Consider the following 144,179-nt stretch of genomic DNA (forward strand, 5'->3'; position numbering starts at 1 on the left):
GACAACACTGAACCTGCCACTACCACTTCTGCTGGGGGCTCATTCCACACGGCTACCACTGACTGAGTAAAGAAATTCGGGTTACACATAAATTTTTGCCCCCTACCTCTCATATCCTCTCCTCTTTTTTGAATCTCATCTACACTCTATAGAAATAGCCTATCCACGTCAACTTGTTCTATCCCCCTCATAATTTCTAAAAACTCTATCAAGTCCCCCCTCATCCTTTAACGCTCCAAAGAATAAAGACCTAACTTGTTCAACTTTTCCGTATAACTTAGGTGCTAAAACCCAGGTAAAAGTCTACTAATTCCCCGTGTACTCTCTCTATTTTCCTGCCATCTTTCCTATAATTCGGTGACCAGAACTGTATACAATACTCCAAATTCGGCCTTACCAATGCCTTGTACAATTTCAACATCACATCCCAACTCCTATACTAAATGCTCTGATTTATAAAGCCCTGCATACCAAAAGTTTTCTCCACCAGCCTATCCACATGAGACTGTACCTTCAGGGAACTATGCACCATTATTCCTAGATCACTCTGTTCTCGTGTATTTTTCAATATCCTACCATTTACCATGTATGTCCTATTTTGGATTATTCCTACCAAAATATAGCAGCTCACACTAATCAGCATTAAACTCCATCGGCTATTGTTCAGCCCATCTTCTAACTGGCCTAAATCTCTCTACAAGCTTTGAAAACCTGCTTCATGATCCACAACGCCTCCTTCCTTAGTATCATCTGCACACTTACTCATCCAATCTACTTACCATTCCAAGCCTTGCCTCTGCTTGAAGCTTTGCCTCGCCTTGCCTCTGCCTGGAGCCTTGCCTCGCCTTGCCTCTGCCTGGAGCCTCGCCCTGTTTGGAACTGTCTATCTGTGCCCACGTCTTCGCTAGGTAGGTCCGGCCGTTTTGCCGCTATTTTGCGTTGGGAACTCTCTCGTCGTGTTCAGTTTTATGAGTATTCCGTCCCGGCCCTACGTCCTGTACTCAGGAGGGAACCCGGCTCAGTGTTCCATGGTCCTGTCTCTCCGTCGAACCAGGGCTCTGTGTGCCTGTTCACCGTCGACCAAGCCTCTGTGTTCTGCGTTCCTGTTCTCCCTCGATCCACGCTCAGCGTTCAGCGTTGCTGTCACTCCCTTGACCAAGGCTTTGCGTTCCTGTCTCTTCGTCGAGCAAGTCAAGGCTTCGAGTTATCGTCCTGTCCTAGACACTTCGAAGGACCTTGTCCTGTCTTAGCCATGGCTTTGTGTTCTCGTCTTGTCATCTGCCTCGCCGAGCTCAACTGTACTTTGCCCAGCCCGGCGCTTTGTTGCCCCCGTCCTGTGCTGTCGTTTCCTTAACCTGTCCTTGAGTCTCATGTCCAGTACTGTTGCCTCTCTTCGTCCTGTAACCTCGTTATATCCTCGAATAGTTCTGGGGTCCGAGCCCGAGTCAAGACTCAGGTTCTGTGTTCTTCTCCAGTCTTTGGCTCGGTGTGTAACTCCGGCCTCCCAGTCCCCTGTTCCATGTCCTGGTTCCCTAACCTGGTCAGGTCCTCTCCCAGGCCCGGAGAACTTGTCTCGTCCGGGGCCGGTGGTATGTCCAGCGACCTTTCTTCCTCACTTTGCCTGCTTCCTTCTCACGCCAGGTCCTGTTCCTGGTAGTTCAGTGTCTGTGTCTAGCTTTTGGGTCCACTCCCAATATCACAGTTGTGACACTATCCACAGGTCTCATAAAAGACCCTGCCGTGTCCACCTCGACCAGCGTTGCCGGCAGCATATTCAGCGCACTCACTTCTCTCTGCATAAAAAAAGAAACAATCCCCATGACATCTCCTCTGTTCCCACTTCCCAGCATCTTAAACCTGCGACCTTTTCTGGCAACCATTTCAGCACTTGCAAAACCCCACTATTTAAACGATCAATATCTCTCATCATTTAATACACCTCTATCAGGTCACCTCTCATCCTTTGTCGTTCCAAGGAGAAAAGGCCGAGTTCACTGAACCTGTTTTCGTAAGGCGTGGTCCCCAATCCCAGCAACATTCTTGTACATCTCCTCTGCACCGTTTCTATGGATTCCACGATCATCCTGTATCGAGGCGACCAGAATTGCGCACAGTACTCCAAGTCGGGTCAAACCGGGGTCCTATATAGCTGCAACATTACCTCTCGGCTCATAATTTCAATACAAATATTAATGGCGGCCAAAACACCGTATGTCTTCTTAACCACAAAGTCAAGGGACGCAGCTGCTTTGAGCGCTCCATAGACTCGTACCCAAGATCCCTCTTATCCTTCACACTACCAAGAGTCTTACCATAAATACTATATTCCGCCATCATTTATGATCTGACAAAATGAGAAAATTATGACTGATCTGTGTTGCACACAGGTTAGTTAGGAAGGTTCAATCGTTAGGTATTAATATTGAAGCTGTAAAATTGATTCAACTGTGTCTGGATGGGGGATGCCAGAGAGTCGCGGTGGATAACTGGTTGTCTGGTTAGAGGCCGGTGACTAACGGTATGACTCAAGGATCTGTACTCTGTCCAATGTTGTTTGTCATATAGATTGATGATCTCGATGATGGGGTGGTATAAGTGCTCGAGGCAGGTTCGGTATTGCCATTTAAAGTAAAATTGGAAAGTTATATGCACAGAAAAGGAATGGAGGGTTAAGGGCTGAGTGTGGGTCAGTGGGACTAGGTGAGAGTAAGCGTTCGGCACGGAATAGAGGGAGCGAGATGGCCTGTTTCCGTGTTCTAATTGTTATGCTGTTATATGGGTTGAATACTATCTGCCACTTCTCTGCCTTGTTTTGCATCTCATCAATGCCTCACTGTGACCTCTGACAGCCCTCCACGCTATCTACAACGCCTTCAACATTTGTGTCACCAGGGAATTTACTAACCCATCCATCCACTTCCTCATCCAGGTCATTTATAAATAATCACGAAGAATAAGTTTAGCGCAACAGACATTGAGGCGCACTACTGGTCACCGACCTCCATGTAGAATATGAACCGTCTGCAACCATTCTTTGTCTTTAGTGAGAAGCCAGTTCTGGAGCCAGAAAGCAATGTCTCCTTGAATCCCATGCCTCCTTTCTTGCTCAATAAGGTTTGCATGGGGTACCTTATCAAATGCCTTACTGAAATACATGCGCTCTACATCTCCTACTCTTCATTCATCAATGTGTTTCGTCACATCCTCATTTAATTTAATCAGGGTCGTAAGGCACGACCTGCCCTTGACAAAACCATGATGACTGCTCCTAATCAGATTATTCATCTCTAAATCTTCTTATATTTTGCCTCTCAGGATCTTCTTCATCAACTTACCTGTCCCTGAACACGCCTTCCTACCTTTTCCACATAGCCCTTAATTCTTCTGCTGTGCAAACAACAGTGCCAGCCAGTCTGAAATATGCTTACTGAGATATCCTCCGTTGTTTCTTCCAGCGAATTCCACAGATTCAACACCTTCTGGGAGAAGAAGTTCCTCCTCATCACGGTCCTAAATCCTCATGCAACTCCCCGTTGTTTTAGTCTCAGCCACTGGTGGAAACAACTCTGCTGCCACAGTCCTTTGTATCCATTCAACAGTTTTAAATGTTTGCAGAAAATTTCCTCCCATCATTCTGAGTTCCAGCGAATACGATCCCACGCGACTCAATTGCCCCTCATAGTCGAACCACCTCTTCTCTGGAATCAGCTGGTGAACCGCCTACACAGACAGTTTATCAATCCTCAACTCGGGAGAACAGAACTGCACAGAACTCCGGATGCCGCCTCACCAGTACCTTGTGCAGTTGCAGCATGACCTCCCTGCTCTTAAATTCAATTCCTCTGGCAAAAAAGGCGAACTTCCCATTTGCCTTCTTGATAGCCTGCTACACAGGCAAACCAACCTTTTGTGATTCAAGCACAATCACTCCAAAGTCCCTCCGCACAGTAACATACAGCAATCGTTTACTACTTACATAATATTCTGTTCTCCCCTTTGCCCTTCCCAAGTAGATGACTTCGTATTTACCAACTTTGAACTCCATCTACCATACGCTGATAAATTCGCTGAAGATAGTAACATCCCTCTGCATGCTAATAGTTTCCTCTGCACAGTTTGTCTAATGGCAGTGATGATGTCAACGTGACCTCATGTTTTCAACTGGTGAGACATTGAAGCTACTTATTTATTTATTTAATTCTGTTGTACTATATTCTGCAATGATACTTGACCTGCAAAATGAAAGACATCACACTTGTCTGTGTTGAACATCATCTGGCTCTTCACAGCGCAGTTTTGCATCCTATCAATGTCCCTCTTAGCCTCCGACAGCCTTCCACTCTATCCACAATACCTGCAATTTTTTTTTAATTTCCAGAGTTACTAAACCAGAGCTTCACTTCCTCATCCAGACCATTTATAAAAATCACGAAGAGTAGTGGTACCAGAACAGATCGTTGAGGCACACCACTGGTAAACGACCTCAATGCAGAACACGACCGCCTACAACAACGCTCAGTCTTCAGAGAGCAAGCCGTTTCTGGTTCCACATAGGAATGTCCCCGGTATGATATTCCTCGTTACTTTCACAATAAGGTTTACATGAGGTACCTTATCAAATTCACTCCGCTGATGTTTGGAAGGACCTGTCTTGCAATTAGCGGGTCGTTAGAGGTCAGGTATAAAAGAGAAGCTGACATATATTTTTGAACTTAATCATGAGGAAGAGACGATAAACTTACCCAGAAGAGCTACAATGGCGAGGACAGGGTAGTAAACCACTTGCAGTGTTATAAGCGCAAAGGTGATTCGAAAGTCCCACGTTAGCCCTTCGGAATTGTCAACAAGAGCATAATACGCCCAGAAAGCTTTCTTTTCAATTCCCCTAGTGCTGTGCGATGCATTTCGCAGATTATAATCCATTGCCGGGATAGTTCAGATGCCTGTTCCCGATCCGACCGCTGTCTTCTCTCTGCAGCCGCTGGTCTCTGATAGCGTAGAATGGCGGCACTTACTGAAACTGTCGCTGTCACGGATACCGCACATATTAAGTGAGCAGGCAACCGGCAGCCACACCTCTGCGGTGACGTCGACAATCCCCAGTGACACTCCCTTAATGAGGTTGTACTGAAAGACAGGGGCAGTTAACCCTTTATTTGCGTACCGTCAGAGAATCGATTCAAATACAGGTTGGAAATCTATCTGAGAATCCCCGTAGCCGCCTGTCCACGGATACGTGCCGTGCCGTGTCTTTAAAATCAAGAAACCTGTTCGCACACAGCTGGATACTGATCTACAACCGGTCTAGAAGGGCGGGTTCACGCAGCAACTAAAAAAAGGCAATAAACTATAATGATGATATGAACATATTGAAAATAATCATTTCATAGATTGTTCTTAAAAATATATATTTGCATGGGTAGATAGACAATCATATTGATATAGATAATTACAAAAAATGATTTTCAGAAATATAGTTTGGACCAGCAGCCTCTCGGGTCTTCGGGTGATTTGGGAGGAGAGACTTCAATCAGCACGTGTATAAAAGGCCACAGCGTGTTCTTACAGTGAAAAGCAGCTTTGTCCAGCGACCAGGCAGCTTTTGTCGTTGAACCGCAGGAAGAAAGCAGGGGAATATAGAGTAGCCGTCACTGAGTGGACCGCTAAGCAGGTGATCTCCAGGCTTCTGCTCGCCGAGGCGTCTGCTCCGGGAGAATCCATCAAAGTAGGCAAAGAAAAGGAAAGCACTTGCCTAAGACTTTTTTATTCTTCCGTTCTTTATATCTCATCAGATTGGATAACAGTGCTGCGAAGTGGTATAGTTCAATGCTCTGTCTGCCGGATCTGAGAAGGTAAAGAGAACTCCTGTAATCCTGACGACGAATGCTGAGAGAAACGCGTTCAGATGCATTTTCTGAAAATCTGTGTTAAGGAGGTGAAGCTGGAACTGGATGAGCTCCAGATCATTCGGGATGCTGAAACTGTGATGGACATATAGAGAGACAGTTACACCCAGGGAATAGGGCATAACTGACTTTGTGACAGTCACGAAGGAGAAACGGCTGAAGAGGCCAGGGCAGAGTTCCTCCGTGGCCATCTCCCTCGACATTTTGGATACCGTCGCGGAGTTCGTGAGTCGGGAGAATTACCTAACTGTGTTGAGTCACAGTGGTCTCGTCGCAGTCACTTAGTTTGCCTCTGTGACTCAGAATGCAAGTGGGCGTTGAGCGGTGTCTGTGTTTGTGTGTGTGTGCGTGTGTGTGGGCGGGGCGGCATGGTGAAAGTCACGTTGTGGTGATAGGATGTTCGTTAGTGGTGCGGACAGGTGGTTCTATCGGCGACAGCTTCAGCGATATCTCGGATCGAGTCCTCAGCATTCTTGACTGGGAGGGTGCACAGCTCGATAGTTTGGGCCTTTAAGTTACCAATGACATTGGTACGATAAGTAACGAAGCACAGCACTGCCGGTTCCGGGAGGTAAGAGCGAAGTTGAAAGGATTTGCTGACCGTGCGACGTGTTTGTGCGGTCACAACTAGGTACAATTTCCAGATTAATAGGTTTCTGAATAGGTTAATTTATATCACAGTCGTCTTGAAATGTACGCTAACATTGCATTTGGCTTCGTCACCTTTCTTGCAAATTTTCCTGTACAGAATCCTCCCAAAAGGTTGTGCATCTCTGATAATTTTTTCCTATTGCTCTCCCCATTTATAAAATAGTCTAGGCCTCTACAGAGAGTATACAGTTTACTACATGGCGAAGGAGCTGTTTTTATACCCCAGTCCTCTGGAAATGGGTTGGAACATGCATCTGTCTCCCTCAACATAGACTCAATCTGCAGAATTTCCTGCGGCTCTGCAACTGTGATTTTCCAATTCAATCGTTCTTCCCATTTTCGAAATAGTGCACGCTTTTATTCCCTCTGCCAAAGTGTGAGACTCTGCATGCCCTTACATTATATTCCTCTGTAAATTATTTGCCTGTTATCCGATGTTTTATCCCTCCTTCAAGCGCCGTGCTTCATCAACTATACCTGCCCTTCCATCAACCTTCTCATGATCCGCAAACCCGGCCACAAAGCTTTCAAAACGTCATCCGGATCAGTGATGGACAACGCGATAAGAAGAGGTCCCAAAAGCGATTGCTGCGGAAATCCACTGATCACCGCATCCCATCAGAAAAGGGCCTACGCAGTAATGTTTCTTGTCATCTTCAAAAGGCCATAATATTAAACATCAGCAGGATAGTGTTATGATGAATAGTTCTGATGGGCAGAAGGGTGCAGAGTTGCACGTCCCACCCCTCCGAGAGAATCACAAACAGTTACTGTTGCTATGCTGCTAATGAGAGAGAGAGAGAGAGAGAGAGAGAGAGAGAGAGAGAGAGAGAGAGAGAGAGAGAGAGAGAGAGAGAGAGAGAGAGAGAGGAAAGGGAAAACATGCTGGAACTGGAACATCTGCTACAGATAAGAGAGAGATAACGCAGGGGAGGGAGACTCGTTGATTCACCATATTATGACTTCTGAAAGACCTAAGACTTCTAAGAGGGCTATTGGTCTTGTAACATTCTGTTCATTTAAATTCCTCCGTGGACAGCCAGAGTGGGCTGGTTTGGTGGACACAGTCACTCACACTTGTTTGAAAACTGAGACCCCGTGAGTAGGGATAAAAATGAGGTCTAGAGAGACACCCTTCAGACACACAAGGAGACACACCATTGAGCACTGATTGAGTGTTGGAACCCACGAGAAGGTTTGCGGCATCGGAGACCGAACAAAGAGATCGGTCAGTAAAACTCACAGTTTTATATCAGGGTCGGTGGGGGCTTGTGTGTGTGTCCACTCATGCCAGACTGACGAGAACACCACTGAAGAACGGTCTTGCTGAGGGACAGAGGGGTCATACCTGAATGGCCACAACACATCGACGGATCAAGAACGTAAAGAAAGGTTTGCCTGATTGTAGCTATGACTGTTCGCTCTCTCTCTCTCTCTCTCTCTCTCTCTCTCTCTCTCTCCAACGATGACAACACAACGACCATATCGACCTCAGCACGTATGAACTGAACTGAACTCCATACCTTTGTATAACAATTCATTATCCCCTAGACATCGGTAGAGTTTGTTTATCATTGATTCTTATTATTCCCACATTTTTAGGTTTATTATTGCTAACTTGTATTATCTGTATATTTGCATTTTATATTGATTTGTGTATTTTACGAATAAACACTTATGAAAATAGTACCAGCAGACTGTACCGGATTCTTCTATCTTTGCTGGTCAGACACCCAGTTACGGGGTACATAACAATAGTCTGAAAGTTTCGAGCAAATTAGAAATGAGCGTGTCCGGCCGTGTCGGGACATGACGTTTCACCAGCTGAGGAGAAACAGAAACGACACAACAGCTTACTATCAATACAGCAGTCAGATTTCAAGATATTAAATGACCACCGAGCAGTGATTACAGATGTGATAATCCGTAATAACCGTCCGGATATAGTAACAGAGAATGAACAAAGAACAACAACTTATTCAATAGCTAAACAAATTGCAAGCACACACAACATACATAAATCAATGCTTTAATAACACTACAATATGCCGAATTAATCCTTACATACTGTTCATGCTCTATACCTTCACATTATAGTCCGGGTCAAGTTTAACTCGGTCCAAGAATCCCCCTCATCACAAGTGTCTATACCAAATCCTGAACCATAGTTATTTTCGGAATGTATAAATAGCCTAGCTGACATTAGTAAATCGGTGATTAATCTTTCAGAGTGCAGTGAGAGTCTAATTTATAGAGAAAAAATATTCGTTTATGTAGCAAAAGCATCTAATATCACGTCAAATAATGTCCCATTGAACCTAAGACCTGAAAACATAACGATCATAATGATTTAAGTATATTTGTTGATAGTGAAAATGGCAAGCACATTAAGAAACTGTGGGGTTATGTTATATAACCATTTATAATCATTACCACCATTAAACATGTCCTCACTGCTATATCATAATGTATCCTCATAACTACTATGTAATTATAACTATTTACTATTAATTCGACATTAACTAACTCAACCAACAAGCAACACAAAACTATAATTGCTATTTGAAAACTAGTCTCCGCAAACAAAGCAGTGATGGAAACCTCGCGGGTGTGGCCCCTGCAAATGTGTCGCCTTTTTGCACTACTTTTATGGCAAAGCAGAAGTTGCATGATTATTAACACAAAGGTGTTTGGTCCGTGGCAGTAATCCGGAGTACGCGGAGGACACATAGATTGTAACGCTTTAGAGACGGCAGCGGGAAATGAGTAGAACGGCGGATGATCCACCGCAGAATGAAAAAGCCCAATCTACGGGAAAATGAATGAATAAATAGATATCATGCGCCCTTTCCTCTGCAGTCACCATCCCCACATACACTATGTACTCAATCCAATTCGACAGATAGGAACTCCACGACGGAAAGTGTCCAAGCAATTATTTTATGTTTCGGTGGCTTTGCGCAGGGTATTGCTGCTAGGGTCGCGCGATTGGATGAATCGTTTTACGAATGAGAGTGATTAAATTATTCTCGAGGTGGCAGATAGATCTGCAAATAACACGGTTAGCAAGCAGAAAATTGCAATCTGTTCACGGTAACCAGTCTTCGGACTCTTGGAACCAAGAGCCCTCGCCAGAGGAAAGCAATGGAGCTACATTGAGCGTATCTGATTCGGTTCGCACGGAATACCGGCAGGGACACGGTCGTATTGCAATGGTGATGTCAAGGCTTCACATGCAATTAAGTGTAGAATCACCCACTTAAACTAAGGTAAACATTACAGGGAACCCGTGAAGAAAGTAAACTGGAAGGAGCAGAGTGGAGGCAGACTGGGATCTTCGCTGATTCTGCTGGTGCATGGAAGGGCGGAGGCCGGGAGCGATTCAGGGACGTCCACAGCCCCAATGGAACTGCACATGCCACTGATGAAATGGGATATTTTGGGGCGTCACTGAGGATGAACGTTCTCTTGACAACGCCGGGCGAACTTTGTCATTAGATGAAAGGGAGATATCACCGTCTCCTTGAACTGCAGACTGAACCTAGTATGAGCCACGGCGTAAAGGGCCGTTTTGGTGCAGCACCTCAGGAGTTGAGCATGTAGCCCAAATTCCGCAGACTATCCGGAAGGAAAGATATATCGTAATAAATCAGCCAATCCCATACAGAATAAACCATCAGCGGTGCCCACAGCAGGATGAAATTCCCCGACATCACCAGCAGTAACAGGAGGGATTGTCTGCGGTTCTTCATCTCCGTGTCGGCGGGCGTCTGGCCATCGTGCGAACCACGGAGTCTCTTCCGGGCTCGGCTTGCCACTAAGAAGTGCCTAATTATAAAAGTGTTTAAAATAGAATCAGGATGAAGGGGAATATTGGCGTGAGAAGGAGATGAATCTATACAAATGACTCCTCCTGAGATTCGGAAAAACGAAAAGAACGGTCACAGAGCACGGACGAATTTAACAAAGAATATGACCCACTGAACAAAAAGAACCACAATATATTCTTTACGCAGCTGAGCACAGTCACTGTCCCCAGAACCAGAGCCGCCGATCTCCCGGTGCAGTATTTTCGTTTCAGCTTCTGAAAACAAATGGCAACAGATCGATCAAATGTGAAAGTGACGGTGAACCAGACTGAACAGTCCGTGGCGGCGTAGAGCAGGACGCAGTGGATGTTACACACGGGAACACGTATTGACCAAAGTAAAACCTCAAGGGGCATGTAGGTCCTCCGAATATTGCTCAATAACAGATCGAAGAGAATGACCAGCTGATCCTCTGCTACCTTGGTAACCAGGTACCTTGTGACGCCTTTGGTGAGACCGCACTTCCAACACGACAGATTGACGATTGTCACCAGGTTCACCGTGCGGAGCCAAATAAAGACCATTAACACAACTTTGGATGGACCATTCTCTGAAAACAGTGATTTTAAGCGACTGGACCTCCGAGCGCAGAGATGAACATGCAATTAATGGATCTGCAACGGAGATTATCGGGAGCAATTATTAATTCGATAGTGATTATAATCTGCTTGCTGAAGTTGAGGAGAATGAAGGGAATCTCATTGAACCTTTTCTAATATTGAAAGGCCGACATATCGTGGACGTGGGGTGGGTAGACTCTGTAGTCAGGGAGTCTACAAGGAGAAGACGAGGCTTCATCGAAAAGCATCACTTTCAAACAGACGTTGTTCGAACTTTCTTCATACCGTTTCTGGTGAATTTGTGGAATTACCCGCCACAGACTGGTGTGCGGTCAGTTCATTGCAAACATTACTGCAGAGACTGATAGGTTCTTGATTCTTCGGGGCTTAATTGGATACGGTGTTTGGGCGCGCTGCTCGAGCGGCCGAAGTCAGCTCCCGAGCCCTCTGGATTACGTAGTGATATCATTCGATGGTTGGAATGCATTCTGATCTTTGGTGTCAGAAGAAGGAGCTTAAAACGGGATGCGATAATGAAATGATGAATGTGCCAAGCATCAGTGTTTACAGAAATCAAATACCCTCAGCTGTTAACACGGAGAGCATTAGAGCAGAAGAACCGAAAAAGCAGTTTTTGGAATAGTCCATCTGTTCGGACTGGCATGCTCCGCCATTCATGATGATCATTGCTGTCCTCACTATGGACTTACCTCAATCCACCTGCCTTTTCCACCAAATCCTGTAATACCCCGACCACGCAATGATTTATCCACTGATGCACTGGGCAGAGAATTCCACTCCGTTCACGACCCTCTGGTAAAAACAATTTTTTCTTTTCTACGTCCTAAATTCACTCTTCAGAAGCTTCAGCGTATGTCCTCCAGTTCTAGTCTCAGCTTCCACTGGAAAGAACTTCCTGCCCCTGTCTCAATTTTGTAATTTTATATGTTGCCGAAAGCTTGTCTCTGATCCTCCTGAATTCCAATGTGTACCGTCCTACGCGACTCAGACTCGTCTCATAGTCTCGCCATCTCATCACTGGATCAAAATGGTGAATCAACTACAACGCCAGTAAATCCCTCCTCAAATCAAGAGACCAGACATCCACGCAGTACGTCAGCTGCCGTCTCACCAGTGCCTTGTACAGTTGCAGCGTAACCTCCCTGCTCATAAATTCACACCTGTAGCAATGAAGGCCAATAACCCATTTGCCTTCTTGTTAGCCTGCTGCTGCTGCAAACCAAACTTTTGTGATTGAAGAACAAACACTCTAAAGTTCCTCCGCACGGCAGCATACTGGAATCGTTTACCACAGAATAATATTCCGTTCTTCCATTTCTCTTTGCCAAATAGATGACCTCGCCTTTAGCAACATTGTCCGCCGTCCGCCGAGACGCTAATACTTTCTCTTAAACAATCGACATCCTTCCGTCGGCTCCCAGATTCCACAGTACTATTTGTGCAGGCGGTAGATCGTTGCAGTAGTGATGACCACGTGAATTCATTATCTTTCACCGCTGGGGTTTTGAGGTATTTATTATATGTTTATTTATTAATGCATTCGTTCATTTATCATTCATTCATTCATTCATTCATTCATTCATTCATTCATTCATTCATTCATTCATTCATTCATCATTCATTCATTGATTCATTCATTCCAGCAATGCAGTCCGCTCGACCAAACTTCGAGATAGCTGAATTATCCTACAATGTCCCAAAAGGACTGAGGATTCCACTGGTAGGTGAGTTTAGACCAAGGGGACATAGGCTGAAGATTCTGGAGAGTGAATTTAGAACGGAGATGAGGAGCAACAGCTTATCCCAGAAGGTGTTAACCGATGGAATTATCTGCCCAATGAAGCAGTCGAGGTCACCTGAGTAAATATATTTCAGAAAAAGTTTGGAATGATTTTTGCGTAGTAAGGGTATTGATGATTTTGGTGGGGGAGGGGGTAATCAGGGAGATGGAAATTAGTCGATGGTCAGATCAGCCATGCTATTTTCAATGGCGGAGCATACCAGTCCAACAGATGTGCTGTTCCGGTTCCTATTCTTCAATTATTCAGCTCTAATATTCTCTTCTGTTCACAGTTGAGCGAAGTGGAATTTCTGTCACCGTGATACTTGGCAAATGAACCAGTTAATTATCACGTCCTGTTTTCAAATTCTTCTTGCAGTGCCAATGACCAGAATCCAGACATCGATTGATATCACTGCTTAATCCATAGGGCTCGGGAGCTGAATTCGCCCATTCGAGCAGAGAGCCTTCACCGCTATTCTATCATAGCTGATTTATTATCCCTCTCCACCATATTCTGGCGCCGCGTCCTCACATCTATTGAGACCCCAATGCATCAAGAGCTCTCCGCTGCAGATAGTTCCCATGAGCCGAGCCTGACGGCCGTCTGTGTCGAGGAATTCCATATAATTACCATCCTCGGTCTAAAGAAATGTCTACCCACATCTGTTCTAAAGTGATGTCTTTCTACTGTAAAGCCTTATCTTCTAGTTGTAGTCTCCCCAACTACAGATGCTACCCTCTCTACGTCCACGATATCTAAGAGTTTCAGTATTCGATTGTTTTCAGTGAGATACCCCTCATTCTTCTGAACTTCAGCAGGTACATTAAAATCACAACTGATTTAATCATGGCTAACGATAATCTCCTTAGAAGACACAATAATTATATGTAGATCTCTGCTCTTGGAAGTGCTGTCGAATAAAATAATTGTTTCCAGTGAATGTTTCCATCCAAATGTCTGTAAATGGTCTTTATTGCCCTCCGCACAGTGAACGTGGTGACAATCGTCATCCTGTCGCCGGGTAACTGCGGTCTCTCCAAAGGCGTCACAAGGTACCTTGTTGCCATGGTTGCGGCCGATCAGCTCGTCGTTCTCTTCGATCTGATATTGAGCAAAATTCCGGAAATTTTCATGCCACTTGAGGTTATACGCTGGTCAGCACGTGTTCTTGTTTGTAATATCCACGCCGTCGTGTTCTAAACCGCCACGGACTGTTCTGTCTGATTCACCGTCACTCTCACCTTTGATCGGTTTGTCGCCATTTGTTTTCAGAATCTGAAACGAAAATACTGCACAGGGAGAGGGGCGGCTCTGGTTCTGGGGACAGTTACTGCGCTGAGCTGCGCAAAGAACATCTTCTGGTATTTTTTCCTCAACGGGACATATTCGTTATTAAATACGTCTCTGATCTGTTATCGGAATTACTGTTTACCTTACGTAGCGTAGCTGGCAATATTTCAAGTGATTCATTTCTTCCTCACCCCAATATTACACTTTATCCTGATTCTCCTGCTCAACAGTTTAACCATCAGTCTGGTCTTATTGGCCAGCCGAGCCCGGAGGAGTATCCGTGGTTCACCCGATGGCGAGAAGCCCGCCGACCCAGAGATGAAGAACCGTGGGCAATCCCTCCTGTTACTTCTGGTGATGTCGGGGAATTTCATATTGCTGTGGGCGCTGCTGACTGTGTATTCAGTGTGGGATAGCCTCGCTATTTACTTCTTATGTTAGCCCCCGAATTCTCTTGTGGAGTTGGGCTAAATGCTGCAATTGCTGAGATGCTGCACCACCACGGCCCTTTACGCTGTGGTCCAGGTCAGGTTTAGGGTTCAGCTGAAGGAGACGTTGAAAAGTCCCTTCCGACAAACGACAAAATTCACGGCGTTGTCAGTCGAGCATTAATATTCAGTGACACTTCTCCAATACTGCTGCAAAATATCCCTTTTCTTCAGTGGCATCTGCAGTTCCATTGGGGCTGTGGACGTCCCTGAATAGCTCCCGCACTCCCCTCATTCATGCAGCAACAGGATGAGGCAGTATCGCCAGTCTGCCTCCGCTCTGCTTCTTCCAGTTTCTTTACTTCACGGGTTCGCTGTAGTGTCTGTCTCAGTTCCACCAAGAGGGTGATCCTACCCTTATTTGCATGCAAAGCATTGCCATCATCATCGCAAAACGACTGTTGTGTCCTACCTGTATTCTGTGCGTCCTCAATTCCTGCTGAAGTACGCCTGATGGAACTCCATCTCTTTCCTCTGGCGAGGGCTTTTGATTGCAAAAGCCCCAGCCTTTTAGCCGTTCAAGAAGATCGTTTACCGTGGGCAGAGTACATTATGTATTGGGGAAGGTGATTGTTGAGTAACGGGCACATGATGTCTATTTATTTATTGATTCCCTCGTAGCTTGGCCTTTCTCCTGCTCCGGTTGATTATAAGCCGTTCAGCTCATTTCCCGCCGCTATATGTAAAGCGTTAACGCCTGGGTGCCCGCGCCGTACTCCTGATACCTCTCAGAGACCAAACACCTGCATATTGATAGATTAATTGGTCATTGTAAATTGTCCCATTCGCAATGTATCTCGGACCGTGAAGCATTGAGCCAGCCCTTGGGATTGGACTGGAAGTAAGACTTTTGAGAAGGACCTATGTGTCTGTGAGGAAATTGGAAAGATATGCTCATTTTACAATCAGAAAAGATTAGTTATCAATAATGGAAACATACAAAATGCACAACACAATACCGGATCTTTCTGTGTCGAACATCTGCTTAATTTATAAATTAACTAGTGTTACCGATAGCTCTCTTTTTCTTTTTAAAGCTCCATGTGTCTATCCAGTAGAGTCTTGAAATACCCTATCGTATCACGTCGTCGAGGAAGTCGCTATTTTAGGGATGCCTCTTCTAAATGACTGTCTGAATTACTTGGACTTTAACATTTTGAGTTTTGCATTTATTTCTTTAAGATCTGTTTGAGGTGCCGTATCGCTGGCAACTTCCGGTTATTTAGACGTTTGTTGACTTTTCTTTATTATTGAGCAGTATTTAATAAAAAAAAAATATTCGTTTATAATAAAAAAAACTGTCTCGATTCTATATTCATTATTGCCGTAACGTAACAGTGGGAAGTTAAAGGGAGACATGGAGGAGGTATTCTTTTTTAATCAGAGCGTCGTTAGTGAGTGAAATCCACTGCCCGAGTCAGTGGTGCGTGGAGATACACAGGTGAAATTTAAGACACTACTGGAGAGGTATATGGAGGAATTATATGGGAGGTTGGGTTTACTGGGAGTGTCTTTATATGGGGAGCAGAGTTTAAGGTTCGGTACAACATTGTGGGCCGAAAGGCCTTACTGTGCTACACCATTCTATGTTCTGTGTTCTATTAGCGGATAGACCTCGAAAGAGCAGAGCATGCAAGCCTGCCCAAGAACGTCACAGAACTAGAAGCCTTTTACAACGAAGAATAGGCTACAATTCCCCAAACTGAATTGAAGGACACACAGCTGGCTGCAGAAAGCGTTTCCAAGCTGCGATACTTGCCAAAGGCTGTATTATTAACCACTGACCATGCAGGGTGCCCAAAGTTTTGCTTCGGGCCCTTTCCATTTTTTGTTATTTTGAAAATGTAAAAGATATAAATAAATAAAATTAATCTTCTTTAAAATATTAAATAAATGTGTCATTTTTATTTTTATGCCTTTGGGAAATCAGATCATATTTTACTCGCTTAGCTATTCACAGTAATAGAAGCAGCGGTGCCCGTCCCTTTGCATGCCACACTATGCAACTATATTTTTTAAGAACTATCTCTGCAATAATTATTTTTAATCTGCGTATATCATCGTTGTTGTTTGTTTTATTATATTGCTTGATTTGCTGCGCGTACCTACCTTTCCAGACTGGTTGTATATCAGTGTCCAGCTGTGTGTCAACAGCTTTCTCAATTTTGTGTCCATTTACAGACATGGCACCCATCTGTGGGGAGCCGACTGCTGGAATATTTAGATACGCTTGCAATCTGCATTTGCATTGCCGCTCTGCCGGTCTGAAAACAGAGATAATTGCAACAGTAATTCTGTAGAACCTAATTAAGTGTGTCTCCGTGGGGATTGTCGACGTCACCGCGGTGTGTGGCTGCTGGTCTATTAATATATACGGTATCTCTCACAACGACAGTTTCAGTGAGAGCTCCAGTCGACATTATCAGAAACCAGCGACCGCAGAGAGAGAGAGAGAGAAGACAGAGGCTGGATCGCGAACAGAAATCTATACTGTCACAGCAATGGATTATAATGTGCGAAATGCATCGCGCAGTTCTACGGGAATTGCGAAGAATGTTTTCTGGGCATATCAGTACCTTGTTGAATATTACGAAAGGCTGCCGTTGGACTTTAGCATCAATATGGCGCTTCGGACGTTCCAGGTGGTTTACTACCCTGTACTCGCCATTGTAGTTATTCCAGGTAATCATCTCGTCTCTTCCTCATTGTAACGTTGAAAAGTGTAAATCATCTTCTCTTTCATCCCTGTCTTCTATTGACGCGTTAATTGCAAGGCAGGTCTTTCCAACCGTTATTCCTTCAGCAAACATCAACTGAGGGAATTTGATAACGTACCCCATTCAAGGCTGGATGTGAAAGTAAGGAGGCATTAGATTCAAGAAGACATTGTTTTGTGAATCCAGAAATGGCTTGCCCACAGAAGGCAAAACTGGTTGCAGACAAAAAGGTTGTAGACGGTCTTGGTCTGCATTGAGGACGTTGAGCATGGTGTGCCTCAGGGATCTGTTCTGGTACCCCAACTCTTTGTGATTTTTTAAATGACCTGGATGAGGAAGTGGAGCGATGGGTTAATAAATTTGCTGGTTATAGCAACGGTGGGGTGTTGTGGATAGTGTTGTTAGAGGTGACAGCGGGATATTGACAGGGCGCAAAACTGCACTAAGAAGTGGCAGATGGAATTCAACACAGATGGGATTCAGGTCGTTCATTGTGGTAGGTCAGATATTATATCAGAATATAGTAGTAACGGAAATAAATGCATAAATAACTGCCTCCAACTTCTCACCAGTTAAAAAAAACATGAGGTCACGTGACAGGATCTATCGCCGACACGATACATAAATGACCTGGATGAGCAAGTGGAGGGATGGGTTGGTAAATATGGTGATGGAGATATCGGTTGGAGGTGTTGTGGATGGAGTGGAAGGCTGTCAGAGGTTACAGAGGAAGAATGATAGGATGCAAAACTGCGCTGTGAAGAGGTAGATGGTGCTCAAAACAGATGAGTGTGATGTCGCTCATTCCGGTAGGTCCAACATGATGACAGAATAGAGTATTAACCAAATTAAATTAAAAAAAAATCAGTAGCTCCAACATTTACCCAGTTAGAAAGCATGGGGACATGTGGGCATCATCACTGCCTTGATCTATCGCCGACAGGAAGTGCCGAGGAAACTGACAGCATGCAGAGGGATATTAATATGTTCAGTGAATGTACCAGCGTCTGCAAGATGGAGTGCAAAGTTGGTAAATGCGAGGCCATCCACTTGGGAAGAGAAAATGGAAGAACAGAATATTCTTTAAGTGTTTGTGCTTGAATTATAAAAGGTTGGATTGCAGGTGCAGCAGGCTATCAAGAAGACAAATTGGATGATCTCGCTTGTTGCCAGAGGGATTAAATTTAAGATCAGGGAGGTTATGCTGCAACTGCAACAGCTACTGGTGAGGCGGCATCCGGAGTACTGTGCAGTTCTGGGCTGCCGACTTGAGGACTGATAAACTGGATTTGCAGACTGTTCCCCAGTTAATTCCAGAGATATAGGTGTTTCGACCATGTCTAGAAATTGTGTCGACTGGGATCATATCGCTGGAACTCAGAAGAATGAGAGGTAAAATTCGAGCAAGATATAAAATCATGATATGGCTGGATAAGATAGTGGCAGGAAAGTTCTATCAATTGGCAGGTGAGACTAGAACTACGGGACATATTCTGAGGATTCTGGGTAGTAAAGCTAGGACCGTGATGCGGAGGACTTCACCTCTCAGTGGGTCGTGAATATGTGGTGAGGTCAGCCATGATCATCCTCATTGCCGGAGCATGCCAGCTCGAACAGGTGGATTATTCCTGCTGCTATTATTAATGTTCTTCTCTTCCCTTGTGCTTACAGTTGAGAAGAGTTGAAATTCAGTCACTATGATACTTTATATGTTAATTAGTTTATGTATTTACATATGTATGTATGTATGTATGTATTTATTTATTGTTTGTTTATTCATTTGTTCTCTTAACACTTCCCGTTAGCAAATCCTTCTTCTGGTGCCAAACATCAGAATACATTCCAGCCATCTGTTGATATCAATATTTGGGCCATAGGGCTCGGGAAATGAATTCGTCCCTTCGAGCACCAAGCTTTCTCCGCCATTCCATCGTACCTGATTCTTTGTCGGTCTCAACTACCCACCCCCCCCCGCCCCCCATAGCCGTCTGGGTCGATGAATTTCAGACATTCACTTGTCTCCGTCTGAAGAAATTTCTACTCATCTCTGTTCCAAAGGGATATCTTTCTCTTTCAAAGTCTCGTCTTTAGGTGCAAACTCCCCCACTGCCGAAGCTATCTCTCCACGTCCAGGATATCTCGGTCTTTCAATATTCGGTAGATTTCAATGAGATTCTCCGCAGTCTTCTGAACATCAGCGGGTATATTAAAATCACTGCCAATTTACGAATCGTTTCCGTTAATCTCCTTAGCAGTTCTATTAATTTCACCTACTGCTCTGCTCCCGGAAGTGCTATCGATTAAGGAAATTGTTTTCAGTGAGTATTTCCATCCAAAAGTGCTTTAATGTTCTACATTTCCCTCCGCACAGAGAACGTGGTGACAATTATCATCCTGTCTCGGGGAAAGTGCGGTCTCTCCAAAGGCGTCACAAGGTACCTGGTTTCCATGGTAGCAGCAGATCAGCTCGTCGTTTTCTGCGATCTCATATTGAGCAAGATTCCGGTAACTTACATGATGCAGGGCCATTTATTCGGGTCAGGCCGCGTTTCCCTATGTAACATTCACGCAGTCGTGTTCTACGCCGCCACGGACTGTTCTGTCTGGTTCACCGTCACTTTCACCTTTGATCGATTTATCGCCATTTGTTTCCAGAAACTGAAACGAAAATACTGCACCGGGAGAGCGGCGGCTCTGGTTCTGGGGGCAGTGACTGTGCTGAGCTGCGTAAAGAACATTTTCTGGTACTTTTTGCTCGGTGGGTCGTATTCGATGTTAAATTTGTCCGTGCTCTGTGTGCCTTCTTTTCGTTTTTCGAAATCTCAGGAGGCAACGTTTCTGCTGATTCATTTCCTCCTCACCCCAATATCCCCCTTTATTCTGATTCTGCTACTCAACAGTTTAACCATCAAGCACGACATAATGGCCAGCCGAGCCCGGAGGAGACTCCGTGTTTCAAGCAATGGCGAGATGCCCGCCGACCCGGAGATGAAGAACCGCAGGCAATCCCTCCTGCTACTGCTGGTGATGTCGGGGAACTTCATCCTGCTGTGGGCGCTGCTGACGGTGTATTACGTATGTGATTGTTTGTATTTTTACATTTATTCGATACCCCCGGATTCTCAGCGGGAGCTGGGCTACACGTTGCAACTGCTGAGCTGCTGCACCAACACGGCCCTTTACGCCGTGGTCCAGGCCAGTTTCAGGGTGCAGCTGCAGGAGACGGTGATATCGCCCTTCAGTCTCATGGCAAAGTTCACTCGGCGTTGTCAAGACCTCTTTAATCCTCGGTGACGCTTCCCCCATCCCGCCGCAAAATATCCAATCCCGTCCGGTAGATGAACTGTTCATTGTAAATTGAAGGGTCGCTGGGACGGTGAAGCTTTGTGCCAGCCAATGCCCGACCGTTGCGAAACACTAGAGGCAAGACGTTCCAGACGTCAATTTTCAGGTAGGCTGATCCATAAAGCCGAGTTGCATAGGATAGCATGGATTATAATTTGTCCTGAACACAGAGGCCAGAGGGTCTTGGTTCAGCGCCGTCATTCTGCACGTGACGAGTGTTGGAGATGTTCTGGCTTTTAACTCGGATAAAAATCCGGATTACACATAAACATGCTTGTGGGCGAAATAAAACGTGATGAAGTTGTGGATATTGAAGGAACTTGGTAAAAGTGCAGATAGGTTAAAAATGTGGTCAGCGGAGCAATAACAATGTTGAAGTAATGTGACAGGTCAGTCTACTTTGCTTGGAAACGAAAGAGAAATACGGGAATATCTCGTCGACAGGTAACACTATGAAGATAACCCCTCTGCTGTTTGTTACTCTTTGCAAAATAAATAAAAAGTATACTCTTTTAGGAAAGTGCAGCACATTATTGACCCTTCAGCCCAAAATGTTTTACTGAACCTTAAACACTGCTTCCCATATAATCCCCCAAATAAAGTATCTCCATATACCCGTCTAGTCGTCTCTTTAATTTCACCAGTGTTTCTGCCTCCACCACTGATTAAGGTTGTGTACTCCACGCACCAACCAGTCTCTGGAGTGAAAAACCTTCATCTAATATCTCCCTTGAACTTCTCACCATTACATTGAGCCATGTCCTCTTGTACTGAACAGTGGTGCCCTGCGGAAAAGGCGCTGGCTGTCCACTCCATCTATTCCTGTTAATATCGTGTATAACTCTATCATGTCTCCTCTAATCCTCCTCTTCAATGGGTAAAGACCTAGCTTCCCCAATCTCTGATCATAATCCATCCCCTGTAAACCCGGCAGAATCCTGGTAAATTTTCTCTGTACCCTTTCCAATGTTTTCACATCCTTCCAATAGTGAGGCAACCAGAACTGGACACAGTACTCCAAGTGTGGCCTAACTACAGTTTATTGAGCTGCATCATTACCTCGCGACACTTAAACTCTCTCCCTCGACTTAGGAAAGCTAACTCTCCATAAGCTTTCTTAACTATCCTAACTGCTTGTGTGGCAACTTTCAGTGATCTGTGGATATATACCTCCAGATAACTATGCTCCTCCCCACTACCAAGCATTCTGCCATTTATTTTGTACTCTGCCTTGGAGTTTATCCTTCGACATTGTACCACCTCACACTCCACAGGGTTGAACTCTAAAACCGCTCCTCAGAACACTTCTGCATCCGATCAGTCTCTCTGTAATCTTGGACAATTCTCTGCACTATGCAGTACACCACCAACCTTTGTAACGTCTGCAAACTTGCAAAGCCTCCTTTCTATCCCCACATCCAGGTCATTATTAATAATAACGAAAAGTTGAGGTAGAGTAAAGTCCCCTGAGGGCACCACTTGTCATCACCCTCAACTCCGAATGTATACCCTCCAGCATGTCTCTCTGATTTCTGCAGTCAAGTCAATTTTGAATCCACCCGGACAAACTTCCATGGATCCCATAACTTCAGACATTCTGAATAATCCTATTCTGTGGAATCTTGCATAAAGCCTTAATCAAATCGATGTAGATACATCCGCTGCACTACCCTCATCTAGATACCTGGTCATCTACTCAAGAAAATCTGTCAAGCTTGTTAGACTCGATCTGCTCTTCACAAAGCCGTGCTGACTGTCCCGGATCAGGCCATGATTCTCTGTTTGCCCCTAGACTCTATCTCTTACTATCGTTTCCAACAGATTTTCCAGCACAGACGTAAGGCTCAGTGGTCTATATCTACCCGGACTATTCCTACTAAATTTTTGGAACAGGGGGACAACATTCCCTTGCCTCTAATCCTCCGGTACAATTCCGGTAGACAATGAGGACATAAAGATCCTAGCCAGAGGCTCAGCAATCTCTTCCCTTGCCTCATGGAGCAGCCTGGGGAAATATTCTGTCAAGCCCGAGAGACTTACCCGTCCTAATGTATTTTAACAACACTAAAACTTCCTCCCGATTAATATCAACCTGCTCCAGAACATCAACCTCACTCATATAATCACAACGGAGAAATAAAGGTCTATCGTAATGTTCGTCAGTGAGTTATTCCCGGGTTTGTGAAATGTATAAATGACTCGGATGTATACAAACCAGCTGACTAATAATCTTGCAGGCGATACAAAAAAAAAACATTTACATTTGAGACATACACAGATCGACGGAGGATCTTCGGGTATTAATACCAATTGAACTCTAAAGAGCAAGACCTTTAGACAGAGAATAGTGGGTGCACGGGATGCACTTCCTGGTGTGGTGGCTGAGGCACCAGGAGGTGTGACCTTGAGCGGAAGCTGCGGCAGACATGTGCCTATGAGGAAAATGGAAGAAAATGCTTATTATGCAAGCAAGGATGTTTAGTCAGCGATTATGTTACTAATTTAACTGGTCCCGCACGACCGTGTGCCGTCGGGACTGTCCTGGCACTGAATGTTCCAACGAAGAGAACGAACAACTCACACTTTATAAACACATTCTTTTTTGGATCGGAAAGGAAACGTGCCGGCTGAGGATATGATGCGGCAGATTACGTACGAACAGTGGGAATGTGAACATAAGTGATCAGCACTATAGGGACGAGCGGGGTTACGTAAGACGCTGCGCGGTGATAGGTGGAAGAGGTAAGGGAACGTGGGAGTAGGAACCTGAGGACAATATATAGTGGACAAAAGCAAGGAAGGATGTTCTCCAGGTGGAGAAGATGGGTATGTGAGCTTAACAAAAGAGACGAGCGAGGAACCAGAAAAGCGGATGGATATAAAGCAAGCAGTGAGCGGGGACAAATAAACTGGTGCTGCAGAAATCGATGTTCATTACCTCAGGTTTGAAACTCCCAAGGCAGAATAAGAATACCAACAACCATTCAGGTGTGTCAAGACATGACCTTCTCGACAGCAAAGATGACGCCAGACCTAGGTTGGAGGAAGAACATATCATATACCTTCTGGATAGTCTCCAGCACCTTGACGTGAACACTGAATTTTCCATCTTGCAGTGATTCCCTCATCCTCGCATCCGCCATCCCAGTTTCACTCTGCCTCCTCCTACAGCTGCCTTTCACCTCTCTTCATGTTTCCGCCTTCTTCTACTATGCATAATGTTTTCCCCTTATATTCCTTCTTCATCTTTCCTGCTTATCCCCTCCCTGCTTCCACTCCCCCACCCCTTGACCTTCCTCTTGCTGCTTTATCACCTGGCACCTAGCTGCCTTCTCCTACTCACCCTCCCTCTTCCGTCTTTAAGGAGAGCCCTGCACCCTCCCTCTTCAGTCCTGACCAATGTTCTCGGTCCGAAACGTTGACTGATCGTTCCCACGGACGCTGCCGACCTGCTGAGTTCCTCCAGCTCGTGCAGGTTTTCCCCAGACAGGATATAACCTGTTCCCATCAGAAATGTCATTCCAGCAGCAGAGACGGTGGTCGGGCACTTATACTAAAGGAAGCTGCTGAGTTCTGACATCACTTACGGTATCCTCAGTCAGTACACTCTCTATGTCTGACTCGCACAATGTCCTTGTTTTGCCCATGTGTCCTTCCACAGTCCAAAGAACTGTGCGGTAAGTGAATTGTTTTATTTTTTTGTAAATTGTTCCCTGATTAATTTAGGGTTAAATCGTGTTCTCGGATTTTTTGTTGGGGCAGCGCTCGAACTGTAAATATATTAAGAAGTTCAGGAATGAACTCTCAGAAAGGGAATGGGAAGATGGAGTACATTTACAGAATTCATCACAGTCCATGACGGGTCTAGCCCTCCTCATTATTGACTGCATCTACAAGAAACTTGTTGATTTCCACCTTGAATATCTTCCCACGCTTTAACTGCACAGCAGTCTATTCTGAAGGGTCACTCCTCCTTTGTGAGATTGTGTCCTCCAGTGATGGATACCTCCCCCAGAGGAAACATTCTCTCCTCATCGAAGCAATCATCTTCTTTAAAAATTCTGTGTGTGACTGCTTTTCTATTTGTCGTACATCACAACTTCAGTCTATCGAAAGATTTGGAGCTCGTTCAGTTCCAGCTCCTCGTCAAGGTTACTGGAGATCTCTATGGCTTCCTACATTCCGCAAGAGGGGCATTCAACTATCCTCTCTGCAGTCTCTGTTAACCTATCGGATCAGATATAAAGAAGGGAAGGGAAAAAGTCTTATCCTAGGGCTTTTCGTTTATTTGCCTACTTTGACTGAAGATTGCCTGTGCTGACGCCTCGGAGAGCAGAAGCCTGAAGATCACCTGCTGTACGGTCCATTCAGACGATGGTTACTGAATTTGCCCCTGCCACCCTCTTGCAGATCAACGACAAACGCTGCTACGACGCTGGACAAAGCTGGTTTAAGCAGTAAGGACTCGCAGTCGCCTGTTTTCCCGTGCTGACTGAATCAGTCAGTTTCCCAAATCAGGCGAACACCCGACAGGCAGCTGGTGAAAACTCTTTTTTTTCTGAAAATCATTATTTTGGAATGATCTAACTCGATATCATTTTCAAACTACGAATAATATTTTTTTATCTCTTTCTGTCATCATTATCTTTTGGAAGAGGACGGCGAGGCTTTGAGAGGAAGTGCGGCGGCGGCAATTTTCAAATTGTCCAATTGCGTCTCAGATCGGAGTTCTGAGAGACGGGAATGCGCAGGCGCGTGAAGGAGGCCTGGGAAGGAGGGAAGATATAAAAAGAACGCAGCCTTAAGCAGCCGGCAGCTTCGTTTGTGGGCACCGGAGTGAGCCGGGAGCAGAGTGTAGGCCTTGGGCTCAGAGGGCTTAGGCGGAAGAGGGCACAGTAGGCTTATCTTTTAGTTCTTGTTATTTTCAGTTATTTGGGATGTATGAGTGTGAGGGCAGCTTGTTGTTCTCGGTGTCGGGTGTGGCAGGTCCTGGATTCTCCGAGCCTCCCGGACGTCCAGATCTGCGCCAAGTGCGCCGAACTGCAGCTCCTGAGGGACCGAGTTAGGGAACTGGAGCTGCAACTCGATGACCTTCGCCTGGTCAGGTAGAGTGAGGCGGTGATTGAGAGGACTTACAGGCAGGTGTTCACTCCGGGGCCACCGGAGGCAGATAGGCGGGTCACGGTCAGGAAGGGGAAGAGGCAGGTACTAGAGAATACCCCAGTGGCTGTACCCCTTGACAATAAGTACTCATGTTTGAGTATTGTTGGGGGGGACAGCATAACTGGTGGAAGTGACAGTGGCCGGGCCTCCGGCACAGAGGACGACCTCTAGCTCAGTAGGGTAGGGATAGAAGAAAGCGGACCATAGTAATAGGGGACACGATAGTCAGGGGTTCAGACAGGCGGTTCTGTGGAGGTGACCGGGAGTCCCGGATGGTAATTTGCCTCCCTGGTGCAGGGTTCGGGACGTTTCTGATCGCGACCAAGATATCCTGAAGTGGGAGGGTGAGGAGCCAGAGGTCGTGGTACATGTAGATACCAATGACATAGGTAGGAAAGTGGAAGAGGTCCTGAAACGAGAATATAGGGAGTTAGGAAGGCAGTTAAGAAGAACGACCGCAAAGATAGTAATCTGGGGTTTAATACATGTGCCACGCGACACTGAGAATAGGAATAGAATTAGATGGAGGATGAATGCGTGGCTGTGGGATTGGAAAAGGGGGCAGTGAATCAAGTTTCTGAATCATTGGGATCTCTTCTGGGGCAGGCGTGACCTGTTCAAGAAGGACGGGTTACACTTGAATCCTGGGGGGACCAATATCCTAGCGGGGAGGTTTGCTAGGGCTACAGGACAGACTTTAAACTAGTGAGATGGGGGGGGGCGGGAATCAATTTGAGGAAACTATGGGAGAGGAGGTTAGTTCACCAGTAGAGCAAGTAAATAGACAGTGTGTGAGGGAGGAAAGGCAGGTGATGGAGAAAGGATGCGCTCAGCCCGAAGATGTAGGGCAGAAGAAAGAAAAGGATAATAAATTTTAATGCATTGTTAGGGATGAAAAGAGAGGAGGAGGTGGAGAGTATCTTAAATGTATCTATTTTAATGCCAGGAGCATTGTAAGAAAGGTGTATGAGCTTAAAGCGTGAATTGATACCTGGAATTATGATGTTGTAGCTATTAGTGAAATATGGTTGCAGGAAGGTTGTGATTGGCAAATAAATATTCCTGGATTTAGTTGCTTCGGGTGTGATAGAGTAGGAGGGGCCAGAGGAGGAGGTGTTGCATTGCTTGTCCGAGAAAATCTTATGGCGGTGCTTTGGAAGTATAGATTAGAGAGCTCCTCTAGGGAGGCTATTTGGGTGTAATTGAGGAATGGGAAAGGTGTAGAAACACTGATAGGAGTGTATTATAGGCCTCCTAATGGGGAGCGTGAGTTGCAAGAGCAAATGTGTAAGGAGATAGCAGATATTTGTAGTAAACAAAAGGTGGTGATTGTGGGAGATTTTAATTTTCCACACGTAGACTGGGAAGCTCATTCTGTAAAAGGGCTGGATGGTTTAGAGATTGTGAAACGTGTGCAGGATAGTTTTTTGCAACAATACATAGAAGTACCGACTAGAGATGGGGCAGTGTTGGATCTCCTGTTAGGGAATGCGATAGGTCAGCTGGCAGATGTATGTGTTGGGGAGCACTTCGGGTCCAGTGATCACAATAGCATTAGCTTCAATATAATTATGGAGAAGGACAGGACCGGACCGAGAGCTGAGATTTTTGATTGGAGAAAGGCTAACTTTCAGGAGATGCGAAGGGATTTAGAGAGAGTGGATTGAGTCAGGTTGTTTTATGGGAAGGACGTAATAGAGAAATGGAGGTCATTTAACGGTGAAATTATGAGTGCACAGAAGCTTTACGTTCCTGTTAGGTTGAAAGGAAAGGTGAACGGTTTGAAAGCACCATGGCTTTCAAGGGATATTAGAAATTTGGGTAGGAAAAAGAGGGATGTCTACAATAGATATAGGCAGCATGGAGTAAAGGAATTGCTCGAGGAATATAAAGAATGTAAAAAGAATCTTAAGAAAAAGATTAGAAATGCTAAAAGAAGATACGAGGTTGGTTTGGCAAATAAGGTGAAAGTAAATCCGAAAGGTTTCTACAGTTTTATTAAAAAAAAAGGAGGATAGTGGGGCATGAAATTGGCCCCTTAGAGAATCAGAGTGGTCAGCTATGTATGGAGCCGAAGGAGATGGGAGAGATTTTGAACGATTTCTTCTCTTCGGTATTCAATAAGGAGAAGGATATTGAATTGTGTAAGGTGTGGGAAACAAGTAAGGAAGTTATGGAACCTATGACATTTAAAGAGGTGGAAGTACTGGCGCTTTTAAGAAATTTAATTGTGGATAAATCTCCGGGTCCTGATAGGATATTCCCCTGGACCTTGAGGGAAGTTTGTGTAGAAATAGCAGGAGCTCTGACGGAGATCTTTAAGACGTCATTAGAAACGGGAATTGTGCCGGAGGATTTGCGTATTGCTCATGTGGTTCCATTGTTTAAAAAGGGTTCTAGAAGTAAGCCGAGCAATTATAGACCTGTCCGTTTGACATCAGAGGTGGGTAAATTAATGGAAAGTATTCTTCGAGATAGTATTAATAATTATCTGGATAGACAGGATCTGATTAGGAGTAGTGAGCATGGATTTGTCCGTGGAAGGTCATGTTTGACAAACCTTATTGAATTTTTTGAAGAAGCTACGAGGAATGTTGACGAGGGTAAGGCAGTGGATGTAGTCTATATGGACTTCAGCAAAGCCTTTGACAAAGATCCACATGGAAGGTTAGTTAAGAAGGTTCAGTCGTCAGGTATTAATGCTGAAGTAATAAAATGGATTCAACAGTGGCTAGATTGGAGATGCCAGAGAGTAGCGGTGGATAATTGTTTATCAGAATGGAGGCCTGTAACTAGCGGGGTGCCTCAGGGATCTGTTTTGGGCCCAATGTTGTTTGTAATATACATAAATGATCTGGATGATGGGGTGGTAAATTGGATTAGTAAGTATGCCGATGATACTAAGGTAGGAGGTGTTGTAGATAATGAGGTGGGTTTTCAAAGCTTGCAGGGAGATTTATGCCGGTTAGAAGAATGGGCTGAACGTTGGCAGATGGGGTTTAATGCTGAGAAGTGTGAGATTCTATATTTTGGCAGGAATAATACAAATAGAACATACAGGGTAAATGGTAGGGCATTGAGGAATGCAGTGGAACAGAGAGATCTAAGAATAACAGTGCATAATTCCCTGAACGTGGAGTCTCATGTAGATAGGGTGGTGAAGAAGGCTTTTGGAACGCTGGCCTTTATAAAACAGAGCTTTGAGTACAGAAGTTGGGATGTAATGTTAAAATTGTACAAGGCATTGGTAAGGCCAAATTTAGAATATTGTGTGCAGTTCTGCTCAGCGAATTATAGGAAAGATGTCAATAAAATAGAAAGAGTGCAGAGACGATTTATTAGGATGTTAACTGGGTTTCAGCACCTAAGTTACAGGGAAAATTTGAACAAGTTAGGTCTCTATTCTTTGGAGCGTAGAAGGTTGAGGGCGGATTTGATCGAGGTATTTAAAATTTTGAGAGGGATAGATAGAGTTGACGTGAATAGGCTGTTTCTATTGAGGGTAGGGGAGATTCAAACGAGAGGACATGATCTGAGAGTTAGGGGGGAGAAGTTTAAGGGAAACACGATGGGGCATTTCTTTACTCAGAGGGTGATAGCTGTGTGGAATGAACTACCTGTAGAAGTAGTAGAGGCCAGTTCAGTTGTGTCATTTAAGGTAAAATTGGATAGGTATATGGACAGGAAAGGAGTGGAGGATTATGGGCTGAGTGCGGGTAGGTGCGTCTAGGTGAGTACGGCACGGACTAGGAGAGCCGAGATGGCCTTTTTCCGTGCTGTGATTGTTATATGTGTTATAAATTTTCCTATATGGCGCTGTGCTGGGTTAACTTCGACCGGTATCTACTGAAATGGATTTTAGGTCCACTAGTCTGGGTGAAATCATGGAATATTTTGGTTTTAGGGAAACTTAAAACTGTGAAACTGTATATGCCACGTCTGTGCAGGATTTATGGGACAATAGTGACAGGGTACAACGGGGACCTTGATACTGTCGCGAGAACTGCCTGCGTTCCCACCACACCTGCGCAGGTTCCAACCGAGACAGGCATCTGCTGGTCTTTGAAGTCCCTTTTTTGTGTATTTGCTGTTCGCTGTCACTTCTGCCTAACAACACCGTAACATATGGAATAAAGTTACGGGCAGCCTGTGATACACGTTCCTGTTATGCTTGAAATATTCAAGTCTATGCTGAGATGCCAGCTGGGGTAGCCCCGGAGAGATAAGGCATTGGTGTCGTGTTGGAGATGACAGAAGGGCTAAGAGGACACTGCGACGACTGCTTCGCGTCTTAGGAGCCTGGTCAGATGCTCCTGAATAAGAAAACCACAATGGTGGGCAACGTGAGGCGGACAAGGCTGAGCTGCCACCTGCTGTGATTGCAACAAGGGGGAGAGACGTCTTGTCCTCCAAGTTTGCTTTCACCCATGACACCACAGTTGTCTCGTAGATGAAAATGTTGAACAAGAATGACATCCTTATGAGCACATTACATGAGGTTGCACAGGTCAGCGTTTAGGAGGACACAAAACCAGTCATCATCCTTGAATACAATGCCAATAAAGGAGTAGAGGACAATCTTGTGAAAGTAACAGGCACACAGAGCTGCTTCAGGGGAACAGCACGCTTGTCTCTCGCCATAGTCCATAACATCATTGACATATCGACTTACAACGCCTTTCTCATATGGAGTGCGCTGAACCCTATCTGGAGGGCAAGCAAGATGAAAAGTTGGAGGTTATTAATGCAGGATTTTGTTAATACTCCTTTTCGCAAAGGAGACACCACCTTCCCGCACAGCGGCCTCAGCAGCGGTGGTAAGGGCAGTGCCCAGTTCTGAACCCGGCGCTGATGAACAACAAGCCCCAGAAGAAGCCAAAGAGAAGGAGATACAACTGCAGCTCTTCAAAAAACGAATGTAAAGCAGGGACAACTTGCTGCAAATTTGGGTAACAAGGGTCACACACGCAAGGTATCCGACCACTCCTTTGCCTGCGAAGACTAGTTTGCAAATGGCAATTGTTATTATTTCTGTTTGGTTTGTGTGTTGGTTAAATGTTAGTTAATGTTTACATCGTGGTTATGAGGATATTTTATGATATAGCATTAAGGACAGTGTTTGATGGTTGTAAAGATTTTGAATGTTGATATAATAAACTCCACCGTTGCAGAATGTTCTCGCAATTTTCAGTTTCAACAAATATATTTAAATCATTGTGGCCGTTACGTTTTCGTGTCTTAGGTAAAATAGGACATGATATTGTGATAGTAGATGCTTTTTTTCCAGAAACTATTTTTTATCTAAATAATACACTTTCAATGCTCTCTGAAACATTAATTAAGGATCACTCAACGATTTATTGAGTGATCGGCTATTCATATATTCTGAAAAGATCTGTAATTTAAAATTTGGTGCAGGCACTTGTTATTAGGGGATTCTTAGACCGAATCAAACTTGACCCGGTTCATAATGTGAAAGTATAGTTTATGAATTGTACGTAAGGGTTAATTCTGCATATTGTGGTATTGTAAAGAATTTTTTTCTTGACTTTTTGTGTGGTTGCAATGACTTTTACCGAATAACTTGTTGTTCTTTGTCTATCCCCTGTTATGATATCCGGACGGTTATTATGGATTGTCCCATCTGTAATTACTGTTCGGTAGTCATATACTTTGCTGAAATCTGACACGCATTGATAGTAAGATTTTGTAACCTTCCTGCTTCGCAGCATCACGCTCATTTCTCATTCGCTCAGATCTTTCAAACTATCCTGGCGGTGGCCATTGTGGCCTTCTGGAGTTGTCCATGAACATTACAAGCGGGGATGAGTGGAGTTCAGGAGCAATCGGTGTTGGGACCGCTTCCTATCGTGTTGTACGTCAATGATTTGGATGAAGGATTTGATTGCTATGTGACAGGGTTTGAAACCCATGTGAAGGTAGATGGACGGCCTGGTAGTGTTGAAGAAGCAAGGTGCTTGCAGACGGAACTAGACAGACTGGAGAAGAGGCAAATAATTATGAAGGAACATAACGTAGCAAAGTGCCGAGTCTTACTCTTTGGCAAATGGAATAAAGGCGTGGAGTATTTCGTAAATGGGAAGAACATTTGTATTAAAAAATCAGAGTTGCAATTACACAGGAAAATCTGCAGATTCAGTGAGTGGTGAGGGACACAAATGCATGTTCCAATCCATTTTCTGAGGACTGGTATATAAAAACAACTCCTTCTCCATGTTATAAACTGTATGCTCTCTATAGGCCTGGGCTATTTTAACAAAGGGGATAGCTCTGAAACAAGCAGAGGTGCAAAGCCTTTTGGGAAGATTTCCTGTCGGAATATTTGCAGAACTGAGGTGAAGCCAAATGCAATATTAGCATCCATTTCCAGAGAAATTGAATATAAAAGCAACTCTTTAGCAAGCTATTAATTTGTATATTCGTCCTGCTTCCGGCCTCATAATCCCGTTCCACGGGCAGCATATCCCGGAAGGTCCTGCCATTTAACTTAACTGTTAACTCTCGGAACTGCCGGTACAGTACTTCGTCACTCATCGTACCCATGTCATTGGTAACTCAATCGCCAACAATTTCTTGCTGATCACATACCCATTTAAGAATACTGAGGACTCGATCTGAGATATCGCTAACGTTGTCACCGACATAACTACCTGTCCGCACCACTAACGAATATCCTATCACCACAGAGTGACTTTCCCTCTGCCCCCCACACCAACATACACTCAAGGACATCACTCAACGACAACTTCCATTCTGTGTCACAAAGACAAACTAAGTGCATGAGAGTCCAACACTGTGAGTGAACACTGTTAGGTGATTAACCCGCCCCCGAAACTCTGCGACGGTATCCCAAATGTTGCAGGAGATTGCCACATGGGAACTCTACAACTCTGCCCTGGTCCCCTTTAGCAATTTCTCCTTCCTGACTGTCACACAGTCTCCTGTTGCCTGCCTCCTGGGTGTAACTCCTTCTTTATATGTTTATTCCATCATACTTCATCCTCCCGAATGATCTGGAGCTCGTCCAGTTCCACCCCCAGCTCATCAACGCGATTGTCAGCAGATTCAGCTGAACGCAGCTCTCGCAGCTGTCGTCGTTGAGGTTTATCCGAGTTCTCAATGGCTTCCCATATCCCGCAAGAGGAGCATTCAACTATCCTGCCTGGCATCTCTGTATCCCATCTGTTCAGATATAAAAAAGTGAAGGGAAAAAAATATTAGCCAACTGCTTTCTTTTCTTTGCCTTCTTTAACTGTGGTCTGCCTGAGCTAAAGCCTTGGTGAGCAGAATCCTGAAGATGACCTGTTTGACCGCCCATTCAGACTATGGCTATTGCATTTGACTCTGCCTTACTGCTGCTGATAAGCCGCAAACGCAGCCTGGACGCTTGTCAAAGCTCTTCTTTACTGTTACGATTCGCTGTCGCTTTTTATACCCCTGCTGACTCCGACATCACCCGATGTGCAGATTGGCCGGTGGTTCGAAGCTCCTTTTTTTCCCGAAAATCATTATTTTCGAATAATCTAAATCGATATCATTGTCAATCAAACTATGCAACTCTATTTTTCAGATCTATCTAAGCAATATTCATTTTAATCTGTTTATATCATCATTGTTTGTTTGTTTTTGATTTGCTACGTGTACCTTCCTTTCCAATCCGTTTCTGTATAAATATCTAACTGTGTGTCAATATGTTTCTCAATTTTGTGCCAATTTACAGAAACGGCACGCATCCGAGGAGAGCCGACTACAGAGATTATTAGATACACTTACTATCGGATTTTGTATCTGAATGTCTGCAAACAAATGGTTAACTACACCTGTCATTCCTTAGAACTTAATGAAGGGAGTGTCCTTGGGGATTGATGACGTCACCGCGGAGGTGTGGCTGCTGGTTACCTGTTCTATTAATATGTCTCCCTCTCAACGCCAGTCTCAATCAGAGCCGTCACTCTGCGCTATCGGAGACCAGCGGCTCCAGGTAGAGAGGACAGAGGCTGTATCGGGAACAGGAGAATCTGGAGTTTTCCAGCAATGAATCTGCAAAATGCTTCGCGGAACGCTGCGGGATCTCTAAGGAACATTTTCTGGGGCAATCCAAATCTGGATAAAAATCCTAAAACGGTTATGTTTGGCGATCCAATCCCTCCGGCGATTGAGACCCTCAAAATGGTTTACTATCCCGTACTCGCAATTGTAGCTGTCCCTGGTAAGTGTCCTGTCTCTTCCGCGACATTAACGTTGGAACATATTAATCGCTTCTCTTTCATACTTGCCCTCTAACGACGCGCTAATTGCATGGTAGGTCTCTCAAAACGGTACCGCTTCAGCAGCTCCGGCTCAGTAAATTACGGACGTTTTCTCTCCAGCTTTGTGTCTGTCAGCGTCCCGGTTACTTCTCTGTCAGGCAATACTTAGCATATATTCTAGCTGTCCATCGACATCACTGCTCGGCCCACAGTATTTAGTCGTTGAGTTCCGTCATTCGAGCACCCAGGCTTCTCCGCCATCCCATCATAGCTGATTTATCATCCTTCTCAAGCACATTCTGGCGCCCATTCTTCATATCAATTAACGCCCGGACGAATCAAGGGGATATCACACTCTGCTGCAAATGGTTCCAACGAACTGACACATACAGCCGTCTGTGGCGAGGAATTCACGTATTTCGACCAGCCTCGGCCGAAACAGATTTCCATCCAGCTCTGTTCTAATGTGATGTCTTGAAAATCCTCATCTTCAGGTTTCAGACTGCAACACAACAGTAGCTATCCGCTCCAAGTCCACTATACCTTGGCGTTTCAGCATTCGGTAGGTTTCAATGAGATTCTCCTCATTCTCCTGTACATTGTAATCACTACCATTTAATAATGGATCCGATTACCTCCTTAGTAGGGACATCTATTCAATGTCCATCTCTGCTCTTGGTAATTATTTCGATAAAAATAGTTGTTTTCATTGAATGATTCATTCCGAATGTGTGTTAAATGTCTTTATCTCCCTCCGCACAGTGAACGTGTTGACAATCGTCATCCTGTCGCGGGGAAAGTGCGGTCTCACCAAAGGCGTAACAACGTACCTGCTTGCCATGGTAGCAGCTGATCAGCTGGTCGTTCTGTTCGATCTGGTTTTGAGCAAGATTCCGATAACTTACGTGCCATGGGAGGTTTTCTACTGGAGTTTTCGTGTTCCCGTGTGTAATATTCACGCCGTCATACTCTACGCTGCCACAGACTGTTCTGTCTGGTTCACCGTCGCTTTCACCTTTGATCGATGTGTGGCCATTTGTTTTCCACAGCTGAAACTAAATTACTGCACCGGGAGAGCGGCGGCTCTGGTTGTGGGGACAGTGACTGTGCTGAGCTGCGTAAAGAACATATTCTGGTACTTTATGCTCGATGGGAGTTATTCGACTTTATTTATGTCCTTGCTCTGCCTGGGTAGTCTCCGTTACTTTTCCTCAATTCAGGCGGTACCATTTGAAGTGGTTCATTTCTTCCTTACCCCAATATTCCCCTTTGTTCTGATTCTCCTGCTCAACAGTTTAACCATCAGTCACGTCTTAAGGGCCAGCCGAGCCCGGAGGTTCTCGCGATGTCGAAACGCCCGCCGACCCGGAGATGAAGAACCGCAGGCAATCTCTCCTGTTACTGCTACTGATGTCGGGGAATTTCATCCTGCTGTGGTCGCTGATGACCGTGTATTCCGTATGGGAGAGCCTGTACATTTATTTTAAAGCTAAACCCCCGAAAACTCTGCTGGAACTGAGCAACATTTTTCAGCTGCTGAGCTGCTGCACAAACACGGCCTTGTACGCCGCGGCCCAGACCAGGTTCAGGCTGCAGTTCAAGGAGACGGTGAAATCTCCCCTTCGTCTAATGACAATGTTCTGTCGTCGTTGTCAGTAGATCATTAATCCTCAGTGACCCCCCAATATATCCCATTTCTTCAGTAGCATTTGCAATTCCATTGGGGCTGTGGACGTCCATGAATAGCTCCCGCCCTCCGCCCCTCCATGCACAAACAGGATCAGGGAATGCCCCAGTCTGCCTCCACTCTGGTCCTTCCAATCTACTTTGTTCACGGGTTCCCTGTAATGACCCTCTGGTCAGCCAAGTGGGTGATTCTTCCCTTATTTGCATGCGAAGCCTTGCCATCCCCATCGCAATACGACCCTTCTGTACTGCCGGTCTTCCGTGTGTTCCGTTTGCCTGCTCAGGTACGCCCTATGTAGTTCTGTCTCTTTCCTCTGCGGAGGGCTATTGGTTCCAAGAGCGCTTGACTTTGAGCCGTTCAGGAAGGCTGGTTACTGTAAACAGACTACAGTCCCGCGCAGCGGATTTCTTTCGAGATCTGTCTGACATCTGGAGAATAAGTTAATAACTAGCACTCGTAATCGGCTCATTCAATCGTTAGACCCTTGAATCAATCCCCATCGTAAAGCCTTTTGGAAGTTATAGAAATTCTAGGACTCGGTCCACATGGCCCGAACTACCTAGACAGAAAAGACACGTGCTGTTCACAGACTTCACTTCAGCATTCAACGCAATCATCCCTCAGAAATTGATTTGAAATCTGAACCCACTGGGCCTAAATACCTCCTTCTGAAACCGTATTATAGTTTTATAGACTTCCTGACTGGGAGACCTCAGTCAGTCGGAATCGGACGCAGCATCTCCAACACTATTACACTAAGCAAGAAGGCCCCACAAGGCTGTGTTCTCAGCCCACTGCTGTTCACTCTGCTGACCCACGGCGGTGCTGCAACCCACAGCTCGAACCACATCATCAAGTTCGTCGACGACCCGACGGTGGTGGGTCTCATCAGCAACAAAGACGATTCAGCATACAGAGAAGGAGGTGCAGCGGCAAACTGTCGGATGCAGACCCAACAAACTGAGCAAAACAATTAACATGGTTGTTATCATCAGGAGGGCATGGACCAACCACTCTCTGTTGAACATGGACGGCTCCTCGGCAGAGATCGTTAAGTACACCAAATTTCCTGGTGTTCAATTGGCGGAGAATCTTAACTGGTCCCTCACCACCAGCTTCATAGCAATAAAAGCCCAGCATCGTCTCTACTTTCTGCGAAGGCTGAGGAAAGTCCATCTTCCACCCCCATCCGCATCACATTCTGCAGGGATTGTACTGAGGGCATTCTGAGCAGCTGTATCACTGTCTGGTTCGGAAATTGCACCATCTCAGGGCGTAAGACACTGCAGCACACAATGAAGTCAGCTGAGAATATCATCGGGGTCTCTCTTCCCGCCATTACAGACATTTACACCACACGCTGCATCCACAAAGGAAACATTTTGAAGAACCCCACGCAACCCTGATACAAACTCTTCTCCCTCCTGTCATCTGGCAAAAGGCACCGAAGCATTTGGGTTCTCACGACCAGAGTGAGTAACAGTTTCTACTCCAAAGCCATCAGACTCTTCAATACCCAAAGTCAGGACTGACACCAGATTACTGCTCCCTACTGTGCCTATTGTATTGTTTATTATTTATTGTAATGGCTGCACTGTTTGTGCACTTTATGCAGTCCTGGGAGGATTTGCAGTCTAGTGTAGTTTTTCTGTTGTTTAACATAGATCACTGTAGTTTTGGTATTGTTTCATGTAGACCCATTGTCCTGAAAAACGTCTCATTTTCACCGTGTACGTACCAGCAGTAAAGGTCGAAATGACTCTCAAAACTGACTTGACTTGACTTGATTTGACCTTTAGTGGTGATCCTATCTGTCGAATTGTACAATCGGTATGTGTGTTAGTTGATTGCAGAAGAAAAGTAGATGATTTCTATTTATTTATTGATTCCCTCGTAGCTTGGACTTTCTCCTTATCCGGTTGATTATACGCCGTTCTAAACATTTCCCGCCTGTGCCTATAAACCGTGATTACCTCGGCGTACTGCTGATCATTCCCATAGGTCAAAGAAATATTTTTGAGAGGTTAATTGGTCATTGTAAATTGTCCCATTAGCAGGATCTCTCGAGCCGTGAAACATTGCGCAAGCTAGGGTTCGAATGTTGTGATTAGTCTGGAAGTGAGACTTTTGAGAAAGACCTGCTCCGGTAGGCTGAGACACAAGACCGATTGGCATTGGATAGCATGGCTTTAATAAAGAGTACAGAGAACAGTTGTGGAGGGCACCCATTCCGCATGTGACAATTGTTGGAAATCTTCTGGCGTTTAACCTGGATGAAAATTGGCGGGGCTCATAAACACACTTGCAGACGACAGGAATGGGATGGATTTGCCGATGTTGAGGGAGCTTGGTAAAAGTTCATTTAGAAATCTGGCCGGAGAAATGAGAAATATGTGATAGAAATGCGACAGTTCGTTCTCGAACGATAGAGAAATACGAGAATAGAAAATATTTTTAGGAATATAGAGAAAATGAAGAGAACAAAGTATGCTTTATTTTGAGGAATTAAAAGAATGCTCAGCTTGGTCTCGTTACTTACACGCAACGCTAGTGAAAGTAGCTCTTACGTGCACGAAACGCTGTAAAAGTTTCGGCAGAAATAGAACACACCCGGAGTCTGGTTTTGCTGTTAACAATCTCTAATTTTTGTCTAACTACGTAAACCCGGTAACGCAAGTGTTATCAGTATTATGCATCTATGACTGTATATAAAAATAGAGTTCCCAAAGTTATTCAAGCTCGGATAGCAAGCCTTACAGTTTTAAGATGGAATGTAAGAAATTACTGTACAGTTCAAATGTACAGAATTTTAAGTAAGAAAGAGTTATTTGTAATCCTAAAAAAAACAGGTGTTGTCGGTCTTCCCGTTGTCCTCGGAATCCTCACACGAAACATCACTAACAGAAGCTTAACAAAAGGGGCGGGGGGCATCGTTAACCGAACCAACACCCAGGCAAGGGTCGACACACCGGTAGATTCCAAAAGGGTACCCCAATCACACATAGCGTGACAGAATATTACCCAGTTCCACGACATACGAAATAACTACAACAATGATTTGCCACAGGGGTTCTTTCATCAGTGAAGAACCACACCCAGACAAAGGGTAAAACAAACGCGTATTCAAGGTTTTCCCCTGAACAGAGAACCCACTACTGCGGATTAACTCTGTGAGAATCATACTTTCATATCCGAATGGAAACAAACTCACCCTCACGGGCTACTTGGAGACACAGTCCAAACTCCGATCTTTTTTTTGTAGATAGGTTTCTTCAGTTTCAAACCTTTCCTTCCTCTCAATTCTGCAAACCTCTTCTAGTTCCAGCAGCTTGCGAGAGTCATTTTTCGAATCTCCCGATCTGAAAGTTTAAACACGTGGCCGACTCATTGGTGTCTTCCATTGACCGAATCCATCTTCTTTCTGTCTGTTTGTCTCTGTGTCCTTGTATAATTAAAACAAGCCGCAGAATAAAATGTAAACATTCATTGTCCATCAAATAACGTCACCTTTCTCACCACAGCAACTGAGCAATGTTTACTCTCAGCCGAACTTCAACAGCATCTAAAAGTCAGTCTTATTGTCTCGGTCTTTTTAAGTGACAATCCACAGAAAAACTGAACGCTGGGTTTATAAAACAATCGAAACCCCTGTTCGTGGACATGTTATTCAGTAACTCTGCTGTTTGAGTCACTCATCTGCAAAAATAAAAAGAAACGTAGAATTGAAACCCGCCAGTAGGTGGCAGACTCTGATGAAGATATTGATGTTGCAATTCACAATTCGCATTTTAATCACAGCGAATCACAACAGTCCATAGTTAATGTCGGACAGTGAGAATTTCCTGGTGTTTGAGATATATATATATATATATATAACTGACTCGAATGTTTGCAAATAGGCTGTTTAGTCATCTTGCAGAAGACAAGATAAACATTTATTTACAAAGATCTACAAAGTGCCGGGCAATTTTCATGCGGTGGTTTCAAATGCAGTCTAAACGGCAAGACGTTTCCACAACGAGTCGTGTGTACAAGGGTTGCACTACCTGGTGTGGTGATCGAGGCACAAGGAAATGTTGCCTTTAAAAGAAGCCGATCTGGACATGTGCCTCTGAGGAAAATGGAAAGATATGCTCGATTAACATTTACTGCAAGTCATCACTATAGTCACCCTTTTCCATTGTGAATACAGAAATAAATAATTCATTGCGTACTTCTGGCTATTTCATCTGGTTCCATATACACTTTCCCGCTGTTTGAAGTGATAGGTCCTATGCGTTCACGTCCTGTATCTACTCTCCACTCACAAAGACTCCGAAACAATTCCACCATGACGTCCAACTTTTCTGCAGCCGTGACACTCTCTGTGATCAACAGTTACACGCCCCTTTCACTTTTTCCTCCCTCACTGTCCCTACGGTCACGACATCATAAGACCATAAGACAAAGGAGCAGAAGTCGGCCATTCTGCCCATTGATTCTGCTCCGCCATTGCATCCTGAGCTGATCCAATCACTCCTTTAGTCCCATTCCCCCGCCTTCTCACAATAACCTTTGATGCCCTGTAGTCCCTGTAAAGGAGACCACATCACAGCTCCATGTGCTGATCCACGGTCTAAGCTCATACGCTTTCGTCACAATACTCCTTAAGATAGACAAATCTCAAAACGTCGGCCTGAGCACGTCCCATCTCTTTCACCTGTCTACCCTTCCTCTCCCACTGTGGATAAGCTTTCTCTATCTGTGTGCCAACCTCCTCTTCTTCATTCTCTTAATTTCGGTTTTCACCCCAAACAATTCTAGTTTAGCCTCTCCCCAGTAGACTTAGCAAACCTCCCCGCCAGGATATTGGACCCTCCGGGATACAACTGCAACCTGTCCTTTTGTACAGGTAACAGCTGCCCTAAATGTGATCCCAATGGTCCAGGAATCTGAATCCCTGTCCACTGACCCAAATCCTTAGCCACGCATATATCCTCCACCACATTGTATTCCTATTCTCGCTGGCGCGTGGCACAGTCAACAATTATCCGGAAGTTACTACCTTTGCGGTCCAGACTCTCAACTTCCTTTCCGACTAACTATAGTCTTTTTTTCTGGACCTCTTCCCTTTTCCAACCAATGTCATTGGTATCAATATGTACCACGGCATCCGGCTGTTCTCCCTCGCAATGCAGGATACTATGGACCACATCTCAAATATCCTGGGCCCTGACACCTGGGAAGCAAACTGTCATCCGAGTTTTCTCCCTGAGTCAACAGAGTCGCCTGTACGTCCCCCTAAATATCCAGACCCCGACATTAATGCCTTCCCCTTCCTTTCACTACCATTCTGAGCCACAGGGCCGGACTTAGTGCTGGATGTTTCGGCTACCGATGCTGCCCCCAGTAAGGCAGTCCACCCCCCGCCCACCAAAATAACAATATTAAATCAGTAGTACTTTTTGTCAAGAGGTTCCACAACAGGGGTACTCTCTTGTATTTTACACTTCCCCTTCCCTCTCCTGATTGTTGTCCCGGTGTGGCCACCTCCCTATAAATCTTTTCTATGGCCTCCTCGCACTCCCCGTCCATACGAAGGTCATCGAGCAGCAGATCGACATACAGGGTCCAGATATGGCCGTCCGGGAAGATGGGAGACTCCAGGGCCTCCCACATCTGACACCGAGCACAGACAACCGGCCTCAGACTCATCGATCCATTCCGCAACTAACACCAGCATGCCTACCTCACCTTGCAGATTGTCAGATTGTAGGATGTTGCGGCCATCACTGAATCGTGCTGAATGTTGGTCGCATTTGGGATATGAAAGTCCAGGGCTACCAGGTGTTTCGGAGGGATTGGAAGGTCTTTAAACGGGATGGCGTGGCTCTCCAGGTAAAGAATCGCATCAGCTCAGTAAAATGATGTGACGCAGGATCGTAAGCTGTGGAATCATTGTGGGTTGCGTTAAGAAACTGACGGGGTAAAAGCATGCTCATTGGAGGTATATGCCGGCCTCCCGACAGTAGCTGGAATACAGACCACGGATTTAAACGGGAAAAATGTGGTCGATGTCAGGATAACCATGGACTGTTCTACATGCATCTTGTTTGGGTTGGATTGTTTATACAGTCTGTCCATAAGCCGACTTGTGGATCGGCTGTACTGGACTGGCTGTTAAGAAATGAATTGGAAATGATTAGGGAGCTTAATGTTTAGGCAGCGGTGTTCACAATATAGTTAAGTTCACAAATATATTATGGCTAAATTTAAAGTTCTATGCAGCAGTATTTTATTTGGGTATGAGAAATTACAGTAATATGAGCAAGGTCTTTCCAAAATAAAAATTGAAGGATACGCTGTCAGGATTGTCTGCAGGGTAGCAATGCGGCGAGTCTCTGGTAAAGCAGAGGAAAGTGCAGAATACATGCTTTCGAAAAACAAACAAATAAATACTCAATTGACGAATTAGCACAATCGTGGCAAAACGTAAACGCAAAATTTAAGTCATATAATCTGTGTCCTTGTGTTTACTTAAGGCAGAGGTTTCTTGATTTTTAGAATTAGCAAATGTGTAGTGGGAAGCCAGCTGTGCGAGCCACGGAGAGAAAACAAGGCATGTGCGTCGTGTTCGAGATGACACAAAGGCGAAGAGGACACACTGTGACCTGTGACAACTTGTTCAAATCTCCAGAGCTTGGTCAGCACACCTGAAGAGGAAAATCACAATGGTGGGCACTGTGAGGGGGAACAAGCCTGAGCTACCACCTGTTGTGATTGCAACAAGGGGGAGAGACATCTTGTCTTCCAAGTTTGCTTTCACGCATGACGCCACACTTGCCTCGTATATGCAAAAGTTGAACAAGAATGTCATCCTTATGAGCACATTACATCAGGTTGCAGAGGTCAGCGCTCCAGAGGGCAGAAAACAAGCCATCATCCTTGAACACAATGCCAACAAAGGAGGAGTGGACAACCTTGACAAAGTAACAGGCACATACCGCTGCAAACAGAGAACAACCCTATTCCCTCTCGCCATATTACATAATATCATTGCATATCGACCTACAACCCCTTTGTCATACGGAGTGAGATGACCCCTACCTGGAAGGCAAGTAAGATGAAAAGTAAGAGGGTATTTCTGGACGATTTTTGTAAGACTCCTTTTATGCAAATGCGACAAAACCTTCCCCGACCAGTAGCCTCAGGAGCAGTGGTCAGGACAGTGTCGAGATCTGAACCTGGCCCTGATCAACAACAAATCCCACAGGAAGCCAACACAAGGGGACAGAAGAGAAGGAGATGCAACTTCTGCTCGGTAAAACGGAACTGAAAAACAGGGACAACCTGCTGCAAATGTGGGTAACACATATGCAAGTTTCACACTCGCAAGGTATCCGACCACTCCTTTGAATGCGAAGACTAGTTTGCAAAAAGTTATTATTATTATTATTATTATTATTATTATTATTATTATTATTATTATTATTATTATTATTATTATTATTATTATTATTATTATTATTATTAATAGTAGTAGTAGTAGTTTGGTTTGTGTGTTGGTTAACTGATAGTTAATGTTTAATTAATAGTCAACAGTTATGATTACATTGTGTTTATGAGGATATTTTATGATATAGCATTCAGGACACTGTTTTAATGGTAGTAATGGTTATAAATGGTTATATACTAAATTATACAGTTGCAGAATCTTCTCGCCATTTTCAGAATCAGCAAATATATTTACATCTTCCGGGCCGTTACGTTTTCATATCTTAGGTACAATAGGACATGATATTATGAGATAGCAGATGCTTTTTTGCCAGAAACGATTTTTTTGTCTCTAAAAATACACTTTCCCTGTTGTCTGAAACATTCATTAAGGATTAATCACACATTTATTGATGTCAGATAGGCTACTCACATATTTTCAAAAGGTCTTTGGTTTAAATGTTGGTATAGATTCTTGTTATTTGGGGATTCTTGGACACGATCAAACTTGACCCGGATCATACTTTGAAGGTATAGATTATGAACAGTTCGTAAGCATTAACTCAGCATATAGTGGCGTTTTTATGCATTGATTTCCTGATGTTTTGTTTTCCTGCAATGACTATCGAATAAGTAGTTGTTCTTTGTCTGTCCCCTGTCACGATATCCGGACATTTATTGTCCGGATTGTCCCACCTGTAATTACTGCTCGGTAGACAGATAATTTGTTGAAATTTGACACTTGTATTGATAGTAATTTTTTGTACCTTTTCTGCCTCGCAGGAGCTTGTGAAACCTCATGTCCGGCCAGAGCCAATCACGCTCATTTCTCATTTCTCTTTCGTTCAGATCTTTCAAACTATCCTGGTGGTGTTTAACATTGTGGCCTTGTGCAGTTGTCCATGAACTTTACATGCGGTGATCAGTGGAGTTCCGGAGCAATCGGTGTTGGGACAGCTTCTTACCGTGTTGCAATTCAATAAATTGGACGAAGATTGTATGTTTGAGACCCACGTGAAGGTAGATGGAAGGGCGGGCAGTGTTGAGGAAGCAAGGAGCTTGCAGAAGGAAGTAGCCAGACTGGAGAAGAGGCAAAGAATTATGAAGGAATATAAATTAGGTAAGTGCCGAGTCTTACTCTTTGTCAGAGGAAATAAACGTGTGGAGTATTTTGTAAATGGAAAGAACATTTGTATTGAAAAATCAGAGTTGCAATTGCACAGGAAAACCTGCAGAATGAGTCATTGGTAACGGAGTCTAATGCATGTTCCAATCCATTTTCAGAGGACTGGTATATAAAAACAACTCCTTCGCCATGTACAAACTGCATACTCTCCATAGGCCTGAACTATTTTAATAAAGGCGACAACATTGAAACAAGCAGAGGTGCAAAGCCTTTTGGGAAGATTTGCTGTCTGAATATTTGCAGAACGGTGGGGAAGCAAAATGCAATGTTCGCATCCATTTCAAGAGCAACTCTTTAGCAATCTATTAATCTGTATATTTGTCCTGCTTCTGGCCTCATAATCCCTTTGCACGGGCAGCATATCCAGGCGGGTCCTGCCATTTAACTTAGCTCGTAACCCCCGGAACTGGCAGTACAGTACTTAGTCACTCGTAGTACCCATATCATTGGAAACTCAAAGGCCAACGGCTTCTACCTGCTCACACACCCAGTTAAGAATACTAAGGACTCAGTCTGAAGCATCTCTAAGTTTGTCGCCGACAGATCTACCTGTGTGCACCAATAACGAATATCTCATCATCACAGTTCCCTATGCCATCCGAGATTCCACAAGAGGAGTATTTCACCATCTTGCCTGGCATGTCTGTTATCCTACCTCAACAGGTATAAAGAAGGGAAGGAAAATAAGTCTGAGCCACGTGTTTTCATTTCCTTTGCCTTCTTTGACTGCACTCTCCCTGAGACGACGCATCGGCGAGCAGAATCCTGAAGATTACCTGCTTGACCGGCTATGGCTATTTGCATTTGACCGTATCTTGCTCCTGCTGATCCACGACAAACGCCGCCTGGACGCTGGTTAAAGCTCTTTTTCACTCTAACGATCCGCTGTCGCTTTTTGTACTCGTGCTGAGTGACGTCCTCTAACGGTCGCTGATTGCATGGCTGCGTCATGTCTGCTCCTCCCAAACCACCTGACGTCCAGATTGGCCGCTGCTTCGAAGCTCCTTTTTTTCCTGAAAATCATTATTATCCTGAAAGTCATGGAATTATCTAACTCGATATCATTGTCAAACTGCCTAAGCAACTATATTTTTAAGAACTATCTATGCAATAGTCATTTTAATCTGTTTATGTCATTGTTATTGTTTTTGCTTGTTTGGTTGTTTGTTTGTGTTTGATTTGCTGCGTGTCTCTTCCTTTACAGACTGGTTGTATATCAATGTGTAGATGTGTGTCAATAAGCTTCTCAATTTTGATGATTTACAGACACGACACGCAACCGCGGAGAGCCGACTGCTGGGATTATTACATACACTTACAATCTGCTTTTGTATCGTTTCTCGGAGTGTCTGCAAAGAAATGGTTAACTGCACATTTCATTCCGTAGAACGTAATTATGGAAGTTTCTGTGGAGGTTGTTGACGTCACCGCGGAGGTGTGGCTGCTGGTTCCCTGTTCTATTAATATGTCTCCCTCTCAACGCCAATCTCAATCAAATCCGTCAGTCTGCTCTATCGGAGAACAGCGGGCTCCAGCTGCAGAGGAGAGAGGCTGGATCGGGAGCAGGAGAATCTGGAGTATTTCCGCAATGAATATGAAAAATGTATTGCGGAACGCTGCGTGACCTGGAAGGAATATGTCCTGGGGGTATCCATATCTGGATAAAAATCCTAAAGGAATACCATTGGGCACTCAAATCTCTCCTGCACTTGAGACCATCAAGATCGTTTACTATCCTGTACTCGCCATTGCAGCTGTCCCTGGTAAGTGTCTCGTCTCTTCCTCTTGTATAACGTTGAAAAATATGAGTCAGCTTCTCTTTCATACTTGTCCTCTAACGACACGCTAATTGCATGTCAGGTCTCTCAAACCGGTACTGCTTCAGCAACACCAGCTGAGTGAATTTCAGATATTCTCTCTCCAGCTTTGGGGCTGTCAGTGTTCCGGTTACTTCTCTGTCAGGCAAACGTTATCTGTGTGTCATCTCCTCTCAAACACTGCCACCAAGGGACCTCTCTTGCGCTTACCAATGCAAGAGAATCAAGTTCGATCTCTCACAATCTCTCCAATCGAGGCAGTATTCGGGCAAATTTCATCTGCACGCTCTGTGAAGCATACACATGCTTCTGGTGTTTTATGATCCACAGTCCAAATAGGACATTCAACTATCTCGAAATTTGTTGGAGGGGGCTGCATCGGTGGAGTGAATGTCTGAATGAATGAATAAAGAAATAAATAAATAAATACCTAAAACCCCACCTGTTAAAGAGAATGAGGTCACGTAGGCATCATTACTACCATGATCTTCCGCCTACCCAAATACTGCAGTGGAATCTGGGAGGCTGCAGACGGATATCGATTTTTTAAGCGAAAGTATTAGGAGGACGGCGCACAATGTTGCTAAAGGCGAGATCATCTATTTGGGAAGGACAAATGGAAGAACAGAATATTATTAAGTGGTAAATGATTGCAGTATGGTACCGTGTGGATGCACTTTAGCGTGTTTGTTCTTCAATCACAAAAGGTTCGTTTGCAGCAGCGGCAGTCTAACAAGGAGGGAAATCGGTTATTGGCCTTCATTACTAGAGGGGTGAATTTACGAGCAGGGAGGTTATGCTGCAAATGCACGAGGTACTGTTGAGCTGCAGTTCTACGTAAGGTCTGGTAAGCTGCCTTGAGGAGGGATTTACTGTCCTTGTCTCGTTTCCACATTTTTATTCCAGGCTTGAGTTGGCGAGACAAGAAGGAGAGATTGTGTCGTGTTAGTAGGGGGATTACGAGCTTTGGGGGGCGGGTAAAGCAGACAGATGGAGATGTGTCCATGGTCAACTCAACCATGATTATCTTCAATGGCGGAGCATGCCAGATCAAAGTGATGGACTTCCCAGCTACTATATCTTCAGCTCTTCAGCTCTAATGTTCTCTCGTGTTTACTGTTGAAGGAAGTTGAATATCTGGCGCCGTGATACTTGGCCCTTAATCAGTAATCAGTTCATTATCGTATCCCGGTGTCAGCTCCTTCTCCTGACAACAATGTTCAGAATACTTTCCAGCTATCCTTCGATATCACTGCTTGGCCCATAGGATTCGGGAGTTAAATTCCGTCATTCGAGAACCGAGAATTCTCGGTCATTCCACCTAGCTGATTCATTATCCCTCTCAACCACATTCCGGCGCCCATTCTCCATACCAGTTGACGCCCGGACGAATCACGCGCATATCACTCTCCGCTGCAAATGGTTCCAACGAAATGACTCCCATAGCCGTCTGTGGCCAAAAATTCCACATATTCACCAGCCTCGGTCGAAACAGATTTCTATCCACCTCTGTTCTAATGTGATGTCTTGTAAATACTCATCTTCTAGTTTCAGACTCCAACACTACAGCAGCTACCCTCTCCAAGTCCACGATATCTTGGCATTTCAACATTCGGTAGGTTTCAATGAGATTCTCCTCATTCTCCTGAACTTCGCAGGTACATTATAGTCACTACCATTTAATAATGGATCCGATTACCTCCTTAGTAGGTACATCCTTTCAACGTCCATCTCTGCTCTTGGAAATGATATTGATTAAAATAGTTGTTTTCAGAGAATATTTCATTCCGAATGCGTGTTAATGGTCTTGATTTACCGCCGCACAGTTAACATGGTGACAATCATCTTCCTGTCGCGGGGAAGTGCGGTCTCTCCAAAGGCGTCACAAGGTACCTGGTTGCGATGGTAGCAGCGGATCAGCTGGTCGTTCTCATCGATCTGGTATTGAGCAAGATTCCGATGATTTACATGCCATGGGAGGTTTTCTACTGGAGTTTTCGTTTTCCCGTGTGTAATATTCACGCCGTCATACTCTACGCTGCAACAGACTGTTCTGTCTGGTTCACCGTCGCTTTCACCTTTGATCGATGTGTGGCTATTTGTTTTCCGCAGCTGAAACAAAGTTACTGCACCGGGAGAGCGGCGGCTCTGGTTGTGGGTACAGTGACTGGGCTGAGCTGCGTAAAGAACATTTTCTGGTACTTAATGCTCAGTGGGAGATATCCGACTTTATTTATGTCCTTGCTCTGCCTGGATAGTCGCCGTTTCTTTTTCGCACTTCACAGGGTACCATTTGAAGCGATTCATTTCTTCCTTACTCCAATATTTCCCTTTGTTCTGATTTTCCTGCTCAACAGTCTAACCATAAGACACGTCTTACTGGCCAGCTGAGTCAGGAGGAGACTCCGTGGTTCTCGCGAAGGCGAGTCGCCCACCGACCCGGAGATGAAGAACCGAATGCAATCCCTCTTGTTACTGCCGGTGATGTCGGGGAATTTCATCCTGCTGTGGGCGCTGCTGACCGTGTATTCCGTCTGTGATCGCCTGTATATTTATTTTAAAGCTAATCCCCCGAATACTCTGCTGGAACTGGGCTACATGTTTCAACTGCTGAGCTGCAGCACCAACACTGCCCTTCACGCCGTGGCCCAGACCAGGTTCAGGCAGGAGTTCAAAGAATCGGTGAAATCACCATTCCGTCTAATGACAAAGCTCGCTCGGCGTTGTCAGACGAGCATTAATCCTCAGTGACGCCCCAGTATATGCTATTTCGTCTATGGCTTGTGCAGTTCCATGGGGGTTGTGGACTTCCCTCATTAGCTCCCACCCTGCACACCTCCATGCACCAACAGGATCAGCGACTATTCCAGTCTGACTCCACTCTGTTCCTTACAGTTTTCTTTCTTCACGGGTTCACAGTAATGTCTCCCTCACTTCCACCAATTGATTATATTGATTCCCTCGTAGCCTGGCCTCTGTCCTTCTACGATTGTTTTCAAGCCGGTCTGCTCAGTTTTCCCCGCTATCCGTAAAGCGCGACCGCGTCGGTGTCCTCGGCGTACTCCTGATTCCTCCCACAAACCAATCACCGTTGATAGGTTAATTGGCCATTGTACATTGTTCCATTAGTAGGGTCGCTCGGACCGTGAAGCATGACGCCAGCGAAGATCCGACCGTTGGGATTGGACTGGAAGGCCTTTTGAGAAGGACTCCTTCCGGTGGAATGTGACATGAGACCGAGATGCATTAGATAGCATGGCTTTAAATTGTGTACAGATGCCAGTGGTACAGTGCAACCATTTTGCATGTGACAATTGTTGGGACTGTCCTGGCGTTTGATCTGGATGAAAATGGTTTTGACTCATAAATACTCTTGCAGACGACATAAACGTGATGGATTTTTCGATGTCGACGGATCATGCTGACAGTCCAGTTGGAAATGTGGCCGGAGAATTGACAACATTGGCATACTAATACGGCAGGTCGGTCTAGAACGAAAGACAAATACGAAATTAAGAAATATTTTTAGGACTATAGAGAAAATGGAGAGAAGAAAAGACAGTTTATGCTGAGATATCAGAAGAAAGTTCAGCTTGTTTGTGTTACAGAAACGCAATACTGGGGAATGCACCTCTTACTTTGCACAACACTGTAAAAGTTTGAGCAGTAATACAACACACCTGGAGTCAGGTTTCACTGTTAACCAGCAATAGTTTGTTAGCAACTACATAATATATAAACCGGGTAATCCAAGGGTTTGCAGTGCTATGCATATATCGGAATGTAAAAAAGTTTCCAAATGTAGTCAAGCTCAGGTAGCAAGAGTTACCGTCTCACGATGTTATATACGAAATTTCTGTTCAGTTCAAATGCGCAACAGTTGATGTGAGAGAGCGATATTTGTAATCCAAACGAACAGGTGTCGTTGATCTTCCCATTGTCCTCCGAATCCTCACACGAAACCTCACTAACAGTAGCTTACCACAAGTGTGACCATCTTCAAGGGAACCACTACCCAGGTAAGAGTCGACACCCCGGTAGATTCCACAAGGTGATACGAATCACACACAACATGATAGCCACAACCTACGAAATAACTCTAACGGTGTTTTGCCACAGGGGTGCCTTTCTTCAGTGCATTACCATAGCCAGACAAAAGGTAAACACTCAACTGGTAACCACAACGGATTTCCCCTGAACACAGAATCCACTCCTGCGGATTAACTCTGTCACAACAAACTTTCCTTTCCGAATGGAAACAAACTCACCCTCCAGGGTTGCTTGAAGCCAGAGTCCAAACAGTAAAATCTTTTGCACATGGTTTCCTCTGTTTCGAGCCTACCTCTGCTCTCTGCAAACTTCTTCTAGTTCCAGCAACTTGTGAGAGTCATTTATGAATACACTCGAACCAGCTCAACTCACCCATTTCAGCCACAATAATTTTAAATGCGGCCGGTTCACTGCGGTCTTCCATTGAGCATCTTGACTCTGACTTTGTGTCTCTGCGTCCTTGTATTTTCAAAACAAGCCGCAGAATAAATTTTAAATATTCATTGCCCATCAAATAACGCTACCTCTCTCATCATAGCAATTGAGCAAATTTTATAATCAGCAGAAATCCAGCAGTATCTAAAAGTCAGTCTCATACTCTCGGCCTTTTTGAAGTGACGGTCCACAGAAAGAATAAACCTTGGGGGGAAATAACACTCGAAACACCTGTTCGTGGACAGGTAATTCAGTACCTCTGCTATTTGATGCACTCATCTGCAAAAATACAAACGTATATTTGTATGTGCGAGTAGATGACAGATTGTGATGCAGAGATTTTATGTTGTAACCCAGGAATCGCATTTTAATCGCAACGCATAAGGAATAGACCATAGTTAATGTGCTACAGTGAGTCCTTCCGGGGTTTGTGGTACATATAACTGATGCGGATATCTGCAAATAAACTGATTAGTAATTTTGCAGATGACACAAAAACAAAAACAATTATTTACAAACATACACAACGTGCCGGACAAATTTCATGTGTTGTAGCTTCCAATGCACTGAAAAGGGCAAGAAGTTTACACAGAGAGTAGTGGGTAAAGGGGATGCACTTCCTGGTGTGGTGGTCGAGGCACAAGGGAAAGCGGCCTTTAAAAGATCCCGCGACTGACATGTGCCTATGAGGAAAATGAAAGGATATGATCAGTTGGCAAACAGAGAAAATATTAGTTAGCAATTACAGAAACATAGAAAATCTACAACACATTACAGGAAATTCGGAACACACTGCTGTGCCGAGCATCTATTTACTTTATAAATTATCTCGTGTTATCGATGGACCTCTATTTTCGTTAGCTCCATGTGCCGATCCAGGAGTCTCTTAAAAGACCCAGTCGTATCCGCCTTCACCACTGTTACTGGCAGAAAGGGAATTATATAACTGATAGCCTAAACTTCGTGTTTCGGAAGATTTTGGATTCAATTGTTCCGGTTTAGGTATCAGAGGACAAGAGAGGAGCAAGCTGATTGCTCTGCTGTCTCCCACAGCATCCTGCGAAGTCATCTGCTCAAACACCTTACAGATGTGCCCTCCCGTAGAAGCCATATTAGCTCTGGGGAAAAAAAAAATCCTCTGACTATCCATACGATCAAAGCCTCTCATCATCTTATCTGTCATTATTTTCATTATTATAATTATTATAATAATTATTATTATAACCATCATTGTCTGTCGTGGAATACAATCCGTTGGGATACAATCCGTTTGTTCGAGGTGGATTGGGAGCGACGTTCGGAAGGTGGTGCGTGCTTTCCCGTTTACCGCGGACTCAGCTGCGAGTGACAAGGAAGTGCAAGCTGACCTCCATCTGGTGCACATTTGAGGAAGTTCCCTAGAAACTTGTGGGAAGTTAGTATAGAAATAGCAGGGGCTCCGAAAGAAATATTTCAAATGGAGTGAGAAGCGGGGATGGTGCCGGAGGAATGACGTATTGGTCATGTAGTTCCATTGTTTAAAAAGTTTTCTAAGAGTAAACCTAGCAATTACAGGCCTGTCGGTTTGACGTCAGTGGTGGGTAAATTAATGGAAAGCATTCTCAGAGATAGTATATATGATTATCTGGATAGACAGGTCTGTTTAGGAACAGTCAGCATGGATTTGTGCGTGGAAGGTCATGCTTGACAAATCCTATTGAATTTGTTGAAGAGTTTACAAGGAACGTTAACGAGGGTAAAGCAGTGAATGTCGTCTATATGGACTTCAGTTACGCTTTGACAAGGTTCCACAGGCAGGTTTAGTTAAGAAGGCTCAAACGTTAGGTATTAATATTGAAGTAGTAAAATGGATGTAACTGTGGAAGGATGGGAGATGCCAGAGAGCAGTGGTGAGTAATTGTTTTGTCAGTTTAGTGGCAGGTGACCAGTGGTGTGCCTCAGGGATCTGCACTGGGTCCAGTATCGTTCGTCATATACAATAATGATTTTGATGATATGGTGATAAATTGGATTAGTAAGTATGCAAATAATACTAAGATAGATGGCGTTGTGGATAATGAAGTAGGTTTTCAAAGCTTGAAGAGAGATTTAGGCCAGTTAGAATACTAGACTGAAAGACGGCAGATGGAGTTTAATGCTGATAAGTGTGGGGTGCACTTTTTGCTAGGACTAATCAAAATATTGCATTATTTTGCAACATAACAGAGTATTCTAGGAATAATGGTTCCCGAAAGTTGGAATTTCATGTCGTTAGGGTGGTGAAGAAGGTTTTTGGTATGCAAGCCTTTATAAATCAGAGCATTGAGTATAGGACTTAGGATGGAATGCTACAATTGTTCAAGACAATGGTGAGGCCAAATTTGGAGTATTGTGTGCAGTTCTGGTCACCGAATTATAGGAAAGATGTCAACAAAATAGAGAGAGTACAGAGGAGATTTACTGGAATGTTACTGGGATACAGCACCGAAGTTACAGTGAAATGCTGAACAAGTTAGTTCTTTATTATTTGGAGCGTAGAAGGTTGAGGGAGGGGGCTTGATAGATGTACTTAAAATGAAGAGGGGGATGGATAGAGCTGACGTGGATAGGCTTTTTCCATTGAGAGTAGGGGAGCTTCAAACAGGTGGAAATGAATTGAGAGTTAAGAGGCAAATGTTTACTGGTAACAGGTGCGGTGACTTCTTTACTCAGAGAGTGGTAGCTGTGTGGAACGAGCCTCCAGTGGAACTGGTAGAGGCAGGTTCGGTATTATCACTTAAAGTAAAATTGGGTAGTTATCCGGACAGGAAAGGAAGTGGGGGGTGTTTGGGCTGCGTGCAGGTCGGTGGGATTTGGTGAGAGTAAGCGTTCAGCTCGGACTAGAAGGGCCGAGATATCGTGTTTCTGTGCTGTAATTGTTATATAGTTACATCGTTATAATTGTATGCTGTCTGTTATTTCAGGGCGCTTCTTTGTAAAAGGTTTGCAAAATACACAGCAGATAAAGAACCGGGATTTGGTTTGGAATCGAGCGATCTCAATCTCACTAGTTCGGGCGGACCGGAGATTTATTTTCTTGAACACACGCAGCATAAGAAACTGTACGAGGGCCGCGGGGTCAGGATGTACACGTTTCTATATACCATGAGATTCATTTTCTTTGCTGGGATAGTTAATCTAATCCTAATAGAATAATAACCATGACATAATCCATGAAAGACCGCACCCTCAGTCTTTCAGCCAGTAAGAGTAAGATAACCATCTGAGCTCTCTCCTTAACAAGACGTTTTAAGTGTTGAAATGGTTCTCACTGGAAGTTTTTCTTGACGTCATCGTTCTTAACAGCATTCTGTTACCTTCTACCCGTAACTTTTGAAACCCTATTGTAACGAACAGCAAATTACAACCTCCGCTTTAAACACAAGGATATTCAGACTGATTTCAGTCTATTTCATGTCGTGCTGATAAGAACATAAATCATAGGAGCAGAGTTAGGCCATTCGGCCCATTGTGTCTGCTGCGCCATTTAATCCCGGGCTGATCCAATACTTCAAGACATACCGACTCACGGCCTTCTTCCCATACCCTTCAGTGTCCTGGCTAATCAAGACCATATCTATTTCTGTCTTAAGTGCACCAACGTCTGGGATTCCACCGCCGCTCGTTATAACAAATTCCACAGATTTACCACCGTCTGTCAAAAGTAATTTCCCCGCATCTGTGTTCTAAATAGAGGTCCTTCAATCATGCCCTCAGTCATATAATCACTACACCGTAAATAATCTCGTCAGGCCTGTTAACACTTGGAATATTTCTATGAGATCCTGCCCTGATTTTTCTCAGCTCCAGGGAATACAGCCCATGAGCTGCCATCCGTTTCTCATAAGGCAACCCTTTCATTCCTTGAAACATTCTTGTGAATCTTCTCTGAAAGCTCTCCAAGGTCAGTATCTTTGTAAAATAAGGGGCCCAAAACTGCACGTAATACTCCGTATGGTCCCATGAGTGCCCTTTCGAGCCACAGCATCACGTCACGTAAGTAATCGACTGCCCGATTGTCCTTCCACCAAAGGGTTAGTCCGTAGAATCTAATTAAAGTTGTGTCCGTGGGGATTGTAGACGTCACTGCGCAGGTGTGACTGCTGGTTACCTGTTCTATCAATATGCCTCCTCACAGCGACAGTTTAAGTGACAGACGCCAGTGTTCGCTAACAGAGACCTGTGGGCTCAAGAGAGAGAGAGAGAGTACAGAGGTTGGATCGGGAACAGGATCCTGGACTATCCCAGCAATGAATCGTAAGTTGTGAAATATATCACGCAATGCTGCGGGAATTGCGGAGAATATTTTCTGGGCCTATGAATATCTTTCTTCATGTTATGGAACGCTGCCATTGGATTTACGTAACACTTATGTGTTTGTGACCATCCAATTGATTTACTACCCTGTCCACGCCATCGTAGCCGTTCCGGGTAAGTGCCTGGCCCTTTCCACGTGATTAACGTTGACAAGTAAAAGTCAGCTTCTCGTAATGCCTGTCGTTTGATAGCATGACAGGTCTCTCATACGGGTACCGCTTAAGCTAACATCGGCTGATTGCATTACAGTTGTCCTCTCTCCAGCGTTGGTGGTGTCGGCGTCCGTGTTACTTCTCTGTCAGGCAAAAGTTATCTACGCCTCTTCGTCTCACAAACACTGCCACCAGCTGACCTGACATGCACCTTCACTCCCAGAGAGGCATGTCTGAGCTTTCACAGCCTCTCCTCATAGTGACTGCCCTCCAATCTCAGCAGAATTCTGTCAAATTACATCTGCTCGCTCTGTGAAGCTTACAAATTCTTCCGGTGATTTATGTTCCACAGTCCTTTTGGGATATGGTAGGATAATTCAGCTATCTCGAATTTTGGTCGAGCGGACTGCATTGCTGGAATGAATGAATCAATGAATGAATGAATGATGAATGAATGAATGAACGAACGAACGAATGCATGAATGAATAAACATATAATAAATACCTCAAAACCCCAGCTGTGAAAGATAATGAGGTCACGTGGACACCACTGCTGCAACGATCTACCGCCTATACAAATTGTACTGTGGAATCTGGGAGCCGACGGAAGGATGTTGAGTGTTTAAGAGAAAGTATTAGCGTTTAGGCGGACGGAGGGCAATATTGCTAAAGGCGAGGTCAAGGACAAATGGAAGAACGGAATATGATTCAGTGGTTAACGATTCCAGTATGCTGCCGTGCGGAGGTTGGTTGGTTTGCAGCAGCAGCAGGCTAACAAGAAGGCAAATGAGTTATTGGCCTTCATTACTACAGGGGTGAATTTATGAGCAGGACGGTTACGCTGAAACTGTACAAGGCACTGGTGAGGCGGCAGCTGACGTACTGCGTGGATGTCTGGTCTCTTGATTGGAGGAGGGATTTACTGGCGTTGTAGTTGATTCACCATTTTGATTCCGTGATGAGATGTCGAGACGATGAGACGAGTCTGAGTCGCGTAGGACGGTACACATTGGAATTCAGGAGGATCAGAGACAATCTTTTGGCAACATATAAAATTACAAAATTGGTAGATAAGACAGGGGCAGGAAGTTCTTTCCAGTGGAAGGTGAGACTAGAACTGGAGGTCATACGCTGAAGCTTCTGAAGATTGAATTTAGGACGTAGATAAGAAAGAATTGTTTTTACCGGAGGGTGGTGAACCGAGTGGAATTCTCTGCCCAGTGCATCAGTGGATAAATCATTGCGTAGTCGGGGTATTACAGGATTTGGTGGAAAAGGCAGGTAGATTGAGGTAAGTCCATAGTCAAGACAGCAATGATCATCATCAATGGCGGAGCTTGCCAGTCCGAGCAGATGGACTATTCCAGCAACTGCTTTTTCGGTTCTTCTGCTCTAATGCTCTCCGTGTTAACAGATGAGGGTATTTGATTTCTGTAAACACTGATGCTTGGCACATTCATCAGTTCATTATCGCATCCCGTTTTAAGATCCTTCTTCTGACACCAAAGATCAGAATGCATTCCAACCATCGAATGATATCACTACGTAATCCAGAGGGCTCGGGAGCTGACTTCGGCCGCTCGAGCAGCGCGCCCAAACACCGTATCCATTTAAGTCCCGACGAATCAAGAACCTATCAGTCTCTGAAGCAATGGTTGCAATGAACTGACCGCACAGCAGTCTGTGGCGGGTAATTCCACAAATTCACCAGAAACGGTCCGAAGAAAGTTCTAACAACTTATCTTCTAAAGTGATGCATTTCGAAGTAGCCTCGTCTTCTCCTTGTAGACTCCCTCACTACAGAATCTACCCTCCCCACGTCCACGATATCTCGGCCTTTCAATATTAGAAAGGGTTCAATGAGATTCCCCTCATTCTCCTGAACTTCAGCAGGCAGATTATAATCACAATCGATTTAATAATGGCTCCCAGTAATCTCCGTTGCAGATACATTAATTGCATGTTCATCTCTGCACTCGGAGGCCCAGTCGATTAAAATCATTGCTTTCAGAGAATGTTTCCATCCAAAGTTGTGTTAATGGTCTTTATTTGGCTCCGCACGGTGAACCTGGTGACAATCGTCATCCTGTCGCAGGGAAAGTGCGGTTTTCCCAAAGGCGTCACAAGGTACCTGGTTGCCATGGCAGCAGCGGATCAGCTGGTCATTCTCTTCGATCTGGTATTGAGCAAGATTCCGATGACCTGCATGCCTCTTGAGTTTTTACTTTGGTCAATACGTGTTCCCGTGTGTAACATCCACTGCGTCCTGCTCTACGCCGCCACGGACTGTTCAGTCTGGTTCACCGTCACTTTCACCTTTGATCGATTTGTTGCCATTTGTTTTCAGAAGCTGAAACGAAAATACTGCACCGGGAGATCGGCGGCTCTGGTTCTGGGGACAGTGACTGTGCTGAGCTGTGTAAAGAATATATTGTGGTTCTTTTTTTTCCCAGTGGGTCATATTCGTTGTTAATTTCGTCCGTGCTCTGTGACCGTTCTTTTCGTTTTTCCGAATCTCAGGAGGAGACATTTGTACTAATTCCTGTCCTTCTCACACAATATTCCCCTTAATTCCAATATTCTACACTTAATTGCATGTGAAGCCTTGACATCACCATTTTAATACGACCGTGCCCCTGCCGGTATTCCGTGCGAACCGAATCAGATACGCCCAATGTCGCTCCATCGCTTTCCTCTGGCGAGGAACGGTTCCAAGAGTCCGAGCCTGTGAGCCGCTCGGGAAGACTGGTTACCGTGAACAGACTGCAAATTTCTGCTTGCTAACCGTGTTATTTGCAGATCTATCTGCCACCTCGAGAATAATTTAATAACTCGCACTCGTAAAACGACTCATCCAATCGCGCGACCCTAGCAGCAATACCCTGCGCAAAGCCACCGAAACATAAAATAATTGTTTGGACACTTTCCGTCGTGGTGTTCCTATCTGTCGAATTGGATTGAGTACATAGTGTATGTGGGGATGGTGACTGCAGAGGAAAGGGCGCATGATATCTATTTATTCATTGATTTTCCCGTAGATTGGCCTTTCTCATTCTGCGGTGGATCATCCGCCGTTCTACTCATTTCCCGCTGCCGTCTCTAAAGCGTTACGATCTGTGTGCCCTCCGCGTACTCCGGATTCCTGCCACGGACCAAACACCTTTGTGTTAATAATCATTGTAAATTGTTCTATTAGAATTGCACCTGCCAAGGCACGACAGTTGGGATTTGACAGGAAGTAAAACTTTTTAGAAGGACTGGTTCCGCTAGGCTGAGGCATGAGACTGAGTTGCATTGGATAGCATGGTTTTAAATACAGAGAGCTGTTGTGGAGGGTAGCCGTTCTCCATGGGGCAATTGTTGGAAATGTTCTGGCGATTGACTTGGATCAAAATGAGAGCTGCTGATAAAAACTCTTGATGACGACACAAACGTGACGGAGTTGTTGGTGATTAGGGAGCTACGAAAAAGTACAGCTGGAAATGTGGCCAGAGAAATGACAACTCTCAATTCCAGAACATCGGTGACATATCGACCTGCAATGCCTTTGTCACATGCATGGAGCTGAAACCTACCTGGAGGGCAAGCAAGAGCGTCTGACGGTAGTTCGTTCTGCAGCAGTTTCGAAAGGCCCATGTGACTCGTTTTATCTGGTAAGGACGGTGCCGCGATCCGAAACTGGCTCTGATCAACAACAAGTCTCACAAGAAGCCAACACAAGAGGACAGGAGATGCAACTTCTGCTTTGCCAGAAAAGTAGTGCAAAACGGGGTCAACTTGCTGCAAATGTGGGAAACACATTTGCAGGGGCCACACCCGCGAGGTTTCCAGCACTGCTTTGTTTGCGGAGACTAGTTTTCAAATAGCAATTATAGTTTTGTGTTGCTTGTTGGTTGAGTTAGTTAATTTAATGTTGAATTAATAGTTAATAGTTATAATTACATAGTAGTTATGAGGATACATTATGATATAGCAGTGAGGACCTGTTTGATGGTGGTAATGATTATAAATGGTTATATAACATAACCCCACAGTTCCTTAATGTGCTTGCCATTTTCACTATCAACAAATATACTTAAATCATTATGATCGTTATGTTTTCAGGTCTTAGGTTCAATGGGACATTATTTTACGTGATATTAGAGGCTTTTGCTACATAAACGAATATTTTTTTTCTCTATAAAATAGACTCTCACTGCACTCTGAAACATTAATTAAAGATTAATCACCGATTTACTAATGTCAGCTAGGCTATTTATACATTCCGAAAATAACTATGGTTCAGGATTTGGTATAGACACTTATTATGAGGGGGATTCTTGGACCGAGTTAAACTTGACCCGGACTATAATGTGAAGGGAGAGAATATGAACAGTATGTAAGGATTAATTCGGCATATTGTAGTGTTATTAAAGCATTGATTTCTGTATGTTGTGTGTGCTTGCAATTTGTTTATCTATTGAATAAGTTGTTGTTCTTTGTTCATCCTCTGTTACTATATCCGGACGGTTATTACGGATTATCACCTCTGTAATCACTGCTTGGTGGTCATTTAATATCTTGAAACCTGACTGCTGTATTGATAGTAAGCTGTTGTGTCGTTTCTGTTTCTCCTCAGCTGGTGAAACGTCATGTCCCGACACGGCCGGACACGCTCATTTCTAATTTGCTCGAAACTTTCAGACTATTGTTATGTACCCCGTAACTGGGTGTCTGACCAGCAAAGATAGAATAATCCGTTAGAGTCTGCTGGTACTATTTTCAAAAGTGTTTATTCGTAAAATACACAAATCAATATAAAATGCAAATATACAGATAATACAAGTTAGCAATAATAAACCTAAAAATGTGGGAATAATAAGAATCAATGATAAACACACTCTACCGATGTCTAGGGGATAATGAATTGTTATACAAAGGTATAGAGTTCAGTTCAGTTCATACGTGCTGAGGTAGATATGGTCGTTGTGTTGTCATCGTTGGAGAGAGAGAGAGAGAGAGAGAGAGAGAGAGAGAGCGAACAGTCATAGCTACAATCAGGCAAACCTTTCTTTACGTTCTTGATCCGTCGATGTGTTGTGGCCATTCAGGTATGACCCCTCTGTCCTTCAGCAAGACCGTTCTTCAGTGGTGGTCTCGTCAGTCTGGCATGAGTGGACAAACACACAAGCCCCCACCGACCCTGATATAAAACTGTGAGTTTTACTGACCGATCTCTTTGTTCGGTCTCCGATGCCGCAAACCTTCTCGTGGGTTCCAACACTCAATCAGTGCTCAATGGTGTGTCTCCTGGCGTGTCTGAAGGGTGTCTCACTAGACCTCATTTTTATCCCTACTCACGGGGTCTCAGTTTTCAAACAAGTGTGAGTGACTGTGTCCACCAAACCAGCCCACTCTGGCTGTCCACGGAGGAATTTTAATGAACAGAATGGTACAAGACCAATAACCCTCTTAGAAGTCTTAAGTCTTTCAGAAGTCATAATATGGTGAATCAACGAGTCTCCCTCCCCTGCGTTATCTCTCTCTTATCCTCTTATCTGTAGCAGATGTTCCAGATCCAGCATGTTTTCCCTTACATCTCTCTCTCTCTCTCTCTCTCTCTCTCTCTCTCTCTCTCTCTCTCTCTCTCCTCTCTCTCTCTCTCTCTCTCTCTCTCTCCTCTCTCTCTCTCTCTCTCTCTCTCTCTCTCTCTCTCTCTCTCTCTCTCTCTCTCTCTCTCTCTTTCTCTCTCTCTCTTTCTCTCATTAGCAGCATAGCAACAGCAACTGTTTGTGATTCTCTCGGAGGGGTGGGACGTGCAACTCTGCACCCTTCTGCCCATCAGAACTATTCATCGTAACACTATCCTGCTGATGTTTAATATTATGGCCTTTTGAAGATGACAAGAAACATTACTGCGTAGGCCCTTCTCTGATGGGATGCGGTGATCAGTGGATTTCCGCAGCAATCGCTTTTGGGACCTCTTCTTATCGCGTTGTCCATCACTGATCCGGATGACGTTTTGAAAGCTTTCTGGCAGGGTTTGTCGATCATGAGAAGGTTGATGGAAGGGCAGGTATCGTTGATGAAGCACGGCGCTTGAAGGAGGAATAAACCATCGGATAACAGGCAAATAATTTACAGAGGAATATAATGTAGGGGCATGCAGAGTCTCACACTTTGGCAGAGGGAATACAAGCGTGCACTATTTCGAAAATGGGAAGAATGATTGAATTGGAAAATCAGAGTTGCAGTGCCGCAGGAAATTCTGCAGATTGAGTCTGTGTTGAGGGAGACAGATGCATGTCCCAATCCATTTCCAGAGGACTGGTGTATAAAAAAAGCTCCTGCGCCATGTAGTAAACTGTATACTCTCTGTAGAGGCCTAGACTATTTTATAAATGGGGAGAGCATTGGGAAAAAATAATCAGAGATGCACAACCTTTTGGGAGGATTCTGTACAGGAAAATTTGCAAGAAAGGTGACGAAGCCAAATGCAATGTTAGCGTACATTTCCAGACGACTGTGATATAAAATAACCTATTTAGAAACCCATTAATCTGGAAATTGTACATAGTTGTGACCGCACAAACACGTAGCACGGTCAGCAAATCCTTTCAACTTCGCTCTTACCTCCCGGAACCGGCAGTGCTGAGCTTCGTTACTCATCGTACCAATGTCATTGGTAACTCAAAGGCCCAAACTATTGAGCTGTGCACCCTCCCAGTCAAGAATGCTGAGGACTCGATCCGAGATATCGCTGAAGCTGTCGCCGATAGAACCACCTGTCCGCACCACTAACGAACATCCTAACACCACAGCGTGACTTTCACCATGCCGCCCCGCCCACACACACGCACACACACACATACACTGACACCGCTCAACGCCCACTTGCATTCTGAGTCACAGAGGCAAACTAAGTGCCTGCGACTAGACCACTGTGACTCAACACAGCTAGGTGATTCTCCCGACACACGAACTCCGCGACAGTATCCAAAATGTTGAGGGAGATGGCCACGTGGGAACTCTGCCCTGGCCTCTTCAGCCGTTTCTCCTTCGTGACTGTCACAAAGTCTGTTGTGCCCTATTCCCTGTGTGTAACTGTCTCTCTATATGTCCATCACAGCTTCAGCATCCCGAATGATCTGCAGCTCATCCAGTTCCAGCTTCACCTCCTTAACACAGATTGTCAGAAAATGCATCTGAACGCATTTCTCTCAGCATTCGTCGAGAGGATTACAGGAGTTCTCTTGACCTTCGCAGATCCGGCAGACAGAGCATTGAACTGTACCACTTCGCAGCACTGTTATCCAATCTGATGAGATATAAAGAACGGAAGAACAAAAAAGACTTAGGCAAGTGCTTTACTTTTCTTTGCCGACTTTGATGGATTCTCCCGGAGCAGACGCCTCGGCGAGCAGAAGCCTGGAGATCACCTGCTTAGCGGTCCATTCAGTGACGGCTACTGTATATTCCCCTGCTTTCTTCCTGCGGTTCAACGACAAAAGCTGCCTGGTCGCTGGACAAAGCTGCTTTTCACTGTAAGAACACGCTGTGGCTTTTTATACACGTGCTGATTGAAGTCTCTCCTCCCAAATCACCCGAAGACCCGAGAGGCTGCTGGTCCAAACTATATTTCTGAAAACCATTTTTTGTAATTATCTATATCGATATGATTTTCAATCTACCCATGCAAATATAATTTTTAAGAACAATCTATGAAATAGTTATTTTCAATCTGTTCATATCATCATTATGGTTTATTGACTTTTTTTAGTTGCTGCGTGAACCCGCCTTTATAGACCGGTTGTAGATCAGTATCCAGCTGTGTGCGAACAGGTTTCTTGATTTTAAAGACACGGCACGGCACGTATCCGTGGACAGCCGGCGACGGGGATTATTAGATAGATTTCCAGCCTGTATTTGATTCAATTCTCTGACATTCCACAAATAAAGGGTTAACTGCACCTGTCTTTCAGTACAACCTCATTAAGGGAGTGTCCGTGGGGATTGTCGACGTCACCGCGGAGCTGTAGCTGCCGGTTGCCTGCTCTATTAATATGTACGGTATCCGTGACAGTGACAGCTTCAATAAGAGCCGCCATTCTACGCTATCAGAGACCAGCGGCTGCAGAAAGAGAGAAGACAGCGGTTGGATCGGGAACAGGAATCTGAACTATCCCGGCAATGGATTATAATCTGCGAAATGCACCGCGCAATGCCAGGGGAATTGAGAAGAAAGCTTTCTGGGCGTATTATGCTCTTGTTGAAAATTCCGAAGGGCTAACGTGGGACTTTCGAATCACCTTGGCGCTTATAACATTGCAAGTGGTTTATTACCCTGTCCTCGCCATTGTAGCTCTTCTGGGTAAGTTTATCGTCTCTTCCTCATGATGACGTTCAAAAATATATGTCCGCTGCTTACGAAAACAGGTTCAGTGAACTCGGCCTTTTCTCCTTGGAACGACGAAGGATGAGAGGTGACCTGATAGAGGTGTATTAAATGATGAGAGAGATTGATCGTGTGAATAGTCAGTGTGTTTTTGCAAGTGCTGAAATGGTTGCCAGAAAAGGTCGAAGTTTAAGATGCTGCATTAGAAGTTTAAGTTTAAGAGTCCTTGTCTCGTCCGGGGCCGGTGGTATGTCCAGCGTCCTTTCTTCCTCACTTGCTGGAAAGTGGGAACAGAGCAGATGTCATATTCAGCGCACTCACTACTCTGCATAAAAAAAGACATGCTGCCGGAAACGCTGGTCGAGGTGGACATGAGAGGGTCTTTTATGAGACTTGTGGATAGTGTCATAACGGCAATATTGGGAGTGGACCCAAATGCAAGACACATACACTGAACTGCAAGAAACAGGACATGGCGTGGGAAGGGAGCAGGCAAAGTGAGGAAGAAAGGACGCTGGACATACCACCGGCCCCGGACGAGACAAGGACTCCGGGCCTGGGATAGGACCTGACTCGTGTAGGGAACCAGGACATGGAACAGGGGACTGGGAGGCCGGGGTTACACTCCGAGCCAGAGATGGAGATGAACACAGAACCTGAGTCTGGACTCGGGCTCGGACCCCAGAACCATTCGAGGATGTGACGAGGTTACAGGACGAGGAGAGGCAACAGGACTGGACGTGAGACTCGTGGACAGGATACGGAAACTCCAGCACAGGACGGGGGCAAAAGGCACCGGGCTGGGCAAGGTACAGATGATCTCAGCCAGTCAAATGACAAGACGAGAACACAAAGCCGTGGCTAGGACAGGACAAGAACCTTCGAAGCGATTAGGACAGGACGATAACTCGAAGCTTTGACTTGCTCGAGGAAGAGACAGGAACGCAAGGCTTTGGTCATGGGAGAGACAGCAACACAGAACACTGAGCGTGGGTCGAGGGAGGACAGGCGTGGTCGACGGTGAACAGGCACGCAGAGTCCTGGGTCGAGGGAGAGACAGGAATGCAGAACACTGAGCCGGGTACCCTCCTGATTGCAGGACGTAGAACCGGGACGAAATACTCATCACACTGAACACGACGAGAGAGTTCCCAACGCAAAGTAGCGGCAAAACGGCCGGACATATCTAGCGAAGGCGTGGACACGGACAGTTCACAACGCTAGGTAGCAGCAAATGGCCGGTCCTATCCAGCGAAGACGTGGACACAGACAGATAGTTCCAAACAGGGCAAGGCTCCAGGCAGAGGCAAGGCGAGGCAAGGTTTCAGGCAGAGGCAAGGCGAGGCAAAGCTTCAAACAGAGGCAAGGCGTGGAATAGTAAGTATATTGGATCAGTACATATGCAGTTGATAGTAAGGAAGGTGGCGTTGTGGATCATGAAGTATGTTTTCAAAGCTTGCAGAGAAAATTAGGTCAGTTAGAAGAGTGGGCTGAAAAATGGTATCTGGAGTTTAATGCTGATAAGTGTGAGGTGCTACATTTTGGTAGAAATAATCCAAATAGGACATACATAGTAAAGGGTAGGAAATAGAAGAATGCAGTAGAACAGAGTGATCTAGGAATAATGGTGCATAGTTCCCTGAAGGTGGAATCTCATATGGATAGGGTGGTGGAGAAAGCTTTTGGTATGCTGGCCTTTATAAATCAGAGCATAGAGTATGGGAGTTGGGATGTAATGTTAAAATTGTACAAGGCATTGGAAAAGGCCGAATTTCTAGTATTGTGTCCAGTTCTGGTCACCGAATTATAGGAAAGATATCAACAAAATAGCGAGAGTACAGGGGAGATTTACTCGAATGTTACCTAGGTTTTAGCACCTACGTTACAGGGAAAAGTTGAACAAGTTAGGTCTTTATTCTTTGGAGCGTTGAAGGTTGAGGGGGGATTTGATAGAGGTTTTGAAACCTATGAGGGGGATAGAACGAGTAGACGTGGATGGGCTTTTTCAATAGCGTGTAGGGGAGATTCGAAAAAGAGGACAGGATATGAGAGTTAGGGGGCCAAAATTTAAGTGTGACACGAATTTCTTTACTCAGAGGCTGGTAGCCATGTGGAATGCTCTTGCAGTAGAAGTGTTAGAGGCAGGTTCGGAAAGTCATTTAAAGTAAAATTGGATAGGTATATGGACAGGAAAGGAATGGAGGGTTATTGGCTGAGTGCGCACCAGTGGGACTAGCTGAGAATAATCCTTCAGTAACGAATAGAAGGGCTGAGATGTCCTGGTTCCGTGCTGTAATTGTTATATGGTGGCAAGGCTACAGGCAGACGCAGGACGAGGCAAGGCTCCGGACACTGGTTACAGGGCAAGGCTCCGGACACAGGTTACAGGGCAAGGCTCCGGACATAGGTTACAGGGCAAGGCTCCGGACATAGGTTACAGGGCAAGGCTCCGGACACTGGTTACAGGGCAAGGCTCCGGACACTGGTTACAGGGCAAGGCTCCGGACACAGGTTACAGGGCAAGGCTCCGGACATAGGTTACAGTGCATGGCTCCAGAAACTGGTTACAGGGCAAGGCGCCGGACACAGGTTGCAGGACAAGGCTCCGGACACAGGTTGCAGAGCAAGGCTCCGGACACAGGTTACAGGGCAAGGCTCCGGACACAGGTTACAGGACAAGGCTCCGGACACAGGTTACAGGGCAAGGCTCCAGACACTGGTTACAGGGCAAGGCTCCAGACACAGGTTACAGGGCAAGGCTCCAGACACTGGTTACAGGGCAAGGCTCCAGACACAGGTTGCAGGGCAAGGCTCCGGACATAGGTTACCGTGCAAGGCTCCGGACACAGGTTACAGGACAAGGCTCCAGACACAGGTTGCAGGACAAGGCTCCGGACACAGGTTACAGGGCAAGGCTCCGGACACAGGTTACCGTGCAAGGCTCCGGACACAGGTTACAGGACAAGGCTCCGGACACAGGTTACAGGGCAAGGCTCCGGACACAGGTTACAGGGGAAGGCTCCGGACATAGGTTACAGGGCAAGGCTCCGGAGACTGTTTGCAGGGAAAGGTTCCGGAGACATTGACAGAGTTTCTATGTTTCTACGTTTCTAGATCGCTTTCATTGTCAGATTATGCCAGTCCGAACAAATGGACAATTTCTGCTCCTCTTGCTGATGTACTTATGTTCTCGTGTTGAAAGCTGAGGTGACCTGAGTTGCTTTCAGCGTGAAAGATGGCATATTAATCAGTATATTATTTTCTTAACACTTCCCGGTCTCAACTTCTTCTGACGGCAAAGATCAGAATACATTGAAACCATCCACTAATATCCCCGATTAGCCCACAGGGCACAAAAGCTGATTTCAGCCATTCGAGCACCGAGCCTTCCCCATCATATCTGATTTATCATCCCTCTCAACCACATTCTGACTCACACTCCTCGAATCCATCGACACCCCGAGAAATCATGTGCATATCACTCTCCGTTGCAAATGGTTCCACTGAACTGGCCTCCGTAGCCGTCTGGGGCAAAAAATTCCATACATTCAGAAGCCTTTGTGTAAGGAAATTATCCTTCATCTCCGGTCCAAAGTGATGTCGTTCTATTGTGAAATATCGACTTCAGGTGCGGACTCCCTACCTACAGAAGTTACATCTCCAGGCCCACGATACCTCGGCCTTTCAATATTCGGTAGGAATCAATAAGATTCCCTACATTCTCCTGAAATTCAGCAGGTATATTATATTCACCACCGAATTAGTAATGGCTCCCGATAATCACCTTAGCAAATGCATTAATTCCATAATCATCTGTGCTCTCGGAAATGCTGTCGACTAAGATAATAGTTCACAGAGGATGTTTCCATCAAATTGTGTGTTAATTGTCTTTATTTCTCTCCGCACAGTGAACATTGTAACAATCGTCATCCTGTCCCGGGGAAACTGCGGTCTCTCCAAAGGCGACACAAGGTACCTGGTTGCCATGGTCGCAGCAGGTCAGTTGGTCGTTTTCTTCGATCAGTTATTGAGCAAAATTCCGAAGACGTACATTGAAGCAAATGTTTTCCTCTGGTCGCGTCGTGTTCCCGTGTGTAATACCCACGCCGTCGTGTTCTACGCCGCCACGGACTATTCCGTCTGGTTCACCATCACGTTCAACTTTGATCGATTTGTCGCCATTAGTTTTCAGAAGCTGAAAAGAAAATACTGCACCGGGAGAGGGGCGGCTCTGGTTCTGGGGACAGTGACTGTGCTGAGCTGCGTAAAGAACATCTTTTGGTACTTCTTGCTCGAAGGGTAATATGCGGTATTCAGTACATCCCTCCTCTGGGCAGTTACCATTTATTTTCCCCACTTCAGCTGTCAACATTTCTGCTGATTCATTTCGGCCTCACCCCAGTATTCCCCTTTGTCCTGATTCTCCTGCTCAACAGTTTAACTATCAGACACGTCTTAGTGGCCAGCCGAGCCCGGAGGAGACTCCGTGGTCTGCGCGATGGCGAGACGGCCGCCGACCCGGAGATGAAGAACCGCAGGCAATCCCTCCTGTTACTACTGGTGATGTCAGGGAATTTCATCCTGCTGTGGGCGCTGCTGACGGTGTATTCCGTATGGGAGAGTCTCAGTGATTCCGTTCCCTTGATACCCCCGATATCTCTTCGGGAGCTGGGCTACATGCTGCAAACGCTGAGCTGCTGCACCAACACCGCCCTTTACGCCGTAGTCCAGGCGAGGTTCAGGGTTCAGCTGAAAGAGACGGTGACATTTCCCTTCCGTCAAATGACAAATTTCACGCGGGGATGTCAGGAGAGCATTAATCCTCAGTGACGCCCCAAACTATCCTATTCCGTCAGTGGCATGTGCAGTTCCATTGGCGCTGTGGACGTCCCTGAATATCTCCCGCCCTCCACGCCTCGATGCACCAACAGGATCTGAGAGTATACCCCTTTCTACCTCCAGACTGCCTGTTCCAGTTTACTTTCTTCATGAGTTCTCTGAAATGTCCCCCTCAGTACCACCAAGTGGGTTGTTCTAACCTTATTTGCATGCGAATCTTTGCCATCACCATCGCAATACGACAGTTGTGCCTTGCTTGTGTTCCGTGCAGACCGAATCCCAGTCTGGGTATGCCCGATGTAGCTCCATCTCTTTCATCTGTCGATGACTATTGGTTCTAAGAGCCCCTGCATTTGAGCCGTTAAGGAAGACTTGTTACAGCGGTTTGAGCAAGGTCTTGGCCATATTGACGGAGACGCTGTCAGGATTGACAGCAGTACCGAAATGCGGTGAGTTTCTGGTGAAACAGAGGAACATGCAGAATACATGCATTCTAAAAACAAATAAATACTCAAATGACAAATTAGCACAATCGTGGCAAAATGTTAAAACAAACGAGAAGGCATGTAACAAAGAAAGAAACTAGCGGGAAAACAGAGTATATGGCTGTTTTTCAGAAACTACAGAGAACAACTAACAAAATCACTAGAAGGGAAAATATGAAATATGAAGCAAGATTGTGAAGAACATCAAGGTGGGTAGTGAAATCATTTTCAAGTATAGAAAAGTCAAATAGAAATGAGAGTGGATATAGGACGCTAGCAAATTAGGCAAGATAAATAAAATCGAGAGCAAGGTCATGGCAGATGAAGTAAATGAGTATTTTGCAACAATCATCACATTGGAAGACACTACCAGTTTGCCTGATGTTGCAGTGTGCGAAGGAACAGAAGTTGTGCGTTTTTTTTCTTACAAGAGAGAAGTTGCTCAAAAAGCTGAAAGACCAAAGGGTACAAAATTCACCCGGAGCAGATAAACTCCACATCAGGGTTCTTAAAGAGTGAGCGGTAGAGATTGTGGATGCATTAGCAATGAAATTTCTAAAGTCATTGGACTCTCGCATGGTAACAGAGTCTGACAAATTGCAAATGCCACTTTACCCTCTGGGAAGATAGCAGAAAGCGAATTATATAACTGACAGCCTCATCTTAATGGTTAGGAAGAAGTGAGAAGAATGTTGTGAGATCGCATTTAAACATTTCTAATGTTGAAAAGCCGCGGTAGTGTGGGTGTGGAAAGTATGTTTCCCAAGGTTGCGGTGTCTAAGACAGGAGGACGTAGTCTCACAGACCAGAGGCGTCTTTTTAAAACATGGATGTGGAGAACTTCCTTTTTCTAGAGGGTGGTGAGCTTGGGGAATTTGTTTCCACGTTCAGCTCTGGAGGCCAGGTCATTCGGTGCATTTGAGGCAGAGATTTATAGAGTGTTGGCATCAATCGTTACGGCGAGAAGACCAAAAATGGAAGTGAGAAAGTGAAATAGAGGATCAGCTATGACTCGATGGGCCAAATGGTCTAATTCTGCTCCGGTATATTATAGACTGATGGCTTTGTGGTCTTAAATCCGTGAGAGTTACGGGCATTATTTTTATCTGTTTTTGTTTAGACTCTGAGCCATGCTGATTAGTGGGAATGCCTATTATCAACAGGGAACTGATTGAAACAATGTAGAGAGAAAACATGCATTGTTGCTTTCAAGTCCGAATGAATGGTCTTGGCCCGAAACATCGAGCGCTTATTCATTTCCAGAGACGCTGTCTAACCTGCTGAGCTCCTCCAGCAATCTTTACGTGATTCCGTTCTAAGTGCAAAATTCAATGCACTGTGTTTATCAAAATTATGCAATGTCCTGCTTTATATTTTTACTCTTATGTTTTACGTATTTCTTTCTGCAGTCTGTTCTACCGGCAACCTGCTTGCATTACTGTTGAAGATAAGGAATGCGTGCGATCCAATTAGTATGGTCGAATTTGGGGCAGCTTTTCTTGTTGAAGGACAATAAGGTCGGTCTAGGTTTTGTTTTTGGTTCCTCTCAATGATAGGGCATTACTCAATACGCTACCATTTACCATGTACGTTCTAGCTTGGTTAGTCCTACCAAAATGTGGCACCTCATACTTATAAGCATTAAACTCCATCTGCCATCTATCAGCCCCTCTTCTAACTGGCCTAAATCTCTCTGCAAGCTTTGAAAACCTACTTGATTATCAACAACGCTACCTATCTTAATAACATCTGCATACTTACCAATCCAGTTTTCCATCCCATCATCCAGAAAATTAATGTACAAACGTTTGTATATGACAAACAACACTGGACCCAGTACAGATCCCAAAGGCACACAACTAGTCGCCGGCCTCCAAAACTGACAAACAGTTTTCCACTTCTACTCTTTGGCATTGCCCATCCAGCCACTGTTGAATCTGTTTAACTGCTTAACTATTAATACCAAACCATTGGACTTTCCTAAATATCCTACCGTGTGGAACCTTGACAATATAGACACGTCCATATAGAGAACATTAATATAACTGTAGAAACGCTTTGGATATATTTGCACTTTACTTGTCAAAACAACCCCTTAACTTCTTTTAGCATTTCTAATTATTTTTTAAAGATTCTTTTTACATTCTTTATAATCTTAGAACACCTCATTTCCTCCATGCTTCTTATATTTATTGTAGAGCTCTCTCTTTTTTCCGAACCGATTTCCAATATCCCTAGAAATCCATGACTCTCTCAAACGTTTAAACTTTCCTTTCAACCTTACAGGAACATAAAGATTCTGTACGCTAAAAATTTCCCATTTAAATTGCCTCCATCTCTCTATTACATCCTTCGCATAAAACAAATTGCCCCAATCCACTTCTTCTAAATCCCTTCGAAATCTCCTTAGCGTTAGGCTTTATCTAATCAAAAATCTCAACCCTGGGTCGAGACCTATCTTTCTCCATAATTATTTCGAAATTAATGGCATTGTGATCACTGGGCCGGAAGTGCTCGCCAACACATACCTCCGTCACCTGACCTATCTCATTCCCTAACAGGAAATCCAGCACTGCCACTTCTCTAGTTGGTACCTCAATGTATTGCTGCAAAATAAAATATACCCTGCACACATTTTACAAACTCTAAACCATCCAGCCGTTTTACAGAATGGGTTTCACAATCGATGTGTGTAAAATTAAAATCTCCCACAATCACAACCTTGGACTTACTACAAATATCTGCCATCTCCTCACAAATTTTCTCCCCCAATTCTCACTCCCTATAAAGTGCTCTATAATCATTCCCTATAAGTGTTACTACACCTTTCGCATTTCTCAATCCCAACCCAGTAATCACCCTAGACGAGCCCTCTAATGTATCCTGCCAGAGCGCCGCTGTAATATTTACTCTGACAAGCAGTTCAACACATACTCCTCTTGTACCTCCGATTGCAGCAAACCTGAATAACCGAAAAGCAGGAATATTTAGATGCCAGTCACACCCCTCCTGCAAACATGTTTCACTGAGAGCTACACCATCATATTTCCAGGTATCAATCCAAGCTCTAAGCTCATCCACCTTTCTTACAATGCTCCTAGCATTAAAAAAATGTATTTACGAATTTCTCCAACTCTTACAGTTGTTAATCACTTACAGAGCAAACAACTTTTCTTTCTTCTTTTTCTGCCTTCTCCTCTCCCCTTCCTTCCCTTCTTCCTCTGAGCCCTCACCTTCTCTATATCCTGACTTCCCTCCCTCTCGCACTGTCTAGAATATTTCCCTATTTGTGAGCTCTCTCCTGGTCTCTTCAATATGATTCCCACCCCCAACCATTCTAACTTAAAGTCTCCCCAGTAGCTTTAGCAAATCTCCCTCAAAGATACTGGCTTCCCTATGATTTGTATGTGCCCGTCCTTTTTGTACAGGTCACAGCAGCCCCAAAAGAGGTCCCAATGATCCGGAAAGTTGAATCACTGCCCACTGCCCTTGCTGCAATCCCTCAGCACCTCAACGAGATTGGATTGATTTTTGCATAGTAGAGGACTTAAGAGTTGTCGGGAAAAGACAACAAGGTGGATGTTATCTCTTTCCAGATACAGCAATTCAAAACCATCTCTGCTCTATGAAGTGCTATCGATTAACATAATTGTTCAGAGAATACTTCCATCCAAATGTGTGTTAATGGTCTTTATTAGCCCCCACAGTGAACATGGTGAAATCAAGAAGTATAAAAAAAAACTGGATTAACTCAGGAGGTAGGGCAGCATCCGTTGAAAGAAGCGGTCAACGTGTCGGGTCGAAACCCTTCGTCAGGACTAAAGCAGGAGGGGATAGGGGCCCGATAAAGAAGGTGGGGAGGTTGTGCAAAACCGATCAGAGGAAAGATCAAGGGGTGGGGGAGGTGGAGAAGGAATCAGTATTGGTAGTAGCAGAACGCATAGTCATGAGAGGTGAAAGGCAGAAAGTAGAGGTGGGATGGAGAAGGGAGATTAAGTGAATTACTAGAAGTTGGAGAATTCTATGTTCATACCAAGGGGCTGGAGACTACACAGACGGTATATGAAATGTTGTTCCTCCAACCGGAGTTTGACCTCATCATGACAGTAGAGGAGGCCATGTGTGGACATATCTGAATGGGAAGGAGAGGGAGAGCTGAAGTGAGCGGCAACCGGGAGATCCTGTCTGTTGTGGCGGACGGAGCGTAGGTGCTCGACGAAGCGGTCCCCCAATCTGTGTCGGGTCTCGCCGTTGGAGAGGAGGCCACACCGGGAGCACCGGATGCAATAGATTACCCCAACAGACTCACAAGTGAAGTGTTGCCTCACCTGGAAGGACTGTTTGGGGCCCTGAATGCTGGTAAGACACGAACTGTAGGGACAGGTGAGCACTTACGCTTGCAGGGATAAGTGCCAAGAGGGACAACTGTGGGGAGGGAAGTGTGGACCAGGCAGTCAAGGAGGGAACGGTCACTGCGAATAGCAAAGAGGGGTAGAGAGGGAAATACATCATTAATGGTGGGGTCCTGTTGAAGTTGTGGGAAGTTGCGGAGGATATTATGCTGGATCCGGAGGCTCATGTAGTAGCGGAGGGCTTTGAGTCCTTCTGGATGAGGAATTGAAGTGTATAAGGATTGGACATCCATTGTGAAAGTGACCGGGCATCTGGAAGTTATTGAAGTGTTGGAGGGCCTGGGATGATTCCCGGATGTAGGTAGGGAGGGACTGAACTATGGGTGACAAAATGGAGTCGAGGTAGTCAGATACATGTTCGGTGGGACAGGAGCAGTCTGAGACTATAGGCCTACCAGGACAGACCGCCTTATGGATCCTGGGGAGGAGGTAAAAGCGAGCAGTGCGGGATATGGGAATTATGAGTTTTTTTGGCTGAGGATGAAAGGTCTCCGGAGTTGATACTCTTTGAACATGGTGACAATCGTCAGCCTGTCGCGGGGAAAGTGCGGTCTCTCCAAAGGCGTCAAAAGGTACCTGGTTGACATCGCAGCAGCGGATCAGCTCGTCGTTCTCTTCAATCTGTTACTGGGCATGATTCTGATGACTTACATGCCAGTTGAGCTTTTACTCTGGTCGTTACGTGTTTCCATGTGTAATATCCAAGCTGCCCTGCTCTTCGCCAACACGAACTGTTCTGTCTGGTTCACAGTCACTTTCACCTTTAATCGATTTTTCTCCATTTGTTTTCAGAAGCTGAAACGAAAATACTGCACCGGGAGAGCGGCGGCACTGGTTCTGGGGACAGTGATTCTGCTGAGCTACCTGAAGAATATTTTCTGGTATCTTTCGCTCCATGGGACACATACGTTGATAATGTCCACCGAGGTGTGTATGCGTCATTTTAGTTATTCCCGATCACAGGAGACAACATTTCTAATGATTCCTTCCTTCCTTACCCCAATATTCCCATTTGTCCTCATTCTGCTGCTCAACAGTTTAACCATCAGACACGTCTTCGTGGCCAGCCGAGTCCGGAGGAATCTCCATGGTTCGCGCGATGGCGAGACTCCCGCGGACCCGGAGATGAAAAACCGTAGGCAATCTCTTCTGTTACTGCTGGTGATGTCGGGAAATTTCATCCTGCTGTGGGCGCTGCTGACGGTGTGTTCCGTATGGGAAAGCCTGTTTTTTAATGTCGGCTCCATTCCCCCGAATTCTCTGCTGGAGCTGGGCTACGCGCTGCAACTGCCGAGCTGCTGCATCAACATGGCCCTTTACGCCGTGGTCCAGGCCAGGTTCAGGGCGCAGCAGAAGGAGGCGGTGAAATCGCCCTTCAGTCTCATGGCAAAGCTTATTCGGCGTTGTCGGGACATCCTTCTTCCTCAGTGACCTGTCTTCCATACCGCCCCAAAATATTCCATTCCTTCACATCCATTGAGGCTCTGAACTGCCGTGGTTAGCTCCTGCCCTTCACCCTCGATACACTGACACGATCGGCGATTTCTCCCCAGTCTGCTTTCAGCATTGCTCCTTCCAGTTTCGTTTCGCCACTAGTTCCCTATAATGTCTCCCACAGTTGTACCAATTGGGTGATTCGCACTTTCTTTGCATGCCAAACCTTGACATCAAAATCTCAATGCGGAGTTGGAACCTGATAGATTTCCATGCGGCCTTAATGGCTGCGCGGAATCCCGCAGTATCGCTCAATCTCTTTCCTCCGGCGAGGGTCCAGTGGCTTCAAGATCTGCTGCCATTAATCGGTGCAGGCGGGTCCCTTGCCAAAGACTGACCGGGAACTCCGCTCTCGACTTTGATCTTTGGAGATCTGTCTGGCTGCCACCGCGAGAACATGTCATTACCTCGCAGTGGAAAAACCACTCATCCCATCGCCGCTCGTTCTTCCCAAGCAGGAATTGCCGTCCCAGAGCGTTTGGGAAATTAATGAAATTCATGGACACTCAGTGCAGTGGAGGTCCAAACTGTCGATCTGGATTGAGTACTTTGGGACTGTGGGGAAGGTGATTGCTGAGGAAAGGGCACCTGATCTTTTTTGTATTTATTGAGATTCGGCACGAAATGTGAGATACTGTCAGATGTATGGCTCGAGCATAAACACGTTCGATTCGTTTGGATACATCAGAGCTTTTCCCCGCTGACCCTCCAGGAACAGCGCATTGCGCTGGAGCATTCCAGCTGAGTTGCTGATTGGATCGTATCCTTTCCGAAACATCGACAAACATCTTTGTTCGGTTTCCGAGAGTCTGTCATGTTTTTCCTTCTCTGTTTGATCATCCGGCGTTCTCCTCATTTCCCGCCAGTCTCTGTTGTGACGGCCTAGGTTACCTGCAACAGTTCAAATGCTAATACATTTATGTTGATAGCTTAATGGGTCACTGAAAATTGTCCCATGATTCGGGCCACTGGGAACGTGAAACATTCGCCAGTCATGGAAATGGACTGGAATTAAGGCATTTGAGAAGGACACGACCCGGGAGGTTTATCCATAAGACCGAGTTGCAGGAGAGAGCATGGAATTTAATTTGCTCCGGCAATAGAGGGCGGAAAGCAATGGTTGAGGGCAGCGATTCTGCTTGTGAAAAGTGCTGGAGATGTTCTGACGTTTGACTTGGATGAAAATAGGCATGATTCATTAATGTGCTTGCGGACGACACAAAACGTGATGGCGTTGAGGATGTTGAGGGATCTTGTTGAAAGTCCCAATGGGTTCGAAAGGTGGCCAGTCAAATGACAGGTTTGTCATCCTGCCGCCATCAGTTGGCAGAGAGAAAGGCAATTATCTGAATGTTGTAACCCAAGAACCGGATTTTAATCAGAAGGCTTAAAGAACAGTAGACAGTCAGTTGTTCCTGGGTTTGAGATATAAAGTCATTTTGGATTTATAGAAATGGGCTGATTGATAATCTTGCAGATGATACCGTAATCATTTATTTAGAGACATGCACAAGGTGATGGGAAATTTTCAGGTATTAATTTCGAATACGCTCAAAAAGCCATAACAGGATGCACATCCTTGTGTGGTGGTAGATGGCCAGGATCGTGACCTTGAAGGGAAGCTGAGACAGACACACGGCTCTGAGGAAAATGGAAGGTTACGTCCATTATACCAGTAGAAAGACGTAGTTACCAGTTATGTTGGATTAGCCCAGAATTTAATGATTACTAGTTTGAGATGATCCGGAATCCGAAAAGCTTTGACAAATCTTTCTCCGTGCACGGTGGAGAGTAACATGACTGGTTCCGTCACGCTCTGTTACCGATAAACCAGTGCACAGGAGCAGAAACACCTCGGGCCCAGTCCATCGCAGAAGCAGCCTTCCCCACCACTGAGCACATCTTCAAAACTGAAGAATGCATTGATAATCAAGGAGCTCCACCATCCAGGGCATGTGCTCTTCTCGCTGCTGCTGTCGGGAAGGAAGGAGAGCAAGCGTATTACCCACACAACAGCTTCGCGAACAGTTGCCATCCTACAACCATCGGGCTCATAAACCAGCCTGGTTTACCCCACTGATCTCAAACCAAAATGATTCCACAAGCTATGGAATCACTTTCAAGAACTCTGCAAAATGATCGCAGTGTTACTGTTTTATTTGTCCATCAACCAATCTCCCTATCAACCAATTCGTTCAAACGTTAATCGATAATCTATTTATTTCTTGTTTGCTCAGTGAGTCATCTATTGCACATTGGCTATTTGCATAGTCTAACGTTTTGCACGGTGCTTCAATGTTTCAGTTGCATTTCTCTGTTTTCTGCATGACAGCAAGAAGATTAACCTCAAAGTAGTATGTGATGACATAACATTGTTTGATAATAAAATTGCTTTTACATTGACGTGACCACATGTTTATTGACCCGATTGAGAGAGAACTGGAGAGTTCGCAATCCTCTGTTGACCCTGTTGATAGAGTGGACATTTTGATAGAATGATTGATAGAACGCAGTTCAATGGGAAGATCACGTGCTGGAAGGAAATCGTGGCTGTGTGTTCTATTGTGAGAGGAATATCCTGTGGTCGGCGGCAGAAATCTAGAGTTTTGTCGGCTGTGCTCGGCAATCTTTCTGCCGACACGTAATTTTCAGAAGGGTTCCAGTCAGATATAAAGATAAAGAAGACAGGCAGAAGTAAAACAACAGTAAAAAAAGGGAGATGCGAATGAAATATTTAATAGTCCATTAAAACGTCAAACATAGGAGCGGAGGTAGGCTATTGGGCTATCGAATCTGCTCCGTCATTTTATTATGGCTGAGATCGAACCCACTCAACCACATAGACCTACCTTCACACCATATTATTTGATGGCCTGAACGATCAGTAAGGGACAGAATTCCGCTTTATATATCTGCACGGACTTGGACTGCTCAACAGTCCGCTCTGAAGGGTCTAGTGCTGTATAGATCCACCATTATAAATTATCTCTCCACGTCCACCATATCTAGTCCTTTTTGCATTATGTAGGCTTCAAGCATATATTTCCGCATCATCTAAATTCCAGTGAGTTCAGGCCAAAAGTTTTGAAACGCGCCTCACAAGTGAGCTCCTGCATTTCCGGAATCTTCTTCGGGACACTCTGAAATGACAATCATTTCTGAGATATGGCACAAGTCTTCATTTACATACTCTGTTGCGGCCTGATTGGTGTCCTTGAAAATCTCCTCATTATCTCCTTGCCAGTCAGCCATTCTTCTGTCAACCATTCTTATCGTTCCTGTAATATAATAGGATTTTATTCTGGTATGCAACCTCATGTGTGGCAGCTTATCAAATGTCTTCTGAAAATCCAAGTAAGTGATAGTCACTACGTCTCCTCTGTCAGCCTCGTTTGTAAATTTCGAAGCGAACTCTGTCTCATTTCCATTCAGAGAAACCACTTTTACTTTTCCGTATGTTATCATGAGTCTCCAAGTCCCTCGCAGTCTCATCGTTACGAATAGACTCCAGCCCTTTCGCAGTTCGATTAGGCTAACTGTCCGACCATTTCCAGTCTTTTCTCTTGCTCCCTTCGTGAAGAGGGGAGTGACTTTTGCAATCCTCCAGTCCTACGGGACATGCCAGAATCAAGTCATTCTTGAAAGAAGAGAATCAATATACCAATGAACTCATCAGCAACCTCTCACGGGACTATGTGATGTAGGACATCTGGCCTAGTTGACCTAGTCACCTAAATACCTTTGTGTTTGCCGAGCACCTTTTCATTTGTAATCACCAGTCACTCACTCCCGGTTCCTGACACTCTCGGGACTCTGCCAGCCTGATAGTGACACCCACAGCAAACTCACATGCGAGGAACCCGTGAAGTTCATTGGTCATTTGTTAGACTTCATGGCTTCTTCATAATCGTATAGTTGTTACACTTCTTGCGGAAGTTCGACCGACCAATTTATCAATATCTCGATCAGGAAATATTGGACAATATTTCGATCGTAGAAGTGTTAAGGTCGTTATAGTTTGTGATCAGTCCAGTCTGCACGGGAGAGCGCTAAGTCGGCCGAATGCCGGATAGGAAAGCATCGGGCAAGAATTGGGAAGCCCTCGTTCTCGCCGTCGTGGACAAGTCCACACCTGACAGACCGGAAGGCAATTCTAACTATTGAGCAGGACGGTGCCGAGAACTTGCAGAAACGTTCCCAGAAACTCAGTCGCATCTGCCCGAAGAAGTGGAGTCCGCACTGCACTGTCAACACCGAGTACAACAGGCGACACTGGCAGACTGGCGGGTGAAGTGTCACCTCAGCAGAAAGGCCGGTTTGGGACCCTGAGCGTTTGTGCGGGAGAATCTGTGCGGGCCGTGGCAGCTCTGGACTTGCAGGGTTCAGCGCCAGGAGGGAGATGAGTGTGGAGTCATTTAAAGCTGCTAGATCGGGATCGGAAACGGCACTGCGGTAATATAAATGCAAACAGTGTATAGGTTCTTGTACCGTCTGTTAAGATTTTATTTTTATATAACTAAACTGAATGTGGTCCAGTCTATCACGGATAAGACCCTCATCATTATTGACTACATCTGCAAGGACACGCAGTAGCAGGAAAGCAAAAACCTTCATCCGGGATCCCCACACCCCAGGCTATGCTCCCTTCACACTATTGCCATCTGGACGGAGCTGCAGGGGCGTTAGAACTCACACGACCATGATTAAAACAGTTAATACACTTCTAAAATGCGCCCTTTGTACTAGACTCGAGAATTTCACTCACCCAGCACTAGTCGCAACATTGACGCTCACCCGTGAGGTATGGACTAATTTTCAAGGGCTCCTGATCTGAAGTTCTCGGCAGTCATTGCCTATTTATATTTTATATTATTTGAATTTTTTTTTAAAAATCTCAGCTGAGGGAATCATTGCTCAATTACTCGGAACACAGAACAGTGCAGGGCAAGAACCAGCTATAAATAAAATTGAAAATACCCAAGACCTCATCTGCCCTCCCTCCGCAATATCCACATCTCTCCAGCTTCTTTACATTCATAACACTACACAGAGGTCTCAAAAAAGCATCGAAATTATTTACCTGCACCTCCGTACCAGGCAGCGCATTCCACTTATCCAGGGCTCTTAGAGTAAAATATACTATCCCTCACTTCCCGCTTGAAACCACTTCCTCTCATCTTCAATGCATGCCCTCTGCTATAAGATATTTCAAAACTGGTGTACAGATACTCCCTATTTAGTCTATCTGTGTCTCTCATAATCTTATAATCCTCCGCTAAATCTCCCCTCAGCCTCGGGCGCTACAGAGAAAACAACACTTTTGTCCAGCCTCTCGTCATCACACATCTCATCTGAAACAGGCCAATTAGCAGGAAAGCAACATCCATCATCCGGGATACCATCCATCCAGGCCCTGCTCTCTTCTCCTCCATCTGAAAGAAGCTACAGGGGTGTTAGCACTCACACCTCGCGATCAAAACAGTTAGTACACCTCAAAAATTCGCCTTTTGTACCTGGGGCGAGAGATTCACACAACCTCACTGACCCCGACATTGATCTGCACCCATGAGGAATGGAGATCCCTCAAATCCCGCTTGAAACTACTTCCTCTCCCCTTCGACGCATGTCCTCTGCTTTAGATAATTGTGAAAGGTCGTGATAGAGAGGATGCAGCAGCTTTTTTCCTCCGGTACCAGAGACCAATACCAGAGGTCACATCTCACAATACAGGGGGCGTCCATTTTAGATCGGAGATGAGGAGAGGCTTATTCAAACAAGAACTGGTTAAACTTTGAAATCTATGCCACAGGCAGCTGTCGAGGCCATTGTGTATATTCAAGGTCGATGTTGATAGGTTCCTGATTGGTTCGACCATGAAGAGAGATGCGGAGAATTCAGAACCTGAGAGATTAGTGGAAAATTGTGTCTGTCTTTATGAAATGGTGGAGCATACTCAATGGGCGAAACTGTCTAATTCGGCTCCTATATTGTTTGGCTTTATAATAAGACGCATAGTTGAACAGAGAGCAGAGGAAGCTGAGGCAAAACAGCAGAATTAGAACATTCGCGACCATCGAGCCTTCTACACTTTCCATGAAGCGTCCTTTCAATTCCCGCCTTCTGTCTTCTCAACTTCCTTCCGAAACACCGCATTGAATTTACGCAATGACGAGGCTTTCTCAGCCGTCAGGGTCAGGGAATTCTTTAGATTATCCGCTCTCTAGCTGTTAAAATTCCACCTCATCCCCGTTCTAAATGGATCAGTCTGTTCTGACGTTTCTGCGCTCTGTTCCCAGACTCCTACACATCCTCTCTATCTTTGTTCTTTTCACATTCGATAGAATTCAATGAGAATCCCCAACTCCCCTCATTCTTGTTATCTCCATCGTGTACCGGCCTAGATCTTTAATCATTAAACTTTAATTTCCGGGGTCATTATCGTGATCCTCCACTGGGCCCAAGGAAAATGCCATTTGAACTGTTTTGGAAGGAGTGCGTGTTGACGGTACTGGGGTGGGTGGGTGTACAAGTGGATTCCTCTGAAATTGATTTAGTTGCTAGTCAAAACTAAAATGGTGTCTCACCAGCTTATATATCAGGGGAAATTGAAAATCTCACTGAATAGATCCACACAACATCCTCTCGCTCGAAGCCAGCAGAACCGAAGATCCATCAGCCGATTTTCGTTAAGGTATCAGAGGTGGCAAAGCGCGGGAAACGTAAATTCCTGACTGTTATGGTATCAGAGGATCCGTTCTGGGTCAATCGCAGAAGTCATTAGGAAGAAGGAAAGACAACACCTTTACTGTCTGACAAACACCTTTTCATGGCCTGTAAAACGTTCAGAAACCTCTACCCATGCACTGTCAAGAAGACGATGAATGATTACGTCACGCCCTGATATCGGTAAACCTGTGCACAGGAACAGAAAAACCTCGGGCCCAGTCCATCACAGTAACAGCTTTCCCCACTACTGAGCACATCTTCAAAGAGCGTAACCTGAAAACTGCAGCATCGATTATCCAGGAGCTCCCCCATCCAGGGCATGCTTTCTTCTCGCTGCTGTCATCGGGAAGGAGGGAAGGGAGCAACATTTCCCACACAACAGCTTTACACACAGTTGTTACCCTACAACCACCGGGCTCATGATACAGTCTGACTGACCTCATTAACTTCAATTCTGACATGCTTCCACAAACTATTGAATCGCTTTCAAGAACTCTACAACACATGTTCTATGTGTTTGTTTTTGTCTGTCCACCAGTCGAATTCTCTATCTATCCAGCCATTCATTCGTTCCTCATTCGTATATTTTATGTGTGCACAGTTTGTCAGCTATTGCACATTTGTTATTTGCATAGTACCATTGTCACACAGCACGACGATGTTTCAATTGCTCTTCTCGGTTGTGCTTTGGATGCCAGTAAGAAAAGTAACCTCAAGGCAGTATTTAGTAACATAACAGAGAACGATAATAAAATTAATCTGACTTATACGTGACCACATGATCAGTGATCCGACTGACAGTGAGATTGAGAGTATGGAGTTCACAGTTGAACATGTTGATAGATAGGACATTGATGTAACACGGGGAGAGAATGCAGCACAGTGGGAAGATCACGTGCTCTAGAGAAATCGTGGCAGTGTGTTCCCTCGTGAGAAGAATAGACTAGAGTCTGGGGCAGGAGACGGGAGTCTACTAGGATGTGTTCTTCAATCGTCCAGCCAATACGTGATTTGCAGAAGGGCTTCAGTAAGTTCTGAAGGTAAATGGCACAGACAAAAGCAAAACAACTGTAAACAAACAGAGACATGCGAATAACATATTCAGACAGTCAAAAAGAAATTATCTTAAAGATGAAAATTTCGTGAATAAAAAAACGGACTAAGCAAGAAAAGTAGGAAAACAATTACTGGCATCCTGCTGGGTTATTATCGAAGATTGCTTGCTGTCCAATTAGTATGGTAGATTTAGGGAGAGCTTTCCGTGGCGAGGGACTTTTTATTACGAGGTCCATTTTCTTGCTAGGATGCTACTAGAATTATAACCATGGCAGAATCGATGAAAGACCGCACCCACTTTGGCGTTCAACCGGTAAGAGTAGGAACAGCAGCTCGGAACTTTCAGAATATCCCGATGATGTTTAACATTGCGGCCCTCTGGAGATGTCCATAAACATTACTGCGTAGGCTCTTTTCTGATCAGACAGCGCTGACCAGTGGAATTCCCCAGCACTCGGTGTTGGGAGCGCTTCTTATCCCGTTGTGCTTCGATGATTTGTTTGAAGGGGTTAACTGTTTTGTGACAGGATTTACAGATCCTGCGAAGGTAGATGGAAGGGCAGGTAGAGCTGAGGAAGCAGGGTGCTTTCAGATGGAATTGGACAGACTTGAATATTAGGCAAATAATTTGCAGAAGGAATATAATGTAGCGAAATGCCCAATCTTACTCTTGGGCTTAAGAAATAAAGACGTGGACTATTTTAACAACGGGGAGAAAATTGAAGGGAGCGGACGTGCTGAGTCCCATGGGAGGATTTCCCACAGGAAATATGCAGGAAGGTGAGGATCATAAATGCAATGTCAGCATCCATCTGCAGAGGACAGGAATATAAAAAACACTCTTTCGCAACCTATTAATCTGCAAAATCTTCATGGTTCCGGCCTGATATCCACGTGGCATGGGTAGCAACCCCGAGATCAAAACTCTGCCGACCCGGCCCTTTACCTCTGCTCTTAACACCTTGAACTAATTGTGAGGATCATCGTCACACATGTCATTGGCACCGACACAGACCACGACATCCAGCTGTACACCCTCCCATTAAGAATGCTGTAGACTGGACCGAGATATCCACGAGGTTGTTGCCGACAGAACCTCCTGTCTGCACCACTAACTAACGAATATCCTATCACCACAGAGTGCCTTCCGCATCCCCCCACACACACCGCCCACTTCCCTTCTTAGTCACAGCGGGAAACTGAGTGTCAGAGACCCGAGCACTGTGACTGAACTCTGTGAGGGCGCTGGATCAGGGATCCAATCGCAGACCCTGCACTGTGCACACTGTGATATTTATTGAGTAACAAATCCCGACGTGCAAACAAAGCCGGCGTCAGAGTTCAGGCAGAGATCAAAACCAGGCAGAGAAATCCCGAACCCAGAAAAGGGTAATGGGCAGAGTCGGTATTCAGACGGACAGAGCAGAAATAAGAATGTTGCAAAAGCACAATTTGACAACCAACAGGTGAGAACAGAGTCCTGAAATACACAGAGTAATAAACAGAGAAGCAAATGATAGGGAGAACACAATGAGACAGAAGTTGTAGCAAGACAGGCCATAATGTGAAACTGATGAGAGACGGAGTACTCAGTAATACAGGGACCGGAATAAAGTGGGATCGAGGACAGAAGCACATGGGGCAAGAAAACAAACAAGAGCACGTGGCAATAGAAAGCCACAGACTGACGGCTTGGCGGAAAACACACATGAAAAAAAAACACCAAGTTCAATTAGAATTACTGACACCCGTTCAGACGTGACTGCATCCTGACTGTAATACTGTTTCACTGCCTCTCTGACTGTCCCGACTATCAAGTCGCCAGCGTCCCGAATGAATCTGGAACTCGTCCATTTCCAGCTCCCCCACCTGAACGTGGATTTTTTAGAAGCTGCAGCTGACTGCACCTCTCGCAGCTGTCGTTGTCAGGGACACTGGAGGTCTCCATCACTTCTCTCATCCCGCAAAGGAGCAATAAACTATCCTGCCTGGCATCTCTGGTACCCCATCTGAACAGATATAAATAAGAGAATGTCCCTCGTAATCACCCTTTTCATTGGTACGTACATTGGCCACGACGTCTTGCTATTCAGCCTTCCACATGAGAGAACTTAGTTCAAAAAGATATCCTGGACGTCGCCCAGAGACCCTCCTGTCGCTTCCCGTAATAATGAGTCCCTTATCACCAGAGTGTGCTGTACCCCTTCCCCCTACTCCCACACCACATTCCCTTGTTTCAACTATTAGCTTCCAATACCGTAAACACGCATGCTCCGTTATCATTGGTCTACAGCTACCTGCATATGTATTTCAATAAGTTTATCAATGTTGTGTCCCCTTACAGATTTGACGCTCAACCAATGACAGCCGACTGCTGGGATTACTGGGTACACCTCCAACCAGCGTATGTGTTGCTTCTCTGAAGGTCTGCAAGGGTTAACTTCACATGTTATTCCGTAGAACTTAATGAAGTCCGTGGGGATTGTCGACGTCAACGTGGAGATGTGTCTGCTGGTTGACTAGTCTATTAATATGTCTCCCTCACAACGACAGCTTCAGTCAGAGCCGCTAGTCTACGCCATCAGATACCAGCGGGCTCCAGATAGAGACAGGGCAGTGGCTGAATTTGGAACGGGAATCTGGAATATCCCAGCAATGGATCATAATCTGCGAAATGCATCGCGGAATGCGGCGGGAATGGTGAAAAATAATTTCTGGTTTTTTCAATATCTTGTTGAAAATTATGAGAGGCTGTCGTTGAATTCTCGAATCATGTATGCTCTTTGGACCATCCAACTGATTTACTATCCTCTACTCGCCATTGTAGCTGTTCCTGGTTAGTGTCTCGTCTAGTCCTCTTGATTATCGTTTAAAATGTGTCAGCTTCCCTTTCATACCTGTCTTCTAACGACGCGTTAATTGCATAGCTTCTTACTCAAACCGATATTGCTTTCTCAATCTTCGGCCGAGTGTATTTGATAAGGTAACCTATACAAAGCTTACAGGGCAAGTAAAAAGGCACGTGCTGCAAGGGAACATTGCTGTAAAAGTCTGGAAATGCCTGTAGAATGCTGTTATATAACCACAGTTTGAACATGGGACAGTGGGATAATATAATAGTCCAGTGAGTGTGATGATGTACTGGTCTTGTGAGTGGGATGCTGTAACTGTCTCTTGACCGTGGGCGGATGTTTGATGGAATGTTCTCAGCCGTATTTAATCCAGCCCGCGTTTTATGACGCTGTTCTCATTTAATTTTGAAGCAACATTGTTGCTGGTGGTCAGTGGTGTGAGGTTCCACCGGTGTTGCTTGTTGCACGTTTATTATTCCCTTAAAATCCAGAATCACAGAGTGAAGGTATTGCAGGAGTTACCCGAGTACAAAGGATTGGACAAAGTTAATGCCGTTTAGCGTTTTCGGGAATGATAGTCCTTTGACTTCGTTCAGGAATTGTGGCATGCATATTCGAGTTAAACCCCTGCAAGGTCGGGAAGTTTTGTGCAGTGCCCACCGTCCAGTCAAAAGGTCATTTCTATTTATTTCCTCTTGAAACTACCTGCGTCTCAATATCAACAAGACCAAGGAGATTGTGGTGGACCTTAGGAGATCTAGGCCTCATATGGAGCCAGTGATCATTATTGGAGGATGTGTGGTGCAGGTTAACACCTACGAGTATCTGGGAGTGCAGCTAGACGCGAAGCTAGACTGGACTGCCAACACAGATGCCCTCAGCAGGAAAGCACAGAGTCGACTGTACTTCCTCAGAAGGCTGGAGTCATTCAATGTTTTTAGTGAGATGTTGAAGATGTTCTATCGGTCCGTTGTGGAGAGCGCCCTCTTCTCTGTGGTGTTGTGCTGGGGCGGCAGCATTAAGACGCCTCACGTCTTAATAAGCTGGTAAGGAAGGCGGGCTCTGTCGCGGGCACAGAACTGGAGAGTATGACATCGGTGGCAGAGCGGAGGGCTACGGTCAATCATGGGAAACCCTGAACATCCTCTGCACCGCACCATCCAGAGACAGAGAAGCAGCTTCAGCGGCAGGTTGCTGTCAATGCAATGCTCCTCAGACAGGATGTTGAGATCATTACTCCCCAACGCCATTCGGCTCTACAATTCTACCACCAGGGGCAAGACATGTTAAAGTGCCGGGGTTAGGACTGAGCTTAACTTACCACTCAATGAACTTTAGTAAACTATTTAAGAACTTTTAAAAAGCTATTTATTAATGATTTTTTGGAGGGTGATTTTAGATGCATATCATATTTATACGGAGTTAAATACTGTATGTAATTAGTTTTGCTACAATAAGCGTATGGGACACTGGAAAAATGTTGAATTTCCCCGTGGGGATGAATAAAATATCTATCTATCTATCTATCTATCTATCTATCTATCTATCTATCTATCTATCTATCTATCTATCTATCTATCTATCTATCATTTCTGCGAGTAAGGCATCTCCCGGCTGTGGAATCGGCAGATCGTCGATACTCCGAAGGAACCCTTTGTTTCGGGGAAGTCTCTCATTACTGACTGTATAAATCACATGGAATTTTCAATTTATCACTTTAAGGCTGTGCCTGGATGAGAACTCGTTAAAAACAGTTTCTAAGTTTGAATGTTTGAGCCCCCTAACTGTTAACGTCCGGTTAAGTTCGTCGTTTGAATACATTTCTCAGTTCGAACAGAGGTTAATAAATCTCCGGATTTGTTTTAAAACTTGGCTCAGTTCCATATTCATTGCTGCTGCATTCGTAACAATGTAAAGTGTGGTTGAAGACGGGAAATATTCTGCAAGAAGGTCGCTGCCTCAGGGATCTGTTGTGGGGCCACTGCTCATTGTGATTTTCATTATTGACCTTGATGTATAAGTGGAGGGATGGATTAGTAAATCTACTGATGTCACAAATGTTCGAGGTGTTGTGGATCGTGTGGAGGGTTGTCAGAGGTTACAGAGTGACATTGATAGGATGCGAAACTGCGCTGAAAAGTGGCAGATGGAGTTCAACACAGACAAGTGTGACGTTGTTCAATTTTGTTGGTCAAATATGATAGCAGAATATTGTCTCAATGGACTGCTGCATGTCTGTGTGAAGTTTGAGAGGTATCTTGTGGGCCGAGTGGTTGGGACATTGCAAGCTTCTGCTCAGGTTGACTCTGTGGTTAAAAATTTCATCCGGTGTATTGGCCATCATCAATTGTGGGACTGAGTTTAAGAACCGAACGGTAATATTGTAGCTATCTGGGACACTGTGTAAGTATTTTACGCAGAGAGTGGTGAGTGTGTGGAATGGGCGGCTGGCAACAGTGGGGGAGGCGGATAGGATATGGAAATTGAAGAGTCTCCTGTGTTGATACATGGAACTTAGAAAAACAGGGTAATTTCTAAGGGAAGGACATTTTCGGTACAGCATTCGGGCTGAATGGCCAGTGCTGAGCAGCAGATTTTCTATGTTTCGATGCATTGTTGAATTTCTCTTTCCAGTGTTGGTACTCCCGGTGTCCCGATTAATTCTCTGCCAGGCAAATATTATCTCTGCCTCTTCTCCTGTCAAATACTCCCACCATGTGCCCTCTCATGCACCTTCATTACAAGAGAAGCAAATTTGAGCACACACAGACGTTCCTCACAAGGAATGCGCTCCAATCCAGTCAGCATTCTGATACATTTCATATGCACCCGCTGTGAAACTTACACGCCCTTCCTGTACTGAGGTGACCAGAACCAGATAGATAGATTGATAGATAGATAGATAGATAGATAGATAGATAGATAGATAGATAGATAGATAGATAGATAGATAGATAGATAGATAGATAGATAGCTTCAGTCTCTCAGCTGTTGAAGGGCATGAGGTCACATGGTCATCATCCCTGCCATGATCTATGCCGTCACAAAGAATGCTAAAGAAACTGAGAGCCTGCTGAGGGATATGGTTAAGCGTTAAGCGAATTCACCAGCGTCTGGCCGATGGAGTACAAAGCTGGTGACTGTGTGGTCACCCAACTGGGGAGGACAAATGTAAGAAGAGAGTATTATTTAAGTGGGAACCGATTGCAGTATGCTGCTCAGCGGAGGGACGTTGGAGAGCTTGTGCTTGAATCACAAAATGTTTGTTTGCAGGTGCCGCAGGATATAAGTAAGACAAATGGGACATTGGCCTGCGTTGCCAGAGGAATTGAGATTAAGAGCAAGCGGACTGCAGATGGTAGTGGTCAGGCGGAGTCTGGAGTACAGTGTAATTCTGGTCTCCTACTTGAGGAAGGATCAATTGGATTTCTAGGCGGTTCACCAGTTGATTGCACAGATGAGGTGGTTCGATGATGAGGTGAAATTAACTGGCCCGGGCTCGTACTCGTTGGAAATCAGAAGTGTGAGAGAAAATCTTACAGAAACATTTAAAGTTATTAAAGGGATAGATAAAATAGAAGTAGGGAAGTTGTTTCACTGATAGGTAAGTCAATAGTTCAGGCAAATAGCCTAAAGATTCTGGGTTATAAAATTGGGACGGAGATGAGGAGGCAATGCTTTTTCCCAGAAACAGGTGAATCCGTGGACTTCCCTGCACAATGACGCAATGGAGATTAGCTCGTTAAATATATTTAAGATAAGTTGGCATTGTTGTTTGCATAGTAGAATAATTAAGGGCTCTGAGGAAAAGGCAGGTATGCGGCGATGAGTCCGTGGACAGATCAGCCATGATCATCTTCACTGTCGGAGCATGCCAGACTGAATACGCTATTCCTGCTCCTATTGCTATTATTCTCCCATGTTAGCAGAGGAGTTGAACTTCCATCACCGTGATACTTGTTACATTAATCAGTTCACTATTGTCTTAATACTTTGCATTTGTAACTCCAACTGGCACGAATGATCTGAGCACATTCCAGTCATTGGTTGATATCACTGCTTAGCGCATAAGACTTGGGAGCTGAATTCAGCCATTTGATCACCCAGACTTCTCCGCCATTCCATCAAAGCTGATTTACCATCCCTCCCAAAGACATTCTGGCGCCATCTCCCCGTATCCATTGAAACACCGACGCATCAAGGGCCGATCAATTCCCTCTACAAAATCGTCCCAATGAACTGGCCACCGTAGCCGTCTGTGTCGATGAATTCCACAACATGCACCAGCCTCATTCTTTCGCAATTGCTCCCCAGCTCTGTTCCAAAGAGCTAACGATGAAAAGAATTGCAATTTGAGAATGTTTCATTCCAAAGGTTTTTAATGATCTTTACATCTCTTCACACAGTTAACGTGGTGACAATCGCCATCCTGTCACGGGGAAAGTGCGGTCTCTCCAAAGGCGTCACGAGGTACTTGGTTGCCATGGTAGCAGCGGATCAGCTAGTCGTTGTCTTCGATCTGGTATTGAGCAAGATTCTGATGAGTTACATGCTGACTGAGGTTTTCGTCTGGTCGTTTCGTGTTCCCGTGTGTAATATCCACGCTGTCGTGTTTTACGTCGCCACCGACTGTTCTGTCTGGATCACCGTCACTTTCACCTTTGATCGATTTGTCTCTATTTGTTCTCCGGAGCTGAAACGAAAATACTGCACCGGGAGAGCGGCGGCTCTGGTTCTGGGGACAGTGACTCTGCTGAGCTGCGTAAAGAACATTTTCTGGTATTTTTTGCTCCATGGGACATATTCGATGCTAGTTTCGTCCTTGCTCTGTTTTAGTTCTTATCGTTTTTCCCTATCTCTGGAGACAACATTTATTGTGATTCATTTCTTACTCACACCAATATTCCCCTTTGTCCTCATTCTGCTGCTCAACAGTTTAACCGTCAGACACGTCTTAGTGGCCAGCCGAGCCCGGGAGAGACTCCGTGGTTCGCGCGATGGGGAGACGCCCGCCGACCCGGAGATGAAGAACCGCAGGCAATCCCTCCTGTTACTGCTGGTGATGTCGGGGAATTTCATCCTGCTTTGGGCGCTGCTGACGGTGTATTCCGTGTGGGATATGTTGCTATTTTACATTAACTTGAAACCCCCGTCTTCCCTGCGGGAGCTGGGCTACATGCTGCAACTGCTGAGCTGCTGCACGAACACGGCCCTGTACGCCGTGGTCCAGACCAGGTTCAGGGTGCAGCTGAAGGAGACGGTAAAATCTCCTTTCAGTCTCATTGCAAAGTTCACTCGGCGTTGTCTGGACCCCATTAAACCTCGATGACGCTTTTCCATTCCGCGGCAACATATCCCATTTCGTCAGTGCTCCTTCCAGTTGGCTTTCTTTACGAGTTCTCATTATTGTCTCATTAGTTCCAGCAGGTGGATGATTCTACCATTAGCTGCATGCGCAGCTTTAACAGCACAATCGCAATACGACCGTTGTGCCGTGCCGGTATTCCGTGCGGCACGAATGTCTGCTCAGATACATCCGGTGTAGCTCCATCTGTTTCCTCAGGCGAGTGCTTTTGATTCCAAGAGCCCCAGCCTTTTATCTGTTTCGGGAAGACTGGTTACCGTGGACAGACTGCAAATCTCCTCTTGATCGTGGGTTCTTTGGAATCTGTCTGTCACCTTGAGAATAATTCAGCAACTCGCACTCGTAAAACCACTCGCCCAATGGCAGTGACAGCGCTTCTCCTGATAGATTCTGTCTGGTCTGCTGTGCTCCACCCAGCATTTTGTGTGTGTCACTTAATCGCCGTTCGTCCAGATCCAGCAGCAACTACAATCGCAATGCCTTATAGTAAATAAAATACGTTCATAGACACTTTGTGCAGCAATGGTCCAGTCTGTCTAATTGGAAAGAGTACAGTGAGTAGGTGGGAAGCTGATTGCTGAGGTAAAGCAAAGCATGGCAATGTATTTATTGAGTTCGGGACGAAATGTGAGATGCTCTCAGAAGTAAGGCTCCAGCCTTAATACCTTCATTTGTTTTGGGTACATCAGAGCTTTCTCCCACTGCTCCGTCAGGAATAACATCTTGCACTGGAGTATTTCTCCTGAGATAATAATTGGTACCGATCCTCTCCGAAACGCCGACGCGCATTTTTAGGTAATGTTCGACAGTGAGGTTTTTTTTTCTTTTGTGATGTACTTCACTGCCTCGGATGTATGCAGCTTAGTTGACTAATAATCTTGCAGACAACACAAATAAAAACATTTACTTTGAGACATACACAAAGTGACGGAGGATCCTCGGCCATTAATTTCACATTAACTCAACAGAGCAAGATCTCTACACAGAGAGTAGTGGTGCATGGGGTGTACTTCCTGATATGCTGGGAGAGACACTAGGACCAGTGACGTTGAAGAGATACTGAGACCGAGATGTGCCTTAGAAGAAGTCCTGATTGCCAATTACTTTTCATTAATCCTCCGGATTTCCTCATTTCCGGCAGATGTGGTTCCAGCGAAAACCTCTTCTGAATATTCATTTTAATAGGGTCAACCTGTCCTTCTGATTTCCTCCAGCATTTCCGGTGTTTTGCCTTGGAATTGCAGCATGTGCAATTTCCTCGTGTTTCTCCTCTAGTTCTTTTCTGGCTTCCGTTCACTCCTCTTGTTTCTCGTTCGCCCCGAACTTGCGAGAATTTTCATACATCCCCCTTTTTCACTTGAGTATATTCATCAAATCGCCACAGGCAGCTGTCAAAACCATTATGTATATTCAAGGCAGAATTTGATCTGTTCCTGATTGGTCAGGGCATGAAGAGATACGGGGCGAAAGCAGAGCCTGAGAGATTAGTGGAAAATTGGATCTGTCATGATGAAATGGTGGATTGCTCTGAATATTGTCACAGCCTACGACAATCTGCTGGAATGGCCATGAAATGTTTAAAAGTATCAGATACAATATCTGAGATTTACCTGGCCGGTTCCTCACAGCAACGCCACAATTAGAACCGAATGGGTAACTGAATCCGCTGGGAACCTAATAGACAATAGGTGCAGAAGTAGACCATTCGGTCCTTCGAGCCTGCACCGCCATTTTGAGATAATGGCTCATCATCTACTATCAATACCCGGTTCCTGCCTTGTCCCCATATCCCTTCCTCCCCTACCATAAGAGAACTATCTAGCTCCTTCTTGAAAGCATCCAGAGAATTGGCCACCACGGCCTTCCGAGGCAGTGCATTCCAGACCACCACAACTCCCTGGGAGAAGAGGTTTTTCCTTAACTCTGTCCTAAATGACCTACCCCTTATTCTCAAACCATGCCCTCTGGTACTGGACTCTCCCAGCATCTGGAACATATTGCCTGCCTCTATGTTGTCCAATCCCTTAATAATCTTATATGTTGCCATCAGATCCCCTCTCAATATCCTTAATTCCGGCGTGTACAAGCCCAGACTCTCTGACCTCTCTGCGTAAGCCAGTCCTGACATCCCAAGAATTAACCTTCCGAATCTACGCTGCACTTCCTTTACAGCCAGGATTCTCTTCCTTAACCCTGGAGACCAAGACTGTACACAATACTCCAGGTGTGATCTCACCAGGGCCCTGTACAAATGCAAGAGAATTTCCTTGCTCTTGTACTCAATTCACTTTGTAATAAAGGCCAACATTTCATGAGCCTTCTTCACTGCCTACTGCACTTGCTCATTCACCTTCAGAGACTGACGAGCAAGGACTCCTAGATCTCTTTGTATTTCTCCCTTATCTCTCTACACTGTTCAGATAATAATCTGCCTTCCTGTTCTTACTCCCAATGTGGATAACCTCACACTTACTCGCATTAAACGTCATCAGCCAAGTATCTGCCCACTCACTCAGCCTTTCAAAATCACCCAGAATTCTCCTAACATCCTCATCATATGTCACACTGCCGCCCAGCTTAGTATCGTCAGCAAACTTGCTGATGCTATTCTCAATCACAAGTGGTTTTGAATCGGCAAACCGGAGGGAGAGTGAAAATCTGACTGAATAGATCCACAACAACAACCTCACCCTCATATTGGCAGAATGGAAAAATGATTATTGACAATAGTTGGAGTAGACTGAGTCAGAGTGTTACGGCTTTGGCTCAACAGGCTTCGGCGTGAACAGGCAGAGGCAAAGGTAGGTTTCGGTAAGTTTTGATGTGTTTGTTTAGAGTATGAAGAATGCCAGGTAGTTTGTTGGAATGCTCCTCTTACAGGATGTGGGAAGTCGGGGAGACCTCCTGTGCCCCTGGCAACAATACATGCAAGATGTGTATACAACTGCAACGCCAAACAAACCGCGTTAGGAAACTGGAGAAGGAACTGGATGACATCCGGATCATTCGGGAGAATGAAAAGTTTACACATAGTAGCTACAGGGAGGTAGCTACGCCAAAGGAGCAGCGCACAGGTAATTGGCTTACCGTCAGGCGAGGAAGGGGGAAGGCAGACAGAGCGACGTCCCCTTGTGGCTAATCAGCTCAACAGCAAGTATACCGATTTGGATACTGTTGGGAGGAATGACATCGGGAACAAGCTGCGCAGCTGGGATCACTAGCATAGAGTCTAGTACTGCAGTGCAAATGACAGTGGGGAAGAAGAGGAGATCGGTAGTGACAGGGGTCACGATAATTAGAGGTAGAGACAGGATTTTCTGTGGTCGCGACAGAGACTCCGGGATGGTTTGTTGCCTCCCGGGTGCCAGGGTCAGGGACATCTGTGATCGCGTCACAGCATTCGGAAATGGGAGGGTGAGCAGCTAGATGACATGGCATACATCGGTACCAATGACGTAGGAAGAAAAAGTGAGGGGGATCTGAAAAGTGAGGAAAGAGAGATTGGTAGGAATTTCTAAAACAACAGGGCCTCGAGGGTGGTAATCTTAGGATTTCTGCCTGTGCCACGTCCCAGTGTGGGTAAGAATAGGATGCTCTGGAGGATGGACACGTGGCTGAGGAACTGGCGAACTGTGTAAGGTTTCAGATTTCAGGATCATTTTTACCTCTTCTGGGGCAAGTGCAACCTTTACAAGACAGACTGTTTACAACGGAAATACTGGGGGACCAATATCCTTTCAGGGAGGTTTGTTAGTACGATAGGGGGGTAAATTAGATTTGCAGGGGGATGGGTATCAGAGCGTCAGAGTAGATAGTGGAGCGGGGGTGAAAATAATTGAGGTTAAAATTTCATGTAAAGTCACAAATAGAAGGGGTGTGTGCGGTGGTAATTAACTTCTGAGGTGTGTCCATTTCAATGCGAGTATTGTGGGGAAGGCCGACGAGTTGAGGGCATGGATTGACACGTGGGATTATGACATTGTAGGCATCAGTGAAACTTGACGACAGGAGGGGTAGAACTGGCAGCTTAATTTTCCAGGCTTCCGATGTTTCAGCCGTGATAGCGAGAGGAGGATGAAGGGTTGGTTGGGGGGTGATGAAATTGCTAGTCAGGGAAAAGGTTACAGCAGTGCGGAGGCAAGACAGATTAGATGGAATGTCTATCGAGGCCATATGGGTGGATCTCAGAAACAGGAATGATTTCGCCACATTAATGGGATTGCATTGTAGACCACCCAATAGTTCGTGAGAATCGGAGGAGCAAATCTGCAGAAATATAGCAGACAACTGCAGGAAACATAAAGTTGTGATTGTAGGGGATTTTAAATTTCCATGTATTGATTGGGACTCCGACTACAGAGGATGCAGGATTAGATCTCCGATTTGAACCGAGATAGGACAGGGGATGGATGTATGTGCAGGGGAACACTTTGGTTCCAGTGATCATAATACCATTAGATTCAACTTGATCATGAATAAAGATAGATCTGCCCATCGGGTTGAGTTTCTCAACTGGAAAAATGTCCGATTTAACGAAATGAGAAAGGATCTAAAAAGACGGGATGGGGACATGTTGTTCTCTGGAGAGGATGTCGTTGGTAGTTGGGAGGATATCAAAGTTGAAATTTTGAGATTGCAGAGTTTTTATGTTCCTGCCAGGATTAGAGGCAAAGTGAATAAGAATAAGGATCCTTGGATCTCTGGGGATATTGGAAATCTGATAAAGAAGAAGAGAGATATCTATGACATGCATAGGTAACAGGGAGAAAATAAGGTTCTTGAGGAGTATAAAAAGAGCAAGGAAATACTTAAGAAAGAAAGAAATCAGGAGGGCTAAAAGAAGACATGAGGTTTATTTGACACGAATAAAGAGCGAAAGGATAGTAATTCATTAAATTGTTCATCTTGAAGTTCATGGTGGTCGGGTATGCATGGAAAGAAAATAAATGGGAGAGATCTTAAATGTTTGCCTCTGTAATTACAAAGGAAACTGGCATGGAGTCAATGGAAACAAGGCAAACAAGTATTGAGTTCATGGAACTTATACAGATTGAAGAGGAGGAGCAGCTTGCAATCTTGAAGCATATGAGAGTACATAAATCAATAAGAACTGACAGGGTATTCCCTCGGACGATGAAAGAGATTAATAGTGGTATGGCAGGGGCTTTAGATATATTTAAAATGTCGGCATCTACGGGCGGGTTGCCAGAGGATTGGAGGATAGCTCATGTTGTTTGGAAGGACAAACCAGATACAATGCAAATGGTAGGCCACTGAGGAGTACAGTAGAATAGAAGGATTTGGGAATACAGATACAAAATTCCGTAAAGGTGTGGTCAAATGTGGATAGGGTAGCAAAGAGAGCGATTGGTACATTGGCCTTTATAAATCAAAATACTGGGCATAAGAGTTGGAATGTTATCGTGAGGTTGTATAAGGCTTTGTTGAGGCCGGATTTGGAGTATTGCGTGAAGTTTTGGTCACCGAATTACAGGTGTATTAATATTGTTGGAAGAGTGCCGAGATGGTTTATAAGGATGAAGTCAGGACTACAGGAAATGAGTAACAGAGGAACGTTGCATAGGTTAAGACTTTATTCCCTGCAGGGCAGATGAATGAGGGGAGATTTGATAGAGGTATATAAAGTTATGATGGGTACAGACAGAGTGAATGTAAACAAGCATTTTACATTGAGACTAGGGGAGATTAAAAACCGACGGCATGGGATAAGGTTGCAGGTGGGAAGGTTTAAAGTACTGTAGGGGTTTCGAGGGGCTTCTTCACACCGAGAGTAGTGGGAGTGTGTAATAATCTGCAAGTTGATGCGTTAAATGCGGGCATTCTTTTAACATTTATGAAAAAACTTGGACAGGTGCATAGATCAAAGGAGTATGAAGGGATATGGTCCGGGTGCAGTTCAGTGGGACTAGGCAGAATAATTGGTCGGCACAGCCATGCACGAAGGGCCAATAGGCTTGTTTCTGTGCTGCAATGTTCTATGGTTCTATGGTTCTGTTGCTTTGCTGCTTCTGCATTCCTTTTCGATGTAGTCAATAATGAGGAGCCTTTTACCCGTGTTGGACTGGACTGTATTCAATTTATACAAATTCACATTTTTCTCACGGCCGGTACAGGAAACCATACCCTGGTTTTATAACCATGACGACATTATGTGTTCGGATGACTCTCTAGCAGCTTTAAATGACTCCCCATTGATCTCCCTCCTGGCGCCTAACCCTGCAAGCGGGACCAGTGCTGTGTCGGCCCGCACAGTTTCCCGCACCGACGTACCGGGTCCCAAACCGGCCTTTCTGCTGAGGTGACACTTCACCTGCCAGTCTGCCGGTTTCGTTTGTTGTACCCGGTGTTGCCAGTGCAGTGCGTACTCCACTTCTTCAGTGTAATCCGATTGAGATTCGTGGAACGCTTCTGCGAGTCCATTGGCACTGTCTTGCGTAATATCTAGAACTGCCTTCTGTTCTGCAAATCTACTCAATCTTCCCATTTACATTCTGGGAGATTATTCTTGAACTATTTATCATATTTCCGCCCCAACAAAGTCAGGGAATGGGATTTCACCCTAATCAAAAAGGAAATACACAAAAACCAGTTTACGTACCAGATAGCCCTTTGGACTGCGGAGAGACACATGGAGAAAACTAGCACTTTGAACGAGCCGGACGTACAGAGTGTCCGTACTGAGGACCGGAAGTGATGTAAGTTCTGCGATGTTAATCGTTAGGCTAATTGCCTGACCACGCTCGGTGCTGCTGGAATGATACTTTGAGGGGAACAGCTCATTTTCTGTCCGGGCAGTTTCCTACTTGGGGGTATGAACCTCCACATCTCCAGCAACAGCTTATTTGTCTCAGTTCACTAGTTTTTCCTATTCCATCCGCTTTTCTGGTCTCTTCTGTCCTGTTCCATCCGCTTTCTCTGGTCTCTTCTGTCCTGTTCACTTAACCATCTTCTCCACTGGGAGAATCTCCTTACTTGCATTCATCCACTATCAAGTCTCCTGAGGTTCCCCACCTCCGTTTCCTTACCTCTTACACCTAACACCGCACAACGTCTTACATAACCCCGCTCGCCACTAAGGCGCCCATCACTTACTTTCATATTCCCCAGGTCAGTAGGTAATCTGCCAGATCATCTCCTCAGCTGGCCCCTCGTCCTTTCCAATGCAGAAAAAGAATCTCCAAAGTGTGAGTTGTTCGTCCACTTCATTGGATGTTTGCAGCACAGGAACAGTCCTGTCGTCCTGCAGTCGTGCTCACCCAGTTAAATTGGTAATATAATCGCTAACTAATCCTCCCTGTCTGCATGATGTCCATGTCCTTCAATTTTCGTCATAGGCACATGTCTGTATCAGCTTTCCTTCAAGGTCACTCCTCCTTGTTCCTCAACCACCACAGTATGAAATGCATCCCATGCACCCACTACTCTCTGTGTAAAGGTCTTGCTCTTTATAGTTCATTTGAAATTACCACCCGAAGATCCTCCGTCAACTTGTGTATGTCTCAAAGTAAATGGGTTTTATTTGTGTCGATGCAAGATTATTAGTCAGATCATTTGTATACATCCGAGTCATTTATGCATATCACAAACCCCAGAAGAACTCACTGCCGACCATTGCCTGTGGACTGTAATTTCTCGGTTGTGATTAAAATTGGATTCCTGTGTGACAACACTGAAATCTCTGCATTGCCGACTGCCGCCTACTGGCGGCAAAGGAAACTGTTTTTTTATTGTTGCAGAGAGCATCAAACAGCAGAGGGGTCCGAGTCATTGAGTTACCTGTCGACGAGATATTCCCGTATTCCTCTATCGTTTCCAAATAACAGAGACTGAACTGTCGCATTACTTAAAAAAGAGTTATTACTTCATGACCACACTTTCAACCCGTCTTCACTTTTACCAAGGCACTTCAACATCCTCAACGCCATCACGTTTTGAGTTGCTGCAAGTATATTTATGAGTCATCCCGTTTTCATCCAAGTTAAACGCCAGAACATCTCCAACACTTGTCACATGCAGAATGGCTGCCCTCCACCACGACACACTGTCCTCTACGTCCAGGACAAATTTGTATCCGTGCTATCCAATACAGCTCTGACTCATGCATCAGCCTACCGGCACAGGTCGGCTCAAACGTCTTACTTCCGGTCGGTTCCCAACCGTCGGCCCTTGTCTGGTACAAAGCTTCACGGTCCCAGCGACTCTTCGATTTACAAAAAACAATTAACCCCTCAGACGAAATGGGTAATTTGATCGGTATTGGAGTAGCCTCACTGAAAATTCATGCGGCACTGACAACAGCGAGTCATCTTTGCTATGAGACATAGGGGCGATTTCACCGTCTCCTTCAGCTGCACCCTGAACGTAGTCGGGACCACGGCGTAAAGGGCCGTGTTGGTGCAGCAGCTCAGCAGTTGCAGCATGTCGACCAGCTCCCGCAGAGAATTTGGAAGTATCACGTGAATGTAAACAAACAGGCTATCCCATACGGAATACACCGTCAGCAGCGCACACAGCAGGATGAAATTCCCTGACTTCACCAGCAGTAACAGGACAGATTGCCTGCGGTTATTCATCTCCGGGTCTGCGGGCGTCTCGCCATCGCGCGAAAAAAGGAGTCTCCTCCGGGCTCAGCTGGCCACTAAGACCTGTCTCATGGTTAAACTGTTGAGCAGCAGAATGCTGACAAAGCGGAATATTGGGGTGAGGAGGGAATGGATCACAATAAAAGTTGTCTATAGAAATCGGGAATATCTATAAGAACTGAAACAGAGCAAGGATGAAGCTGCAATCGAATATGTTCCATGGAGCAAAAAGTACCAAAAAATGTTCTTTACGCAGCTCAGCAGAGTCACTGTCCCCAGAACCAGAGCCGCCGCTCTCCCGGTGCAGAACTTTCGTTTCAACTTCGGAAAACAAATGGCGACAAATCGATCAAAGGTGAAAGTGATGGTGAACAAGACAGAACAGTCCGTGGCGGCGTAGAACACGACGGCGTGGATATTACAGACGGGAACACGAAACGACCAGAGGAAAACCTCCGATGGCATGTAACTCATCGGAACCTTGCTCAATACCAGATCGAAGAGAACGACCAGCTGATCCGCTGTTACCATGGCAACCAGGTACCTTGGGACGCCTTGGGAGAGACCGCAGCCTTGGATGGAAACATTCTCAAATTGCAATTCTTTTCATCGTTAGCTCTTTGGAACAGAGATGGGGAGCAATTCGGTAAGAATGAGGCTGGTGAATGTGTGGTATTCATCGGAACGGACCGCTATGTTGGGCAGTTCATTGGGACGATTCGTAGCGGGGATTCATCGGCTCTTGATTCGTCGGGGCCTCAATGGATACGGGCAGAAGGCTCCAGAATGTGGATGGGAGGGATGGTAAATCAGTTTTGATGTAATGACGTAGAAGGCTGTGTGATCAAATGGCCGAAGTCAGCGAAGCATTGATATCAACCGATGGCTGGAATGGGCTCTGATTTTTCTCGCCAAAAGGAGTTGCAAACGGAAAGTGTTAAGAGAATAGTGAACTGATTAATGAACCAAGTATCACCGAGACGGAAATTCAACTCCTCTCCACTACAAACATAAGAGAATAAAAGCAATAGGAGCAGGAATAGTCCATCTGTTCGGTCTGGCATGCTCCGACAGTGAAGATGATCATGGCTGATCTGTCCACGGACTCATCGCCGCATAACAGTCTTTTCCTCAGAGCCCTTAATTATTCTACTATTCCATCAACAATGACAACTTGTCTTAAATATATTTCATGAGCAAAACTCTATTGCGTCATTGTGCAGAGAAGTCCACGGATTCACCTGGTTCTGGGAGAAAAACAGTGCCTCCTCAGCTCAGTCTAAAATTTATAAACCAGAATCTTCAGGCTATTTCCCTGAATTATTGTCTTAACTCCCGGTGAAACAACTTTCCTACTTCTGTTTTATCTAACCCTTTAATACTATTAAATGTTTTTGTCAGATTTTTTCTCGCACTTCTGATTTCCAACCAGTACGAGCCCAGGCGAGTCAATTCCTCCTTATCGTCGAACCATCTCTTCTGTGCAATCAGCTGGTGAACTGGCTAAAAATCCAGTTGATCCTTCCTCAAATAGGAGACCAGAATTACACTGTCCTCCAGACACCGCCTCACCAGTACCTTCTGCAGACCGGTTGCTGTTACTTTCAATTCCTCTGGTAACGAAGACCAACGTCCCATTTGACTTCCTGAGAGCCTGCTACACTTGCAAATGAAACTTTTGTGTTCCAAGCACAAGTACTCCAATGTCACTCCGCACAGCAGCATACGGCAATCGTTTACCACTTAAATAAGGCACTTCCCAAGGAGGTGACCACGCATTCACCAACTTTGTGCTCCATCGTCCAGATGCTAGTGAATTCGCTTAACCCTTAACCATATCCCTCAGCAGGCTCTCAGTTTCCTAAGCACACTTTGTGACGGCATCAATCATGGCAGTGATGATGCCTGATGTGACCTCATACTCTTCAACAACTGAGAGGCTAGAGCTATTTATTTATCTATATAACCGTATAGCTATCGGTTTATTTATTTATTTAATTCATCGATGCTGCACACACATACAAATTTCGGCAAAGCCAATTAATCCTGTGCTGACCCAAATTGACTCATCACTATGAGATTCAGAAAGAGCAGACGTTCTGGTCACCTCAGTACAGGAAGGGCGTGTAAGTTTCACAGCGGGTGCATAGGAAATGTATCACAATGTTGACTGGATTGGAGAGCATTCCCTGTGAGAAGAGTTTGTGTGTGCTCAGATTTGCTTCTCTTGGAATGAAGGGGCATGAGAGGTCACCATGGTGGGGGTATTGACAGGAGAAGAGGCTGAGATAATATTTGCCTGACAGAGAATTAATCGGGACACCGAGAGTACCAACACTGGACAGACAAATTCCGCAATGCATCGAAACATAGAAAACCGGCAGCACAACACTCGCCATTCGGACCGAATGCTGTACCGAAAATGTCCTTCCCTTAGAAATTACCCAGGGTTACGCATAGCCCTCTGTTTTTCTAAGTTCCATGTATCAACACAGGAGACTCTTCAAAGACCCTATCGTATCCGCCTCCCCCACTGTTGCCGGCAGCCCATTCCACACACTTACCACTCTCTGCGTAGAATACTTACACGACATATCCTCTGCACCTAATTCCAAATATAAAAATTGTGCCCTCTCGTACCAGCCGTTTCAGCCCTGAGAAAAAGCCTCTGACTATCCACACGATTAAGTCCTCTCGTCTTCTTGTACACCTCTAATCCTCCGATGCTCCACGGAAAAAAAAAATAATTGAGTTCAGTCAACCTATTCTCATTCCCAATCCAGGTAAATCGCCTCTACATGCTTTCTATGGTTTTCACATCATTCCTGTAGTGAGGCAAGTAGAAAAGAGCATAGTTCTCCAGGTGTGGTCTGAACAGAGTCCTAGATAGCTGCAACATTACCGCTCGGTTCTTATACTCAGTCCCACAATTGGTGATGGCCAATACACCGTATCACATTCTTAACCACAGAGTCAACCTGAGCAGCAGCTTTCAATGTCTCACCCAGTCGGACGACAAGATCCCTCTCAAACTTCACACAGCCATGCGTCTTTCCATTGAGACTATATTCTGCCATCGTATTTGACCAAGCAAATTGAACAACGACACATTTGTCTGGGTTGAAACCCATATGCCACTTTTGAGCGCAGTTTTGCATCCTATCTATGTCGCTCTGTAACCTCTGACACCCTCCACACTATCCACAACATCCCGAACATTTGTGACATCAGTCAAGTTACTAATCTGTCCCTCCATCCATCAATGTCAATAATGAAATTCACAAAGAGCAGTGGTCCCACAACAGATCCCTGAGGCACCGCCCTCCACGCAGATTATTCCTCCTTATATTCTCAATAAGCCTTGCATGGGATACCTGATCACATTCACTCAGCCGAAGTTTCCGGAAGTGATACCGCTTTGAGAGAGCAGCTATGCAATTAGCGTGTCGTTAGAGGACAGGTATGAAAGAGAAGCTGACATATTTTCAACGATAATCAAGAGGATGAGATGAGGAGCTTACCAGGAACAGCTACAATGGCGAGTAGAGGGTAGTAAGTCACTTGGAAGGTCCAAAGAGCATACTCGATTCGAGAATCCAACGTCATCCATTCATAATTTTCAACAAGATTTTGAAACGGCCCGAAAATATTCTTCGCGATTCCCGCAGAATTCCGCGAAGCATTTTGCAGATTATGATCCATTGCTCGGATAGTCCTGATTCCTGTTCCAGATTCAGCCTCTGTTCTCTTTCTATCTGAAACCCACTCGTCTCTAACAGCGTAGACTGTCGTCTCTAACTGAATCTGTCTTTGTGAGGGAGACATATTAATAGACCAGGCAACCAGCAGCCACACCTACGCGGTGAAGTCAACCATCCCCACCGGCACTTTCTTCATTATGTTCGAAGGAATGACAGGTGCAGTTAACCCTTTATTTGCAGTCCTTCAGCGCAGCAATACAAATGCAGGCTGTAAGTGTATCTAATAGTCCCAGCAGTCTGCTGTCGATGGATGCGTGTTGTATTTGTAAGAGGAACCAAAATTGAGAAACTTATTGAAATCCATATGCAGGTAGCTGCAGACAATTGTGAGTCCCTGATAACGGAGCATGCGCGTTTGCAGCATTGAAAGCTCATAGCTCAAAGAAGGGAATGTGGTGTGGGAGCAGGGGAGAGGTGTAAAGCACAATCTGATGATGGGCGAATCATTATTAATGGGAGCAGCAGGAGGGTCTTTGGAAAAAACGTCCAGGATATCTTTGATCGCACTAAACATTCATAAGTGGCAGGGTGAAAAGCCAGACGTCGTAGCCCACGAACGTACAAATGAAAAAGTTAGAACGAGGGACCTTATCTTCTTTATATGTGCTCAGATAGGGTACCAGAGACGCCAGGCAGAATAGCTGAATGTTTCTTTGCTGGATGCTGGAAGGCATGCAGACCTCCAGTGTCCCTGACGACTACAGTTGCGAGAGGTGCGGTCAGCTGCAGCTACTGAATATCCGTGGTCAGGCTGGAAATGGGCGATATCCAGATCATTTGGGAGGATGAAGTACGGACAGACAGAACATTTAGAGAGTCAGTGAAACCCAAGGTGCCGGACACAGGAGACAGGATTTCAGTCAGGAAGGAGACACATCTGAACGGGTGTCAGTACTTCTATTTGAAATACTTTTTTTTCATGTGTGTGAACCTCCAAGCCGTCAGTCTGTGGCTTTGTTTTGCCATGTGCTCTTGTTTGTTTTCATCCCCCATTTGCTTCTGTCCCCAATCCTACTCTACTCCGACTCCTGTATTACTGACTACTCCGTCTCTCGTCTGTTTCACATTATGACCTGTCTTGCTGCCACTTCTGTCTCATTGTGTTCCACCTATCATCTGCCTCTCAGTTTATTGCTCAGTGTATCTTAGTACTGTGTTCTCACCTGGTGGTTGCCAGATTGTATCAATGAATCTTCCTGAGCCGTTCCAGCAATTGCATCCGTACTCTGTCGTCTGAATATCGACTCTGCCCGTTCCCCGATTCTGAATTTTGGATTTGCATGCATGTTTTGATCTCTGCCTGAACTTTGACGGCGGCTTTGTTTGCTCTTCGGGATTTGTTATTCAAGTAATATCACAGTGTGCACAGGGTCTGCGATTGGATCCCTGATCCAGCGCCCTCACAGAGTTCAGTCACAGTGCTCGGGTCTCTGCCACTCAGTTTGCCGCTGTGACTATGAAGGCAAGTGGGAGGTGTGTGTGGGGGGATGGGGAAGGCACTCTGTGGTGATGGAATATTCGTTAGGCAGTGGTGCAGACAGGAGGTTCTGTCGGCAACAACATCGTGGATATCTCGGATCCAGTCTGCAGCATTCTTAAGTGGGAGGGTGAACTGCTAGATGTCGCGTTCTCTGTAGGTGCCAATGACATGAGTGACGATGTTCCTAACAAGCATTTCAAGGTGTTAAGAGCAAAGTTAAAGGGCAGGGCAGGCAGGGTTGTGATCTCCAGATTGCTCCCTCTGCCACGTGCATGTCAGGTCGGAATCAGGAAGAGTTTGCAGATTAATAGGTTGCTAAAGTGTATTTTTTATATATATATTCCTGTCCTCTGCAGATGGATGCCAACATTGCAGTTGTGTTTCTCACTTTTCTACATACTTTCCTGTTGGAAATCCTCCCATGGGGCTCAGAAACTCTGATCTATTCAAAGTTCACCCCGTTGTTAAAATAGTCCACGCCTTTATTTCGTCCGCCCAAGTGTAAGACTGCGCACTACGCCACATTATATTCCTTCTGCAAATTCGTTTCCTATTACTCTAGTCTGTCGAATTCCTTCTGCAAGCGCCTTGCTTCCTCAGCTCTACCTGCCCGTCCATCTACCTTCGCAGGATCAGCAATTCCTGTCACAAAACAATCAAACCCTTCATTCAAATCATCGACGCACAACGGGATAAGAAGTGATCCCAACACCGAGTGCTAGGGAAGTCCACTGATCAACGCTGCCCAATCAGAAAATCACCTTCGCAGTAATGTTTATGGACGTCTGCAGAGGGCCTCATTATCAAACACCACCAGGATAGTCTGAAAATTCCGAGCTGCTGCTCTTACTCTTACCAGTTGAACGCCAAAGTGGGTGCGGTCTTTCATCGATTCTGCCATGGTTATAATTCTATTAACAACACATTGAACATCCTAGCAAGAAAATGGACCTGGTAATAAAAAGACCCTAGCCACGGAAAGCTCTCCTTAAATCTGCCATTTTAATTGGATAGTGAACAATCTTCGACAATAACCCAGCAGGCTGCCAGTAATTTTTTTCTCTCCTTTCTTGCTTAGCAGGGTTTTTTATTCACAAATTTTTCAGCTTTAAGATAACTTCTTTTTGATTATCTGAATATTTTATTCTCATGTCTCGTTTTTTTAAAGTTGTTTTGCTTTTGCCTGAGTCATTGATCTTTAGAACTTACTGAAGCCCTTCTGCAAATCACGTATTGGCTGGACGATTGAAGAGCACAGCCTGGTAGACTTCCGTCTCCTGCCGCAGACTCCAGTCTGTTCTTCTCAGGAGAGAACACACTGCCACGATTTCTCTCGAACACGTGATCTTCCCATTGTGCCGTATTCTCTCCCCGTGTTATATCAATGCCCAATCTATCAACATGGTCAATGGTGAATTCCGAACTCTCCAGCTCTCTGTCAGTCGGATCACTGATCATGTGGTCTCGTATAAGTAAAATTATTTTTATTATCAAACTCTGTTACGTTACTAAATACTTCCTTGAGGTTACTTTCTTACTGGCATTCAAAGCACAACAGAGAAATGCAATTTCTGTAACAACTGTGTGCAAAGCTGTTGTGTGGGAAATGCTGCTCCGTTCCCTCCTTCCCGATGACAGCAGCGAGAAGAGAGCATGTCCTGGATGGTGGAGGTCCTTGATGATCGATACTGCATTTTTCAGGTTACGCTCCTTGAAGATGTGCTCAGCGGTGGGGAAGGCTGTTACTGTGATGGACTGTGCCCAAGATTTTCTGTTCCTAAGCACTGGCCTACCGATAACAGGACGTGACGTAATCAATGATCATCCTCTTGACGGTGTCTGGATAGAGGTCTTTGGATGTTTTGCAGGCCAGGAAAACATGTAGTCAGACAGTAAAGGTCTGTCTTTCCTTCTTGTTGCACTTGGCTTCCTAAACTTTCTGTAATTTTTCCTGCGCGGAATCCTCGCAAGGGGCTCTGCACCATTTCTTGTTTCATTGTTCTCCCCATTGTTAAAATAGTCCAGTTCTTCAAAGGTCAGGATCCTGCAAGGTATAAGCACAGATAGGGCAATCCACCATAACCGTCCGTGTTAAGGCATATGAACGGGGTTAATATTGTTCCAAAAGTAATAATTACAACAAGTATCCTCACAGTCTTTTCAGAGCAGTATTTCAATAAATAGCCAGACAAACAAAATATTTCTGTAGTTTTCCACAACGCGACAACTCTATGCATCTCTTGAATACTCCGAAAGCTCTGATTCATTGAGAAATGAGCGTGTTGTGGTCAGATTTCATCAGTGTTGGGGTGAGTGAAGCTGTCCACTCTGGTTCTAGAACTTGATGTTTGAAATGTCACAACCGCTCCTTAACCTGAAATAAGCGTCTGCATTACTGTGATATTCTGATACTGCTGCAACTAATTTTCTGCTAATAATCAATTTGATTCTGTTTTTCTGTTATTGTCTTGTTTTTATCTACCACTTTGTTTGATTGCGAGTAAGACAAACATAGTTTCATTGTGTCCATGTAAAATGACAACACAGATCATTCAATTCAGTTCATTTCAATTAAGTCCCCTATTCAAAGAAACATAAAACCAAACATAACACCAAAAATGCAGCAAGGTCCTGAGGAGCTGCGGCCAAGAAAGCATCCTTACTTCTTTATTTCCTGAAAGGACAGGAGAATCCACCAGGAATGCGAGACTCTCCGCAATACTTAAACGATCCTGTCCTTTCATAACCAATAGATAATCATTTTCCAGACTATACTGTTACATAGAATATAACAACTTGTTGAAATAGATTGAAATCAGTCTGCATGTCATTCTGTTTAAAACAGAGTTTGGAAGGTCCTTATGTTATGGCAGAGGTTGAACATCCGTTGATTACAAAGGGTTTCAATAGTTACCGATAGAAGGCAAGAAAATGTGGTTAAGAAGAATAATGTATCAGTCCTGAAGCCAAGAGAAACTTCCAGTGGGCGCCATTTCAATCAGAAAACGTCTTGATAACGGGAGAGCTCAGACGACAGTGGTCTTCTTACTCTTACCGCCTGAGCGCCAATGTGTGTGCGGTCTTTCCTCGATTCTATCATGCTTATTATTTACTATTAGGTGTTTATTGTGTATGCTCGCAAGAAGATGCATCTCGTGGTATCCAGAAACGTATATGTAGTGATTTCACCCAGTTTAGTGTTGCTGCTGTGTAATTTGCAAACTGTTACAAATTAGTAGCATGAAATAACAAACGATTAAAGGGATTATATGTATGAATCTTAAGGTTAGTAATGAGGAACAAAAACAAAAAGAAAAGCACGTTCGAAATTAAAAAGTCGAACATGCACAATTTGAAGTTAATCGCTCTCACTGCATCTCGGCCAGACGGGTCTCCCAGCGGATTAAATCCTCCGATCTGCTCTCCCAGCGTCTCCGTTCTTCATCTACAGCCGAACCAAAAAAAAGAAAAATAAAACAGCACCGGCTTTGGTTTCCCTCGCCAAGAAAAGCTCCCCCTAAATCTACCGTACCAATTCAAAAGCACGCATTCGTTTTCTTCAGCAGTGATTCAAACATATTGTCAGCAGAACAGACTGCTCTTACGGAACCGTAAATAAAATACATACAACATGCCAATAAATGTATGAGGCAGGGCATGAAACTACATTGATAATCATAGTGCTTTGAATTTTGAACTGAGAACGTAATCACGCGCAAAATGCTCGCGAAACTCATCAGGTCAGACAACATCTCCTGACGTGAATAAGCGCTCGACGTCCCAGGCCGAGACCATTCATTCGGACTTGACATCAGCAATGTAGGTTTTCCCTCTACAATCTTTTAATCAGTTCCATGTACTTCAACGACATTTGCAACTAATCAACGTGCTGCTGAGCCTAAGCAAACCGTATTAAAATATCCATAACTCGCTCCGTTTGAAGACCATAGGAACTGAAGTCCATGATATATAGGAACAGAATTAGACCATTTGGCTGTCTGCTCAATCATGGCTGATCCTTTCTTTCGCTTCCACACCGCCATTCCGCGGCCTTCTCCCCATAACGTTTAATGCCGTGTCCAATCAACAACCAATAGATCTCTGCCTTAAATAAGCCCAAGGAGATGGCCTCCACAGATGTATGGGCAAAAAAAAATCCACAAATTCTCCATCCCCTGGTGACAGAATGTTCTCCTCTTCTCTGTTTTAAATGGACGCTTCTCTATTCTGAGGCTGAGCCCTCTTGTCTCAGTCACCCGAACCTTGGGAAGCTTCCTATCCACATCCACTCAGCCTAGGATTTGCAACATTTGGCAGGTTGAAATGAGATCCCACCTCATCCTTCTGAAATTCCAGGAAGTACAGTCCCAGACCCCACAAGCAGTAAAAACATTATAATCATTTCATCCCTGGAATCAGGCTTGTGAACCTGCACTGGGACCTCTCCAATGCCGGCAGACATTTTGTTAGATGAGGATCCGAAAACTGTTCACAATCCTGGCGCAGTGCTGCAGCACTGCGTTCTCCATCTTCAGCATCGTATCACCGTTCCTGTATCCTAGATCTCTTGAAATGAATGTTAACATCATAGTTTCCTTCCTTACCTACGAATCCATCTGCATGTAAACCATTTCGGATTCTGACAATGACTCCGAATTCCCTTTTGCTCCGCAAATTTGTGGATTTTCTCCAAGATTAACAACTAATCTGCATATTTATTCCCGCCACCAAAGCGTATGCATATGCAGTTACTTGTACGTTGTAATTTCAGTAACCACCTCCTTGCCAATTCTAATCGGTCTGAGGTCCTCTGCATAATAAGTATTTCCTCAACAGCACCTACCCCGACACAAATATTTGGAGCATGTGCAAACTTGGCAACAAACCCATCTGCTCCAGCATCGATCTCGTTGACATCGAACAAAAAGAGGTGGTTCTTACATCGACACGTTCGGAACACCGCTCGTCACTGTGGTGGCCATTACAAGGACTTGTGTGGCTCAGGGACAGGGTGGGAGGCAAAGAGGAGGGGGTGTGGCACTGCAGATCAGAGGGAGTGTCACGGCTGCAGAGAAGTTGGACGTCATGTAGGAATTGCCTACGGAGTCTCTGTGCGTGGAGGTTAGGAACAGGAAGTGTGAATATCTCTACTGGGAGCTTTCAGAGGCCGCCGAATATAAACAGGGATAAAGAGGCGGAGATAGTGAACGAGATCCTGGAACGGTGTAATAATAGCAGAGCTATCTTGATTGGAGATTTTTAATTGCCCTCTTAGAGCGTTCAGTTCACTCCGTATCTCAAAGGCATTGTAGGTCGATATGTCAATGATGTTATGGGAAATGGCGAGGGGCAAGCGGGCTGTTCTCCTCTTGCAGCTGTACGTACTTGTTACTTCGTCAAATCTGACCAATCCTTTTTTGGCATTGCTGCAATCCCTACAGCGAGTGTTTCGATGGTGTAGAGTTTGGTAGGTGTGTTCATGACGTTTTCTTTAGCAAATATGTAGATACGCCTACAAGAGTGGAGACTGTACTTGGTTTTGTATTTGGAAATGAATCTAGGCGTATGTTAGAACTCTCAATGGGAGAGCATTTGGAGATAGCGATCATAATTCTATCTCATTTACAACATTATTGGAGAGTGGTAGGAACAAACAAGTTAGAAAAGCGTTTATTTGGACAACGGGGAATTGTGAGGTTATCTGAGAGGAAATTGGAAGCTTAAATTGGGAGAAGGTTTTCTCAGGGAAATGTATGTAAGAAGTGTGGCAAACGGTCAGGTTATATTTGCGTGGACGCCTGCATAGGGACCTTACAAAGAGAGGGGAGGTATGTAGGGTAATGGAACTGTGGTTTTCTAAAGCAGTAATAAAGCCAGTCAAGAAGAAAAGAAAAGCTTACAAAAGTTTCAGAGAGCATGGTAGTGTTAGAGATCTAGAAAATTATAAGACTAACAACATGGAGCTTAAGAAGGCAATTAGGAATTTCAGTAGGGCTCATGAGAAGGCCTTGGCGGGCAGGGAGAAGGAAAGGCCCAAGGCATTCTCCAAGTATTTGAAGAGCAAGAGGATAAGACATGAATGAATAGGTCCTATCACGTGTGACAGTGGGAACGTGTCTATGGAACCGGAGGGAATAGCAGAGGTACCCGATGAATTCTTTACTTCCGTATTCACTATGGAAAAGGATTTTGGGGACTGTAGTCATGACTTGGAGCAAACTGAAAATATTAAGCTCTACATATTAAGAAAACGGATGTGCTGGAGCATTTGGAAGGCATCAAGTTGGAAAAGTCGCCGGGACCGGATGAGTTGGACCAGATAACTGCGGAAGGCGAGGTAGGAGATTGCTGAAACTCTGTCGATGATGGTTGCATCATCACTTGGGACGGCGTAAAGTGGAAGTATGGTGGAATAGGATGCAAGGGTACTTTACTTCGTGGATTCAGAACTGGCATGCACACAGAAGGTAAAGATTGGTTGTAGTCTGGTAATATACTGCGTGGAGGTCGGTCACCAGTTGTGTGCCTCAGTGATCTGTGCTGACACCCTTACACTTCGTCATTTTTATAAATATCCGGTTTCGGGAACGGGAAGGATGGGTTGGTAAATTTTCTTATCACACAATGGTTGGAGTTGTTGTGGGGAGGGCGGAGTGCTGTCAGACGTGACTGCGGGACATTGATAGGATGGAAAGCTTGGCAGAGAAATAGCAGATTGAATTCAACCCAGGTACGTGTGAAGTGATTGATTTTGGTAGGTCGGATATAATGGCAGAATATAATATTAATGGTAAGACACTTGCGGTCCGAATCCATAGGACGCTCAAAGCAGCTAAACAGGTTGACTCTGTGGTTAAGAAGGAATACGGCACTTTCGCCTTCATCAATCGTGGGATTGTGTTGAAGAACGGAGAGGCAATGTTGCAGCTATTGGACCCTGGTCAGACCCCACTTGTAGTAATGTGCTCAGATCTGGTCGCTTCACTAAAGGAATGATGTGCAAACTATAGAAAGGGTGTAGAGCAAATTTACAAGTATGCTGCCTGGATTGGGGGCATTCCTAACGGGAATAGTCCTTTTCTCGTTGGAGTCAAGGAGGATGAGTGGTGACCTCATAGAGCTGTATAAGATGAAGAGAGACATTTATCATGTGGATAGTCAGAGGTTTTATCCCTGGATTCAAATGGCAATAACGAGAGGGCACTTCTTTAAGCTGTCGGAAGGAGGTACAGATGAGATGCCAGTTTATGTTTTCCACGCAGAGATTGGTGAGTGTGTGGAATGGGCTGCCAGTAACGGTGGTGAAGGCGGATACGATAGGGTCTTTTAAGAGACTGCTGGATAGGCACATGGAGCTAAGGAAATAGAGGTCAATCGACAGCACGAGATAATTTATAAGGTAAATTACAAATAATTTATAAAGCTCGGTACTACCGAGTGTTCGAAATTTCCTGCAATGTGTTGTAGATTTTCTATGTTTATGTAATTGCTAACTAATATTTTCTCTGTTTGCCAACTGAGCGTATCCTTCCATTTTCCTCATCGGCACATGTCAGTCTCGGGATCTTTTAAAGGGCGCTTACCCTTGTGCCTCGACCACCACACCAGGAAGTGCATCCCCTCTACCCACCACACTCTGTGTAAACCTCTTGCCCTTTGCATTGCATTCGAAAATAACGCATGAAATTTGCCCGGCATTTTGTGTATGTTTTTCTGTCGTCTGCAAGATTATTAATCAGACTATTTGCAGATATCCGAATTAGTTATATGTATCACAAACCCCGGAAGGTCTCACTGTAGCACATTAACTATGGACTATTCCTTATGTGTTGTGGTTAAAATGCGATACCTGGGTTGCAACATAAATTCTCTGCATCACAATCTGTCATTTCCCGGCAGCATAAAGATATACTTTTTTTATTTTTGCAGATGAGTGAATCAAACAACAGAGTTACTGAATTACCTGTCCACGAACAGCTGTATCGACTCTTATATACCCCCAGGGCTCATTCTTTCTGTGGACTGTCACATCGAAAAGGCCGACAGAATGAGACTTACTTTTAGATACTGCTGGATTTCTGCTGATTATAAAATTTGCTCAATGTCTCTGTTGAGAGAGGTGGCGTTATTTGATGGACAATGAATATTTACAGTTTATTCTGCAGCTTGTTTTGAATATACACGGACGCAGAGACAACACAGTCAGAGTTAAGCTGCTCAATTGAAGACACCAGTGATTCGGCCGCATTTAAAGTTATAGTGGCCCAAATGGGTGAGTTGAGATGGATCGAGTGTATTCATAAATGACTCTCACAAGTTGCTGGAACTAGACGAAGTTTGCAGAGAGGAGAGGTATGATCGAAACAGAGGAAACCTTGTGACAAAGTGATTACTGTTTGGACTCTGTCTTCAAGCAAACCGGGAGGATGAGCTTGTTTCCATTCAGATACGAAAGTGTTATTGTGACAGAGTTAATCCGCAGGAGTGGATTCTCTGGTCAGGGAAAATCCTTTGTGGTTACTAGGTGAGTGTATACCATTAGTCTGTGTATGGCAATTCACTGAGGAAAGGCACCCCTGTGGCAAAACATCGTTAGAGTTATTTCGCAGGATGTGGAACTGGATAAGTGGCTATCACGTTGTGTGTGATTGGTATCACCTTGTGGAATCTACCAGTGTGTCGACCCTTACCTGGATGGTGGTCCCCTTGAAGATGGTCACACTTGTGGTAAGCTACTGTTAGTGAGTTTAGTGTAAGGATTCGGAGGACAACGGGAAGATATACGACACCTGTTCGTTTGGATTACAAATATATCTCTCTCACATCAAACGTTGTGCATTTGATCTGAACAGAAATTTCGTAGAGACCATCGTGAGACGGTAAGTCTTGTCACCAGAGCTTCAACACAGTTGGATTTTTTTTTTGCACTCCTATATATGCATAATACTGCTAACCATTGGATTACCCGCTTTAAGTTATATATTACGTAGTTACTAACAAACTATTGTTGGTTAACAGCGGAACTGACTCCAGGTGTGTTCTACTTCTGCTCAAACTTTTACAGTGTAAACTTTGACAACTTAAGAGGTACTTTCCCCAATATTTCGTTTCTGTAACACAACAAAACTGAACTATCTTCTGATATCTCAGCATCAAAAGTCTTTTGTTCCCTCCATTTTCACTATATTCCTAAAAATATTTCCTAATCTCGTATTTGTCTTTTGTTCAAGACAGACCTGTCGTATTACTATGACAAAGCTGTCAATTCTCCGGCCACATTTCCAACTGGACTGTCAGCATGATCCCTCAACTTCGACAACTCCATCAGGTTTGTGTCGACTGCAAGTGTATTCATGAGCCAAGCCCATTTTCATCCAGGTCAAACGCCAGGACATTTCCAACAATTGTCACATGCAAAATGGCTGCCCTGTACCACTGGCATCTGTACTCAATTTAAAGCCATGCTATCTAATGTATCTCGGTCTCGTCACAGTCGACCGGAAGTAATCCTTGTCAAAAGGCTTACTTCCAGTCCAATCCCAACGGTCCAGCCTTCACTGGCCATGCATCACCGTCCGATCGACCCTACTAATGGAACAATGTGCAATGCCCAATTAACCTATCAACACATAGGTGTTTCGTTTGTGGGAGGAATCAAGAGTATGCCGAGGACACCGAAGCGGTCGCGCTTTCCAGACAGCGGAGGAAACTGAGCAGAACGGCTTATAAACAATCGGAAAAGGAGAGAGGCCAAGCTATGAGCTTATCAATAAATAAATAGACATAATTTGTCCTTTCCTCAGAAATCACCTTCCGCACATCCACAATGTATTAACTCAATTCGACAGATAGCACCACCACTACACAAAATTGCCCAGGATTTTGTTTAAATTTCCCGGCAGCTTTGAAATAGGATATATTAGGGCGTCACTGAGGATTAATGCTTGTCTGACAACGCCAAGCGTGCTTTGTCATTAAACGGAACGGTAATTTCACCGATTCTTTGAACTGTACCCTGAACTTGGTCTGGGCCACGGCGTAAAGGGCCGTGTTGGTGCAGCAGCTCAGCAGTTGAAGCATAAAGCCCAGTTCCAGCAGAGTATTCGGGGGACTCTCTTTAAAATAAGCATACAGGCTATCCCATACAGAATACACGGTCAGCGGCGCCCACAGCAGGATGAAATTCCCCGACATCACCAGCAGTAACAGAAGGGATTGTCTGCGGTTCTTCATCTCCGGGTCGGAGGCCGTCTCGCCATCGCGAGAACCACGGAGTCTCTTCCTGGCTCGGCTGGCCAGCAAGACGTGTCTGATGGTTAAGCTGTTGAGCAGGAGAATCAGAACAAAGGGGAATATTGGGGTGAGGAAGAAATGAATAGCTTTCAATGTTACAAACTGAAGTCCGGAAAAGAAACGGCCACTACTCAGGCAGAGTAAGGACATCATTAAAGCCGAATATTTCCCATCGAGCATAAAATACCAGAAAATGTTCTTTAAGCAGCTCAGCACGGTCACTATCCCCACAACCAGAGCTGCCGCTCTCCCGGTGCAGTAATTTAGTTTCAGCTGCGGAAAACAAATGGCCACACATCGATCAAAGGTGAAAGCGACGGTGAACCAGACAGAACAGTCTGTGGCAGCGTAGAGAAAGACGGCGTGAATATTACAAACGGGAACACGAACACTCCAGTTGAAAATCTCCCGTTGCCTGTAAATCAGCGGAATCTTGCTCAATACCAGATCGAAGAGAACGACCAGCTGATCCGCTGCTACCATGGCAACCAGGTACCTTGTGACGCCTTTGGAAAGTCCGCAATTTTCCCGCGATAGGGTGGCGACTGTCACCACGTTCACTGTGCGGAGGGAAATCAAGACCATTAACACACATTCGGAATGAAATATACTCTGAAAACAACTATTTTAATCGATATCATTTCCAAAAGCAGAGATGGAAATGGAATTGATGTATCTACTAAGAAGGTTAATGGGATCTATTGCTAAATGGGTAGTGACTATAATGTACCTGAGATATTCAGGAGAATGAGGGGAATCTCATTGAAACCTATCGAATGTTGAAAGACCAAGGTATCGTGGACGTGGAGTCGATAGCTACTGTAGTGTTGGAGTCTGAAACTAGAAGATGAGGATTTACAAGACATCACTTTAGAACAAAGGTGGATAGAAATCTGTTTCGACCGAGGCTGGTGAATATGTGGAATTCCTGGCCACAGACGGCTATGGGAGTCAGTTTGTTGGAATCATTTGTAGCGGAGAGTGATATGCACGTGATTCGTCGGGGAGTCAACAGATATGGAGAATGGGCGCCAGTTTGTGGTTGAGAGGGATAATAAATCAGCTATGATGGAATGGCCGAGAATCTTCGGTGCTCGAATGACGGAATTTAACTCCCGAATCCTATTGGCCAAGCAGTGATATCGATGGATAGCTGGAATGTATTCTGAACATTGTTGTCAGGAGAAGGAGCTGAAACCGGGATGCGATAATGAACTGATCACTGATTAAGGGCCAAGTATCACGGCGCCAGAAATTTAACTTCCTTCAACAGTAAACACGAGGGAACATTAGCGCAGAAGAGCTGAAGATATAGTATCTGGAATAATCCATCACTTTGATCTGGCATGCTCCGTCATTGAAGATAATCATGGTTGAGCTGACCATGGACATATCTCCAGTCTGCTTTTACGCCCCAACCCCCAAAGCCCCTAATACCCCTACTTCTACGTCAGAATCTATCCAAACGCTTCTGAAATATATTTACTGAAGCAGCGTCCACTTCTTCATTGGGCAGAGAATTCCTTAGATTCACCACTCTCTGGGAAAAGCAATTCCTCCATATCTCCGACCTAAATTCACTCCCCACAAGCTTCAGGCTATGCCCCAGAGTTCTAGTCTCACCGACCAGTGGAAACAACTTTCCTGTCCCTGTCTTATCTATCTCTTTCGCATTTTTTACACGTTGCTAAAATATCATCTGTGATCCTTATGAATTCCAGTGCGTGCATTCGCAGGCGACACCATCTATCCTGATAGTCTTGCCTCCTCAAGTCTGGAATCAAAATGGGGAAACGACTTCAAGGCCAGTAAATCCCTCCCCAAGTCAGCGTACCAGACTTGCACGCAGTACTACAGCTGCCGCCTCACAAGTACCGCGCGCATTTGCAGCATAATCTGCTTACTCTTAAATTCACCTCTGAAGCAATGAAGACCAATATCCCATTTGCCTCCTTGTTAGACTGCGGCTGTTGCAAACAAACCTTTTGTGATTGAAGAACCAACAATTTAAAGTGCCTCCACGTGGCAGCATACTGCAATCGTTTACCACTTAATAAAATTGTGTTCTTCAATTTGTCCTTCAGCCTTCAGCAACATTGTGCTCCGTCCGACTAGATGCTAATACTTTGTCTAAAACAATTCCACTCCAATATTTGTGTAGGCGGTAGATCGTGGCAGCAATGATGGCCACATGAACTCCTTCTTTTTCACAGCTGGGGCTTTGAGGTATTTATTTATATATTCATTCATTCAGGCACTTATGCATTCATTCATTCAATCAATCATTTATTCATTCATTCATTCATTCTGGCGATGAGTTCCCCTCCAGCAAGCTTCCAGATAGCTGAATCATCCTATCATTTCCCAAATGGACTGTGGAACATAAATCACTGGAAGCATGTATATGCTTCACAGAGGGTGCAGATGTAATTTGTCAGACTACTGCCTAGATTGGAGGCCATTTACTCTGAGGAGAGTTTGTGAGAGCTCGATCTTGCTTCTCAGCGAGTGAAGGTGCATGTGAGGTCACTTGCTGGCAGTGTTTGAGAGGTGAAGAGGCAAAGATAATGTTTGACTGACGGAGAAGTAACCCGGACGCCGACTACCCCAAAGCTGGAGAGAGAAATCCTGTAATGCAATTAGCCGATGTTTGCTAAAGCGGTACCGGTTTGAGAGACGGGCCATGCAATGAGACGACAGGCATTAAAGAGAACCTGAATTTTACTCTTCAACGTTAATCGCGAGGAAGGGGCCCAGCACTTACCAGGAACAGCTACAATGGCGAGGACAGGGTAGGAAATCAGTTGGATGGTCATAACCGCATAAGTGATACGTAAATCCAACGGCAGCGTATCATAATATAAAGAAAGAGATTCATAGGGCCAGAACATATTCTTCTGAATTCCCGCAGCATTCCGTGATATATTTCGCTGATTACGATCCATTGTTGGGATAGTCCAGATTCCTGGTCCTGATTCAGCCTGTATCTGGAGCCCGCTGGTCTCTGAAAGCGGAAACTGGCAGCTTCACTGAAACTGCCGGTGTGAGCGAGACACATTAATAGAACAGGTAACAAGCAGCCACACCTCCGCAGTGACGTCGACAATCCCAACGGGCACACTTTTAATTTGGTTCTACGGAATGGCATGTACAGTTAACCCTTTATTTCCAGACAGTCAGAGAAGAGAAACAAAAGCAAATTTGAAATGTAACTAATAATCCGAGCAGCCGGCAGTCCACCGATGCCTGTTGTGTCTGTAAACGGACACAAAACTGAGAAATGTATTGATACACAGCTAGAAACTGATATGCAACCAGTGTGGAAATGAAGATATACAGAGCAAATAAAAAAATAAGGAATAATGATGTGATAAACAGATTAAAACAATTATTGCAAATATAGCTCTTAAAATAATATTTGCAGGGTTATATTGAAAAAGATATCGAGTTAGATATTCCAAAATAATCCAGTTCTGGCTGGTTGACGGATAACAGTGAAGTTCCACAGGGCTCAGAGTTGGGACAGAAAACTGTTTAAGATGTATGTCAATAATTCGGGCAGCGGTATTAAAGCAGTTGTGGCTAAAGTAGCCAATAATAGAAAGATAGGTGGAGAAGCGTGTTGAGGAAACAGAGAGACTGAGATTGTTTAGGAGAATGGGTAAAGAAGTTGTGAGTGAAATAGAATGTTGTAAAGTGCATGGTGATGCACTTTGGTGGAAGCCATAAACGGGCAGGCTATTATTTATGTGACGTGATGCTGTGGCTCGAAAAGGCACTCATGGGACTATACATGTAGTCTTGTAGTATTGTGTGCAGTTTGGGGTTCCATATTTTAGAAGGGATATACTGACAGTGGTAAGGTTTCAGAGAAGATTCACGTTTCAAGGAGTGAAAGGGTTGCCGTATGAGGAACGGCTGGCAGATCTTGGGCTGCATTCCCTGGAGTTGAGGAGTGTAAGGGCGGGACCTTACAGAAACATTCCGCATGTTAAAAGGCCTGAGCAGATTAGATATGAGATGGGGATTATATGGCTGAGGGCAGGATTGAAGGACATCCATTTAGAACACAGATGCTTGGAAACTACTTCAGACAGATGGCTGTAAATCTGTGGAATTTGTAATAACGAGCTGCTCTGGAGGCCAATACATTGGGTGCATTTAAGGCAGAAAAGGATACGTTCTTGATTAGCCAGGGCATCAATATTCCTATACTTCATTGCTTTAAAAGGGATAGAGAGTGGGAAAAAGGGGAGGTGGGGTGGCATTAATGTCCAGGGATACTATTACAGTTGCAGAAAGGGTGCTTGATGTAGCAGTATCCTCTTTTGAGTCAGTATGTGTGGAAGTCAGGAAGAGGAATGGAGCAGTTACCCAACTGGGCGTATTCTACAGCCCCCCTGGTAGCAGCAGAGATACCAAGGTGCAGAGTGGCAGATTTTAGAAAGGTACAAAAATAACAGGGTTGTTATCATGTCTGACTTTCACTTCCCTAATATTGATTGGCACTTGATTAGTTCCAAGGGTTTAGATGGGGCAGAGTTTAGTAAGTGCGTCCAGGATGGATTCACGCAACAGTATATTGACAGGCCGACCAGGGGGAATGCCATACTAGATCTAATATTAGGTAAGGAACCGGGTCAGGTCACAGATCTGTCAGTAGGTGAACATCTGGGGGACAGTGATCAACGCTCCCTCACCTTTAGCATTTTCATGGAAAAGGCTATAATTAGAGTACAGGAACAATTTTAATTGGGGAAGGGTAAATTATGAGGCTATAATGCTAGAACTTGCGGGTGTGAATTGGGATGATGGATTTGAAGGGAAATGTACTATGGACATGTGGTCGATGTTTTAGGATCTCCCGCAGGAATTTAGGGATAAGTTTGTCCCGGTGAGGAAGATAAAGAATGGTAGGGTGAAGGAACCATGGGTGTCAAGTGAAGTGGAAAATCCAGTCCGGTAGAAGAACGCAGCATACATGAGGTTTAGGAAGTAAGGATCATATGGGCCTATTGAGGAATATTGGGTAGCAAGAAATGAGCTTAGGAAGGGGCTGAGAAGATCAAGAAGAGGGCAGGAGAAGGCCCTGGCGAGTAGGGTAAAGGAAACACCCAAGGCGTTCTTCAATTATGTGAAGAACAAAAGGATGACAGGAGTGAAGGTAGGACCGATTAGAGATAAAAGTGAAAGATGTGCCTGGAGGCTGTGGAAGTGAACGAGGTCCTCAATGAATACTTCTCTTCGGTATTCACCACTGAGCGGGAACGTGATGACGGTGAGGGCAAAATGAGTCAGGTTGATGTTCTGGAGCATGTTGATTTTAAGGGAGAGGAGGTGTTGGAGTTGTTAAAATACATTAGGACGGATAAGTCCACGGGGCCTGATGGAATATTCCCCAGGCTGCTCCATGAGGCAAGGGAAGAGATTGTAGAACCTCTGCCTAGGATCTTTATGTCCTCATTGTCAACGGGAATGGTATCGGAGGAGTGGAGGGATGCCAATGTTATCCCCGTGCTCGAAAAATTAGTAGGTCTCGTCCAGGTAATTATAGACCAGCGAACCTTCCGTCTCGGGTGGGAATGCTGTTGGAAAAGATTCATAGAGATAAGATTTAAGGACATTCATAAAATAGTGCTCTGATCAGGGTCAGTCAGCATGGATTTGTGAAGGGCAGATCTTGCATAAAAAGCCTGATAGAGTTCTTTGAGGAAGTGACCAGGCATATAGATGACAGTAGTGCAGTGGATGTGATCTACAAGAATTTTCGTCACGCATTTGACAAGGTTTCACACGATTGGCTTATTCAAAATGTCAGAAGGCATGGGATCCTGGGAAGATTGGCCAGGTGGATTCAGAATTGGCTTGCTCTACTTTTTGGGAATTTTATTAATGACCTGGATGTGGGAGTTGAAGGGTGGGTTGGCAAGTTTGCAGATGACACAAAGCATGGTGGTGTTGTAGATATTCTAGAGGATTGTCGAGGATTGCAGAGAGACATTGATAGGATGCAGAAGTGGGCTAAGAAGTGGCAGATGGAGTTCAACCCGGAGAAGTGTGAGGTGGTACACTTTGGAAGGACAAACCACAAGGCAGAGTACAAAGTAAATGGCAAGATACTTGTTTGTGTGGAGGAGCAGAGGTATCTGGAGATATATGTCCAAAGATCCCTGAACGTTTCCTCACAGGTAAATAGGGTAGTTAAGAAAGCTTAGCTTTCATAAGGAGAGAGTTTAAGATACGTGATGTAATGATGCAGCTCTATAAAACTCTAGTTAGGACACACTTGGAGTACTGTGTCCAATTGTGATCGCCTCACTCTTGGAAGGATGTCCAAGCATTGGAAAGGGTACACAGGAGATGTACCGGGATGCTGCCTGGTTCAGAGAGACAGGATTATGATCAAAGATTAAGGGAGCTGGGGATTACACTTTGAAGGGAAGGAGGATGAAAGGAGTCATGATAGACAAGATATTAAGAGGAATAGACAGAGTGAATAGCCAGCGTCTCTTCCCCAGGGCACCACTACTCAGTGCAAAAGGACATTGCTTTCAGGTAAGTGGAGGACTGTTCAAGGGGGATATTAGAGGAAGGTTATTCACTCAGAGAGTGGCTGGTGCGTGGAATGCACAGCCTTAGTCAATGGTGGAGGCAGATACAGTAGTGAAGTTTAAGAGACAGTTAGATAGGTATATGGAGGAATTTAAGGTGGGGGGTTATATGGGAGGCAGGATTTCATTGTTGGCCGGAGGGCCTGAAATGTGCTGTACTATACAATGTTCTATATTCAAAACGTATGGGATGAAGGCAATGAGTGGGACTGACTTGAAGAATTGGATCAGCTCGTGATGAAATGGTGCAGCAGACTCAACGGGCCGAATGGCCTACTGCTGTTCCTGTATTGTCCCTCAAGAAGAATGTCTGCCCCGAATTCAACCATCCCAATTTGATCGCAGGCATTTCTTATATTCAGCAGTAATCCAAACAGTTTGCCAGCAGTACAGGCTGCTTTTACTGAACTTCAAAATTAAATACATAAAATATAACAGTGTACGTATAGAGCGGGACAGTACAGCACTTTGATAAACTTTTGCTTTGAACTTGGAACTTAAATGGGAATCACCCACAAAACGCTGTGGGAGCACAACAAGTCAGGCAGCATCTCCGGAACTGAATAAGCGCTCGAGGTTTCGGGGTGAGACCATTCATTAGGGCTTGACAGTAGCAATGTACTTCCGTATTCTACAGAGCCACAACACTCAAATATTTCTCGTTTTTTCTCCCTTTCATTCCTGGAATTATTCGTGTGAAATTCCCGTGGGCCCTCTCCAATCCCAGCACATTTTTTTGTGAGATGAGGATCTGAAATTCATTCTAATATGGCATTTCACTTGCCATTTTCTTGCCAATTCTCCTCATTTTTCGGAGATCCTCTGCAAACGGCCCGTTTCCTCAACAGTACCTGCCCCTACAGCAATATTCATGCCATCTGTAAGCTTGGCAACAAACCGTCTGCTCCATCATCTATATCATTGACATGCAGCAGAGAAAAAAGTGGTCTCAATACTCACTCAATTTTTCTTACTGTTCATCCAATCCTCCTGGTTCTTCTTGTAATACCATGGATCTAATTTGATAAGCTGCCTGATGTGTGGCAACTAGTCAAAGGTCTTTCGAAAGTACAAATACACAACAAAAACTACAACCCCTTTATGTATCCGACGTGTATTCTCCTCAATGAAATTCAGCGGGCAACATCTCTTCATCAGGCAAGGTTTTAACTCATTTGTGAGATGGGTGTGTCCCTTGGGCCTGATGATTTCTATGCAGGATATTAAGAGCGATAGCAGAGGCGTGTAATGACTTTGTCCTCTCTTGCCCTCCCTAACGCAGCTTAACAATTGAATCCAACCACCAAGATCAGGCTGTCAGGTATATAAACTCATATTTCTTCTATCTTCCTCCTTTCCTAAAGAGTGAGGTGGCATTTGCAATTTTTCTGACTTCTGGCGCCATGCAGGAGTCCAACGATTTTTGAGTGATCATTGCTATTGCCTCCACTATCTCCAACGCACACTCTTTAAGAGCCCTGATGTGGAGTTCATGTGGTCCGACTGACTTATCTACCCTTTGGTCTTTCAGCTTTTTGAGCACCTAGTCCCTTGTAAGAATAACTGCATCTACTTCTGTTCTTTCACATACGACAACATCAGACAACTGCTAGAATCTTCCATGGTGATGATTGATGCAAAATACTCATTCAGTTCATCTGCCATCCCCTTGTCCCCGTTACTATCTCTGCTGCCCTATTTCTAGCGGTCGCATATCCACCCTTATTTCTCCATAATTGTTCTGCACTGAAACACGATTTATCTACCATGTTGATATTGTTCAATAAATTGCTTTCATATTTCATCTTTTCCCATAAAACGATTCTGTCTGTTCTCTGTAGGTTTTAAAAAAAATTCCCAATACTGATTTCCCGCTAGTTTCTGCTTTGTGAAATACCCTCTGTTTTGCTTTTCTGTTTGTCACGATTGTTCAAATTTTACAATTTCTTTGTTTTTAGATTTCAGGAATTCTGCACGTTCCTCTGTATTAACAGAAGCTCACTGCATTTCTGTCCTGCAGACCATCCCGACAGCGTCTCATTCAAGCCTAATTTGGCCAAGAATTTTTTCAGACCATTGTAATTGATCTTATTCCATTGAAATACTGCTGCGTCAGACTTTAATTTTCCCCTATCGTATTTAAAATTGATCTCAGTTATATTGTGATCACTGATTCCTAAATGTCCCTTTACCTTAAGCTCTCTAATAATTTCCGATTCGTTTCAAAGCGCCCAATGCAGTAGAGCTGATCGACATGTCGGCTTAAAGAGAAGCTGCAAGAAAAATGCGAAACCAATCTATCTGAATGTGGGAAAATGCCATGGATATCATGGCGTTGTCTTACAGCCACACACTTGTCTGTTGAAATCTGTAGTTTGTGTTCCAGTTACTGTCTGGAGGTCTTTACATACCTCCCATGAGGGTGGTTTTACACTTTCAGCTTCTTAACGCAACCCAAAATTATTCCATTGCTAACGATCCTTTGTCATATCTTTCGACTGAGCTGATGCCATTCTTTACCTGCAGAACCACGCTACCCTCTCTGCCGATCTTCCTATCCGTTCGGTACAACGTGTAGCCTTGGATATTTAGTTCGGAAATGCGACCACATTTCAGCCACAATTCAGCGCTAGTAACCGCATCCGACAATTTGTAATCTGTAACGGTGCAACAAGATCATCCTTTTAATGTTTCAATCTGGAGCTGCAGATCAGTGACATTCATCAGTGATCAGTGACTCTTTACAGCAGAATGAGGTATAAATGCTCAGTTGCAGGTGGCATGTGTCTGTGTGAACGATAAGAGAGGAAAGAAGAGGAGTAAAGTGCAGAACACTCTTTGGTTGTTCCCATCAATAACAGGTGTTCCGACTTGAATATTGTTGGCGGTGCACCGACCACGGGAATACCGCAGCGAGCTGGTCAGCGGCGCTGACTCTACCGCGGTGACTCAGAATGGAAGGGAGAGGAGATGAGTTACAGAGGATTGAGCTGTGGCAAACACCTAGATGGTGGAGAAAAATGCCAGAATATGCCCCAACGGGATACTGACCAAATGTAGAGTTCACTGAAATGTCTCAAACCTTTGTCACAATACTATCGTATCCGACAACGATATACTTCACCTGTTGAATTTGTCCTACCGTACATCCGTTTCCGTGGTGAAGTAATCATTCAGGATTTTCCAAGCTTCTTGTCTCCAGATACACTGTTTTCGTCCTGAAAAGGCTCACCATTCTCAGCTCTCCCCATTTGCATCTCATGTACCTTCTGAGTGTCCCTCGTTTCAACATTTGCGCTTTGTTTAATAACCTCCGCATGGCTGGCTCGATATAGTTGATTAAATATTAAACATCATTTATTTTCTCCCGTCCTTAATTTCTACAATGCCTCGAAACATTTCGCTGCTCGAAAATTGTCTTGTCTTGCTTCATACTCAGCTTCATCTTCTGAGAAAAATAACATGCTGTTCCTGAGATCGGCATTGCAGGATATCCAAAGGTCATGTACGTTCCTGATGAACGTTCAGATTCTTAATGAACGTTCCCCAGTTACTGCTCAATGCATTTCCATTCTGCATTCGGCCGATTGAGTGCTGTCCCGTAAAGACCAGACTGATCATAAACTACAGCGACCTTAACACTTCTGCGATTAAGGGCACTGTTCACAAATGGTCCCCATCGAATTATTGATAATTCGGTCGGTATAACTACATATATTTTTTTTTATCCGGTCTTGAGTGCGAAAGAAATGCAACAATTGAAATCTAATGTTCTTTATTTATGATCATAAGTTAAGATTGGGGGCAATGTCATGGGCTATGAACTTAACGGTTCTTTATAAATGTGTTTCCAGTGCATGGCATTATCACTGTGTTAGAGTCCTGAAAGTGTCAGGGACCTGAATTATTATTACAAATGAAAAAAATGCTCAGCAAACACACTGATATTAAGACGGAAAAATCCCCTGGGATAGATGTCTGACTGTGAGGAGATAATGGACATATTGGTAATTTTCATTCAAAAATCATTTCATTTTGGTACGTCTCGGAGGACTGGAAGATTACAAGTATTACTCCACTCTTTACGAAGGTATGAAGGGAAAAGTTTGGAAATTCTAGGCCAGTTATCTTAATTAAACTGGGAAAATATTGATGTCCGTTATTAAGTGCGAGACTAATAATTAAATAAGTCTAAGTCAGCAGGGTTTCTCTGAATGGAAATCTAACCTGATCAATCTGTTAGAATTCTTCTAGGAAGTGGCAAGCGGAATGTGGGTGTGTAAATGTGAGGCAGTGGAGCCATGTCCTTGGATTTTCTGAGGGTATTGGATAAGGTGCCAGACATGAGGCCGTTTAACAAAATAAAATCCTATGGCATTAGCGGAAAGATACTGGCATGAGTAGACGAACGGCTGACAGGCAGGATGCAACGACTGTGAATAAAAGTGGTATTTTGTGGTTAGCTGCCGGTGACTGGAGGTGTTCCTTAGGGTCAGTATCGGGACATCCAGATCTCACCGTTTTTGTCCATGTTTTGGATAATGGAATTAATTGCTTTGCGGCAAAGTTTTGACCGAAGGTATGAAGATAAGTGAGGTGGAGGAGGTAGAGCTGAGGAACCAATGAGAATGCAGCAAGACTTAGATAAATTGGAAGGACGGGGGAGAAGTAGAAGATGAAATACAGTGTTGGAAAATGTATAAGAATGCATTTTGGTAAAAGGAACAATAGTGCAGACCACTATCTTAATGGGCAGAAGGCTCAACCATCAGAGGTGCAGAAGGACTGAGGATTCCTCGTTCAAGACTCCCAGAAGGTTATATATCTGTTGTACATACGGAAAATGCAATGTTGGCATTGATTTGAAGGGGAAGAGAATATACAAGCAAGGAGATGCTAATACCTTTCTGCCGACCCCAGGGTATTCCTCTCACGATAGAACACACGGCCACAACTTCCTTCGAGCACATGATCGTCCCTATGTACTGCGTTCTTTCCCCGTTTTACATCAATGCCGACTCTTTCAACAGGTTCAACGGAGAATTACAAACTCTCCAGCTCTCTGTCAATCGGGACAATGGTCTTGTGGTAACCTCAAAGTCAAAGTCCATTTACTATCAAGCTATGTTATGTCACCGAATACTATCGCGATGTTACTTTTCTCGCTGGTATCCAGAGTCCAACAGAGAAATGCAACTGAAACATTGAAGTGCCATGCCAAAACTGAGACTATGAAAATAACCAGCATGCAATAGATGACAAGCTGAGGAGACAACACATAAATAAATTAATGAATAACGAATGAATGGAAGGATAGATAGGAAGATGCGTTGATGGACAACAAAATAAATAAAACTGAGGACATGAGTTGTTGACTATCAGAAGAATGAGGGAATTTTGGGGGAGTAATCTCATTGGAAACTATCGAATGTCAAAAGGGCAAATATATAGTAGATGTAGAATAGTCTAGGAACAGAGGGCATAACCTCAGAACAGACTTGTCTATTGACCGTATAACATTTAACCATATAACAATCACAGCACAGAAACAGGCCATGTCGGACCTCCTAGTCCGTGCCGTACACTTAATCTCACCTAGTCCCACCTACCCGCACGCAACCCATAACTCTCCAGTCCTTTCCTTTCCATATTCGTATCCAATTTTACCTTAAATGACACAACTGAACTGGTCTCTACTACTTCTACAGGAAGCTCATTTCACACAGCTATCACTCTCTGAGTAAAGAAATACCCCTTCGTGTGTCCCTTAGACGTTTGCCCCCTAACTCTCAAATCATGTCCTCTCGTTTGCATCTCCCCTACTCTCAATGGAAACAGCCTATTCACGTCAACTCTATCTATCCCTCTGAAAATTTTAAATACATCTATCAAATCCACCCTCAACCTTCTATGTTCCAATGAATAGAGACCAAATTTGTTCAACGTTTCTCTGTAACTTAAGTGCTGAAACCCAGGTAACATCCTAGTGAATCGTCTCTGCACTCTCTCTAATTTATTGATATTTTTCCTATAATTCGGTGACCAGAACTGTACACAATATTCCAAATTTGGCCTTACCAATCCCTTGTACAATTTTAACATTACATCCCAACTTCTGTACTCAATGCTCTGATTTATAAAGGCCAGCGTTCCGAAAGCCTTCTTCACCACACTATCTACATGAGACTCCACCTTCAGGAATCTATGCACTGTTATTCCTAGATCTCTGCGTTCAACTGCATTCCTCAATGCCCTACCATTTACCCTGTATGTTCTGTTTGGATTATTACTGCCAAAGTGTAGAACCTCATACTTCTCAGCATTAAACTCCATCTGCCAACGTTCAGCCCATTCTTCTAACCGGCATAAATCTCCCTGCAAGCTTTGAAAACCCAACTCAGTATCCACAACACCTCCTACCATAGTATCATCGGCATATTTACCACCCCATCATCCAGATCATTTATGTATATTACAAAAAACATTGGGCCCAAAACAGATCCCTGAGGCACCCCGCTAGTCACTGGCCACCATCCCGATAAACAATTATTCACCACTACTCTCTGGCATCTCCCATCTAGCCACTGTTGAATCCATTTATTACTCCAGCATTAATACCTAACGACTGAACCTTCTTAACTAACCTTACATGTGGAATTTTGTCAAAGGCCTTGATGAAGTCCATATAGACTACTTCCAATGCCTTACCCTCGTCAACACTCCTCGTAACCTCTTCAAAAAATTCAATAAGGTTTGTCAAACATGACCTTCCACGCCCAAATCCATGCTGGCTACTCCTAATCAGATCCTGTCTATCCAGATAATGATAAATACTATCTCTAAGAATACGTTCCATTAATTTACCCACAGTGATGTCAAAGTGACAGGTCTATAATTGCTAGGCTTACTTCTAGAACCCTTCTGTAAACAATGGAACCACAAGAGTAATACGCCAATCCTCCGGCACAATCCCCGTTTCTAATGACATCTGAAAGATCTCCATCAGAGCTCCTGCTATCTCTACACAAACTTCCCTCAAGGTCCTGGGGAATATCCTGTCAGGACTCGGAGATTTATCCACGTTTTAATCTCTTAAAAGCGCCAGTACTGCCACCTCTTTAATTGTCATAGGTTCCAGAACTTCCTTACTTGTTTCCCACACCTTAGACACGTCAAAATCCTTCTCCTTAGTGAATACCGAAGAGAAGAAATCGTTCAAAATCTCTCCCATCTCCCTCGGCTCCACACATAGCTGACCACCCTGATTCTCTAAGGGGCCAATTGTATCCCTCACTATCCTCTTGCTTTTAAGATAATTGTAGAAACCTTTCGGATTTACTTTCACCTTATTTGCCAAACTAACCTCGTATCTTCATTTAGCTTTTCTAATCTCTTTCTTAAGATTCCTTTTACATTCTTTATATTCCTCGACCAATTCCTTTACTCCATGCTGCCTATATCTATTGCAGACATCTCTCTTTTTCCGAAACAAGTTTCTAATATCCCTTGAAATCCATGGTGCTTTCACTCCTTTAACCTTTCCTTTCAACCTAACAGGAACATAAAGATCCTGTACCCTCATAATTTCACCCTTAAATGACCTCCATTTCTCTATTACATCCTTCCCATAAAATAACTTGAACCAATCCACTCTCTCTAAATCCATTCGCATCTCCTCAAAGTTAGCTTTTCTCCAATCACAATTCTCAACTCTAGGTCCTGTCCTGTCCTTCTCCATAATTATATTGAAGCTTATGCTATTGTGATCACTGGACCTGAAGTGCTCCCCAACACATACATCTGTCAGCTGACCTATCGCTTTCCCTAACAGGAGATCCAACAGTTCCCCATCTCTACTCGGTACTTCTATGTATTGTTGCAAAAAACCATGCGGTGGTAAATTGAATTAGTAGGTATGCAGATGATACTAAGACGGGGTCGCGTTATGGATAATGAAGTCTTTTTCTCACAGCTTTTAGGGAGCTTTAGGCCAGTTAGAAAAGTGGGCTGAAAGAGGGTAGATGGAGTTTACCAGTTTCTGGTATGCTGGCCTTTATAAATTAGAACATTGAGTATTGGAGTTGGGATGGAATGGTAACATTCTACAAAGCATTGGTGAGGCCAAATTTGGAGTATTGTGTACAGTTCTGGACACCAAATTATAGGTAAGAATTCAACAAAACAGAGAGAGTACAGAGGAGATTTCAGCACCTAAGTTACAGAGAAAGGTTGAACAAGTTAGGTCTTTATCCTTTGGAGCGTATAAGGTTGAGGACTTGATTGAGGTATATAATGTTATGAGGGGGGTAGCTAGAGTTGACATGGAGAGGCTCTTTTCATTGAGTAAGGGAGATTCAGAAAAGAGGATATGAGTTGAGATTTAAGGAGCAAAGGTTTAGGGATAACACGAGGGGGAATTTCTTTACACAGAGAGTGGTTGCTGTGTGGAACGAGCTTTCAGTAGAAATGGTAGAGGCAGGTTCGGTATTGTCATTTAAAGTAAAATTGGATAGGTATATGGACAGGAGAGGAATGGCGCTTTTTGGCTGAGTGCAGGTCAGTGGGACTCGGTGAGAGTATGAGTTCCGCACGGAGCTGAAGGTCCGAGATGGCCTGTTTACGTGCTGTAATTATTATATGATTAAATCGTTGCAATTGTATGTTCTCTGCTATTTCATGGCCCTTGTTTGCAACAGGTTTGCAAAATACACAGCAACAAAACCAACCCGGATTTGGTTTGGAATCGAGCTATCTCAATCTCACTAGTTTTAGCCGCACCGGAGAGTTCTTTCCGTGGACCTACGCAGCCTAGGAAACCGCAGGGGGGGGGGGGGGGCAGGCGGGACAGTATGTACACGTTTCTATATACCATGAGATTCATTTTCTTCCCAGGATACTCAATAAACTCCTAATAGAATAATGACCATGACAGAATCGATGAAAGACCGTACCCTCAGTCGTTCAACCGGTAAGAGGAGGAAGACAACAATCATCTGAGCTCTCTCCTTAATAAGACGTTTTAAGTATTGAAATGGTGCTCACTGGGAGTTTTTCTTGACATCATCCTTCTTAATCCCATTCTGTTACCTTCTACCCGGAACCTTTGAATCACTTTTGTAATAAAAACAATTTTCAAAGTCCGATTTAAACGTAGGGACATTCAGACTGATTTCAATCTATTTCATGACGTGCCTATAGGAACATAAGACATAAATTATCGGAGGAGAGGTAGACCATTCGGACCATAGTGTCTGCTGCGCCATTTATCCACACTCTGATCCAATTCTTCATGTCATTCCGAATCACTGTCTTCAGCCCATACGCTTGGATGCCACGGCTAATCAGGAAACTCTCTCTATATCTGCATTAAATGCACTCAATGTCTTGGACTCCACAGCCACTCGTTATAACAAATTCCACAGATTTATCACCGTCTGCATAAAGTTGTTTCCCCGCATCTGTGTAATAAATAGACGTTCTATATTCTTGTCCTCAGTCATATAATCCCTAAAACATATCTAATCTGTTCATGCCTTTTAGCATTTGAATTTTTTCTTTGGGATCATGCCCTGAATTTTCTCAACTCCAGGGAATACAGTCCAAGAGCTGCCAGCCGATCCTCATATGGAAACCCTTTCATTCCTTGAACCATTCTGGTGAATCTTCTCTGAATCATCTCCAAAGTCAGTATATCCTGTTTAAAATAAGGAGCCCAAAACTGCACACAATACGACAAGTATGGTCTCATGAGAGCCTTGTCGAGCCAAAGCATCACGTCACGTAAATAATAGCCGGCCCGTTTATCGCTTTCACCAAAGTGCATCGCCATGCATTTTCCAAAATTCTGTTTCACCTGCCACTTCCTTGCCCATTCTGCTAAACCGTCTGTCTCTCTGCAGGCTCTCTGTTTCCTTAACACACTCCTCCAGCTATCTTTCTATCAGCGGCTAATTTAGCCACAAATGCGTTAATACCGCTGCCCAATTTATTGACATACATCTTAAAAAGGCGGCTGTCCCAGCTCTGACCCCTATTGACCTCCACTCTTAACCGGCAGCCAGCCAGAACTGGATTATTTTGAAGTAATCTAACTCGATATCTTTTTCAATCTAACTGTGAAAATATTATTTTAGGAACTATCAATGCAATAGTTGTTTTTAATCTGTTTATATCACCATTATTGTTTTTTTTTTCTATTTGCTGCGGGTATCTGCATTCCCTCACTGATTGTACACCAGTTTCTAGCTGTGTGTCAATACGTTTCTCAATTTTGTGTCAATTCACAGACACGGCACGCATCCGTGGACAGCCGGTTGCTCGGATTATTAGATACATTTCAAATCTTATTTTATATCACTTCTCCGATAGTCTGGAAATGAAGGTTTAACTGCACCTGTTATTCCGTAGAACCTAATTAGATGTGTGCCCATCGGGATTGTCGACATCACCGCGGAGGTGTGGCTGCTGGTTAGCTGTTCTATTAATATGTCTCCCTCACAACGACAGTTTCAGTGACAGCCGCCAGTCTACGGCCTCAGGGACCAGCGGGCTCAAGATAGAGAGAGGATAGAGGCTGGATCAGGAACAGGAACCTGGACTATCCCAGCAATGAATCGTAATCTGCGAAATATATCACGGAATGCTGCGGGAATGGAGAAGAATATTTTCTGGGCGTATCAAATTCTTTCTTTATTTTACGAAACGCTGACTTTGAATGATTGTGTCACTTATGCACTTCTGACCTTCCAACTGTTTTACTACCCTGTCCTCGCCGCCGTAGCTGTTCCTGGTAAGTGCTTGGCCCCTTCCTTGTGATTAACGTTGACAAGAAAAAAAAATCAGATTCCCTTTAATGCCTGTCGTCTTATTGCATGGCAGGTCTCTCAAACCGGTACCGCTTCAGCAACACCGGCTGATTGCATTACAGATGTCTTCTCTCCAACTTTGGGGTTGTCTACATCCCGGTTACCTCTCTGTTAGGAAAACGTTAACTTTGCCTCTTCGCCTCTAAAACACTGCCAACAAGGGATCTCACTTGCACCTTCACTCCCAGAGAAGCAATTCCGAGCTCTCGCCTCTCCACATAGTGAATACTTTCCAATCCAGGCAGTATTTTGGCAAGTTACTTCTGCACCCTCTTTGAAGCATATACATGCTTCCGGTGATTTACGTTCCACAGTCCATTTGGCACATGGTCGGATAATTCAGCTATCTCGAAGCTTGCTGGAGAGGACTGCATCGTTGGAATGAATGAATGAATGAGTGAATGAATGCATAAATGCATCGATGAATGGATATATAAATAAATACCTCAAAGCCCCAGCTGTAAAAGAGAATGAGGTCACGTGGATGTCATTGCAGCTGCGATCTACCGCCTGCACAAATAGTGCAGTGGAATCTGGGAGCCTGCAGACGGATATCGATTGTTTAAGCGAAAGTATTAGCGTCGAAACGGACGGAGGATAATGTTGCTAAAGGCGAGGTCATCTACTTGGGAAGGACAAATGGAAGGACAGAATATTATTCAGTGGCAAGAAATTGCAGCATGCTGCCGTGTGGAGGGACTTTATAGTGTTTGTTCTTCAATCACAAAAGGTTGGTTTGCAACAGCAGCAGGCTAAGAAGAATGCAAATGGGATATTGGCTTTTGCTACAGGGATGAATGTAAGAGGAGGTAGATTGTGCTGCAACTGCAGAGGGCACTGTTGAGCCGGCAGCTGACGTACTGCGTGCATGTCTAGTCTACTGACCTGAGGAGGGATTTACTGGCGCTGTATTCGGTTCACAATTTTGATTCCAGAGATGAGGTGGCGAGACTGTTTGAACTATCTGAGTCGCGTGGGTCGGTACACACTGGAATTCAGGAGGATCACAGACGATCTTTTGGCAACATATAAAATTAGGAAAGGGATAGATAAGACAGTGGCATGGAGTTATTTCCAGTGGAAGGTGTAGACTACGCTGAAGCTTTTGGGGAGCGAATTTAGGACGTTGATGAGGAGGAACTGCTTTTACCAGAGGGTGGTTCAGCTGCAGAATACTCTGCCCAGTGAGTGAGGATTAAGGATTTGGTGGAACAGGCAGATAGGTAAAAGGAAGAGGCAAGAGCTAAGTCCATAGTCAGTTCAGCCATGACCATCTTCAAGGGCGGAGCTTGCAAGTCCGAATAGATGGACTATTCCAGCTCCTTCTTCTTCGTTTCTTCTGCTCTAATTTTCTCCCGTGGTGACAGTTGAGGGTATTTGATTTCTGTAAACAGTGATGCTTGACACATTCATCAGGACATTATCGCATCCCTTCTTCTGACACCAAAGATCAAAATGCATTTCAGCCATCGATTGATATCACTGCTTAGTCTATAGCTAACTTCGGCCATTCGAGCACCGAGACCTATCTGCCATTCTATCATAGATGATATATTATCACTCTGAACCACATTCTGGCGCCCGCTCTCCATATCGATTGAAGCCCCAACGAATCAAGAAACTATCACACACTTTGCAGCAATGGTTGCAATGAACTGACCCCATAGCAGTCGGTGGCGTGTTAGTCCACAAGTTCACTAGCCACGTTCTAAAGAAAGGTCTACCCAACTCTATTCTAAAGTGATGTCTTTCTATCATGAAGCCTCGTCTTCTATCTGTAGACTTCCCCACTACAGAAGCTACCATCTCCACGTCCACAATGTCTCGGCCTTTGAATATTAGAAAAGTTTCAATGAGATTCCCTTTATTCTCCTGAACTTCAACAGGTAGATTATAATTACTGACGACGTAATAATGCCTTCCGATAATCTCATTAGCAAATACATTAATTACATGTTCATCTACGCACCCGGACGTCCAGTCGATTAAAATCATTGTTTTCAGAGAATGTTTTCATCCAAGTATATGTTAATGGTCTTTATCTCACTCTGCACAGTGAACGTGGTGACAATTGTCACCCTGTCGCGGGGAAAGTGCGGTCTATCCAAAGGCGTCACAAGGTACCTGGTCGCCATGGTAGCAGCGGATCAGCTCGTCATTCTCTTCGATCTGGTATTGAACAAAATTCCGGGGACCTACATGCCACTTGAGGTTTTTCTCTGGTCGTTCCGTGTTCCCGTGTGTAATATCCACGCCGCCCTGCTCTACGCTGCCACGGACTGTTCTGTCTGGTTCACGGTCACTTTCACTGTTGATCGATGTGTCGCCATTTGTTTTCAGAAGCTGAAACTAAATTTCTGCACCGGGAGAGCGGCGGCTCTGGTTCTGGGGACAGTGACTCTGCTGAGCTGCGTAAAGAACATTTTCTGGTACTATTTCCTCGATGGGGTTTATTCGATGGGAGTGTCGCCCATGCTCTGTTGGAAAAGTCCAGGTTATTTTTCCTTATCTGCGTATACAACTTTTTTAATGATTCATTTCCTCCTCACCCCAATATTTCCCTTTGTCCTGATTCTCCTGCTCAACAGTTTAACCATCAGGTACGTCCTACTGGCCAGCCGAGCCCGGAGGAGACTCCGTGGTTCGCGCGATGGTGAGACGACCTCCGACCCGGAGATGAAGAACCGCAGGCAATCCCTCCTGTTACTGCTGGTGATGTCGGGGAATTTCATCCTGCTGTGGACGGTGCTGATGGTGTATTCCGTCTGGGATAGCCTATATCGATACGTAATGCCGCCGGATTCACTGCGGGAGCTGGGCTACTTGCTGCAACTTCTGAGCTGCTGCACCAACACGGCCCTTTATGCCGTGGTCCAGGCGAAGTTCAGATTGCAGCTGAAGGAGACCGTGAAATCGCTCTTAAGTCTGAAGGCACAGTTCACTCGGCGTTGTCAGCGCTGCATTAATCCTCCTTGACACTTCTCCCTTACCGGAATCGGTGTTGTTGGACAAATAATTCACTTTGAGCCCCGAGAAGCGGAAAAATGGACAATCAAAATAAATTCCAATTAACGTAATTGAATGATAGATAGTTAGGTAGATAGATAGATAGATAGATAGATAGATAGATAGATAGATAGATAGATAGATAGATAGATAGATAGATAGATAGATAGACAGATAGATAGATAGATAGATAGATAGATAGATAGATGGACAGACGGATAGATAGATAGATAGATAGATAGATAGATAGATAGATAGATAGATAGATAGATAGATAGATAGATAGATAGATAGATAGATAGATAGATAGATAGATAGATAGATAGATAGATAGATAGATAGATAGATAGATAGATAGATAGATAGATAGATAGATAGATAGATAGATAGAAAGAAAGAAAGACAATCAAACATGCAAAGGAAACAGGTGGATACATATATACATCCATAAACACATCGATCGCCTGAGCGTTGTGGATAGATAGATAGATAGATAGATAAACGGATTGGCTAGCAGTTAGATAAGGAAACAGACAAACAGACACCAAGATAGTTAAAAATATTTAGAACATGAACCAGTACGCAGGCGCAATAAGAGGTAACTATAAGGTGGAAGTAAATGGAGACGGACAGGTGAACATCCCGGCGGAAAGGAGAATAACAGAGAAATGGGTGAAGGTGGAAAATGTAAAAAAAAAGAAAGTTGTAGAGCTGAGCGATGTTATGTAATTACAAACTGAATGCGCACGGAAAAAGCGATACAGATAAAGGGGATGAGAGAAAAGAGAAGAAGATGGCGAGAGAATACATAAAAAAAAACTTGAGGACAGGAAGCCAGTGCGATAGTGAGTGACTGTGAGAAATATAAAGTGCAGAAGAAGCTGAAACAAAACAGCCCCGCTTCATGAAACACTCACCGTGAAATAACGTTATCATCCCCAGTAATACAAACATGACTACTTTGACGTTTCACTCTTGCCATTGAGAGTGGCGAGGAGGGGAACGGGCTTTCAATCTAGTTTACATTGCCCAGCCGACAGTACACCAGGAGTCCGTATCCACGCCCCCTCTCGATGATTGACGGGTCATCCTGCGCTGTTGCGGCAAGTAGTTCCACCCAAAATCTCTGATTGATCGATGGAATCAGACTCCGCCCATAGACAGTCGGTGGCGGAAGGGAGAGGACTCGGCACAGGGACACCAACCCCATCTCGTAAAAGCCTTGTTGTGAAATAAAAAGTTAGGAGATTGATTGGTGAAGGACATACAAGGTTGGGAAAAGGCGAGTCTGATAGGTGAGGATAGAAGACAGAAAACGGGGAGGAGCACCAAACGGAGGTGAAAGGAGGGATGGTGAGTAGAAAATGATAAAGGAGAGTGGTAAAAGCGGAGCATTACCGGATTAAGTGAGGCAGTCAGAAAGTTTGCAGACCGAGAAGAGTTAAATTATATACAGAGAAGGTAACGAGGTAGGTTTCCATGTTTCCTTCATTTGAACTGATATTAGTACGTTTCGATGGGCAGAATTGACTGCCGTTCCCGGCTCGGGGTGCGGTGTCTCATGAATTCTGTGCTGCAACAGCGCCTTCTTACGCACAAATTCTTAACGGAAATACATGTGAGGACGTGGTTGATTGGTTGTTTCCTTCATTCACCATTTTACCATGGTTCATTTTCATATCGGTCCGGATATAATATTAAACACTGAACAAGCAAGAACAACTTAATGGATTCCACAGAAACGCAACATGTAGAAATTTTGTCCATAAATCTAAAGAATCTTAGAACTGGGTTGAAGGTGAGTGGTTTTCAAGGGCCTTTAAAGTGAACGGTTTTTCACAAGGACTATTAAAAACTGTAGGAGGCGCACATGAAATTACGAGCGTCGGACTGACATCTGAACGGGTACGTGGAAAAGGAAGGTTCTGAGGAAAACGCGCGAACCTCAGGCTCATACGAAGGGATTCAGCAGGAGAGTTGGCCTGCGGAGAAGAATAAGGCTGAAGGGCTGCATCTGCACCACCTGAAACATGACTCCAGGCAATTGCCATTTCCGTCCGGAGTAGACGGTCAGACAATGATGTCGTAAGCAGGAGATCAATTGTCAATTGTGGTACGGACAGTCTCGACGTCATATCCGGGAGTACCTTCGACGGACAGTGCTCAGTTGAAGAAGCGAACAAGGCGCATTTGCTATCGAACAGCGCTGCAGAATCACGGTGCATTTCCCTCCTGACGTGCCTCCTGTCTGCCTAATTTTATCCATAACACTCTTGCACAATTGTGAATTCTTTGCTTGATCAATTATTTTCTCAAACCGGGTCGAACCGGCCGATTCAAGGACGGTCCCAAATCCTATTTAAAATGGCGTAACATTATGCCATTGCCATCCACTTGACCATGAAATCATTTCTCTTCTATGTTAATCCAGGTTTGTCGGCTTCACCAACAGTGGTCCAGATCCTTACCCCGGCCTCTATTCGGTCGGGAGAACAGTTAAGTTTTCAGTGCAGTGTGGAAGGAGGCGGCATGGGCAGGTTCTTGTACCGGCAAGTCGGTACGAGTCGGGAGTGGGTCTACAACGAGATCGGCTCATGCGAGGTACCTTTAAACCTCGGTTCGCCACTTTGCTCGAAGCTGCCCAGAACCGCTTCACTCTGCAGCTCAGCAGCTGCGAGGAGACGGACTCGGCGACCGACTTCTGCGCGGCGAGGCTCGGCGGCGGCGCACATCTACGGCCGCCTCAGACTAAAACCTGCCAGTGATTCGGAGAACAGTCAGCCCATCGAAGCCCCTTGCCACCCGCTTCCGCTGCGTCCGTCGAACTCGCCTCCAAGAATTTTTTTACTATCCGTCTCCCCGCTCACGCACGTCCTTCCACAGTTCATGTGCATGAAACGCTCCCAGCACAAAGTCGAATCCTTCATCAAGGTCCTCCGCCGTCAGTGTTATCAAATCCCTGTTACAGGTGGTCCCACAATACTGGGTACCGATTGACTAACTTTCAGGGATTGGACAATTCATGCCTATTCATTCATTGATTTAGACAAGTATTGTTGTTGTTGTAGTAGATGTTGTTGTTGCTGTTGTTCTTCTTCTTCTTCTTCTTCTTCTTCTTCTTCTTCTTCTTCTTCTTCTTCTTCTTCTTCTTCTTCTTCTTCTTCTTCTTCTTCTTCTTCTTCTTCTTCTTCTTCTTCTTCTTCTTCTTCTTCTTCTTCTTCTTATTATTATTATTATGATTATTATTATTATTATTATTCCGTATGGCCCTAATATATTCGAGCAGAATTCGCCTATTTGGTCCACCGAGTCAATTACGTCATTTCATCATGTTTGATCTAATTTCCTGTTTTCAGCCCCAGTCTGCCGCTTCCTCCCCTTATCTCCTCATGCGCAAATCAAGAATCTATCACCAGTTGCCTTAAATAATTCAAAAGATTTGCCACTCTCTGTCTGAAGTTAATTCCTCCTCACCTCCATTCTAAAAGGACGCCCTTCTACTTCGACACTGTGTTCCCGGTCTAAGATTTCAGTGGTCTGCGGGAAGATACAAACTTGTTACAATCAGCGGCTTTACCTGATGTACCTGATCCCTCCCCCCCAACCCCCTTCTACTCTCTTGATTCACAATGTCACCCTTCCTTCATCTTTTTTCCCCTTATGCTTTTATCTCCCTCTCCTGTCTCCAACTTACCGCCGTCCACCTCATCTCATTCATAAACCCGTCTTTCACATCCATTTGCAGTCCCGATCCTTCAGCGTTTCCTCTCTGAGCTCAAACACGGCCCTTGTATGTATGGAACCTGGCAAACAATCTACCTTCGACCTTTATAATTTTACAAGCCCGTATGTCGTCGGCCGCGCTATCTATCTATCTATCTATCTATCTATCTATCTATCTATCTATCTATCTATCTATCTATCTATCTATCTATCTATCTATCTATCTATCTATCTATCTATCTATCTATCTATCTATCTATCTATCTATCTATCTATCTATCTATCTATCTATCTATCTATCTATTTGTTTATTTATTCCCAAGCCTTTCTCATTCCACTCTAATTCTCCTCATTCCACTGAAATACTGCTGAGTCGGACTATATTTTTCCGTACCATTTTTCAAATTGAACTCAACTATATTTTGATTACTGCATTCTAAAGGATCGTGTACCTTAAACTCCATAATCATTTCCGATTCATTTCATTGCACACAATCCAGTATAGATCATCCACCAGTCGGCTTTAGGACAAACTGCACAAATACTAGCCAAACCCAATCGAGCTGCATGTAGAAAGATCCCATGATTATAATGCATTACCCTTTAGGCACACATTTTTCCAGTAGCAATCAGTGGTCTGTATTGCAGCAACTGTCGGGAGGCCAGTCTACCTCATACACCTGTTACCCCCGTAGATTCAGCTATTTTCAGGCCAAATAACGGAATGGGATTTGACAGCAGAGCGATGGTTGTTGGCAGACAGGGTGATATGATTTTCTCAGAAATAGAAATAATTTTTTCAGGAAGAATAGATCCCAGAAATTAACGTAAGCGTCGTGAGATATTAAATGAGGTTAAATTAGATGAGTGGTGAACTTATACAGCTGTATAAGATGATGAGACGCATTCATCATTTGGATAATCAGAGGCTTTATCCAAGCCATTGGGCACAGCTTTAAGCTGCTGGAAGGAGGTGCCGTGAGAAGTCAGGTTACGTTTTTTTTTACACGCGAAGATTTGTGAGTGCGTGGAAAGGGCTGACGTTGTCGGTGGTGATCGTGGATACGATAAGGTATTTTAAGAGACTCCTGGCTAGTCATGCGGAGCTTAAACAAATAGAGATCAATAGGTAACACGAGGTAATTTATAATGTACGTAAGTATTCGGCACAACATTGACGTTCGAATTTTCCGTATTGTGTTGAAGATTTTCTATGTTTACATATTGGCTAACTGATCTTTTCTGCTTGTAAAATGAGCATATGTTTCCATTTTCCTCATAGGCACAAATCTGTCTCGGCTTCTTTGAAAGGCCACTTATCCTTGTGCCTCGAATTCCACACCAGGAAGTGCAATGCATGTGCCCACTACTCCCTTTGTAAAAGGCTTGCCCTTTAGAGTGAATTTCAAACTACCGCACGAAAATTGCCCGGCACTTTGTGTACGTGTTTAATCAAATGCTTTTTTGTGTGTCATTTGCAAGAATATTAATCAGCCTATTGTAATTAAATATGGAGAGTTCTTTATGCGTTGTGATTAAATTGCGATTTCTGGGTTCCAACATAAACTCAATGCATTATAATCTGTCACCTGGTGGGGGCATACAAATCTACACTTTTCTGTTTGCAGGTGAGTGAATCAAACAACACAGTTACCGAATTACATGTCCACGAACAGGTGCTTCGACCAATTTGAACATTTTTATAATAGCATAAACCATCTTTTGTTCTCTCCATTTTCCGGATATTTTTAAAATATTTCCTATTCTATTATTTCAGTAACGTTCGACACAGAACTGTACACAGTTGTCATTTCTCCGGCCGCATTTCCAACTGGACTTTTACCAAGCTCCCTCAGCATGGGTAACTCCATCACGTCTGTGTCGTCTGCAAGAGTACTTCTGAGTCAAGCCCATTATCATCTAAGTCAAACGCCAGAACATTCCCAACAAGTGTCCCATGCAGAATTGTTGCCCTCCACCACTGCCCTCTGTACGCTATTTGAAGCCGTGCAACTCAGTCTCATGTCTCACCCTACCGGAACCAGTCCTTCTCAAAAGTCTTACTTCCAGTCTAATCCCAACGTCCGGCCCTATGTGTTTGGTCAGTGGAGGGAATCAGGACTACGCCATGGACACCCAGGCGGTCACGCTTCACAGACAGCGGCGGGAAATGAGTAGAACGTCGGATAATCAAACGGAGAAGGAGAAAGGCCAAGCTACGAGTGAATGAATAAATAAATAAATAGACATCATGTGCCCATTCTTCAGCAATCTCAACTCAATCCAATTCGAAAGGAAGGACCACAACTGCAGAAATGTCCATGGATCTGTTTAATTCCACAAATTTTGCGATGGGGATTGCTGCTAGCGATGCACGATTGGACGTTCCGCTTTACGAGTGCTAGTTATTAGTTTATTCTCGAGGGAGTGGACAGACCTGCAAAGGACTCCGTTGCAAGCGGAGACTTGCAGTCTTTTCACGATAACCAGTGTTACTCAGCGTTTCAAAGGCAAAGGCTCTGGCAGCCAATAGCCCTCGCCAGAGGAAAGAGATGTCGCAACATCGAGCGTACCTGAGCAGGCATTCGGGACGTATGGAATACCGGTAGGGCACACCGGTTGTAATGCGATGGTGATGTCAATGCTTCGCATGCAAATAATGGTAGCATCACACAATTGGTGGTACTGAGGGAGACATTACAATGAACCCGTGATGAATGTAAACAGGAAGGAGCAGAGTGGAGGCAGACTGGGGATTCTGTGCCTGCACAGAGGTGTGGAGGGCGGGAGCTATTCAGGGAGGTCCACAGCGGCAATGGAACTGCAGATGCCACTGACGAACAGGGATATTTACGGCGGTATGGGAGAAGCGTCAATGAGGATTAATACTCTCCTGACAACGCAAAATGAACTTTGCCATTAGTCGGAAGGGTGATTTCACCGTCTCCTTCAGCTGCTCCCTGAACCTGGCCTGGACCACGGCGTAAAGGGCCGTGTTGGTGCAGCAGCTCAGCGGTTGCAGCATGTAGCCCAGCTCCCGCAGAAATTTCGGGGGTATCAGTAAAACGGAAAGACTGAGGATCTCCCATACGGAATACACCGTCAGCAGCGCCCACAGCAGGATGAAATTCCCCGACATCGCCAGCAGTAACAGAAGGGATTGCCTGCGGTTCTTCATCTCCGGGTCGGCGGGCTTCTCTCCATCGCGAGAACCACGGAGTCTCCTCCGGGCTCGGCTGGCCACGAAGACGTGCCTGGCGGTTAAACTGTTTAACAGCAAAATCAGGATAAAGGGTAATATAGGGGTGAAGACGAAATGAATCGCCAGAAATGTTGCCAGCTGAGGTGGGGATAATAAACGGTAACTGCCATAACACACCAGGGACGTACCTAATACCGAATATGACCCTTCGAGCAAAAAGTACCAGAATATGTTCTTTACGCAGCTCAGCAAAGTCACTGTCCCCAGAACCAGAGCCGCCGCTCTCCCAGTGCAGTATTTTCGTTTCAGTTTCTGAAAACAAATGGCGACAAATCGATCAAAGGTGAAAGTGACTGTGAACCAGACACAACAGTCTGTGGCGGCGTAGAGCACGACGGCGTGGATATTGCACACAGGAACGCGATGCGACCAGAGGAAAACCTCTTCTGGAATGTAAGCCACTGGAATCTTGTTCAAAACCAGATCAAAGAGAACGACGAGCTGATCCGCTGCTACCATGGCAACTAGGTACCGTGTGACGCCTTTGGAGAGACCGCACTTTCCCCGCGAAAGGATAACTAATGTCACCACGTTCACTGTGCGGAGAGAAATGAAGACCATTAACACTCATTTTGATGGAAACATTGTATTACTTTTATGGTCAACACTTCCGACTGCAGAGGTGAATATGGAATTAATATTTCTGCTGAGGAGATTATCGGGAGCCATTACTAAATCGGTAGTGTATAAAATGTACTTGCTGAAGTTCACAAGAATAAGGGGAACCTCACTGAAACATGTCGGATATTGAAAGGCCGAGACATCGTGGACTTAGAGAGGTAGCTTCTGTAGTTGGGGAGTCTGCACTTGAAGACGATACTTCACAATAGGACGACATCCTTTTGGATCAGAGATGGGAGCAATTTCCTTACACAAATACTGGTGAATGTGTGGAATTATTCGCTAAAGACGGCTACGAGGGTCGGTTCATTGGAACCTTTTTCAGCGGAGAGTGATAGGCACTTGATTCGTCGGGGTGTCAGTGGATACGGAGAGTGGACGCCAGAATGTGGTTTAGAGGGATGATAAATCAGCAATGATGGAGAAGACTCGGTTCTCTAATGGCTAAATTCAGCTGCCGTGTCCTGTGGGCTAATCAGGGACATTAATGAATTGCTGGAATGTATGCTGATCTTTGCCGTCAGAAAGAGGAATTGAGACCGAGAGGGTTCAAGAGAATAATAAAGTGATTAATATGCCATGAATCACGGTAATAGAATTTCAGGTCCCCTCAGCTGTAAACAGGAGAGAAAAAGAAAACATAAGAAGATTAGCAATAGTATCAGGAATAGTCCATCTGTTCGAGCAGGCATGATCTGGCAATGAAACTGATCACGGCGGATCCAGAAACAGAAATACAGAAAATCTACAGCACAATGCAGGCTACTCGGCCGACAAATTTGTGCCGAACATGTCCCCAACTAAGAAATGACGAGGCTGACCCACAGCCCTCTATTATTCTAACCTCATAATAACTATCCAAAAGTCTCTTCAAAGACCCTCTCGTGTCCGCCTCCACCACCGTAGACAGACAGCACATTCAACATACTCACAACTCTCTGCATTACAAAAATCCCCATGACATCTCCTCTGTACGTACAACCAAGCACTTTACCTCTCAGCTCCTAAAACGAATTCAACTATTAATGACGGTGAATACACCATGTGCCTTCTTAACTACAAAGTCAACCTGTGCAGCTGCTTTGAGCACCCTATGTACTCGAACCCCAAGATCCCTCTGATCCTCCATACTACAAACAGTCTTACCATTAA

General features: G+C 44.7%; 1 protein-coding gene across 1 annotated transcript; it reads left to right on the forward strand.

Annotated features, from left to right (window-relative positions):
• Window positions 1-73,822: 73,822 nt before the first annotated feature.
• LOC132388230 (probable G-protein coupled receptor 139) lies at window positions 73,823-74,740 on the forward strand. Its single transcript, XM_059960572.1, has one exon. The coding sequence runs from the start codon at window positions 73,823-73,825 to the stop codon at window positions 74,738-74,740; it is 918 nt and encodes a 305-aa protein (XP_059816555.1).
• Window positions 74,741-144,179: the final 69,439 nt, after the last annotated feature.

Source organism: Hypanus sabinus, unplaced genomic scaffold (assembly GCF_030144855.1).
Source record: "Hypanus sabinus isolate sHypSab1 unplaced genomic scaffold, sHypSab1.hap1 scaffold_280, whole genome shotgun sequence".
NCBI classification, from domain to species: domain Eukaryota; kingdom Metazoa; phylum Chordata; class Chondrichthyes; order Myliobatiformes; family Dasyatidae; genus Hypanus; species Hypanus sabinus.

What these genes read in the sequence shown, in the direction of transcription:
- LOC132388230 (XM_059960572.1), top strand. Translation starts at nt 73,823, where the DNA reads ATGGTGACAATCGTCAGCCTGTCGCGGGGAAAGTGCGGTCTCTCCAAA.